A 144,179-nucleotide genomic window follows, 5' to 3' on the forward strand; every position below is an offset into this window, starting at 1 on the left:
ACTACAAGAAGGATGTGGAAAAATTGGAAAGAGTCCAGTGGAGGGCAACAAAAATGATTAGGGGACTGGAACAAATGACTTATGAGGAGAGGCTGAGGAAACTGGGGATATTTAGTCTACGGAAGAGAAGAATGAGGGGGGATTTGATAGCTGCTTTCAATTACCTGAAAGGGGGTTCCAAAAAGGATGGCTCTAGACTGTTCTCAGTGGTAGCTGATGACAGAACAAGGAGTAATGGTCTCAAGTTGCAGTGGGGGAGATTTAGGTTGGATATTAAGAAAAACTTTTTCACTAGGAGGGTGGTGAAACACTGGAATGCATTACCTAGGGAGGTGGTGGAATCTCCTTCCTTAGAAGTTTTTAAGGTCAGGCTTGACAAAGCCCTGACTGGGATGATTTAATTGGGGATCGGTCCTGTTTTGAGCAGGGGGTTGGACTAGATGACCTCCTGAGGTCCCTTCCAATCTGACATTCTATGATTCTATGATTCTACCCATTAATTTCATTTGGTGGCCCCTAGTTCTTATATTATGGGAACAAGTAAATAACTTTTCCTTATTCACTTTCTCCACACCACTCATGATTTTATATACCTCTATCATATCCCCCTTTAGTCTCCTCTTTTCCAAGCTGAAAAGTCCTAGCCTCTTTAATCTCTCCTCATATGGGACCCGTTCCAAACCCCTAATCATTTTAGTTGCCCTTTTCTGAGCCTTTTCTAATGTCAGTATATCTTTTTTGAGATGAGGGGACCACTTCTGTACACAGTATTCAAGATGTGGGCATACCATGGATTTATATAAGGGCAATAAGATATTCTCCATCTTATTCTCTATCCCCTTTTAATGATTCCTAACATCCTGTTTGCTTTTTTGACCACTGCTGCACACTGCATGGACGTCCTCAGAGAACTATCCATGATGACGCTAAGATCTTTCTCCTGATTAGCTGTAGCTAAATTAGCCCTCATCATATTGTGTGTATAGTTGGGGTTATTTTTTCCAAAGTGCATTACTTTATATTTATCTACATTAAATTTCATTTCCAGTTTTGTTGCCCAATCACTTAGTTTTGTGAGATCCTTTTGAAGCTTACTCTCAATTTCATAGTTTCTCTAAGCAAAGAAACTCGGTCAGTCCCCCTCCTGACCCTGGGCATCCCCAAGTATCTCCTCAAATTGTTCAGTCTGTTTCCTAAGCCTTCTTCCTGGCCTACTGCAGACAGCCTTCTAGCACTTCCTGTCATTCATCTGGCTCTGCTATGAAGTGTGTTTCTACTCGCTATAGATCTCGCCTCCTTCTGAGTGACTGAACAGGTTTTCTATTGTAGGAAGCACTTCCTCTGGTTTACTGTCATATGATACTTGACCCACCTGACCCAAACACCAGCCCAAACTCAAACTATCACCTGAGAGGTGGATAATTAGGCACTTAGGCACTGGTGTGGCTGAGTCCAATTTCTTTAAAGGACCAGCCAACCCTGTGACACTACTTCTGTGCTGAATGTACTTATATAAAATTATATGCATGTGTGGTATCCTTGTATGGTATCCAGTAATGACAGGTGAACTACAAAGTATCCTTGGTTTCAGCTGTATTTGAATACCAACTGGATAACATCAGACAAGCAGCACTTAAAATATAATAATCTTACGTATCAATCTTGAAATAGTTTTAAAGGAGTGGTCTGCATACTTGTTATATGTAAGGAACATGGATATTCAATACTGTGATTGGTTCCATATTTAAATGTAATATTTTATTCATAGAAAATCTGCAATCTGTCAGTGGTGCAGGAAAGGATGAGCCGTTGTTTTGTAAGTTTTCCTTTTGGCAGCTATTAACAAAGTTTCCCAGCATATATTTGAGAATCAGGGAGGGTGATCAAGCACATCTAGAGACTCTGCACTGCAAAAAATACAATGAAAGAAGAGAGAGAATAGGGAGACAAGAATGAGAGAGGGGGTAAAAAAACAAAGAAAGAACCCCATGAATATTCACTCCGTAACTCTTGTCGCTACCAATGAGAGGTGAGTGCTCCTGAATTCTGGGGTAGACAAGGCAAAATGAGACCATACCTTCACCCATGGGATCTCCAGGCACAAGAAGAATATATTAAAATTTAAAAAGACACTGTCAAATACATAACACATTGGCATCCGCTCTTGCCTTCAATTTGTGTTGTGTACTGTAGGCATAATCTTACTGCAGATCTGAAAATTCCACCATATAGCACTCAATTCTTTTAAAGCTAGTTTTAATGCTGGCTCTAAATCTCACTAGCAGCTCCTGACAAGAGGGGCACGGAACCACATTAATTGTGCATCTAATGTGGGATACAAAAGATCAGACAATATGTGGGAATGTCCACTGAATGGAATGAAGATGAAATAGTGGCAAGCTACCTATCTGTGTCTTAGTCCCTCTGTTAAAAGAAAAGGAGGACTTGTGGCACCTTAGAGACTAACAAACTTATTTGGGCATAAGCTTATGCTCAAATAAATAAATTGGGTAGTCTCTAAGGTACCGCAAATACTCCTTTTCTTTTTGCAGATACAGAAAAACACGGCCGCTACTCTGAAACTTAGTCCCTCTGTTGTCAACCTGCATTCAAAGTTAAGCAGAATTAATGGAGATTCCCAAAATCTTATTTTCCTTTGGAAAAATATTAAATATCTAGAGCACAGGCATATGTTTACATTAAAAAAATCTTCTCTTGAAGCGTGTCTGTAAAATTGTTCTTTATGGGTATTATATTGTATACATTTTATCTAGCCCAGACAATTAACTTATTTTAAAAACATTGTATTTCATACATAAAATAGAGTGTTAGCTATTTAATGAACCATGTGAAAATGTGAAATTTCTGCTTCTCTAACAATTAGCCCTTCCAATTGCCTATCTGAAAGGCAGGGAACAAGAACAGTCAAGAGAAAGGGTTAGTACTTTTGACTGAAATAGTCTTGAAAATGGATATTTCTATATTTAACTGGCTGGGAAAATAAACCAAATAGGAGATAGTAATCACACACAAGAATTGATTATGAAATAACATATCTGACTGCCTGACAAGGCAAAGATTTCTATTACAAAACCATCACAGTAATGTGAATGCCAGTTTAGGCAGAGGGTAGGAGCTCATTGCAGAATTATTATTCATTTTTTAAAAGCAGCTGTGAAAAAAACATTTAATTCACTACAGTAGCTGATTAAATTTGTCTCATCAGCAATAGTCTCACTGGAGATGTACCATCTTGTTTCCACATGCAAGCCTGGTGGGGGCACTAGGTCAACATATATACTGTTTCTGTATAATCTTTTAACTTAAAGCTGTATGCAATTACATTAATGTGACAAAATATACACAAATATATGGCTCCTACTGAAAATAAAGTAAAACAAGCACCTGAATTTGCATTTTGGAAGGGAAAGGTTCATACTGAGATCTGAGATATACCAGTGAAAATATGTAATGACTCAATTTACTTTCTGAATTATTTCACTTGAATTAGTCTGGATTTTCATGGTGCATCTCAGAATAGAATATGGCCCAAACACTTTTTAAAAAAAATTAAATGACATGTCAGCGTATTACAGTCCTCTGGAGCTACAAGTTCAAACTCTTTGGTTATCATTTTCACAACAGTGCAAATACTTGAGACAGTAAATTTCAATATGTAGTCATAGAATCGTAGGGTTAGAAAGGACCACAAGAGTCATCTAGTCTGCCAACTTGCAGGATTTATTGCAGCTAAACCATCCAGTACAGATGGCTATCCAGCCTCCTTTTGAAAACCTCCATTGAAGGAGCTTCCACAACCTCCCTAGGTAATCACAACCACACTTATTAAGCATCACTTTATCTCAAATAAAAAATAATATATGATCACAGTAGGTTTTTTCCGTTATTTCCTATAGCTTAAGAAGGATGAATAAAATAATTTACCACAGAAATGCCTATTTGTCCTATAATCCAAAGCCATATCAAATGTATAAAATTATACAAATAAACAAATAATAAGAGGAAACAAATCTGCATGCACGCAGATAGTGTAAAAATGTCAAATAACCTTGGAATTCTTTGGAACAAATTATAAAATTAATGGGAATTGAATTTTATATATATGCATGTGCATGCATGTTCATCTATCAGTTAAATAACTATACCTACTAATAAAAAGATGTAATATATTGATATCTATTAGAGTTTGTGCATTCATTCATTTACCTACTAGTCCACTCGTCTACTTATAACATTGTCTAGTGGATATTGTGATACAGCAGGGCCAGGGAGCAGTGGGAGAATGGTAGAGGGGAAATATATAAGCCCTAGGCTAATTAAGGCATGGTTCACTGTAGACTAGGGAGGGTTGCCACAGGTTAATTGGAGCACCTGTAATCACCTGCCAGGAGCCTAATAAAAAAACTCTACTTCAGGCAGACGGGGTGTGTGAGGAAGGTCAGAGGGGACAGGAGTTTGGAGGTGTGTTGCTGACAAATGAAAGACCAGAGAACCGGAGGAAAGGAGACCCTGCTCCAGCAGCGCAGGGAGACTTCCTCCCACAGCGACAAGGACTGAGGGTAACCCTACCCAAGGGGGAAGAGGGTAAGAAACCCATAGGGGTTGAGAGGGGCTGGGGCTCAGAGTGAGGAGCAAACCCTTCCCTGCTTCCCTCCTCTACCACCTTCCCGGGCCACTAACAGGGCCCTTGGCACCCCAAGACCAGGAGAAAGGGGTGGTGTCCTAGGCATCCCCCACCCCCACAAAGAAAAGCGTGGGACCCACCATAACAATATCAGCCATTTTGCCACAATATTGACAGGCAAGTGAGAAGTTATTAACTTTTTGTAATCCAGACCCAGTCAGGCGAGTAGAGCCAGGGCCCCAATAATATCTGTGTCTCCATCACATCCTTCTAGAAAGTTCAGCATGGTTAATGTATTAATGTTTACAGCAGTGTAACATAGCTCCTAAAAGCATATCTTTCCGAGCCCCGGCCTGGTATGTCACCAGAGTTAATAGTATGGCAAATAAGCAGCAAAACATACATGCCTCCCTTAAAATGAGGAGAAAGCCATGTGATCAGAGGGATCCAAATCCCTGAGAGAATATACCAGAAAGATCTCCCATTTTTCTTATCTTAGGAAAACAGATTTTAACACAAATTTTTAAGCTTCAAATATAAAAATTCCTCAGAGCCCCCATGCAAAGTGGAATCTAGAATCTGTTGGTGTGCATCATAAATCAAATGTAATGAAAATTACAAATACAGGTAGACAGAGCTGTGCAGATTTACATCAGCTGAAGATCTGGTCCGTACAATTCATGTGTTCACAGTTAAAGGTATTCTTTTTCTCAGGTGACATTCAAGCTACATTTTCCTTTTATTCTCTCACCTGGAACATGTCACCTCTACACAAACCTCTATAGGCACTTTCACCTGACGCTGGCCTTTATGAAGATGGATATTCATACTTGGCAAGCAACTCCATCTCCTTTCAGAAATAGTCCCAGCTTCTTTGTAAATGTCAGAAGAGGCCCACAAAACCAAACAGTTGCCAAACCCAGAATGTCTGCATGAATGTCACAATGATGCACGCTACATGCATACTGTATGTGTAGATTGTGTACGTGTCAAATTCTGACAGGTTTACCTTAAAGAAATGCTGTGTTTTAGAAACAGTTACCCGCGGCCGAGGATGAAATCATATTCGTGCTTTGCATGGGTCAGTAGTTACTGGAGTTTGCTGCCACTGGGAAGAATAAAAGCATGTTGCCTCACCTCTACTTCACTGTGCATTTCAATGTCTCTAATCACACAACTCTCTGATTATCCTTGTTTTAACCACGTATACCTCAATAATCAACTCTCTATTTTATTTCAAGATACTGTAGCGTATTTATTGTTGTTGCTATTTACATTTACTTTGGTGATAATGGTTAATTTCATACCTATCAAGAGAGATCTTGGCTGGTGTTCATCATGTTTCCATGGCAGCAAGTTATTATTTCCAGGGGAATAAAGGACCTGCTCTCTCACTCACTATCATGGATGTGGGTATACAATTAACCTCTGCCACCTGTAAATCAGTTACATTTGTGAATTTTCAGACAGCAATATATAGCTATAAAAGACGGGTTTTCTCCTGAAACCCTTACTTATTCATGGAGCCTTACTGACATCAATATCACATGAGCAACACCTCCTCATAGGTGTCAAGAAGATAGGTTTGTGCCCATTTCTAAACATCTCCCTCTCGTGTTAATTGAATCCAGTAAAATTTAAAAAAAGTTATTACAGTCCCAGTTCTTTACTGGGAATAACATTTTTTGTGTCCCAGCTTTCTCCTCTCTCTTTAGGTCACATGATTGCAAATTATTATTTCATTTCAGAACTCAAGTTGACACCAGCAAAAAGAAAAGCTGCCAAGTAGGGACATTTTAAATGAGTTATCTCAACCACTCCAGTTCCTCTGCATATAGGAACACATTGTATTTTGAGAACGGCTGTTTGACTCACTCCGTTCTCAGTTGCACTGACCCCTCCGTTCTGGGTGTACCACCTCCAGAAATACTAATTCAGCAATAGCCTATCAGCCATTTTTGCAGTTCTTATACATCCTTTCTGCAAAACCACTTTTCAGAGATCACAGAATCATAGAATATCAGGGTTGGAAGGGACCCCAGAAGGTCATCTAGTCCAACCCCCTGCTCGAAGCAGATGTAGCCACTGGAAACAACCTTTCTTTGTCTGCAGGCATGGGGTCAATATATACTGTATATCAAGTATTTTTAAAGGGTTTTTATCATTCATGTAGAAGTATTGTATGAATGGTGTACACAAGCATGTACAATGAAAGTTACATTTAACTCTTGAGGTAATTATATTAATTAATGAGCAAATTCTGCCTTAAAATATGCATACAGGTTGCCCATTAACTTTGCTGGAAATTATGCACACATTTATTAGGCAGTTGATCTAATAGCATCATTTAATTTCTTCACCATGGGGAAATTATTTTAACAAAGGTAGATATTGAAAAGCATCACATTCTTACCTCTAAATGATGGCTAAGAGATTAGCCTCCAACAAACCTTTCAACATTTAAAAAAAAATGTAAGAAACTTATTGTTTCCCCACCTTAAATTGGTGAAGTTTTGCTACTGAAAATCCATCTACCACACATTCTTGGAAAGGGCCCAACAAGCCAAGTGTATCCTGGGTAATTAACGATCTAAAATTAGCAACCTTATTAGTTAGATTTATTGAAGATGGGCACTTAAGTCCCTGTATGGTAAGCCCAAGTAAAAATGCTTTACAGGGAGGACTGAACACTGGAATTCTTTTCAGAACCTAGAATTTGGGAACAAGGAATCCACAGAGCCAGAGCATGTGTTCTACTATAGCCTATGAGCAATGCACAGGGTTTGGGACATGTAGATTTCCAGTCTGGCCAGGTCCACAACTACTCTATCAACTCCATAATGCTCCTTAGTGTGGCCTGTTCTGTGGTCCACAGGGGATCACTGAGTTCCTCTGTATGTCGTTTTTTATGGCCTTTGTGATCGTCCTCTGTATCCTCCCAGTGCAGTAGAAATGAGGCATTTCCATTGTACTTGAGGCTTTCTAAGTATGTAGAACAGTCTGGCTCACAGGATCTGGCCTTATGTGTGTTGCAGTTCCTTAAAGTATCTCTAACTATTCTCAGTCAGCTCCAGATTATCCTTGTATCCAAACTACCACCCTTTGAATGATCACATGTAAAATATGTGAATCCCACTTTGAGTCTATTAATTCAGTAGATTCAATATTTGTGCATGTTTGGACAATTGCCATTATCTAGCAAATCCTAACAAAAGCTGTGTGTCATTACACTGCCTGTGGTTCCTTTTCTCAGAGAATCCCAGGGGCTGCTCCTTCCTCCCAACCCCATGAGTGAAAACCATCCCACTGGAACTGGAAAGTGGCAGGCCACGGAGCACTGTACCTTTGGTCTGTGAAGCCCTACGTTTCAAGGAGTAGAGCAGGATGTATGCCACTAAGGACCTGATCCTGATGCACTTACTCACGATGAGTAGTGTTTATTTCATTGATTTCTATAGGACTGTTCAAAGATCTAAGAACTCAAAGTGAGTGATGGAATCACCATGTGGCGCTAAGGGATTGTGCAGCACGCACACTCCTGCTTTCTGAGGAGGGGTAGGAGAAATGATATGTCTGTCATCTCTGTCCCTTCCTGCCCATCCCCAAAGGGTGGAAGAAAGGTTCTGTTTCCCTCCATCTGTGGAGTTTACATAATTTGGCCCAGGATAATACAGAAAGCCTGATTTTGCCAACTTTATTCACATTGGGAAGCATTTAATAAGACAAGTAGTCCTACTGAAGTTAATGAGATCGTTCACATGAGCAATTGCTTACAAATATGACTAACAGTTGCAGATTTAGGCCCTGCTATATGATACAGTAGTCTATAGCATGTTTGATAAGTACTTGCAATAGGCCCTGCTATATGATACAGTAGTCTATAGCATGTTTGATAAGTACTTGCAATCAGGTGCCACATATGAAGCAAGCAAAATCATTGTCTTGACAGTACGTGCATCTATTCTGAGCTTTATGAAAGCTTGTCATAACTTCATCTGCCCATAGAAATCCATGCACATAATAAGAAAGATAGATTTTACAGCATCTATAAGCATTTACTAATTATATAATACATAGCATTTTTAAATAAACAGCACAGTAAATGAAAATGTCACCAAAATGTCCCCCCCCCCCAAAATATGTGATACAATATGACATTTTCATCTGGTTCTGTCAGGTCACATCATATTTTGTCACATCTCAGGATATGTTTAACCTAATGCAATGTGATATATGTGCAATGTCTATATAAAAAATTTAAAGGGATACCTTTAAAAAAATAAACCTGAACGTTGAATCTGCTACAGATTACAAATATACTTCTGCTTTCTGATGATAGACAGGTGCCTTTATGTTCTCAGAGTCTGAATCTGAGTCAGTAGCAGGTACTTCATCCCCAGCTACTTGCAAATAATAATAATAACAATAATAAAAAGAGTGGACAATTTCATTGAAATGCCACTTACTTTTTTCTTGTAATGGGTCTTGACAAGAAAATGTTCATGCTGTGTGACTTTGAAAATGCCCTTTTCTGGCAGCCAGCCTTTCTGCCAGCACTACTGTTTGCTGGCATTAAATAACAGGAACAAGGGCCAATTTAAAGTCCAGGAATAAACCAATTTGTGATGCACAGACTCCCCATAAAGCAATTATTCCCTTGGATGGGCAAATTGCCTTTATTATTCCATAAATTTTGCACAACTTAAATATTCAGTTGCTGATGTACATTACTTGCACGGTAATAACATATTTAGTACAGTTGTCCCAGAAAGACAAGTAGTACATTACTGCTTTAGCTTGTTTAGTGTGACATTGCAGGGGGTAGGAAGTGTGGGTACAGCAGGACTGTAGTATGCCTTGTGGAGATGAATTGGACAGGTTTAAAACAGAGCTTTCTGTTATCTTTGAAGGTATATGGAGGTCCAAGGCAGAGAATAGATAGTTTATTCCTCTACTGTTCAAAACATGGAGCTGCCCTCTCTTTTCCCAGTATTTTGAGGTGTGTTCATATTTTCTACAGTCCCCTATAGTTGATTCTCCTCAGAATTTTTGGGTAGCCTCAGGGCCTCGCTGTCATATGCAGCTTCTGTAGGTGTAGTAGTAATTCTTGCTATCTCTGCAGTAAGTCTCACTCTCTTGCCTTTCTCAGTTTGAGAGCAATAGGAGGCAAGGAAAATAGAAGCAGAAAAAGACAGCAAGCCCTTTACGTTCTATAAAGTGTGCGGTATTATTGTCTGAAAAGTACTTCCGCAAAAAATGATTCACAATTATTTTGTTTTCAAATTTGTTCCATTGATACATCCAAGGAGATTTTTTTTCCTGTTGCAAACAGCTGTAGGTTTCTAAAGTTGGACATCCCTAAAATTGAGACACCTGAAACAAAAGGCCACTTTTGAAAACCTGGCCCACTATTAGCAACAGAGAGTTTATAAGGAAAGGGATGCCCACTCTCTGAGGTTAGATTATAAAAAGATTATGGCCTGGACCTGGACCATTTAAGTCAATCAGAGTCTTGCTATTATTTCAGTGAGAGCAATATCAATCCAGTGAGAATAGAACAGATATTAGTAACTGGACATTAACTTTAAATTTTGGTTATTTTACCTTTGGGATTATATTTTAAACCATATTTTCTCATCTATGACAGTAGGATGGGCAGCTGAAAAAGATGCAGTGAAATAGAAATGCAGCTATTTATAGCAAGTGTCTTAGTTATTCTGGTAGAATAAAATAGAGAATTCCCTCTCACGGCTATGCTAGATTCTACAGGCATACTTGTTAATCAGAAGGAGGGAAAGAAAAGTAGACAGACAAATGAGCTGGTCTGTCTGCCAACTCCTTCCTGAATCCTTTAAAAGGACACTTAAAAGTAATCTGCTTCCTAGGTAACAGTATTCCATTCCATTCCATCATTTTCTCTATGGGTATAGAGAGAACATATTAGAAGGATGAAATGTAAAATTGTTGTTCTGATCAGCTGTGGCTGATAAAGTTTCCCTGGCACTTTTTTGAACGTGTAGGAGTGCTTAGCCCCAGATTCCTGGCCAGGTTCCACCTGGGTAATTACTAGAGCTGGACAGAGAACAGTAATTCCATTTTGTGGAGGACTCTGATTTTTGGAAATTTGTTTTTGTTCCATTTGGAAATAATAATAATAATAATAATAATAATAATAAAATAATAATAATAATAATAATAATTTTTAAAAATCATTACAAGTTTGAAATGTTTTGTTTCAATCATTTTGAAACAAAGTTCTGCCGGATGGGCTGATGGAGATCAGAAGCCCAGAAGCCAAGGAGCTTTGTCTGAGTAGGAACCTCAGTGCTTATTAAAGCATGGGAGCTTGTGTTTTTGACATAACACTGCCTGATTTTCAATCAACATTTGTCAAAGTTGACAGATCCCCTCAGAATGTTTTGATTTCAACAAATCTGCACTTTCCAATGGACAGTTATTCCATTGGAAAATTTCTGATCAGCTCTAATAATTGCATCCTGCCTTCCTAAATGCCCCTTTCAGTTTCAATTGGATACAATGGGCCAGATTCTGCTCTCAGTTACAATGGTATAAAGTCAGTGTAACTCCAGGAACTTCAGTTAATGAATTGGTATAAAGAGATCAGAAGCAGGCTCAAAATTCTTGCCTTTATTATGCATTATATGTTGCCCCCATAGACTGGCAAAAGTATTTTAATTAATACTCATGTTTCACCTCTTCAACCTGTTGAGAGCAGAGATTGAAATTTGGCCCTTTATTTTAATAGGAATTTTGTCTGAGTAGATTATAACTCCAGAATATGACTCTCTGTTAAAGTAAATCAAATGTCAATCATATTAGATTAAAAAAAGATAGAGTTTTTGAAGGAAAGGGATATCTTTATATAAATCAGACATAAGAACATTACTCCTGTGGTCCAGCTAATCCAATATCCTTTTCCTGATTAGGGGTGTCTAACCTATCCATGAGTACTTTAAGCGGCTAAAATGTGTGGCAGGTAAGTAGTAGTTAAGGAATTGTTATGTCTGCCTCACATTCTGTTCTATTTAAAATCCTTTTTCAATAGTTATATTTTTTTTCTTTTCACTTTCTCAACCCAATGGATCATATACAAACTAGTCTATTCAATATTTGAAATACAGTAAGTAGTAATAGTTACAATGCAATGTTGTACTTTGCCTCTACTGTTTCCCTGGATAAATCTGGTTTAAAAAAAAAAGATCTTTGATGCTTTGTTTTCAGTTCAAGCTTGAGATATTTATTTATATCTAGTTATGTCAATAGTACTCATGACCACAGCAGAATGCCCAGGACCATGTCACAGCTGTTGACTGTAGCAGTCACAGGTATGCCTAATAGCAGATTTGGCCTTAACATTAAATGTCCAGGCTATTAATAGTTCACCAGCTTTTTAAAGATGGAGGTGATAGTCAGGGAAGGAGGAGTGTTGATCAAAGTTGGTTTAGATTGATGTGGGCTTTCATCTTTTTCTTCCATAAAGAAAGGAGATGACTTCAAAACATCCAGGTCATGGGACCCAAGATAAAAATGAAGATTTTACTTTTTCTGAGCCAAGCAGAAATTTCCTTTATGAACTTGGAGTTAAATTGTCAGGAGTATTAAGTGACTTAGGCACTTCGGACGTGAAATTTGGTTTAAGTCACTTGGAAGTACATGTCCCATTGAAAGCTAAAAATTCTGACATTTTTACCTTTAGTCTCTCAACAGTTTTTCTGGACTCTTTATGTTTAGGCTTTTTTACTGGATGACTTACATTTCAGAGAATTATATATATGCCTATATCTGTATCTGCTTCTTCTTCATTAACTTAAATAATCCTTTTCTCTATATTTGTATTATTTAGTGCTATTTAGTCTATAGAAATGTGTACTTTTAAAACAAACTATTTTATATGCCAGGGAGAAAATATATTGCTTAAAATAAAAAGTAATATAGCAGATATCAAAATGAGCACAACACAACTAGTGGTTAAGTACGTTGAAACAGGTGAGGAAGCTATCAGAGAATCAACCAAAGTGCTCTCCAAAGTTTTTACAAGAGGGTGGGAATGTGGCTTATCCGGTTCCTCTTTTCATACACATCCCCTTAGTTTAATCCTTGTATTCAGCCATTATATCCCCCTTTGCTGGGCTACGTTCATGAAGCACCACATTGGTGAATCACATAAATAGACAAAACACTGAACTTCTAAAGTAGGATACATTTGCTGTCCAGTACATTTTAATAATTCAGATGGCAGTTTCTATATTGACTAACTTTGCTGAAGAGGAAGAGCTCTAACAGAACAAAGTTTTTGCAGTTTTTTAAACTGGTGAATGCTGCTGCTAGACATGTGCAGGAATTCAAAGAAATCTACTAATGAAAAAAAAAGAAGTGAACAGGCCCAGAATGATATTTGCATAAAATTTACATGTTGCAAACCGTGATAAGCTGCTTTTATGCACTTTTTATTTTTCACACCATGTACTTTTATCTCTTTTCATTTCTCTTTTTTCATTTCTCTCTCTCTCTTTTTTTTTTTAAATTAAAGGGGACACATGTAATTTCCCAATCTATATATCAAATCATGCAGGCTTTCAGCAATGTTTGTGACCAACCAATGCACAATACAAGCACAGAACTCTCAGTGCATCCTTTATAAGCGAAGGTGAACTATAAGGTTATTTTAGCAATTTTCTCCCTATTCATTGCTTGCATTAGTCCACAACCTACATACCATTCTGATTAAAAAAAAAAAAAAAAACTCTTTGCATCCCACGTTTATTGGCTTAGGAAAATATAATCTTGTTGCTTTTCCTGACACACATTGACTAAAAAATGTACAGATATCAAAGACTAACAGGTAATCATATTGTTTTATCATTCACTGGAATCAAATGCACTCCCTGGAATCAAATTGCCTGCTTTCCTTTCCTCTGATAAAGCTATGTTAGTAGAAAGAATATATAAATGGCTAAACTTTTGCTTTTAATTGTAATTAAAGATACTGTATTTCTAGTGGGTCACTAAAAAGTTATTCATGTTTTACAGTACTTTGTCTATGTAACTTCTTCTGAAGTCAGTGGAACTCTTGCATGTGAAAGGTCTGCAAGACTGGACCCTAAAAAGAAGACTGAAAAGGATTTCGGGTTCAAGATTTAGCCTTCTCTACAATTGTGCAGACCTTCCTGAGGATACACTGCACAACTTCATGCAGAGGATTTTCATGCTGGTTGCAGATTGTACATAAGGATAATGTAATGACAGGATATCTTAATCTGAAACCTTTAAACTTAGAATGCTTGCTCTGTGCCAGCACTGACCACCCCCCGTCCACAACATGCATCTCTTAGGGCAATAAATGTAGCTTCTCCCAAGCCCTCTTTGTGGCCTTTGGACTATTCTGTTGGTTAGTACCATATGATTGCTCTATCTCATGTCAAAGGTCTCTCCTTTGCTCCCCAGGATGTGCAGACAGCAGTTGTATCCTCCCCAATTTAGCAGACCAACCTTACTTGCAGTTAAACAGAACACTTTTTTATTTAAAAAGGAGGAGAAACAGAGAAAAAATAAAGACAAGAATTCTCCCTCTCTCTCTCTCCTAAAGCACTGTCTGAGGAAGCAGAACTACTATGGGTCACCACGAAACATAAGGTACAATGGTTAAAGTTTGAGAGTTTTATTTTTACACGGTGGTAAGTTTCTCAGTTTATAGCTGCTTCATTTTGCAGACAGTCTCTCTGGCGTTTGCCCAAAAGTCTGTGTTGTTGCCCATCATAGAGGATACATCCTTCGTGTACAGACTACCTCATAATTGTTAATTTTGGGGGTCTTTTTGTATGCCACCCACCCCGCAGATGCACCTGGTTCTGGGAAATGCCAGAGACAGGGTACTGGAATGGAATAACCTACTGCACATAGGTAGGCTTGGCTACACCTTTTCACAGGTGTAGGAAATTATGTGTGGTCAGACAATCAGTGGGGATCAGAAAATAATGATCTCATGACAGTAGACACGGAGATTTAAAAAGTTAGACCATAACCATTAAAACACAAAAAACTGTCAACATCACATCAAAATATGCAAAGTAAATATCCTGATATCAAACAAATCAAATCAAACAAAACACAAAAAGTTCTCTCACAGAATTTTTTCCTATTTTGCCTGTCTATACATACAATTATTAATATTGAAAATGTTTATTCTTCAGTCTGTGTGTGAAATTGACATTTACCAATATTTTCCGATCATCATCGAGTCTGTACATAGTCAAGTGTGGCTTTTTGTCCTATCTCAAATATAACACAAGTATCCATTAAGGCCAGTGGACACTGAAGCCAAGACATTTCCTGGGGTTTAGTGACCAGGGGAGGGGGAGATAACCCAAGTCCCGTTCAAAAAGTACAATTAAACTTAGGGCTACTCTACACTAGAAGTGCTACAGCAGTGCAGCTGCACCAATGCAGCTGTACCACATCTGGTGAAGACGCTCCATGCTGACAGAAAGAGCTTTCTCATCAACATAATTACTCCACCTCCGCGAGAGGTGGAAGCTATGTTGGCAGGAGAACGTCCCCTGCTGACATAGCACTGATATGGCCAGCGCTTGGGTCTCTGTAATTTGTGTTGCTCTTGGGGTGCGGGGACTTTTTCACACCCCTGAGTGACATAATATCGACGTAAGTGATAGTGTAGATCTTCCCTTAGCCTTCCATGACATTAATCCTAGGGAAATGTCTTTAATGAAGTTGTTATTGCTATTATAATTTGAAAATAAACCAATGTGTAAATAGTTAGAGACAATATAATCAATAACATATTGTATATCCTGCCCCGCCCTCCACCCCCTTTTTTTAAAAATCAGTGTTGATACACAAGGGAAAAAATAAAACAGCAGCAAGAAATCAAATATGGCACTAAACATCATTACTCCTGTTCTTAATTATGCTGGTATATGCCTGTTTGGTTATTTGCTATATGATGAAGTGGTCAATGTAATGAGGTTTACAAACCCTGTACTGTGCATAGGCAGATAGGAGACTAGGGTCTTCTCTGCTTACAAGCAATCAGGCAGACCACACCCCCGTACAGCTGCCAGACATGGAGGTATGCATCCAAAGCTGTGACCAATAAAGACATTGCATCCAGTTATAAAGGGGGGGATATAGAGATGGAAAAGGGAGGCAAAAAGGTCCGGGATAGCAGAGAGGCAACAGCCCCATGCCAGGCTGCCTCTGAGAAACTGACAAGGAGACTAAAGGAGATGGAAGCCGTGGAATTTAAGGGCTGATTCAACTGAAATTAAGAGGTTATAGACTTGTCTAATTGTAGATTAATTGAAGGAGGCCACTTAGGAAAAAGCTAGGACCCCTAGAGACTCCATCAAGAGCAGCTGACAGTCAGCCATGTTAACATTGTTATAAGTGAAATAATTTGGAAGGATGTTTTCCTAATGCTAAGTAATTCAAAAACAAAATTGTTTAAAACATATTTTGTTCTTTTATTAATTGAAGTGAACTAATAAGATACCTCCCAGTTTTATCTTTAATGCTAAGCAAAGACAATGCTTGATAAGATCATTTCTCATCGATTCCATTTCTTTCTAATGAAGAGATGGTAAATCATATTTTTAACCAATAATTTTACCTATTTGTCTTGTGTCATAACCGTGTGATTCTCATCAATATAAACTTCTTTGGTTCTTTCACCAGTGCTACAGAGACAAAGAAGATGTGTTTATCTTGAGTGGATATTCAGGGTAAAGTCACGATACTGTTGATATTTATAGAACTAATCCTGCATTCTTATTGACTAAATACCCATCAGCATACTACTGATTTCAATGGACAACAACCTGTCTGAGTAAAGACTGCAGGATTAGATCCTCTGACATGACATGTGAGACTGATGTTTTAATGGCAAGTAGGCAGACTAGGTGCAATTTGAGCTATGCCAAATAGAATGACAATCTCCAGTAGGTTCAGCCCTTGTAATAATATCAAATGAGGAAAGGAATCTAAGCTAACAATGGCCTTAGCTACCAAATGCATTGAGATTCAAACCAAATCCTTCAGGGCTAGATTGCAATATCATAAATACTTTACATAGAGTGTAGTTAACCTGAGGAACTCGCTGCCACAAGACATTGAGGTCAAGAGCAGATATACAAAAAAAGGATATGAACACTGAACTTCCAGAGTTCAATAGAGTTTTAAAAAATAGGGCTACACACATTCATTCTTCAACATAAACTAATTGCCAGATAAAAGGGCTTAAGAGGGTACATCCTCTATTGATGTATCCAGAATTGTTCATTCAGGGCGTGGTGGAGTGGGGAGGAGTTGTACACATACACCCTAGATATATCTGGTTCTGGACAATGCCAGAGACAGGCTACTGGAATGGAAGGACAACTTATGTGACCCATATTCAACTAAGAATAATGGTATCTTAAATTGCAGATAGTCCATGACACAATAGTGTGTTAACAAAAAGATTTTGAGGCTTGAAATAATGGTAATTGTATAAAGGAGGGGATAAAAGGGACAGTGCACTCACATTGCTCCTAAGGCTCTTTAGGAGGAAGTTATGGCCATTTTGGATGCCAAAGCTGAACTCTAGGCTGGAAGGACTATTGAAAGAAACTTTGAATGACTTTTTGAATAAGTGCACTGTAATCCCTGACCGGCAACACAGAGTTGCTGACGAGACAACATTACTGGGGATTTGTTAAGAGGATCTGATTCTACGCTGGGCGGATGGCATCTGAAATCAGTGCTCATTATTTTAGAAACAATATTCAGCTAAAATACCTAGCACACAACCCAAAACCTCCCCAGGTGCCAAAACTTCCATCTGCCAAAACTTCTAACTTCTCCCTCAATTAATTCTCTTGTGCAATTATGTATTGTCTATATGAAGATGTCAGCTATTCAAGCTGAACAAATTAGGGGTAGAGTAGAATAAATTGCATTTACTAGCAAAAAAAAAGAGGATATAGTAGGAATGCCTATATTTCATATTAAATAGGACCAAAACATCTGGCTGAATTTTCATAAAGCTGCCACAGCATTTCCCATTTGCCACAGACACCAGAGGACCTTGCAACAGAATTTAGGACCAGCTACCTGTAAAGTACACCACCCTTGAGTATACATCTCAGACTTATGCAGATTAATTAGGTTTGTCTGTATACAACTATCATCTGGAACTATAATGCATAGGACAGATTAGAAATAACAGGATAGAGTCGAAAATGATTTACAAAATCAGATGACAAGAAAATTATGAAGTTCTAGCCAGTGGATGAAAGGACTATTTGTTGTAGACAGGAATCTGGCAGAGAGTTTGTAGAGAAGAAAGAGATGAGTCATTCTACAGCTGGAAGCCTTCGAAACTGAGATTGTTGGGCATTTTCAATACCCAATTTGGAATAGTGTTTGCCTTAATCTCTTTTAGAAAAAAAAATACTTCAGAGATAGGGTAAACTAAAAGTGACAATACAACTTTTAGAAACAGTGAGCAAAATGAATCCCACTTAGTTATATGTAGCAGATCCTTTACCAATCTATTTGTCTGGAAACCAAAGTCTCAGAGGCCAACAAGCTAAGGAGATGGGGAAAGAATTACAGATGCAGGGCCACACCACTAAAGTCACACCACTGAATTTGAGGGATTTGACACCAGAGATGAATTTAGCCCATGAAGTTCAAAACTGAAAAAGAACAAAGAATGTGAAGTTTCTTAATAAATATAAAGGTTTTCTGGTATGAGATAGATGAGGAATGAGTGAGCCCACACAAATTTTGGCCTGGTCTACTTAAAATTTAGACTGGGCCAAACTTAAACGTTTAGATTGACATGGGTATGTCACTCAGAAGTGTGAAAAATCCATAAACCCCAAACAATGTAGCTATGCTGACCTAACTCCCAGTGTAGACACAACTAAGCCAACAGAAGAATGCTTATGTGGACCTAGCTACCATTGCTCACAAAAGTGGTGTTCCTACACTAATGGAAAAAGCCCATCAATCAGTGTAGGCTGAGGTTACACTTTGGGGTTATGCTAGTATATTTACAGCACTGGAGCTATGGTGGTATAGTCCCATAGTGTACCTATGGCGTTTGCTTCAGGAAGTGATTTAAACTGAATAAAAAGACTGAAAAATATTTGAAGAAAGCAATGAAAGTGTGAGAACACAGCCAAGTATGTAAGGTGTGGTCTGTACTTAAAATGTAGGTTGACATAGCTACATTGTGTAAATAATCTACACCCTTGACTTTTGTAGCTATTTCAGCATACCCCCCCTCCCTAGTGTAGACATAGCTATGTCAGTGGGAGAATGTTTCCAACAACCTAGCTACCATTGTTTGGAAAGATGGTGTTTTTACATGGAAGCAAAATCCCCTTTCATTAGTTTAGGCTATGTCTGTACTACAGGGTTATGCCAACATAGCTTTGCCGGTACAGTCTCTGTAGTGTAGATGTACACTACGTATTGTTATACTGGATCAGACTTTTGTCTTATTTAATCAATATTCTGTTTCTGATGCTAGCCAGTACCAGCTGCTTCAGAGTAAGGTCCAATAAACACTGTGCGGTTTTCAGATAAAGATTTATAGAGTAATTTGCCCACAAGTAATTACCCCCCCCCTCCGACCCACATTAATTAGAGGTTGCCTTGCATAGCTAGTGACTGGTTTAAACGCAGAAGTGGAATAGGCTGAAAAAATGGGGATGGAACTGGGGAAATCAACAGAAGATATCAATTAAATTAAAATTCATTTTCCTGTGAATTTGCAGGAGAAAATTTTGACTTTGTTGATTCTAATATAGCAAGAATTTCCTAGACATGCCATCTACATGAAGGAGCATTAGAAAGAAATAAGGAAGGAGTCTTGCTATATAGCTCACAAGCTGAGTTGAGGACCTAAATGGACAAAAGACCTCAAAAAGCATTTTAAGGAGTAAGAAATGACCCTAGAAAGGAAAGAACAGTGAATTTGATACAGACAAGAACAGACATGTGGACTCATAGGGATGTGGAGGAAGTTGAACATATGTAAGTAGAACTTAAAGGTACAGTAAAAGCTTTGTTATCCAGCATATTGCGGGGATGGGCGGTGCCGGTTAGTCAAAAATTCCGGTTAATTAAGAGAGATACTTACCAATGGAATACCAGTTTTCAAAGAATTGGAATACAATAAAATGAATCAAGTATAAAATAGTATACAGGTACTCACCAATCCAGTACTAGTACTGCACTGCAGAGTGGTTGGTTTCCTGAAGCACTTAGGTGTATACAGGTAAAGTTTTCTATATAGTAGGTTATCTTATGACACTACATATCACCATGGGCAGTGCATGCATAGACCCCGATCCCTAAAAAAATACACTTAACACCAAAACTATATTGATCATTTAATCTTTCTTTGATGATTCAGAAGGCACTTCAGGATCTTGCAGTGCCTCAGGGTCATCATTATCAACATCAATTATCATAGTAGATGTAGAAGGCGTAGGAGATAGGGTCATTACAGATTCAGCCCAATGACAGACCCTGGAAGCTGCTTTTTTGAATAAATCCCTGATATCAGCTTGCTTACTTCTCGTCTGCCTCTTTTGCATAAAAGTAGAGTGCAGAATGTGCGATTGCATAGCCTTCTGGGCAGTATACTGGTCCCGGTTACTAGATTGAAGGTTTGTATTGGGATTTATTAGAAATGCTGGTTAATAGAGCTTTGTGGTAAAGTGGTGGATAATACAGCTTTTACTGTATTATGTTAGTTCTATCAACAAAAAAGCCCTTTTTATATTTTCTATATTATTAAAGTTGGAAATAACTATTATTTATTTCACTGTAATAGAAGACACATAAGAATATCTGGGTATGCTGGGAATTCCCCAAAAGTGGGATTATGTGGGTAAGAGAACCAGAATTGTTTTAGAAAAGCACATGGTTGCACTGACCAATCCAATACAGTAATACGATTTTGAGAAACAGAGGGATGATTTATGGACGTCAAAGAATGCATATGACTAATGTCACATTTGAGTGGATGTGTGTATTATTTCTGCTTATACGTCTTGTTCTTTAAAGAAAAGCAAGCAACTCCAATATTTGTTTGATTTTTGCAAGGTAAAAGGCTGTATTGAGAGACAAATACATGTTAAAGGAGAATGTATAAATAGAATCCAAAATTAATAAATATCTGCTAAGAAAAACTGGAGTTCCAGCTTTTCTATGGCAGTGAGTAGATCTTACCTAGAGCTGCTCAGAAAACAGAAATCATATTTTTTTCAAACATTGTTTCATTTAACATTCAAAATGAACTATTGTAGCCTTACCATATTTCCATCAGCAGCCATCTTGCAGAACAGAGAGTACTGTGTCCTGTCTGCTCCCCCACTCTGGCCTCTGTCCAGGCCACAGTCCCACTTTCTGCACGTTATAGCTGTTGCTTATTCTCCCTCTAGTATGAAAACATCTCTGTTGCTGTTTCAATTTGTATCCCAGTGGTCTGTTTTTCACAGGTGGTGAGTGTCCATAGATCCAATTGTCTGATAATAAATAAATTGCCAGAGTGAGAAGTAGAAAAGAGGAGTGAGCTCATAGGATTTCAGCAAAAGAGTGGGAGGAAATGAAAAAAAGAAGGTAAGAAAGGAGGAAGAGAGTAATTCAAGGAGGTGGAAGAAAGGAAATAAGGGAGATAGCTGCCATACCAGGTGGACAGGGGTGGAATTAAGGAAAGGATTACGTGTTATTTATGTATAGTTATGGGTTTACAGAATGCTGGTGTCCATATTCATGCAAATCCTGGCTTCTGCTGAGACTGATAATAACACACTGATAATTTCTTTATCATCAGCGTATTGTGATGTGAATTTTTGGGACTCTAGGAAACCAAAAACTCAGCACACACAGGCCAATGAACATCTGTCAAGTGGTAGAGACTTTTGATCTCTAACCTGGGCCAAAGTCTGTTCACCACTGACCTAAAGATAAAAGGCATTATATCCCATTTCAAGCACACTTCAGGGTTACAACTCAGGCCACACAATATAGCCCAAAGAAATAATTTAGTCTATAAAAAGTCAGTTTATATATTTCCCTGTGCTTTCATTTTACTGTAAACAAAGCTTTAAATATGAAGCACTAAGTAATCCCAGGTGATCAGCTTTAAGGAGTTTAGAGGCAAGCGTGGCTCTCTCTGACCCATGCAGACTTATTTTTCATGTCTACCAGGAATATCAGTTAAGGACTTTCAAAAGTGATTTTCTGCTCATTGAGCTGAACATGCTGGAATCTAGCTAACCCTCTAAAACTGATTTGACTGGCACTTTAGTGGCACAGTATAAACAAGGTCAAGTTAGTAATTATGTCTTTGGAAAAGGCTAACACATTTTTATACCATTTCATTTGCTTCTCCCATCCCTAATTTTGTATGTCATCAAACAACCAACTTGTCATATCAACTGTCTAGTGGCAGCACAATGACAACTGGAGTCCAAGGTTAAGTTTTGATCTCTGCCATTGGGTTTCTGATCCCTGGAGAATGACAGAGCTCTGGAGGAAGTGTGCTCAGTGCCTGGTTACGTGAGCAGTTGAGGAATGTGCTTTGACTGTATTTGGAAGCTCACTGAATGAGTCTATAGCCCTTGGTTGAAAGAACATTTGCCACAATGTGATGTCTTTACAAGGTTGGGGTAGGAGGAGGGGCACAAGGAATGAAGGGATTCTGGAAGAACAAACCTACCTAGCCTGCATTACCCAATCATAATGAAAGGCTACATTTTCATTCTTTGTCAGTGTGCACTGAAACAGGAAAGTTTGGTTTCACAGTCAGTGTGGAAAAATTCTCTCTGCACAGCTCACTTATACCACTGATCCTGATTCTGCCACATGATCATCCTAAACGTTTCTGTTTCGATTTCCTGTGCTCTTGGTGCAACTGTGCTCTCTCAGCCAATAAGCAAAGGGAGAAACTTTGAATCTTTATGTTACAAGATCTGAAGAAAAAATCCATAAAACCCCAAATTTTAAATGTAGGAAGGTCACTAAGCATAACCAATGGTTCTCCAGTGCTTAGCTAATAAAAGAAGAACCTGAAAAAGAAGGCTGTGGAATGAGAAGCTGTACTACTTCACTATTTCATTGCTCAGACTAGAAAAAATTGGGAAACAAAGAAGTGAGGAGAAGTGTCACAAATTGTTTGTAGAATAAGAAAGGAAACGTGCCTTAAGTTGATGGAAACAGTGTCTATGTCAACTATGTTGGAATCATTCTTTCAAGGAAAGTTTACTCTTGTGAAAATGGTTTGGCCGTGATGTTGGCAAGGTCAATGTCAGCTTGGATTAGCTGTTGCTTAAGTATCATTCGGGCAAATTAGTTTCGCCTAGGGGCTAGTCTAACCTGAACACCTAGTTCTCTGAAACCTTTCCCTTCCTGAATCAGCATTCCTTTTGTTCATGTGCCACAACCATTATGTTTTTCTTCTTCCCCTTACTAATCTAATTTTTAACTTTGGACCCTCTTCTGACTGTAAACCACAGCTCTGCATAGCACTGTGATTCCTATTACTATCGTATGTGAGTGTATTTATCCTCACAACACTACTGGAGAGATAGAGAAATGAAGACTAAAAAAACAACCTTGACCTTAGCTAGGCTGCTGGTGTCCAGAGACCACCACCTATCCTGCTGACTCACATGTCTCATTGTTTCTTATACTCAGTCTGTCTATCCGGACCCATCTGTTTTTGTCATTCCCCCATCCCCCTTGTACTTAGATTGTAAGCTCTTTGCGGTATGGCCTATCTTTTTGTTCTGGGGTTTTAGAGCACCTAGGTGTCCTGGTCCCTAAGGCCATACACATGAACTCTGTGGGTGCTCTGGGGCTCCAGTACCCATGAAAGAAAAAATAGGGAGTGCTTAGCACTCACCAGCCACAGTGGTTCCAGCCCCCAGGGCTCGTCATCAATCATCTGTTCGGTGGGACCCTGGGGCTGGTGGGAGCGCCTCAGGGGAGGGGGCAGAGAGGAGCTAACGGTGGGTGGAGGGGGGTGAAGTGGGGGGGGTGGGACGAGGCTGAGTGAGTGCAGGGCATGGGGGGAGGGGTTTGAGCATCCCCCCCCCGGAAAAACCAAAAATCAGGGCCTGTGCCTAGAATACCTAAATACTATGATTTTGATACAAATCCCCATTTTATGGATGGGTGATTGAAGCGCAGAAAAACTAAGGCCTAGCTCCTTAAAAGGTATTTTGGCACCTAAATCCCACTGAAAGCAAATATCTTTGAGGACCTGGTCCTAAGTGACTTTCCCAAATCAAGGACACAGGAAACCTGAGGCAGAGCAGAAAATTGAGCCTGGATATCTTAGGTCCCAGCATAGTGACCCTAACCACTAAACCATGTTTCTTTTATTAGCATTTGAAGATAATGCTATAGCAGCAACACAAAACAAGGTGTGCGCTAGTTGGCTATTGTTGCCCACTTTTGTATTTTCAGCATTGTGCTTTCAGCCACCTCAAACATATTATTGTTAAGATGAGCATTAAAAAGCGCTTGTAGTTAGACGTGCTCCTTTAAACCAACTACTACCCACCCGATAGTTTATTAATATTAGGGTATGACTTATTCATTTTAAATTTCTTTGAAAAATAAACCAACCAAAAAATAAACCATGTGAGTCAGCAGGATAGGTGGTGGTCTCTGGACAACAGCAGCCTAGCCAAGGTCAAGGTTGTTTTTAGTCTTCATTTCCCTATCTCACCAGTACTGTTGTGAGGATAAATACACTTACATACTATGGGGGGGGTGGGGGAGCAAGAGGGACAGGGGGATGGGAGAAATTATAACTTTCTTTACTATTTATTTGCCATATTTCTCCTATAAAAATACAATTCTTTGTAGAAAGATGAAGAGAAATTAGGCAATATTATGTTATTATGAATATATTTGTAATATTTTTATCCCAACTCTCATGTTCCCTGGACTATCTTAGATCTATGTTCCCTCCATCTATCATCCAGAAGCCTGGCTGAAATTTCAGCAGCACTTTATTGTCCAGCAGGCACTTTCTTTGAAAATCAAAGACACAGGTTTTATTGTTGTTTTAACTGAAAACAGAAAAATGTTAAACATTTGGTTTTCAGTCACTGGGTTGTTGTTTTTTTTTAAAGAAGTTGTTCACAGGATATTTTTTGGGGGAAAAAGAAAAACATCAAAATATCTGGTGTATTATACAGAATAAAGAAAAAAAGAATTTGCCTGATCTTTTTGGTAATATTAGCAATTGACCCCTGATTCTTTAGCTTCAGTATGGGGAAATAATGACCCGGGGGGGCGAGAGGGGGGGTAGGAATACATCCAGATCTCTGACCAAATGACAATAAAGTACAGAACTATTTATAGATTCAAAACAACTTAGATGCATACTCCATGTCTTTGACACCTAACAGTTCTGTCAACTTTACTGAAATCATAAGGGCTCAGTTCTGCTGGGCCATTTTTAGCCTTAGATGTCATGAGTTCCAAAAGTTATGAGGTTAGAGAGGAAAATGCTTGGTATATACACAAGGCTGATATAAAGCAGTAGGTTAGAGCCTAGCATAAAGTGGATAGATATATGATGCTTAAAATGAAATATCACTAGGGATGGAGGATCATTCATACTGAATAAATGTATTCAATGAATTTGTCCCCTTTGTGTGTGTTTGAATGTATTCACTCTTTTTTTAAAATCTACAAAGGAGGCAGTGTGACCTAGCATCTAGAACAGTAGACTGGGACACAGGAGTCCTATGTTCCATTTTTCACTTGGCCACTGGGTCAGCTTGGGCTAGTCACCTCACCGCTGAGTTCTTTAATTTCCCCATCTATAAAATGAGGACAATGATAATGACCTTCTTTGTGAAAGCACTTTGAGATCTATCAGTTTCTTCAGTGAATTATTCTCGGATGACAGATCATTCATAAACTGTAATCAAGAGTATCTGAAATTCAAATTTCAGCTTAGGTAAGTCATGTGGCATTTTTTGTATCTTTTGATCTATGTATCTTACCAAACAATGTGAAATCCAAATTTTAAATTTGAGTATAAAAATCAAAATTAACCATTCAAAATGTATACCGTTGTTAAGTGTGGAATTTGAAGCTTGATTTTGGTGAATATTCAAGCATTTGAGTTCTAAACTTGCTTTTTACAAATCTTTGCACTAATGAAGTATGTTCCATATACTATTCAAGACAGTGTTCGAGTGTTTGCCTAAGCTGGCCACATTCACATTTGGGGTCATTCCTCAACTTCCACAGCTTCATATTGTCACCAATCTTTGCCACCCGAGCTGTCACATGATTTAGAGTTCTGTGTTTTCATTTGAGATCAGTGCTGGGAGGGAGTTGTTCTGAAAGAACCAAGTTCTCTGAGATACCTAACTCCTCCTGGAGGTTGAAACAACAGACTGGACTTCTACATACACTGCTTCCGTCAATGTGCATGGGCTGAAATTGTGGAAAAACAGCATCACTTGCCCCATAACCTCAGCCGCGCTGAACACAACACCATCAACAGCCTCAGGAATAACTCTGACATCATAATCAAAAAGGCGGACAAAGGAGGTGCTGTCGTAATTATGAATAAGTTGGAATATGAACAAGAGGCTTCTAGGCAGCTCTCTAACTCCACATTCTACAGGCCATTATCCTCTGATCCCACTGAGGATTACCAAAAGAAACTACACCATCTGCTCAAGAAACTCCCTGAAAAAGCACAGGAACAGGTCTGTGCAGCCATGTGCCTAGAACCCTGACCAGGGGTATTCTATTTGCTACCCAAGATCCATAAACCTGGAAATCCTGGATGCCCCATCATCTCAGGCATTGGCACCCTAACAGCAGGATTGTCTGGCTATGTGGACTCTCTCCTCAGGCCCTACGCTACCAGCACTCCCAGCTATCTTCGAGACACCACTGACTTCCTGAGGAAACTATAATCCATCTGTGATCTTCCTGAAAATACCATCCTGGCCACTATGGATGTAGAAGCCCTCTACACCAACATTCCACACAAAGATGGACTACAAGCCGTCAGGAACAGTATCCCCAATAATGTCATGGCAAACTTGGTGGCTGACTTTTGTGACTTTGTCCTCACCCATAACTATTTCATATTTGGGGACAATATATACCTTCAAGTCAGCAGCACTTCTATGGGTACCTGCATGGCCCCACAGTATGCAACATTTTTATGGCTGACTTAGAACAACACTTCCTTAGCTCTTGTCCCCTAATGCCCCTACTCTACTTGCACTACATAGATGACATCTTCATCATCTGGACCCATGGAAAAGAAGCCCTTGAGGAATTCCACCATGATTTCAACAATTTCCATCCCACCATCAACCTCAGCCTAGACCAATCCACACAAGCAATCCATTTCCTGGACACTACTGTGCTAATAAGCGATGGTCACATAAACACCACCCTATACCAGAAACCTACTGATGGCTATACTTACCTACATGCCTCCAGCTTCCATCCAGGACACACCACACGATCCATTGTCCACAGCCAAGCTCTAACATAACTGCATTTGCTCCAACCCCTCAGACAGAGACAAACACCTACAAGATCTCTATCAAGCATTCTTACAACTACAGTATGCACCTGCTGAAGTGAAGAAACAGATTGACAGAGCCATAAGAGTACCCAGAAGTCACCTACTACAGGACAGGCCCAACAAAGAAAATAACAGAACACCAGTAGCTGTCACCTTCAGCCCCCAACTAAAACCTCTCCAGCACATCATCAAAGATTTAAAACCTATCCTGAAAAATGATCCCTCACTCTCACAGATCTTGGGAGACAGACCAGTCCTCGCTTACAGACAGACCCCCAACCTGAAGAAAATACTCTCCAGCAACCACACGCCACACAAGAAAAACACTAACCCAGGAACCTATCCTTGCAACAAAGCCTGATGCCAATTCTGTCCACATATTTATTCAAGCGACACCATCATAGGACCTAATCACATTAGCCACTCCATCAGGGGCTCGTTCACCTGCACATCTACCAATGTGATATATGCCATCATTTGCCAGCAATGCCCCTCTGCCATGTACATTGGCCAAACTGGACAGTCTCTACTCAAAAGAATAAATGGACACAAATCTGACATCAGGAATCATAACATTCCAAAACTGGTAGGAGAACACTTCAACCTCTCTGGCCACTCAGTAAAAGATTTAAGGGTGGCAATTTTGCAACAGAAAAGCTTCAAAAACAGACTCCTGAACTTCTGAAAAACAGAAACTGCTGAACTTGAATTACTATGCAAACTAGATACCATTAACTTGGGTTTGAATAGAGACTGGGAGTGGCTGGGTCATTACACATATTGAATCTATTTCCCTAAGTTAAGTATCCTCACACCTTCTTGTCAACTGTCTAAATGGGCCATCTTGATTATCACTACACAAGTTTTTTTTTCCTCCTGCTGATAATAGCTCATCTTAATTAATTAGCCTCTTACAGTTTGTATGGCAACTTCCACCTTCTCTGTATATATATATATCTTCTTACTATATGTTCCATTCTATGCATCCGATGAAGTGGGCTGTAGCCCACAAAAGGTTATGCTCTAATAAAGTTGTTAGTCTCTAAGGTGCCACAAGTACTCCTGTTCTTTTGGCATTTTTGTGGTTTTGTTACTCTGTATCTTTCCACGATGGTATTTTGTGATAAGAGATTTTCAGAAGCAAAGTCCTTTCTGGATTTCAGCCTCTTGGGTGGTGGAACGTGTCCAGCTAGTTGGTGTCTTGAATTATGCACCTGTTTTGTCTCTTCTTTGTCTCCTGCTTCCTTGATGGTAGTGCAATCCCTGAAAAGCAGTATAGTGACAGTGTGAGTCAGTTTCAAAGTCCCTGTGATGATCCTACAGGATTAAGTTCAGTATTAAATTGTGTGTGCCTGGCTTGCACATGACCATACTGGGGCACAGTACACTGCAGCTAATAGCTCAGGGGAAGACTGGTTGTTCAGGACATTTTGGGGTCAAGCTCACCATCTTGTTTGGCCAGTTTCTGGAGTACAGAATTCCTGGTGTTCACTTTCTTTTAGCTTCTTGATGTGCTCTTTGAATGTCAACGTTTAGTCCAACATGAACCCAAGAAATGCCAGATTATACCATCATGTGGTCAATAAATATAATTGCAGATGGCTTTGAAACATGCAAAATTTTAGGGGTTGTATTGCTCTATTGGCTGCTTTTGGCCCTGTGACTCATTGTGCACTTAAATGGAAATTGGCAACAATTTTGAAAAAATAGCAAGATACTCCAGGTCCTCTCCTCCCTGCTTGAGAATCAACATTTCTTTGTCACGATGGATGGTCAGAGAAGTAGATAGCTTAACTCAATAGAATGGATTGCCCCAAAGTTCAGTATTATCTTACTTGCTGTTTAAGGTTTATACAAATGACTGATCAGAAGTCCCTGGTGTGTGAAAATTCACATATGAAAATGATCTTTGCACTGCCATGTAGTCATAGAATCATAGAATCATAGAATATCAGAGTTGGAAGGGACCACAGGAGGTCATCTAGTCCAACCCCCTGCCCAGAGCAGGACCAATCCCCAACTAAATCATCCCAGCCAGGGCTTTGTCAAGCCTGACCTTAAAAACTTCTAAGGAAGAGGATTCCATCACCTCCCTAGGTAACGCATTCCAGTGTTTCACCACCCTCCTAGTGAAAAAGTTTTTCCTAATATCCAACCTAAATCTCCCCCACTGCAACTTGAGACCATTACTCCTTGTTCTGTCATCTGCTATCACTGAGAATAGTCTAGATCCATCCTCTTTGGATCTGCCTTTCAGGTAGTTAAAAACAGCTATCAAATCCCCCCTCATTCTTCTCTTCTGTAGACTAAACAATCCCAGTTCCCTCAGCCTCTCTTCATAAATCATGTGTTCCAGACCCCTAATCATTTTTGTTGCCCTTCGCTGGACTCTCTCCAATTTTTCCACATCCTTCTTGTAGTGTGGGGCCCAAAACTGGACACAGTACTCCATATGAGGCCTCACCAATGTCGAATGGAGGGGAACGATCACGTCCCTTGATCTGCTGGCAATGCCCCTACTTATACATCCCAAAATGCCATTGGCCTTCTTGGCAACAAGGGCACACTGTTGACTCATATCCAGCTTCTCGTCCACTATCACCCCAAGGTCCTTTTCTGCAGAACTGCTGCCTAGCCATTTGGTCCCTAGTCTGTAGTGGTGCATTAGATTCTTCCGTCCTAAGTGCAGGACTCTGCACTTGTCCTTGTTGAACCTCATCAGATTTCTTTTGGCCCAGTCCTCCAATTTGTCTAGGTCCCTCTGTATCCTATCCCTACCCTCCAGCGTATCTACCACTCCTCCCAGTTTAGTGTCATCCGCAAACTTGCTGAGGGTGCAATCCACACCATCCTCCAGATCATTAATGGAGATATTGAACAAAACCGGCCCCAGGACCGACTCTTGGGGCACTCCGCTAGATACCGGCTGCCAACTAGACATGACATCTGGTGGATCAAAGTTTGACATGTGGTGGATCAAAGTTTGTCTGCAAACCAGGCGCAAGAAATATTACTGTCATCTTCCATCCATTACTCAGTGCAGGAAGTGAGTGTGCTGGAGATTAAAGAAGATATGGAGCTGGATCCGGAGGAGAACAGTACTGCCTTCATGGGGATCCTCATCAAAGGGCTGGCGAAACTGAAAAAAATCCCTGAGACCGTGAAGGCTATCAAGGATTGTCTGGAACAGGAGCTCAAGCAGATTGTCAAGAGGTCCACAACACAAGTGGCGGACAGTGGCTACCAGAAAGGAGAGAGCCTTTCCTAGGAAAACCAGCCCAGGTTACTTCTGGAACTGCTTGAACTTCTCTTTGACAAATTCAATGCTGTAGCGGCTGCTCGCTCTGTGGTCCTGGGGCATCTTCAGCAGACCGTGGCCTTTCCATCCAGCCTGTATGATGGTGATGTCAAATTGTATGACATGGCAGATGTGTGGGTGAAAATCCAGGATGTCTTGCAGATGCTGCTGACAGAATACTTGGATATGAAGAACACTCGGACTGCTTCAGAACCATCAGCCCAGCTTAGCTATGCCAGCTCTGGGAGAGAATTTGCTGCTTTCTTTGCAAAGAAGAAGCCTCAAAGGCCTAAAAACCTTCTGTTCAAGTTTGAGTCGTCCTCCCATGCTATTAGCATGAGTGCCTATTTGCGTGAGCAGAGAAGGGAGCTCTACAGCAGGAGTGGAGAACTTCAAGAGCTGAAGAAACAGTGATGGCGGCAGCAGCAGCAAATGGTATCTCAGACTGACAAGTGAGTTTTATCTGATAATGTCGGAATGAAAAGTTACAGTGACAGAGTGGTGGGAAGCTGGATGGAGCCCTGCTTTCAGTTAGGGTTAAAGCCATCTAGGAGGTCCTGATGATAATTTATTCGAAGGTCAGAGAGATTTGAGAATGCTGAGTGCATTCTAATTGGTTCCCTGAGCGTTCTTGGAGAATGCTGTTACTAGGGTTGGCATTCAGCAACCATGAGTAAGACAAGTGTGTGCCTCCCCCCTGAAATACTGTGAAGCTAAGAAAAAACTCCAGATATCATGGGATGGTACAGTCCTTCAGCACTATGAACAGCTGGTGTAGTTTGGAGTGACATTAGACCAAACTACTCTAGGTAATCATAAAAGCAGCACTAAAACTGTGGTTCTCCAACTAGTGCATTCTGTTGGTCACCTTAAGAGAAAAATTCTTCTTTCACAGACAACAACTTTCTCAATACTCCAATTCCCTACCATGTAGTGCTCAAATGCTGGGGCCTGCTGGGGAAAGCTTCACTGGCCTCTAAGAACCAATGCACTTCAAGGGTACTGATCTATAGTAAAGAATATAATGTGCACATCTGTAACGTGATACTGATCATTCTACTTACCATGAGTCCAAAGTAGAATGAGGTTGCTTTTGACTGACATATTTGATTTTATTAGGTACATGTTACTTTTTCAAAGATTTGAAATATTTGAAACAATAAACTTTAACTTTCAATTTACATGTACCATACCGCTACATATAAAAGATGACAGTTAAGGTAGATGAAATAAATAATCAAATGTGAATCTGAGAAACAATGCATGAATAGCTTAAAAGCACTGAGCAGTTTATACCTTTTCATAGTGTAATGCTTGGTGGCTATGGACAGTCCTTGTTGATGACTTTTGCTGGCATAGTAAATTACTTCATGTGCTGAGGTGAATCCCAAACTTTGAGCATTACAGAGAAACTATATACACCATTCCTATCCCAGCTTTGTTTCACCATTTTTGAAAATCACGGGAACAGCTACACATGTACAGCTATTCAGTGGGCACCTAACAAGGCATGAACTAAATGAGACATGGCAGTCTGCTTACCACCTTAGAAATTGCATGACTTCCCTAATGGAGTTTACTACAGTCTAGACAAATTAGAATTCTACAGCATGGGGGGGGAGAGGAGCTTTTGACATTGCAAGCCAAATTGTTTTTGCTGAAAAAAAATACCTTACAGCCTCTATGAAACACTGCTAAACATATATGTCTGTGATAAGATTAATTCCTTTTGGGGGGCTAGTAAAATATTTCTTTGGGGGAGGGAATCAGGTCAGACATTATCAGATTAAAGAAACAAAAGTAGGTTATAATTCCCTTGGGATGAGGAAAGTTACTAATTAAATGCCACAAGTTACCCTTAATGCAACATTAAGGGGTATGTAGTTAAATATATAAAAGCAAGGAAATGAAAAAAATTAAGGTACTCATACTAACATTAACTTACCTCTCTTGGATATCTAATGATAAAAACACTTTTGATTACTAGTTAGAACCTGAAAATGTATACCTAAAGGTGATAATTACACCTGTTTTACAATGGCAAAAATGCTGTTGACCAGTGGAGCTACTTCTAACTTACATCGGAGAAAGTGAGACCAAAGTCAGGCCCAGTCTTTTTAATACTCAAACATGCAAGTGTTGCCCGAACCTTTTCCTCACTGTGGTAATAAATGTGTGAACATTTTTACCGTGTATTTTCATATAAAAAGATTTTAATGAAAACAGTTTATCTTTAGCACACAACCATCCACTTTTATGTGAAGCAGAATGTACCATTTTAAAAGGGCATAACCACATTTTTTAACAAAGAGCCTATTTGGTTACTAATTATGCACATTAAATAAGCAGCCGTGAAATTAGTAAACAATGAGGAATACTCTGTGTAACCCCCGGGGACCTTTGTGTGAGCTGGCACCTGGTCTACCAGTGTCACAAACCCAAGTGAAGTACAATCCAGCATCTTTTTTCAAGAATTAAACGTTTCTAACTCATTTTCTGTCCAATACAAGGGATTCTATTGGGAGCACAGAGAGCTGATTTTTTATTTTGACAGCAACTCTGTACAAAATGATGCATAGTCTTCATATTTTCCTTACAAGTGGCACAGGTTGCAAAATACCAGTGACAACCTCATAAAACTTATTATTCCAAATAGGGTTATCTTACGAGAAACTCTCTCTTGCCCCCTTCTACTTAAGATCTTTATTATATATTTTATGGATATGGACATTAAGAATGAAGAATAACTGAGAGGCAAACTCTTTGCATGGCACAATCGAGTATGGAATATTTTATAATGAAATCCTAATAAAGAAAGTGTCTAGAATGCATGTTCTCCTCCTTGCAATTACCAGGGTGCTAACTGCATAGTAGTTGCTTCCTTAAAGAAGTTGTTTTTGACAGCTACAAATAGAGACATAAATTCATAATTACTTTTAATGTATATACCTAGGGCTAAATGGTGGTATTGAACCATAAATTTGTATAACCAACCCTGCTTGGGCCATCAGCAGAATTTGGATTCAGGATATTTTTTTGGATTAGAAGCGTGAGCATTTACTGCTTCCCATAAACAACTATGCCTCCTAGCTAGAAACAGTGGCATCACTTGAGCTAAAGGACCACTTACCCTAACTGGAAGGGATAGAACCCTTCAGCTATGGACCTAAGCGTCTTAGCTCAGATTTATGTAGACTAGCCACTCTAGTGGGACAAAGACCTAAACTCTGCCAGAGTTTGTTCCATCTACATTTGTAGTGGTGTAGAGTGCATTATCACACTAGGAGTTTATGGGAGGCAATTTGCTTCATGAAGGTCTAGTCAGACAAATCTGCCTAGATTATCTTGATACTTTGGTCAGCTCTTAAGTGTCCAGGGACGTGCACCTGCTGACCCATTTGTTAAGGGAGACCTGCATATGCTCACATTCCTGGTTTGTGGCTGGTTGGTACAGAACGCGAAGCATACAGTAATTAATGGCTTTCACAAGGATTGGTCTTTGATTGTAAGAACTACAACTGGGGCTAATCTCTGAACAGAAGCTGAAGTGGAGAGATAACTTGTAACTTCCTCATCTTTGTGCCCCCCAAGAAAGGGCTGACCACACTATCATCCTTAACTTTATTTCGCAAAATAAGGTGGCCTGAAAATACCTTATCATTGGAAAACATGTTGACAATATCAACTCCAGAGGAAGGAAGATGGTGCTAAAATGCGGAAGGGTGCCAACATGTGGGTCTGTCTTATACCATGGCCATCATCATGGTATCTGGGCATCCAAGGAAATTTTGAAAAGGAATCCTATTCCCCAACAAGCACACAACTTATCAAGCCTTACCTCTTCTCCCCATGCTCCCATCTAATATAAGATTGACCTTTCCTATATTAGAAGGGGGAAATGTCAAAATCTCAGATTCTTGTAGGACAGGAAAATCATTTCTCATCTCTCGTGCTAAGTAAAATCAAACTCTAGTTTCAAGCAAAATAAGTCTGTATTCTCTCCTTGCTTCTAGATTATCTGAATGTCTGGGCATTTTATTGAATACAGTGGACATCCTGTAAGGGCTAGATATAAAATTATACTATTACTCAGTATTTCTTTCCTGAAGTATGCTTGATTCATATATCCTTTTTAGGAATCACTGACATGTCTTCTTTCCTTCCACACTAGGCCATCACATTTGCTCAAGTCTGACACAAAGACGTTCACTGACCTCTATAATTACCACTACATCACAGAACAGTCAGTGTCATTAGGATGAGGATCCAAGTTGCTTTTCCACAGACGCCAGCATGTCCAAGAGACCTATTAGTCATGATGAGGCCGCTCACATGCAGTTTTAAATCGCTACAGTTCCACTTGCTCAAGGAAATTAAAAAGAAAAGGTGGTGATTATAGTGTTGTCAGTGTGGGTTCCTACAAAGCTCTTAGATCAATATTGATCTAAAAGCCACAGGGAAGACAATTGGGGTGGCAGAACTGCCTGAATCTCTGAGGTGGAGAAAAGGTATGCAGCGGAGGAAGGATAGTCACGGCAAAGAAAAGTTTAATATAATATCACGTTTAATATACCATTGGTTTAGTCTGTGCACACACAGGCATCTTATGGTTTTAATACTAATTAATTGTTTTGGGTTTTTTTGGCCTATGTGTCAGATGAACGGACAAGTTACTAATTACTGTACATGGTCATAAATTTTTTTTTAAAACTAGTGAACGTAAATGTAAGAGCAAAGTGACAGTATATCAAGGGACTAGAGAAAACTGGAATGTTTCTTAAAAGACAGATGGTAGCATTTAGCTAACCATATTGGGCCATTTGTATGGGTCAAAAGCTCAGCAACATGTGCTGTAGATAAGAAACTTTATTTTTACTATACAGGTGACAAAAAAAGATCAAAAACTTACTATTAACATATTCTGTTTAGCTTTGTGACCTAACTATGCTCTTTAAGTGAACATGTTTCTTTTTTAAATATAGGGGTTAATGACTTTTCAATTTAAGGGTATTCTTTTTATGGCTATGCACAGAGGGTCTGATTTTCTAAAGGTTAGGTATGCATTTGTGTACCTATTTTTTTTTTTAATACCATACACAATTCCCCCAAGTGAGTGTGAGTATTGGGCTCTTAATAATGCAAGAAGACAGAAGTCACCTAACTGGACATTAGACCTTGTAATCATAGTAACTCCATGCTTCAAATCTGCTGGGTCTTGAAATTGGCCCATGAATGTAACTGGTGAGATATAGTAAGATAGTTTGGTGAATTTATTTCGTATATAATGCAGACTCCTAAAGCAGAGCTCTAGCTGGCTCTTCTATCCATATGGAAGATCTGGATGGCTATTTGTTACACTCAGAACCCACAGATATCCTCTTAACTCTCTCGTTTCCCCTTGATTAATATCACTCATCCACGCTATATTACAGTGCTGCAGAAATGGATTCAGAGTTTGAATTCTCTCTCGAGAATTCAAAACATGTAAATTCAATGTATGGTTTATTACAATTATCTGACATCTTTCTTTTGTTAGAATTTTCTTTTCTGACATATATTCACTATTTATAAGACAAAGGGTCAAATCCAAACACATATCCGAGGTAAGAGGTACTTTAAATTGCCTTTGACTACATTTTGTCTTCATGGTATTTGCTTTACTACATGGTATGATGGATATACAATAAAGTATCTAAATGTTGAGAGTTTAATTGCATAGAGGTTCAATATATATAATCAACTTCATATGGGCAACTAAACATTAAAGTGACAAAAGATTCCTAGATTAGCTGCAGACTTTGTGTTATGATGGTGATTTATTTCTGTTGGTGGTGCATAGTATGGAGAAAAATCAGGTTGTTGCCAAACAACAACATTGGGTTAAGTTTGTGATTAAAGTACCTAGGTAAAGATCACTAAGAAATTATACAGAAAGCTCTAGGGCAGTATAGCACCTCTGCTCTGAAACAATGTTGGAAGGTTGCTTTGGGAAACCATTTTAGTCTTAGAGGCTATTAAACTATGTTGCTATGTAATTACTTTCTAAAAAATGTAATCCAGTAGAACTACAGGATTAAACACTAAATGCTGGTTTTATTATAAGATTATTGTTTTCTGAAATGGAAATTAGGAACTGTGTGTTTAAGGAATTCATCTACCCATGCTGCTGATTTCTACATATAAAAATCACAATCTTTTGATCTGTGTAACATTCATACTTATGTACATATACTAAAGTATAGAATCACAGATGATTAATAACTGCCTTATTGCTGAACCATCCAAAGCATGGCATTTAGTCATAAAATCCAAAACATCAGCATTGTGGTGAAGATTCAGTAAGGCACCTAGGGTACGTCTTCATGGCAGCTGGTGAGTGCAATTACAGCATGTGTAGGCATACCTGAACGAGCTTTGACTGAGATAGCTCATCAGAAGGAGCAGCATGGGCTAGCTGCCTGAATATCTACCCAGGCTCCCAAAGGGGCTTGTACTTGGGCAGCTACCATTTGCAGGAGCTTCACTTCTATTTTTAGTGAGCTAGTTTTATCAAAGCTAGCTTAGGTGTGGCTACATGTGCTGCAATCACACCTCCCAATTGCAGTGTAGACATACCATTAGGAACTGTTTAAGTATGTGAGTAGTCCCATTGAAGCTCAGTAGAACTGTATGTGTGCTTAAAGCTAAGCACATGTGTCAAGGTTCCTTCCCCACTATGAACTCTAGGGTACAGATGTGGGGACCTGCATGAAAACCTCCTAAGCTTACTTTTACCAGCTCAGGTTAAAACTTCCACAAGGTACAAACTATTTTACCTTTTGCCCTTGGACTTTCGCTTCCATCACCCAAAGTCTAACCAGGTTTATTTTATTAGGAAAGAGCCTGTTTGGAAACGTCTTTCTCCCAAAAATCCTCACCAAAACCTTGCACCCCCCTTCCTGGGGAAGGTCTGATAAAAATCCTCACCAATTTGCATAGGTGACCACAGACCCAAACCCTTGGATCTTAAGAACAATGCAAAAAACATTCAGTTTCTTAAAAGAAGAATTTTAATAGAAGAAAATGTAAAAAAGAATCACCTCTGTAAAATCAGGATGGTAAATACCTTACAAGGTAATTAGATTCAAAACATAGAGAATCCCTCTATGCAAAACCTTAAGTTACAAAAAGACACAAAAACAGGAATATCCATTCCATTCAGCACAGCTTATTTTCTCAGCCATTTAAAGAAATCATAATCTAACGCATATCTAGCTAGATTACTTACTAAATTCTAAGACTCCATTCCTGTTCTGTCCCTGGCAAAAGCATCACACAGACAGACCCAGACCCTTTGTTTCTCCCCCAGTTCAGCTTTGAAAGTATCTTGTCTCCTCATTGGTCATTGTGGTCAGGTGCCAGCCAGGTTATCCTAGCTTCTTAACCCTTTACAGGTGAAAGGGTTTTTCCTCTGGCCAGGAGGGATTTTAAAGGTGTTTACCCTTCCCTTTATATTTATGACAACATGCTTAAGTACTTTGCTGAATCAGATCCTGTATCCTTAAGAAACAGAAGTGTCAGATCCTTATATGTTTGTTATTTTGTCAGTGAGGCTGAGTCAATTAAATGTTTTCATGTTTTAATTTCTAGCTAGCTGCTAGAATAGTATCATTCCCTGTAACAATCATGCAGACCTTTCTATCACACCTGCATAACAAATGGAACCCAAGGCCAAATGCTCAGAATAAGACCAATACTTTGAATATACTTGTGTAAGAATAATTATGCAGAAATTGCACAATTACTTTGTTTGACCATTATTACACCATACAATGCCCAGGAAAGGGAGATATTTTCACCATTTTAAACAATGGAGCTGCATATATTAAATGAACTGTCCAAGTTCACAGTGGAGGAGACAGGAATAGAAGTCAATCCTGGTTCTGACCACTAAACCACACAAAATCTAACACAGTATAACTACATTAATCCTGTGTGAGAAGTTTAATCTGTTTATACTTCAAAAATGTAAGATCTTTTAAGAGTGATCAGGGCATCTTTGCTTTAATTCCTGCCCTTTTAAAGAGCTTTTTCCAAAGTTGTGAATTTTTATTATCTAAACTTCACGACTTTTTTCTTGATAAATTTTGTGGGTGCTTATTCTCAGGTATCTGCCCAGCATTGAATTTCAGTGTTCACCTCTAGAACTTGGATGAACCATTAGCAGGGAATAAATTTATTTAACAAATTTAGGTCCCCCTGCTGTCTCCCCCCCGCCCCAGGTTCAAAATTATCAACAAAACAATTTTAAAAAACCTGTTTGTTGTTCAATATTGTTTGAACATTTTATGATGGGTTCAATCTTAATAGAAAATTTGTCTCATTAATTACCTCCCCTACTGTCTGCAGGCACACAGCCTCTCTCATGACATCCCTATGGTAACCATAACAATTGCTTATATGGAAAAGTTCTTAATCCTCAATAAAATCTATTTCAGTCATTAAATGTTGTTTAATATAAAATTCCTGTCTGGAGCTCTGATCCTGCAAACATACTCATGAGTAATCTCATGGCTACTAGTGTATATTTACTCACAGGAACAGGAGTTAAGCTCTGGAATAAAAGGGTAGTTACATTCTGGAATAGGCTTCCAAAGGAGGTTGTGGAATCCCCATCACTGGAGGTTTTAAAAAACAGGTTAGGTAAATGTCTGTCAGCAGTAGTCTAGGTTTACGTAGTCCTGACACAGAACAGGAACCTGGACTTGTACACTTCTCAAGATCCCTTCAAACCCTACATTTCTATGAGGTTGCAGGTTAAGGGGGTTTGTAAATTTAAATTCTATATACATTAAAACCAGTTTAAACCATTTTTCTTGATTTATGGTTTGGAACTCAGCCAGTGAATGGGCAAGGGTTGGAGAGAAAACATGGGATGAAAAGAGTAGGGGCAGGAATGGGAAAATAATTCCAGAATTGTGGACTCAAGTTAAATATCTCCTCCATCACTTGCTTGTGTGTTTACAAGACTCATATGTTTGTGCCTACTTAGATTGTAACATCTGCAGGCTAGAGAAATATCTAATTACAGACCTGTAAAGTGTCTCATGCACTTTGGGACACTGTTATTACCCAGTATCCTCTTTCTTTTCTCTGCTTCTCTCTCCGTGTTTAATATCTTCAAGATCAAAATGGCTACTATCATATGCTACCATGATCAAAATGGCTACTATCATATGCTACCATGACCAATCTGTACTCAAGAGCATTGCGTTTTGAATTTTGCTGGTTCGTGAGCTGTGACTATTACTGAATAGCAGGCGTCAAGTAAAAGTACAAGCCTACACCAAGTGGAATAATGTATAGGATGATAACATCAAGATCCTCCTGCTCTGAAGTGATACAGTGAGAATTTAATACAAATTATCTTAATGGTGCTAAGAAATCAAACAAATCAAGATGATGTCACTAACTTGTAGGCCTCTTGACAAGCACTCTTTAACCTTTGTTAGACATCTTATGTTTGCTGTGCATCAGCTTTAAAGATCTGGATAAATGAATTAATTCACCTTTATCCCCTTGAGGAACACTATTGATTTTTATAAAAATGAATTAAACATTCACTATCAATTAAGTTCTGTGCTTGCTTTTTTTTTTTTTTTTTAAGAGATCCATCTCCTTGCTGAATGGTAAGTTTACCTAACAGCAAATGCAATAGAGTACTGTACTGTCCACTTATTGGCATATATATTGGATAAATAAAATCCAATTACATTCCTGTTTATACTATATTGGGATTATACATTATGTTTAGCCCAGTTAAATTACATCACTTAGTTTTATTGTTTTAACATTTTTTAAGTTTACTGTTTTAACATTTATAAAATTGGTTATTAGATCTAGGAGATCTTGGAAAAACAAACACAATATCTCTCAGGCTAGGTGTAGTTTGTATTTTATTATTGCTTCTCCAAGCATATGAGCTTTACTTTCTCCTTAGTGTTTGTGCTGACAAATTATTTCCTATGGATGTTTTGTTACCAAAGTGACTAATTCCTGGTGTCCAGATACTCCTCTTCTTGCTGGCATTTTTACCAGAGAATCTTGTTTAAACACTTTTTTCTTTACTCCTACTCCTTCTCTGATTATACTTCTGCCATCTATTATATTTGATCTGTCCAATTCTTGTCCTGTTTGATGAAATAGTGATTAGAAGTCTGGATGCAAGATAGAAAAATAAAATCCTTTGAAAGATGAGAGATTAACTTCACACCCAGGGCAGGACAGAGAGCCAGTCTTCCCAACGATGAAAACAAACAGGTGAGACTTACTCCAGAGAAGTTCCACCCATGCAACTCCCCTAGCAGGATATCCAACAATACACAAAACTGATGACACCCCCTTACTAACATTCAGTGGGGGTGTTTTGCTTGGCTAGCTCCCAGTACTAAAAGGGGAAGGGTCTATTGGAAATCAGGACCCTGAGACTGATAGTCCCCAGGAACAGTGGGGAGAGGCCAATGCTCCAGGTCAGCCTGAATGACAGGGCGGGCAGCCTAATCAGAGAGTCAGGAGGCCAGGGAGGTCCCGTCCTCCATGTGAGCTGGATTTGCCTGAGTCAGACAGAGTGGGACCGAGCTAAGGAGAAAGCAGGGGCCAAAGCTAAGCTGGGGAGCAGAGCTGGGCCAGATCCAGAGGGACCAGAAAAGCAGCCCAGAGAGAGCAGACCCTATGCTGGGAGCAGAGTTGCAGCCCCAATGCCAGAGGCACAGCCCAGAGAGAGCAGACTTGCCCTGGGAGCAGAGCTGCAGCAACCAGAGCCAGAGGGGCCAGAAAAGCAGCCCAGGAAGCAGGTCAGCGCTGGGAGCAGAGTCACAGAAGCAGCCTGCAGAGCAGACCTGTCCTGGGAGCAGAGCTGTAGCAACCAGAGCCAGAGGGGCCAGAGAAGCAGCCCAGGGAGCTGGAGGCAGAGCAGCAGCAGCAGCAGCAGCGCAGAGACAGAGTGGTGGAGCTGGGGCTGGAGCAGTCCAGAGCTGGGTGTGGTGAGAGCGAGGGGGACCCTGGGCAGCGGGCCCAGCACAGGGAGACGCCTCAGCCACGGGGCTCTGCAGGCCAGGCTTGGATCATAATCCCGACAGGGCCGGGGGGTGACACTGGTCAGAAGGGTCCTACTACTTAGAGCCTGAGAGCGTGTGGCCACCACCAGAGCAAGTGTCCAACCCACAGCATCCCTACAGCACAGCCAGGGCCTGAGAAGAAGGCCTGGGACTTACAAGGAACAGACTGTGAACTGCCCTGATGTTCCAGAGACACTGTTTGTGATGTTCCCTGCCACAGAGCGGGTTGATGTGTTTCTTTTAACCTTTCCCATTTTTCCTTATTCTTTTTAAAATTAATTGTTGATTAAATAACTTGCATTTGCTTTAAATTGTATGTAATGGTCAGTGGGTCAGAGAAGTGCCCAGTGCGGAGAGAGTACCCCGGAGTGGAGACGCCCTAGCCCCTGTCCTAGGTGACCACAGCAGGGTTGGGGGTCGAGCCCCCCAGGAATCCTGGGCCCAGGATTGTTGGGGTTACAAGGACTCTGCCAGACAGGAGAGTGGAAGGGGAGTCCTCAAGGGCAGGGAGGCCACTGGGTAAAGGAAGTGGGAGCGAGGACTCAGATCCTTTCGCTAGCCCACTTCACCGGGGTAGTACAGAAGCCAGGAAAGTTCTCCACAATAGCAGGACTATTCCCCTGCTTACATAATTGGCATCACGAACAGGATCCTATCCACAGGGTCCACCCCATTGGTTTATTGGTTGAGTTCTAGTAGCACTGTCCGAGCCTGGTCGAGCACCCTACCATGGCTGAAATTAAAGAACTACAAATCCAGTTTGCTGAACTTCAGCGCAGATTATCAGACCAAGTGGTGGCATTACAACAAGCTAGAACAGAACAGAGAGACGTCTTATCACTGGCTAAGGCGGTAATAGACCAACAGGCAGCAGAAGCTAAGAAACCCCCTACTATTTATGTCCCGCGGGAGCAGAAGGTCATGGAGTTTGGTGGCTTCCCGGCTAGACCAAGAGACATTACGATAGAGGAGTGGGTCAAGTCAGTGAAGGTGACTCTGCGTGTGCTAAGAGTACCTGAAGAAGATCATGTGGACTTCATAGAGGAGCACCTCAAGGGCCAGGCCAAGGCCACAGTAAAGTTCATGGCAATGGGAGACAAGAAAGATGTGGAAAAGGTGTATGGAGATAAGGTACCTATTGGAACCCGACTAAAGGAGTTCTTTGAGCGAAAGCAGGAGCCCGATGAAACTATCTGGGCATATGCATATGACCTCCAGGAGAGAATGTGCAAAGTGGAGCGGCGAGACCCTCAACGAGTTCCAGACCCAGATATGGTTCTGAAAGAGCAGTTAGTGCTGGGGCTCCAGGATGATTCCCTTTGCCGCGAAATGAAAAGGAGGTTTAAGGAAGAGCCCAGTAAGAAGTTTCATGAACTCATGCAGGCTGCCATTATGTGGTCAGAAGAAGAGGAAGTTCCTGTGACAGAGACAGCCAAGCCTAACCCCCGTACACAAAGTGGGAGCCTAGTGAATGCAGATGCTGGGGAAAAGGCCCTGCCCCAAACACAGTTAACACTGGAAAGTTTAAGTGAGGCTGTCCAAAAACTGGCGGTCCAACAGGAGGAGATGATAAAAGTGATGACTGAGTTAATGAAAGAAAAAAATCCCATTAGTATGTCAAAGTATCCAAGGGCACCAGGGTCCCAAAGAGCCCCACTAAAGGATGAGCTGGGAAGGTACGTCTGTTACACTTGTGAAAAGCCAGGGCATACTAGCCGGGAATGTTCACTGAGAAGGAGAACAGAGTCCCAGACACTGAAAACTAATGGGGCACCAGGAGTGAGTGGTCCATCTACAGTAGAAGGGCAAGCAGTGGCTCAGAAGTCAGCACCATTACCACCATTATTATTTCAAAAATATTTGAAAGACAAGGAACTGACCATGCACAGCACACAGTTTGTACGTCTAACAGCAGTTAATGGACTGGCAATCCCAGTGGTGGGATACCTCGAAGCAGACAGACTACATGGGCCAGACATTGCCAGGGAAATGCATCTTCATCCTGAAAGACAAAGACTCTCAAGGGAGCCATATGGGAGAAGGAGTCCCAGGGATTCTATGGATGAACATCATTAGTGAGCTGAAGGAGCTACCATTGCCAGAAGAAGGAACTAGGAGGATGAACCGTCATGGGCACTCTAAGAAGAATGCTGTGCTGAGTAGAACACTGGCTCGAGCACAGAGACAAAACCATTCATTGGGCCCTGCGGGGCAGATTGGAAATGTTAAAGTGGGCAGAAAACAGAAGACTGTTATTCCTCCTCGGAGAGGGAAGATCCTTGACAAACACTGTTGTGCATCAGAAAATACCAATAGATATCGAGCTATTGTAGAGCCTACATCTGGGGTAAACCTACCTAATGGACTTCAGTCAGCCAATGTACTGACTAGTGCCATCAAAGGAAGAGTACCAGTGAGTCTTTTAAACTCACATGTGAATGCTATGGAGTTGCAGCCTGAGAAGGTGATCCCTCAGGTGAAGGTAACATTTGGGGAGAGGGAAGAACAAGTTACCTCTCCCCAGGAAAGATGTGGTGGGAGACTGCCAGTTCCAGTTCAAGCGGCATGCCAAGGGCTGATTCCTGCACAGGTGACTAACTTAAGGGTGTTGCGAGAGAAGCATCAAGAAGCCTTTTCAAAGGATGAGGTGACCAATTTCGATGACTGGGTCAAAGGTGTCCATGACAGGCCAAAGACAGCCAGCAATGTTGCCTCAGTACAACTAAAGACACAGCCCAAAGTAGGAAAAGGACTTATGATCGCAAGTCCAGTGGGGCTCTCATCAGACCTGGTAACAGTGTATCAGTTCGTAGCCATAGACGCCAGAGACGTAATAAAATACAGGACAAATGGGAGCCAAATCCCCACACTGTGGTCACCTACAACAATCCCGAACTGCCAGTGTACGCTATCCAGCCTGAACAAGGAGGTCCTGAGAGAGTAGTACATAGGGACCAGCTAAAGCATTGGACTTTTAGTCTTACCAGGGCTCGTAGGAGGCATAGAGCAGCATTTCCTGAGCAGAATAAAACCAATGGGGTAAATCCAAACCCTAATGGGAATGGCCAGGCCCCTCAAACTCATCCAGTTTTACCTGAGAACAGGGAAATAGAAAATATGAATAACGAACCACCAGTTTTAAGAAGGTCCCAGAGGGCTAATAAGGGTGTACTTCCTCTTAGACTTAAAGATGATTATGTTACTGGTTCTGTGTAGTGTTTTAATGAATATTGTTATGTATACTATGAAGAAGTAGATGTGAAATGTTAAATATGTTAAATGTTCTTTTGATAATTGTTAATGGGTTTTTGATATAATATGATGTGGGTATATGTTGTTACTATGGGGCCCAGATGTACTGGTGTGAATATTGTGGCTGTGGCAGAATTTTAGCAAGGGGGAATGTAAGGGGACTGTTGCCCCCTTACTAACATTCAGTGGGGGTGTTCAGGTTGGCTATAGCCAGAAAGTGAACATTTATTAACTTGCGGTCATTCTTGAGTCAGATACAGACTAGAATTTTACTATTTATGAGCAGCCCAGGACAACAAAAAAACATTCCAGACACATGATATTTAGTTACTTACTGCTTGTCAGGCAAGCTGCTGAATTGCACTTAAAAATGTTGGGTACATTGACTGATCAGTGCATCCATCTTGAAGCTGAACATGAAAATTGGCCTCCTGCCTCCCTTTCCTTGAAAATGTCACTAAATGGTAGCAGAAATGAATTATGAGGTCTGCCTAGACTGCTGCTTTGCTAAATTCCTCTTCAGGCTCTGCTCAACCAATACTTCACTTCTGGGAAGGTGCATCCCCACATCTACTTCTAAGGGTGAAGGTTGGCCCTTGCAATAAACTCCCTGTCTTCTGAAAGTCTATGAAGATCATTAACTTCCCCTCCTCTTGACTCCTTTTCTCCTCCATTATCTTCCACCTTTAAGTAGGCAAGAGAAAGCAGCTTGCTTACTGAAAAGGTTCAAAATTTCCCTGCCTGTTTCCCCATTCAGAAGTGGAGAAATGTTCTTTGTATGCCAAGGTACTAATAGGCTGCCTTAATCTGAACCACCTCATGCCTAATGAGGTGCCCCAGATGGAACCATTGCAATGAGTGAGTGAACCCATTGCTGTGGTGCAGACCTGGGGGGAACAATCTTAAACTCCAACCACTGATGTAAGGGCTATTACTTGACTCAGTAGGAATGTTTTTAAAAAGCCTTCTTTTGGGAAGGGGTGTAGTTTGCACAGAAATAGAAATCCACATCCTGCTGCTTGAATTTACAATGCTTTCCCCTCTGCACTTGGGACTTTGTGTGTGAGGGAGAAGTTTCTGAAGCACCTGTATTTGAGCAAGTCCCAGATATACTGTCTTCAGCTACAGCAGGGCTGCTCAAGAGATAAAGGGACCATGAAGGAGTAAGATACCCCACAGGAACTATTTCTCCCAAAATATCTCCCAAGGCTTATGGAATCGGAACTATTGTCCTTTTTGAACAGGTCAAACTGCACACTCCCCTTCTACCCACACACATTGAATAATAGAGAAATTCCGCAAGTTCAACTGAACAGTTTCCATTGTTCTGCATGGGTTATTTCCATAGAGGAGACTGGGACACTTCATCTTCACTCAGCTTAGTCATTTTGATAGATACAATAAAATTCTGTGAGTATTTTCTAGTAAACTCATGCAAGTTCTCTTCATGGTACAGGGAAGAATGTTTATATTGTTTTAAGAGTTAACTCTACCATGATTTAGTAGAAATTAGATAATCTGAGGTAGTTTGTATTCTTAAATTCAAGCAGACAGGATTCAGGACATTTGGTTGCTAGAAAGGTATTTTTGGCAATATTCAGTCACTTATATTCAACAGTCTGTACTAAAAAACCATTGATATCATTTTCTCTTACACAAAAGCCACACTAGAGCACTGAACTGGGACTTGTGATCTACTCCTGACTTGGCCATTGTCTTGCTGGGTGACCTTGAGCAAGTTACTTCCCTTCCTGTATCTCAGTTCCCCCATCTGTAAAATGGGAATAATAATATTGTCCTACTTGTAACATGCTTTGAAATCTACTGATTAGAAGCATTATATAAGCTATTATTTATTATTATAGCACAAATTGTTCTTAGGATTCTAGTGCTAAGTCAGCAAAGCATTTAAATATGCTTAATCCATCTGTATTGAGGGAAGCATGTAAGCATGTGCTTAACTTGTACTAAAGTGCTGAGTAAGGATGCTTTTGTGAATCAGCACCTCAAATATGATAAGTGAGTGGAAAATGTTGATTTTCCTTTGTAAGCTGAAAGAAGATAATTTGGATACATTCATTCAGACTTTGCCAATGGATGTGAATATAGGTCTGTATTCAACAAATCATTAAGCATGTTCGGACCTTTAAACTTCAGTGCTTTGTTAAACTGGGGTCATAAAGCTTGTATTTACCAAATGTATGGCAAAGCAATTCAACACTATCAAAAACCTTTTCTATAGCAAATGTTAAGGCAGCTGGATCAAATTCATTTATTGATTTCTAAATTAAAGGCTATGTAATTTATATAGTTCTGTGTTGGTGAGGTTGTGAAGCAGAACTGCACTACTCCAGAGGGAGGTCCAAGAGGAATTTTCCTTAAGGGACGCACTATCCCGTCTGGTGTTCTCTGGATTGCAGAGGGAAGACTGGGTCAGCACTCTTTTTCTGTGCCTGGTCATCTCTGCTGGCTGGCACAGGAGCAACAGCTCCCCCCACTCACTCTCTGCCCCTGGGGATAAGAATCACTCAGAGATGGTAGGAAGTAGAAATCCCTACACTGTAGACAGCACATGGACTGCAATTGTGACAGACCCTTGTGAAGAGTAGCTAATGTGTAGAAAGGAGCCTTACAAATTTCATATCCCTCAGGTCAAGCTGAGGCCAAGTCATATTCTGGTTCCAAGTGAAAATCTCTGGAAAAAAAGCAACCCCTCTTCTTTCTAGAGTACACCCAACTTCATGTTGGTGGCCTAATTTTCAGAATGTTGCACTTAATCTGTTACTGAATATTTCAATGAATATAAGAAGGAAGAAAGGAGTGGCATCAAGCTTCAAGGTAAAAACTGTTCTTTCTCTGTTCATTTTGGCCAATAATGCATTAATAATTTCCTGTATAATGATAATCTGGGTGGAATAATGGTCCTGACCATTCCATTACAATGGTTTTATGCCAGTGTGATGCCTTTGTAGTCAATGTTACAAAGCAGCAGAAGTGGCTTCCAATTCACCCAAACCTTGCAATGCATTCCATTCACTACCAGCATAAAACTGGTACAACAGAGTTGAGAATGTGGTATTTTAAAATAAGTTAGAGCTTAATCCTCAAAAGAAACCTCAATCAGTCCTCCAATAATGCTTTAGTTAGTTCCCGCCCCCTCCCCCCAGTCTATGCACACTTTTCAAGCACTAACTTGAAAATAATGTCTTTTTAATCCTTCACAGAACTCAAAATATATATTGGTCACATTTTCTTTTGGACAAAAGACAGAGGATGGTAAATTGGATCCAGAAGGTGAAATACACAGGCTTTTTTGAGCATATGAAAACAAATCGTACAGGTGTTTATAAGTGCAATTCTGCCCCATTCCCATCACCTTAACTAAAATTGTAACTGCTGTGTGACCTCTATATAAATATCATTAAATTACTGCCCCCTTCATCTTACACAGAATGTTAGAGGGACTGGCTAAACACATTAGCAGCTGTGAAACATATGTGCTATCATATGAGGGTCCCCAAACATAACAAATCAATTTTCAGGACAGTGGATGAATATATTTGAGCCATAAAAAAATTACTAATTAGTGACCCAAGTAAACAAGCCATGCTGAATAAAAACAAGTTAATATTAATAACAGACTAACAGCTTGCCCATTACCTGGGGCAACATGCAACTGACAGATGATGTGATCTTTGATGACAGATAAATACAGATCCCTTTTATCCTTCTAAATTCTGTCTACTGAGAAAATTAGCAATTTCATCAGTATTATCAGCTGAGGAGCCACAAAAGCACAGATATTGTTTCTGATTTAGAAGAGGTGAGAGAGGATGATGGATACCATTGATAAAAAGTCCTAAGCTGAGGCCAACCATATATAGGAAGGCCTGGGTGATATAGAAGTACTGATTGCTGCTTCCATTTCTGGTTACACAGCTTGGTCTCTATTGCTTTGTTTTCTGCAACAGCAGATGCCTAATTTTTAATAATCCTTCTCAGCCCCCTGCAAATATGAACTTTAAAAAACCAGTTCCATCAAGTCACGCTCTCCCCACCTCAATAACACTTGCAAAACATTATGTTAATATAATAGCAGAGCATTCAAGAGTGAACCTCAAACACCAGCTAACAAGAACAGAAACAAATAGACAACCTTCAACTTCTGTTAACTGATTGTTTGGACTATTGTTTCCCCCCCCCCCCCCCGCCCCTTCCTGCCACCACCACCACTGATGCCTGCACAAAACTCCTTTTCCTTTCAAGGTCTCCCGAGAGTAAGTGATACTTATCACAAGGATGGGATTCGAAGTGAATGCAGCAAACTGAAATTGCACTTTGACCTTCTCTTTCCTGAGCTGCAATATGCTGTTCTCAGTTTTCACCATTAGAAAAAATCAGAACTGGGCAAAGCATTTTTCCTTTCATGTGAAAATTATTGTGTTTTATGTTTTTCATATTAAAGAACTGCCTCGAGGCCCCGAATAAAGTCTGATTCCTCATTGAGATAAGCACAATGGGCTAGAGTCAAAGGGACTCTTGACATTTTAGGTGCGTAAATCCCAGATTTAGACCCCACTGGGATTCACAAATCCCCTGCTCAGATGCCACCTAACCATGTACATGCCTAATATATATATAAAAAAAGTCACTCAGTATCTAAATTTCTACTATTCAAGGTTCTGAGGCCTATGTTTCTGCTTCTCGGCCTCCTTGGTGTTGCCTCACTCTAGGCATCCAGACACCTAAACCCTACTGCAATGCACAAACTGGGAGTGACAGGCATTCCTTCATCTAACTCATCTTCGGGGAACACTCTGAGCTTATCTCCAAACAAAACAGTTGGGAGAAAAGGAGGACATCCTCCCTTGTAGCTTTTGGCCTGGTTGTTAGCATATTCACTGGAATATGATAGAGATGCCCCCACCCCATTCAAAATTTGCACAGGGATCTGCCACCTCTCAGGTGAGCACCTTAATCGCTAAGCACTGGCTGTTCGGATGTGGGGCTCACTTCGTCTCTTCCACTGAAGCTGTTCCACTATAGATAAACAAAGTCACTGTTTATGGGGGTGGGGGGAAAGAATGGATAGGATTCTAGATTTCCCTCATGCTAGGTGAATAATCTAACCTCCAGACTAAAGAATCATTCTGATGACTATGCTTCCCCTCTTTTTGGCCTAATGACGCCTTAAAGTATTTATCCAAAGTGGAACAGCTTCAACAGGTGAGATTGGGGGGAACCTAGACCCTGTGAGTATCACCTAGCTCAATGGCTAGGGCACTCACTGGAAAGGTGATCCCAGTTCCAATCCCTTCTCCCCCTCAGGTGGAAGGCGGGGGGAGTTGAATGGGGGGGGTCTGTTATATCCCAGTTTTAGCTCAGACTCAGACATTTGCCATCCAGACCTCCAAATAGCTAGTGATAGTCACAATCACTTCAGTCCTCATGCTCCCCACACACACACACACTACCATCCTCCAACTAAATGTTGTGCAACCCAGCACATCTCTTTCATTTTTAATACTCTCCCCCCGACACCCCCATGTCCCAGGCTTTTTGGTGACCTTTGTGCAAGCTTTGACTTCATGCATTTCAAGTCTGTTAGCAAATCTTTGCATATTTACTTTTTTGTCTTAAACTTTCCCTTTAAATATCTTATACTGTAGGGAAAAGTCTCAAGAAAATGCTGTGTATTATAGGATGAAAGGACTCCTGGTAATCACAAAGCCTGAATAAAACAGGAACTTGAAAAGTAACATTCAAAAGATGTTATGTATGTCTTTTAAATAATATTCCCATTTTTATGACACTGCATGCAGAACATACAACATTCTTAAAAAAACCCCAGTCTGTCTGATGATCCACTGGAAATGCTATTGTATATATCACACACATACATACTATCAATACTTAATTCCATTGTCCTCACTGTGATCATAATTAGATCTGAGGTACATAGCCTGTATTATGCATGCAGACTAGACAGCTTTAATAAAACGTATTGATGGCAATAAACTTTTCAAACAGTACAGCAATTTCTATTTCAGCAAGGACCTGAATGCAAGTGTGGCAGCCAGAATAAGTTGACTCGGTTGTGCCATTGAGTTATAAAAACAAAAGCAAAATGCAAAATATAGACTTGATTTATGTTCACAGTAAGGATATATTTTGAATTAATTGTTGGATCAGGTACTCTGTCCATTAGTTATTATAATTATAGTAATTATTACTGTATATCTGGTGGCTGTTTCTTTGGAAAAACGAGGAAGGCTTCCGAATTGTGTACTGTTTCTCACAAGTAAGGGTTCACAACTAAGGTAAAATTTTCGAAGTGCTTTGGGTCTAGTTCCCCAAAGGGATTTAGGCTCCCAAATGCCACACTAGGCACCTAAATCAAAAACTTAGATCCTCAACCCTCCCTCCATTCCCCCCCTCCGACAGTGGCCACTTAACTCTATAGGTGCCTAAAGTCTCCCATGCACATAGGTTTTTGTCAGGGGCCATGAGCAAAGCTGTATAAGTCCTGACACCACTGTGCTGCTCAGAACCTAGCTTTTGCTTAAGTCCCAGTGAGGCAACACCACCTGGCTTAGGCCCTAATCCCAGGACTGGGTTCAGAGTTGTGAATCCTGAGCAGGGATAAGGAGTGCCCCTCTGGCCCCGAGTTTCATTCCTCTCCTCAGAATTCCTGCTGGCTAGCTGAGACAGCGCGCCACTCAGCTTGATGGCTATTCTGAATTCCATTCTTAGGTGCCTAACGCCTTATGCCTTTATGAGAAGACTGGGTGCTTAACTCAGGGATGTGGATTGCACTAGGGTGCCTAAAGTTAGGGGTGGTAATGCTGAATGCCCCTTCGTGAATCTGATTTAGGCACTTAGGTCTTGTCTACACTTAAAACGCTACACCAGCACAGCTGCATTGCTATAGCCTTTTAAGTGTAGACATTACCTACGCCAGTGGGAGGGATTCTTGTCGGCATAGGTAATCCACCTCCCCAAGACATGGTAGCTAGGTCTATGGAAGAATTCTCCTGTTGACCTAGTGCTGCTATCTACACAGGGACTTAGGTTGGTTTAACTGTGCTGCACTAGGGGGTGGATTTTTCCACACCCTAACCAACATAGTTACACCAACCTTATATTCTAGTGCAGACCAGGCTTCAGGCTATATTCAGTGGTGAGCTGGAGCCGGTTTGCACCGGTTCGCGCGAACCAGTTGTTAAATTTTGAACCAGTTTTAGAATCAAATGTTAAAAATTGTTATGGCTCCCTGAGTTCTGAGCCGGGGAGGCTCCCCCGGCTCCTCCCCTGCCTTCCCCCCTCTCGCAGAGCTTCAGCGTGCCATGCCACCAGTGCCAGCGCTCTGGACTGCTCCTGGGCAGCTTTGCAGCTCCTGCCACTTTGAGCAGCATGGTAAGGGGGTGGGACTGCGAGCTCCAGCGGGCTGCGTGGCATCCATACATGCTGCCCTCAGCAGCATGTTAAGGGGGCTGGGCCAGGGCTGGGAGGAGAGGTTGGATAAGGGGCAGGGAGCAGTTGGAGGGGGCGGAGGTTCTGGGGGGGCAGTCCGGGGACGGGAAAGGGGTTGGGTAGGTGTGGGAGTTCTGGGGTGGGGTCTGTCGGGCAGGGCCCGTGCAACTACTAGGTGGACTAGGCGGCCGCCTTCGGCACCAAATGGTTGGGGGAGCCAAAGAGCGGTGCCCCCCAATTTTTTTTTAAACAGCGGAGCACAAGGCTGCCTCTGCTCCCCGCCTCCCGAGGGCTGCCCATGGTGTGGCCAGTCCCTCCCCCCAGGGGAGCAGCTGGCGGTGGAGTGGGGAAGGGGAGGGTCTAGCACTAACAGCTGCACCTTCTTCCCCGTGCTGCGGGCCGAGCCGAGCTCGCTGCCACCCCCAGGAGTCACAGCCACTGTTGAGAGCCCCGGGGGCGGCAGGGAGCCCGGCTCGGCCCACGGTGCGGGGAAGAAGGCGCAGCTGCGCTCTGCTCTTCGGGCGGAGAAACTGGGTGTCTACTCCGCCTGCAAGGTACCTAGCCGGGCCGCGGGGAGCCGCAGGGGCCCACGGAGCTCCGGGGAGTGGGCAGGTCCAGTCCCTGGCCTGGGGAATGGTGTATGTGGGAGCAACCCGGGCACCTGGTAACCCCCCACCCAGCCAGCCATGGTCACCTTCACCCCTGCATCAACCTCGGGATCCCCTCCTTGCCTGCCATCTCCCTCCTGCCCACTCTTCCCTTGTGCAAACCCCTCCCTGCCACCTTCACCCTCCTGCAACAACCCCGGGCACATACACCCTCCTGCCTGCCAGGCCCTTGCAACAACCCCCTCCTGCCCACTTCTCCCTTGTGCCACTCCCTCCCTGCCACTGCACCCCCTGCAACGAGCCCCTTTTGCCTCTGTGCGATCTCTTCGCTGCCACTACACCCCCAACCCCTCCACCTCTTGGCACATCCCTTAAATCAGAACTTTTTATGGGGAATCAGCTGTTAAGATTTTGGCAGCTCATCAGTGGCTATACCTGATCACGGCCCTGTCATTCAGGCTACAGGGTTGAGAATTTCAGTGTGCACTAGCATGCATCCACATAGGGGAATTAGAGTTCAGCATGCTAGTGCACGCTGCAGTTCACAGCCCCATAGTATGGCTGTGTAGAAAAGCTTTATGTTTCATTGAAAGCCAAATGGGACGTAGACTCCTAACACCTAAATCACTCGTGAAAATGATTCTTCAGCTTCAAAGTCATTTAGGGACTTTTGAAAATGTTACCCATACGCTATAAATATAGGATCAAATTCTGAAAATGAGACTGCTCATGTGCTTCAAGTAGGCATGTGCTAACTTGCTGAATGAAGGACTTAGGTACTATCATCCAAGGTGCTGAGCACCCTCAATTCCAATAAAAGTAGTGGGTATTTTTCACCACTCAGGAAATACTGAGCATCTCACAGCAGGACATTGCACCCTCATTTAAGAGGATGGAGTTACGGAAGATATGACAGAAGAACATAACCTTAACAATCAGGCTGAACAAGTCCATGAAAAATAAAATCAGTGCATATGATTAGCAACCGTGAAGGTGAACGAAACAAGTTATGTGTATAGTCTTACACATAACTATCACAACATCTGGTATATCTCATCCAGTGCACCAAATGCCTCAACAACACCTATGGGCATGAAGCCAAACAATCACTTAACTCTCAAATGAAAAATGATAAAATAAACACCATATCATCTGTGTGTGAGCACTTTTCAGAAAATGATCACTGCATATCTGAACTCTCAGTCCTCATCCTCCAAGGAAATCTGCACAATGTCTTCAGAAGACAAGCCTACGAGCTTAAATTCATAACTTTGCTAGACACTAAAAGTCTTGGTATTAATTAAGACACTGGATTTATGGTTTATTACAACAATCTGTAACCCACTAACCCCGATTTTCTTTTTTTTCTTGCCGGGTGGGGGGGGGCTTCTAATGATTGCAGAGATGTTAACTGCACACTTCCCCTGGAATGGTCTCTTACAATGTTAAGTATTTATGCTAAACAATCTGTTCCACTTTGTATTTAGCTGTAACACTCGGAGTACCTTTCCCAGACCTGAAGAAGAGCTCTGTGTAGTTCAAAAACTTCTCTTTTGCCAACAAAAGGGGGCCCAATAAAACATATTATCTCACTTACCTTATCTCTCTCAGATCCTGGAACCAACACAGCTACGACACTACAAAGAAAGTATAAATGAGCTGAAGAGACAAGTTTTACTTGGAGAGAATAAAAAAGCAATTGAGGAACAGGATAGGGAGAAGGGTTGTGGTCAGCCAATAAAACATATGCCAGATACCCTTTTCCTCTTTCTGAATTACATGAAAGAGGGACTATATGTATAACAGGACAATAGTATACTCATCTATAGTGACCCATCCACACAGGACAGGGTTTCTCCACAGCTTCCAAACACACACTGCCCTGCCCACTCTCCTTTAACCAGGTATATTTTTCAAAACATAAGCAAAACAAAAACAAACAGTTCCACAGCTCACCCTTCTCAGCCAGGCTTTATTAAGTCAACTCTGCTGTTTGTTAGCTCGGTAACCCTCCAAGAAGTGTAGCCCTAGGACAGCCTTCTGAGGCACCTACCCCCTTGTTCCAGGACCTTACCACAGCCTGATCCAATCATTCTACCCCTTCCTTCCCTTCTAAAGACAGGTCTTTAGAGCCCCACTTATAGTTCTGTTCACCTTATTTGACTCTATTTGGGCCCACCTGGTCTAAAACAGGGGAAATGGGCTTGGTCTACTTATAGGGACCAGCTAGTCCATGGCCAGACCCTATACATTTCCCTTTGTTGAGTTCCTCATAAATGGTCTATTCAGAGGGGTTAGCTTTGGAAAGGGAGAGGTTGGAGCTTCCAAACACCATAGGATCTAGGGAGGGTCTCATCCCTTAGGAGCTATGATGCTGCTGCCCAGGCCACCTATGTTTGTACTGTATGTGGGGATGAAAAAACATCAACCACAATTAAACACTGAAGTATTAACTTCAGCTGCTTTTTCCAGTGTGATTTATGCCTGCTTCTGAGGGAAATGTATGGCCAAAAAAGTCTATTCCCAGCCTCTTTCCACCCTAAATAGCTTCCTATATCCATTATGTGCTTATTTAGCAGAGCTGGGTATGTGGAACGTCTGAGGCTCTTCCAGGAGGAGAGAATTATGAAGCATTGCTTTGGCACCTCCTTTCCAAAACTTTGTGTCTTATCTACTTGATTAATTAGCTGTTACCACTCAAGAAAGAGATCTTGGAGTCATTATGAATAATTATCTGAAAACATCCACTCAGTATGCAGTGGCAGTCAAAAAAGCAAACAGAATGCTGGGAATCATTAAGAAAGCGATAGATAATAAGACAGAAAATATCATAGTGCCTCTATATAAATCCATGCTATGCCCACATCTTGAATACTGTGCGAAGATGTGGTCACCCCATCTCAAAAAAGGTATATTGGAATTAGAAAAGGTTCAGAAAAGGGCAACAAAAATGTTTAGGGGTATGGAGTGTCTACCATATGAGGAGAGATTAATAAGACTGGGACTTTTCAGCTTGGAAAAAAGACGACTAAGGGGGGATAGGTTAGAGGTCTATAAAATCATGACTGGTGTGGAGAAAGTATATAAGGAAGTGTTATTTACTCCTTCTCATAATACAAGAACTAGGGGTCACCAAATGAAATTAATAGGCAGCAGGTTTAAAAAAAACAAAAGGAAGTTTTTTCACACAACGCACAGTCAACGTGTGGAACTCCTTGCCAGAGGATGTTGTGAAGTCCAAGACTATAACAGGGTTAAAAAAGGAACTAGATAAATTCACAGAGGATAGGTCCATCGACAGCTATTAGCCAGGATGGGTAGGGATGGTGTCCCTAGCTTCTGTTCGCCATAAGCTGGGAATGGGCAACAGGGGATGGATCACTTGATGACTACCTGTTCTGCTCATTCCCTCTGGGGCACCTGGCATTGGCCACTGTCGGAAGACAGGATACTGGGCTAGATGGATCTTTGGTCTGACCCAGTATGGCCGTTCTTATGATTTTATTTTCTGTCCTCTCCTGCACTCCTAACAATGTGTTTTGTGGCCATCCTTTATTATATAGCCAGTTATAATCTACATAAGTTCAAAGGTAAAAGCTTCCATATTTGTTTTTTAATTATCCCTTTTTAGACATTTGGCACTGATGCACTTGTCATGAGTTTGGAAACAACATGAAATAAGAAAAGGAAAGAAAACTCCCTTTCAAAATTATGTTGAACATGGGGGAAAGCCCAAGTCTATGACTATCTCTGTGTATACCTAGAAGATTGTGTCTGTTCCCATCAAATGCAAAACACACCCTGGCCACAAAGATCCATAAAATTGTAACACCCAGACTATTGTAATACGTTTATCTAGGAAGGAAGTCCCCTGCCCAAGGAAGCTCCAACTTGTTCTCAGCCCATCATCCCAATATGCCAATACCACAATGTTCTTGTTGACCATTAAGAAAAGGTTTTTAAATCATGGGAGACAGAATCTTTACCAGATCCAGATCAGAAATATGGAATGCACTGGCAGAAGGAATTAAAAAACAAACAACCAAAAGCCTAACCACATTCAGGGCAAAATACAACAATAAATAACAGACATCTCACAAATTCATTGAAAAGAAAACACAAACAAACAAAAAATAAAAAAATAAAACCTGCTGGTGGTAGGAAAGGAAAAGAGAGAGGGGGAGAGAAAGCATTGTCATCATTTAACAAATGGAAAGCTGTTGGATACTGTGGCTATCAGGTCTGTGCAAGTAACTGGATAGGTTATTACATATGTCCTCATTGTAGTATGTGAGCACTTTCCAGTAGTGCATTGAGCAACATGCATAAGTGTTTTTTGTTCTCTCAAACACAGAGAAGGGTGTGCAGTGAATTGTCTTGTTTTGATTGGGTGTTTCTGATTTTTTGGGGGTCTCTTTCTTTCTTTTTTTTTTTGATAACGAGGGAAAGTTAGTAAATGCTCTTTTAAATTAATTGTGATATCCCAGAAATATTCCTAGAGCTATAATGTACAACTCTTACTCATGTCAGTGAGTGCTTATTCACCCAAGCAGTCCTTCTGACATGAGTAAGGGTGGCATGATCTAGCCCATAATGTTTAATGTCCTTCAAATCTGACCTGGGTGATGTATTATAAACCTACAGAGCTTTCAAGAAATGTCTCATCAGCAGTATCTGGTGCTGAAGTAGATATATGTAAAACTTCCAATTGGAAAACTCTTTGCTGCTGTGTTAAAGATTCTTAAATTCAAATTTAGACTTGAATTTTATTAACACTACCCCTACCACTTTTTCACCTACACAAAACCCCCTTATGATTCTAAAATACAGCTTTTGCCTGCTGTCATTATTTATAGCATTTTAAATAAGGAGGGAGTCTTAATTCTTTCATTTTCTGCTTTGGCCCTGGTTTACAGCTTGCACCAGTGCTCCAGGCTGCAATGATTATTCCTTTACCTATGAATAGGTGGTTGGAAATTCCTTTTAAGCCAATCAGCATTTCTAGATTGGCCAGAAGAACTGCAGCAGAGCAATGGAACATGCTACCTCCCTAGAAATTCACCTCTGTACCTCCACTAAGCTCTGAGATTCTGACACCCTGTGAAAGCATGTTGACAACCCTCTTTAAACGTGCCAAGTATATTAGTAAAAGTAGTGACAAACACACAATATCAAGTTAGATACAATTTTATGATGCCTTTCCTTCATAAGTCCTAGTTCTAAAAGCTTTACCTTCATAAAGAAACATTGCAAAATATCACTGAATAAGATATGGAGATAACTTAGACAACTAAAGTATTAGAATGTATGCATTTATAAGGCACAGCAGATGTGTCAAAGGACTAATGTAAATAGGATAGCTGTGAATCTCCATGTTCCCCTGTTCAAAAAACATAGCAGACACTAAAAATTCAGCAAAAAACGCTACCCTCATTTGCTTTGAGACTATGTGTTACAGGTAATTTACTTTGACAATGAGTACTGTATAGTCTCCTTTAAATTTTCTGTGTTATGCTGGGTTATGTTGCTTATGTGGCATCTTGTATACTGATGTGACACAGTATAATGTGATTTAATTCAATATGACAGTTACAGCTAAGAAGGAAACCTACTTTGAATCAGATACTCACCATCAATTTCAACAGTGGGTATCTGATCTGATTGGCTGAGTTTTAGGGGATTGGGTATCTGTGAACAGCAGGTTCTTTTGGGTATTTGTGGCAACCTACGAACAGTGATGCCTTTCTTCCTACACATCCTTTGAGGGTGCTCGCAGTGAACTCACTGATATTCTCAACATGCCTAGTAGCCTGGATAACTGTGGGATCTAGGAGACAGAAATAATAGATAAACTAACACCAGTAACGAACGTCAGACCTCTAGGGTATGATGGAACGCCTCCCTGAGCATTCAGAAACGAGTTGAAAAATAGCATTAGCTAACGGTAATAGTCATGGAAAGCTTCATAAACACAAGTAAAACCTCATAATTGTAGAAGCAAGCAATTACATTTTCCTGCATATGCAAAGGATCTGGCAAGTATAGCATCACCAACAGCTAACTGTTAAAGACATCAGAACTTTCCTGCCTGTGTAGCATGGAGGTAGCTTGAATAAATTGGGGGCAGTTTTAGTGTGGGTTGTTTTGTTTTGGGTTTTTTTTTTTTTTGGAGGGGTGGAAAAGAACCGCTTTCTGCAACAGCATTTCCTGCAGGTTTTTCTCAGTGACAATTGTTACTGGGTAGGGCAAATCTTCTTTAATTTGCAATCCAATGTGGTGGAGTTCTGTAACCCAGGACTCTATTGAGTAACTAATATCCATTGGCTTCTATTCTATGAAAATCTGCAGAAGTTTCAGAAGACGCATTTTTGACATCATAGCTGGCTGAGCTATTCATCAGCTAAATGTGCAGAGGCACAAGAGACATTTTTAAATCACTTTCTCTATTTCCTGTGGTATTAGTTATGGTGGCATCTGGAGTGAGTGGAGCCATTGGAGGTAGGACAGCAGACAGCTCATTCATTATGGTTAACTTTGACTATAGTTTTCCCATCCGGAGCTGTTCTTGGTCCCCTCATTGCCTTAACTAAAACAGTCAAGGTGGTAGATGTTCAAGTGATACTTTTCTTGAATCATGGCCCAATGCCACTCTTTATTTCATCCCAGTCCACTCATTCCTACTGCTAAATATATTTTTTCTAGAGATGAGCTCAAATCTTAATATTGACCCTGAAAATCCCTAATTTTTGGTTAAGTTCAAATTGTGAAGCAGTATGTTCTAAGGGATAGGACTCTCACATTCCTCCCCCTTGTCCCCATCTACCCAAACTTCCGACACAAAAAAATAAAAACCTGTAGCACAAACAAATCAACCACCCAAGCCCCAACCACTCACCCCTAACTAAACACCCTACCTCCAACCCCCAGCCACAACCAATCAGTCAATCAAATATTTCTAGCAGAGTTTTTACCCCTAAAAAGAGAGAAGTCCCAGATACTCCATGAATCCCACTAAGGACTTTGCTGGTGCTATTGATCTGCAAGGAAGTTGCTCAGATACTCTGGTAGTGGGTTGCAGTATAAAAGGACTGGGAATAGGACTGGAGTTCTATTTCCAGCTCTACCTCTGATCCACTGCGGGACCCTGGACAGGTCACTTCCCTTCTCTGCACTCAAGTGTGCCCATCTGTAAAAGATAAAATGATAGATAGCCTCTGTAAAACTCTCCCAGAGCCATACAGTTGCTAAGTGTTATCTGAATCCAAACTTTGTAGCTCAAGTCTATCTGTTTCCCTCCTCCGTCTCTGTCTCTCTCACTCACTCTTTTCAAAGAATTTAGGGAAATAAGACAAGAAAGCTCTTCAAACTTTAATTATAATGGCACTGGTGAAATCACTCGGGAGAAAAGTAAAAGTCAACTGTGCTGTTATTGTTCTGGACTTTCATTCTCCTTCCCGTTTCCCTCCCCCCTGATTAGTTCCACTCTCTGATAATAAAATAATTGAATCTCCAAATACAAAGCTATAAATATTGGCAGCTTTCAGGCTTACTTCCTATGCAGAGCCATGATGGGTGGGTTGAAGATCAGCAAGTTCACAGGCTTTATGATGCAATCCTAGAGGGGCTTGATTGCCAGAGTTCATGTCTCTGACAAAGAAGTCAATGCAGCTATCATATTTTTCTCTTCAGTTACAGATCCCTCACACACTGCTCTCACATTACCCTTAATATCCCTCTCCCTAATGGCTCCCTGCTTGAGCTTCCCCAGTTACTGTTTACATGGCCTCAGGCTTTCCTTTTATATTACTGGTTCATTGAGCCCACCACAAAGGGTCATGTCCTTGGGGGGAATTTTTTCTCTTTTTTTAAATCCTTTTGAGTTTAGGCCTTTGAGAGCAAAACATGATTCTAACAGACCAAGGGAAGTTTGCAAGCCTAACTCCCCGCTCCCCCCTCCCCAATAGACACTAAGGAGCTTGTCTGTTGTGTGTAACTTCCTGCCACACAGCTCTTTGCAGTTCTACTACAAACTTTGTTAAATAATAATAATAAAAATATCTGGGGAATAGTGAAAAGGAAAAAAAAATCTCTGTGGATTTAGAATTGCTATTGTATTTGTGTGGCACATGGCAATTACATTTTGCTTTCATATTCTAATAGGAATGAAAGCATGGTAATACTTTATCTGCTATCCATATTACAGTATTACAAAAAACAGAAACCTTGATTTACACAGCCAAAAGCTTTTAAAAATCAATACAGCCCAGTAAATTCCCTTTGTCTATCATATTAAATATATAATTTGTGGTGATGGACAAATCCTTTTTGGTTTAATCCAACCTTTTTGAATTTAGGAGCTCAGAAGAAAATGTATTTGAGCTCAACATTGTAAGTCAAAAGCTTGTCCACATTAACATAAGGAATATAAATACAAATGCTGCAGGATTTGTATTAAACACTTTTTAAAAACCCATACTGCTATTCAGCTGCAAAGAATAGAGGTACTGTACCTGCCAGACACTTGGTATTGAAGAGATGCATCTCAAATCATGTCACAGGCTAATGTTTGGACAGCAGAGTCAGGAAAGATTACAGACACACTGGAGATTACAGACATGTCAGCTTTGTTCTATTCAATCTCACATCAACCTCATAAACAGCAAGAAAACGAGGTTCATATTTGCAAATTGTTAGTATCCTACATGTTAATTTAAAAATATCCAACAGTGGTTTTCTTAACTAATATTCTGAAGTGGCCTGATAATACAACCTGAATCCATTCCCTCTGCACTTCTCTTGAGGCATCAAGGGCAACATCAACCTGGAGATCCTATCCCAGCCCTCCATCAGCATCCAATCTTTGGGCAGGTTTTGGGGGCAAGAACTGTGTGTGCAGACTACAGTGTGCTTCAGCAATTGCTATCTGGTATTTGCTCCTTTGCCAACTGCAGCCAGCTGACAGAGGGTGTTGGATCATAGGGGTTGATATAACCTATGCCAGGGAAATGGATGGCATATGCTATTACAGAGAAGTAGTGAGTCATCAACTGGTTCTCTAATGTACCTCCCCATTCCCAGTACCAAATAGATCTCATTGCTGGGCAGAACCTGGACCATTATCTTCATTTTAAAAATTACATTTGTATTGTCATGTGATAATGTGACAGGTGCAAATGATCACAATATATGTTGTCAAGAAACTCACAAAAATAAGGCAAATATTTAAGAAAACACAAAGCAACACTCTTAATTTGTTGCTCAACTAAAACTCCCATTGAATCTTGCGTAAGACTGTAAGAGTTGGCCTATAGTATTTTAGCAGTGCTTATTCACATGTCATAGTTTTTCTGTATTTCCTTCACCATAAGGGCTGGATAATTTTTAGTTCTGGCCAAATAGAATGAATGAATTTGCCTCTCTCTCTATATATATACAAGGGACCCCAGCCTCTAGGCGCTACGTCAATACACATAACATAATAATTTCGAGCTTGCTGTTCTAAATCTCAAAAAGGACTCTCTGAAACTTAAAAAAAGTTTGAATTAATTTAGAAAGGCTTTTTGATATTTTTACTATTTTAGTCCAAATGGTGACAGAATCTTTGAGCTCTTGCTGATGTCTCTGAGGCAATGTCAAGCTATTTCACAGGTATCCACCATATACATGGTGTTGCACTGAATGTAATGACAAAATGTTCGCATTTCTCTGTAGCTTGTTTAGAACATATTGCAAAAACTCAGTCAGGGATTGATGAAGCCTGAGCTAGGGCTTTCTTAAGGAGATCAAGAAAGACCAATTTGTGGGCACATTTTATTTCATGATGGACATGATGGCTAAAGTTTCGTACTTTTCAAGCAGTATTTCTCTTGATATCTTCCAGTGACTGGGAAAGAATTTCAGGGGAAAGGGCATGCCAGTTAAACTGGGCTCCAGGCTTCCATAAAAAAAAATCAGAGAATATGGAGCCTCATTTTGATTGCAATTCATAATATTCTGAAGCAGTTCAGAAGCACACTTTTATTTACAATGGAACCCTAAGCCTTCACCTATTCCTATATAAAGAATATGTTTAATATCCTTTTTGTCCATTTGATGGGTTGGCAACCCCACTGCATATTACTCTGTGGAAGACAATTGATACAAAGTGGCCTCTAATCTTGCCTTCTCATGGTCAATAGAGCAGAGACATGCATTTTAATAGAAGTGTTATAGCTGCTCACTGAATGAGTCCCTTCTATCAATGGATCCCAAGTTATTAAAACTATAAAATAAAACTTCTCAAGGAGATGCCTTGAATTTCAAATATTCTCCTTTAACCAACACTGCTGAAAAATAAAATCAAATAAAAAATAAAATATAACGCAAGAGTAAGCAAAGTCCCTCGGATAGTTCACCAGGCAACTTATTTGAATGGCATATATTAAAATGTTCTTTAAATCTGCAAAAAGTCATTAAAAACAAAGTCATAAGTTCGCCAGTATTGCCAGTCTATCCATTCTGAACATATTAACTTCCTTCCTTTTATTTTAGAATGATTTCAGGATTTCCATCCTACAGTCACACTTTTTAATATTCTCAGATCAGGAACAGCAACTCTCTAACTAAGGTGAATTAAACACAGTAAGAATTGTATATTGCTCTTACCAGCATAGGTCAGACCAGCAACTCAGCAATTTTCTGCCTCTTCCACTTTTAATACATGGTGTGTTCTGGAGATGTGAGGGGAATAAACCTCTGTGGTTTGCAGCTCTATCCCTCAGTAATTTTAAGCACGCAATCTTAGCAGACATCACATCATCAAATAAACAGCATGCATGCCATCTATAAATTAGATTAACTCCAGCACAAAACACAGATTGCAATCTCCATGTTAAGGATGTTTGTCTGCTGCACCCCACTTTGGAATGTTACACGTTAAGTAGAAGTGTGAACCCTATAGGACAAATTTGCAAAGGAGGTCAGCTGATTTTGGTTTGGTTTGCATATCTTTTTTTCTTGCTTGATTTCCTTCAGTCTGTCCCAAAAATTTATTCAGAAGAAAAATAGTTTCATTTAAAACTCAGTGGTTTATCAGAAAGGTTCAACTCAGTGGTTTATCGGAAGGTTCATGAATCCTGGTACTTTTCAGTGAATCTGGGCTGAGACTAAAGTTCGTAAAAAAACCTGAACATTTTTAGATTTCATTGTGAAATTATAGAAGTGGGTGCTGATTCCACATATGCTAGAAAAATGGAAAAGTTTCCATGGTGGGGATTGAATCTGGTCAGAAGTTGAAATGGTAGAAGTAGTGCCAGTCTCCATAGATATACAATATATGGATTGGCATGCCAGAACTTTTTGAATAAATCCCCATAATTACACTCAAGTACACATAATCAAGCATAAGAACGCTCATGTGCACACTAGAACCCATATTTGCATGAATTAAAATTCTTTCTCAAATATTTGTACAGAGAGAAACCAGGATCCTAAATGTTTACAAAACAAAAAAAAACAGACCATGGATTAATAGAATTTCAAGTGGGATTTAGTGAACATGGTTACAAGCACATTCTCCCAGTATATGTCCTTTACATACAACACTTTGACTCTAGCAGTGGGGAGATTAGAAAAATAGACACAAGGTAAGAACGTTTATTGACAATAGGATGCCTGCAGTGTCAATGAATGGGATCACTTGCAACAAAATATTTGTGCCCACTAATTTCAAATTATTTTTTTATGGGAAAGATCTCTTGCAGACAAACCAGTATGTTTTGTGTTTCTCAGGAAGTCCTCCTAAGCATATATTTGGTTTTCATTTATTTCCTCTTAATATAGGAATAACAACTGTCACAAGGGATCGGTCTGTCCATCAGACGTCACCTACTATTTGCCCGGGGTGGAGTTGATACACCCCATCACATAGTCATTAAGATTCTATGCTGAGTCCTCGTCAGTCTCTGCAGTTGGCCTTTCCTCCTCAGCGTAGTCTGAAGGCTCAACGATTCCTCTGCAGGAGCCTGCAGTACATGTCCTTCCTTTTCCTCAGCCAGCCCCCACTAAGCTGAGCTGCCTCCTTTTATCTGTCCCCTCCACCTGGAGCAGGCAGCGGTGAGGGGGGCATGGTCTCCTGGGCCCACAGTGATTGGTCAGCCTCTGTTAGCCCAGTGCAGGGTTGATACATCCCATTACACCAACTCATGCATGGGAAAATTTCCACCTTAACAAAGTCAGAGTGAGTATAGATATGTATCATTTTTTTTTCAATAAGACAGGCTAAATTTTTTCCTACATCTGTGAAAACAGCATTAGGTATAGTTACCAGATGGGATTCTGGAAAGCATCTACGTTTGCTAGGGAGCACAAATCTTATTATGGGACTCGTGCTTCTATGTCACTGAGACACTTGAAAAATCCCACCTTTGCAGCCCTACTACATCCCTAATTACAGGCTTAGCTGCCAGAAATATTCCAGATGATCCTGCTCTAAGGTGGCTTGTCTTTCTAGATCCAGAGGTAACTTCTTATATTGTGTTGATTTTGTGGTTGTTCTGTTCCTAGTGAATAAACTAGGGGAAGAAGGAAGACTATTTATCTATATATCTGTCCCCCATTGCCAGAGGATCTAAGTACCTCAACATTAATTACAATAGAAATAGTAATAACAATTCATCATTGAATTCTGTCTTAGCAGGAGAAATAGCTTGTTTGGTTTATTGGGTTTCTCATTTATTTCGTTCATTTATTCATATATTGCTTTATATTTATATTTGCATTTGTGAAATGTAGGTGAGCTGTGTGCCTATGTATGCCTCACACCTTCTTGTCAACTGTCTAAATGGGCAATCTTGATGATCACTACAAAAGGTTTTTTTTCTCCTGCTGATAATAGCTCATCTTAACTAATTAGCCTCTCACAGTTTGTATGGTAACTTCCAACTTATCTGTATGTGTATATATATCTATATATCTATATATCTTACTATATGTTCCATTCTATGCATCTGATGAAGTGGGCTGTAGTCCATGAAAGCTTATGCTCTAATAAATCTGTTAGTCTCTAAGGTGCCACAAGTACTCTTGTTCTTTATGTGAAGAAATTACTGAAAGAGAATTCACCTGAAGCCATGAGATCTGCGACCATGTTTATATTTTGTGAGAGTAAGATCCACACACCTAGCTCCAACTCTTGTGGAAATTTTGGCTTCTAGACTTCTGAGTCTTTCCGAAATGGTATTAAAATGGAGTGTCCACCCTGGACTTGGAAAGACAGAGACAAACAAACAGACAGGGAAATCAGCCAAAAGTCTTCTTTGCCTTGGGTAGGCTGCCTGGGAGGGATATGAAAGCACAAGTATGTAAGAACCTAAATATATTAACAAAAATGTTATGGTTCAGATTATGAATCCTTGACCCACATTGGACAGTGGGACTACTCATATAAGTAACTGCCCACCATTGTAATTAAGGAATACACAGTCTGGGCCAGTGTTACTGAGCCAGACTTTTAAAATGCCACATTAAGCGCTAACTTAGTCCTTGAGTAGTCCAACTGATTTCAGTATAAGGCTGTTAGAATCTGGCCCAGCATGAAGATGCTGAATTAGTATGTGCAAGTGGAAATTGCTAACAAATTCATTATTTTCATAAATCCAAAATATCTAATAATTTCACGGCCATAAAAAAGTAAAACTCAGTAAGTGATATCTGTTCGCTATTTCTTTATTTTCTATCTTGCGAAATTCATCATTACTCTATTTACATTATTATTTCCTGATATTTGCATGAATTTTTGGACCTCAATTATACACATAAAAATTATATTGCTAGTTGAATAAAATTTGCAGACCTCTACACATTATGCATCATATTTTGTGGCATTTAGATGAAGAATCAAATTGTTCACTCAGTTCAGTGAACAAAAGGAATGCATAAGATTGTCTAGAATCCCAGCAAGTATACATCACATTTTTGAGACATATTATCTGCTTCAGCAATTGTTGTCATTCTGCTTAGTTTTTCACTCAGTGTTGTCAGCTGCTGAGAAACGAGGATTAAGCTATCCAAACTACAAAGCAGGAAAAAAAATAATTAAAGCTGTCTTACACTAAACTTCCCATGTAGTCTTTAATTTGTGAAATGGTAAATATTAGCCTTTTCCTTGATCTCTACCATCAAGGGTTTCCCAGTGGAGAAAGTTCTGCTCTAGGTTTTTGCTGTTAAACCTCCTCTAATGCCAAGCAAGCTGGAAAATCTTACCACTTTATGAGAATTCTTTAGGGTTTTTTAATGTATACACACTTCATTGATTATTAGTTTTCTGATTAATCTTATTAAAGTCTGGGATTCTGCATAGGAAATATTCTGCTTACTGAGGGAAAAGTGGTTGTGTAACTGTGGGCTGTACCTTTAAAGAAAAAAAAAGAACACTTGTCTTATAACAGCTATCATGAAATTGCTGGTGAACTGCTGATGATTTCTCAAAGAATAGATAGTAGATTACATTTACGGATCAATACTACCCTTACAGTTAGGGCTGACAGTCTTCAGTAAGGGCCCAATCATAATCAGAAATTGCTCAGCACTTCTTGTACAGGGCTACATGCCACCAGTTCCTACTTAATCAATAGATTTTCCCATTTAAGGCCCTGATTCATCAAAGTTATGCCTTGTACACATGAGCAGTCCCATTGACTTCAGTGGGACTACTAATATACTGATATTTAAAGATGTGTTTCAAAGATTTCCTGAATCAGGGCATAGAACAGTATCTCACCAGATCAAGCTCTGAGTGCCCACTTTTCACAGTAGGAGGGGAAATAAACAAGGGAAAATAGTTTTACTTTGTGTAATGACACATCCACTCCCAGTCTTTATTCAAGCCTAAGTTAATTGCATCAAGTTTGCAAATTAATTCCAATTCAGCAGTCTCTCGTTGGAATCTGTTTTTGAAGTTTTTTTGTTGAAGAATTGTCACTTTTAGGTTTGTAATCAAGTGACCAAAGAGATTGAAGTGTTCTCCAATTGGTTGACAGAGCCAGAATAGTACCCAGAAGTTACCTACTACAGGGCAGGCCCAACAAAGAAAATAACAGAACGCCACTAGCCATCACCTTCAGCCCCCAACTAAAACCTCTCCAACGCATCGTCAAGGATCTACAACCTATCCTGAAGGATGACCCATCACTCTCACAGATCTTGGGAGACAGGCCAGTCCTTGCTTACAGACAGTGCCCCAACCTGAAGCAATTACTCACCAGCAACCACACACCACACAACAGAACCACTAACCCAGGAACCTATCCTTGCAACAAAGCCCGTTGCCAACTGTGTCCACATATCTATTCAGGGGACACCATCATAGGGCCTAATCACATCAGCCACACTTTCAGAGACTCGTTCACCTGCACATCTACCACTGTGATATATCCCATCATGTGGCAATTGCGAATGTGCCAGCAATGCCCCTCTGCCATGTACATTGGCCAAACTGGACAGTCTCTACGTAAAAGGATAAATGGACAGAAATCAGATGTCAAGAATTACAATATTCAAAAACCAGTCAGAGAACACTTCAATCTCTTTGGTCACTCGATTACAGACCTAAAAGTGGCAATTCTTCAACAAAAAAACTTCAAAAACAGGCTCCAAAGAGAGACTGCTGAATTGGAATTAATTTGCAAACTGGATACAATTAACTTAGGCTTGAATAAAGACTGGGAGTGGATGTGTCATTACACAAAGTAAAACTATTTCCCCTTGTTTATTTCCCCTCCCACTGTCCTTGTCAACAGCTGGAAATGGCCCACCTTGATTATCACTACAAAAGGTCCCTCCCACCCCCACCCCCGCTTGTCTGCTGGTAATAACTCACCTTTCCTGATGACTCTTGTTACAGTGTGTATGCTAACAGCCATTGTTTCATGTTCTCTGTGTATATAAAACCTCCCCACTATATTTTCCAATGTATGCATCCGATGAAGTGAGCTGTAGTTCACGAAAGCTTATGCTCAAATAAATTTGTTAGTCTCTAAGGTGCCACAAGTCCTCCTTTTCTTTTTGCAGATACAGACTAACATGGCTGCTACTCTGAAACCTGTTAAAATGTTCCTAATTTGCATTGATGAAATCCTGGTTGAAGAGGACTTTGTTAACTAGCAACCTTTTAGTTCATGCCGAGAGCGGCCACATGAAAGAGTTATAGTGAAGCACTTTGGTGAGCACTGCTATTCGTACCCCAAAGTCCAGATTGTGGGGGAGCAGAGACATAGCCTAAGAGAATATGGAGAGAAATTATTTCAGGAAATTTCACTATGTAGTAGTAGGTTTCAGAGTAGCAGTCGTGTTAGTCTGTATCCTCAAAAAGAAAAAGAGGACTTGTGGCACCTTAGAGACTAACAAATTTATTTGAGCATAAGCTTTCGTGAGCTAATGCTCAAATAAATTTGTTAGTCTCTAATGTGCCACAAGTCCTCTTTTTCTTTTTATGTAGTAGTAGGATTTTATGTTTGTATTTTGTATAATTTAGAATAAAGGATAAAGAATAATGAGATAATAATGCAGCATTAAATGTATTGATGTATGATTTGACCATTGTTGATGTATAATTTGACCATTAATGCAGTATTAAATGTATTGATGTATGATTTGACCATATCCTGCTAGCCGCCCTTTTTGAATAGCAGAAAGGAATGGCCTGATACACCATTGGTAGAGATGCATGAGCCAGAATTTAATTTTTGTTTTTGTGGGGTTTTTTTGGTCTGGATTGATTTCAAGGCAGTAACAGACCTTTTAGGGTCACCAATTTGTTGTAGGTTTAGCATTTTAAAATAAGTAAAAGAATGCCATGATTGTTTTCTTTTGCATTGCAACTTGATGTTCCTGTTCAAAATATTCTGTGTAAATTAATGCTGTTTCGTGTGTGAATGAGGAATGTGTGTGTTAAGAAGAGATAAGTGTGAAGGCCATCGCTGAACCAGATGGTCTAGAGAGGAACTGGAGTCAGACCCAAGGGCACCAGGAGGCTGCAACATGCCTCTATTGAAATGTCAGAGGAGGGCTGATTGATGACTCTAAAGATGGGACAGGCACCTATCAATGGGGACAAGATAGCTGTGATCAGAACCAGGATGGGGTAACTCCCTGAGGAACTTGATGAAAGAACAAGATAAAGGATGAGGACAATTTAAGAAAACAAGCACTCATCAAACAACAATTGATTACAGCATGACAGTGCAAAATACATTGGTCCCAATGAAGGAAAATCACCTATATAAACAGGTTGCCTTGCCATGACATTTTGGGTTCGTCCTGCCAAGACTTCCCCAGAGCATTATGTTGTGACCGATAGAACCCCGCTCCTCCCTGCCTGTGATCAGCCTAGCTGGCCACTAGATTGATTCAGACTCTGGACCGATAACTATAACATTGACTGGCTGGACAGTGTGTGTGTGTGTGTGTGTGTGTGATGTGATTGAATGCATATGCTAATTGTTGTATCTTCAATAAATGTGGTATATTGCCTTTTCCCCTGAAAAAAGATCCCGTGTGCTTCTTATAAGCATAACAACTATGCCTAAATATGCCACATTCTTAAACGTGTCTGACACTCTCAAAAGCAGATATGTAGATATTTTCTGACTTTAAATAATTTTGTAGAACTTTTAAAGTAAGGAAATGAAAGCTGCCACTGTCCCAGTTGTATTTGTGTCGAAGATATAGACAAGAAATATTTCTACAGTGACAAGCTCCTTCTTTGGGGAACAGACTCACCAGTTAGGTTGCAACTTATCAGATAAAGTAATGCATGTATCCATACCTTTTAACATTAGAAGCTCCCCTGTTAACTCTCCCTCTCATACACTTGCATCTTCTCACTGTGAAAGCAGTTGTACATGCAGCAGTCGAAGGGAAGCTACAGTAATATGAAATCCATGTTATTCTTCCTAATGGTTATCACATTGACATCTCTACCTAAAGGATTTCTGATGCTTTCTTCCTTTTCTCTTTCCTAATCTAAGGGCCAAGCTGCTGCTTTATTATCCTGTGAAAATACAAGGAAAAGATGAAGTGAGAAATGTAAGTGGTGGCAAAAACCAATACAAGGGCAGTGTTTCTTTGCTTGTGAAAAACAAGCAAAAAATATAAACAAAATGATTTCACTTCAGGACACAGATCAAGGAAGAAAAGAACTTTTTTTTTCTCATGATACTGAAACTGAATATTCCAGGTAAGTGTTGAGGTTGAGACTTGTCTCCAATGGGAGTGTTTCCAAACCTGAATTTCTCTTCCCTTGATGAACCACTGCCTGGTTGGCATATCAGCTTGCTCACTTTTATCAGGAATGAGACATATTTTGCTCCATGTGGCTGTAAATTGCTATCTGGTTAGAAACATTTAACATATGCAAAAAATAGTTAAGAGAAATAACTTCATAGCCCTGCCCTGCACTAGTATATGACTTTTTATCTGGATACTTTAGAGTGCTCCATAAAGGTACCTAAACAGCTTTATCTCTATTTCACAGATAGAGAAATTGACGTAAAGAGAGATTAAGGCCCTGATACAGCAATATTAGCATTAAGCATGTGGTGAAGTCCATACCTATTCAGTACAGCCCTTAAAAACTTGTTTAAGTTCCACTGAAGTCAGTGGGACTTAAGTATGTATTTAAATTAAGCATGTGCTGTACTGAAGCATGTGCTGAATTAGGGACTAGGGGCTAGATTTGCAAACGTATTTAGTTGTCTAAATATGTGTTTAAGCACCTAAATCCCAGTTTTAGGGTCCATTGTGGTCCACAAAACTCCGGCTGAACTGTTTAAGCACCTAAACTCACTCTACACTTACATTTTCAGGGTAAAATTCCCTCAGTTTATGCTTCTGGGCTTGTGCTCTGCTGCCTCATTCTAGGTGTCCAGATGCCTATTTCCCACATAAGCCCTTCTTTCCCACATAAGCCCCATATGCTGGAAAGGGTAGGTGTGTGCCTGCTTATCGCAGATGTCAGACCCAATCCGGTAGGGATGTGCAGAGGCCACTTGCCCACTCAGATCCCATTCAAAATCTAGCAGCAGCAGCTGATGTGATCATATAACTTTTATATCATATAACAGACCAGTGGTTAGAACACTCATCTGGGATCTGGGAGGCCCCAATTCAATTTTGTCCTCTACCAAAGGTGGAGAAAAGATTTGAAGTGGGGCTCCCAAATCTCAGGAGATGCTCTAACCACTGGGCTAAGGGATGTTCGGATGCTGGGCTCCCTCAATCTCTCCTGAGGAAGTTGTTCCACTGTGTATAAATAATTAAAGTGTCACTGGAGCAGTGAGACTGGAGTCTGGGTCTCCAACCACACAGGTGGGTGCCCTAATCAGCAGGCTACAGAATCATTCTCTCTCTCTATCTCTCTCCCTCTCTTTCGTCTAATGATGCTTTAATTATTTATACACAGTGGGAGAGCTTCAACAGAAGAGACTGAGGGATCTCCCACATAGGCCATCACTCAGTGGTTAGAACACTCTCCTGTGGAGTGGGAGACCCCTCTTCAAATCCTTTCTCCTCCTCCAACAAAGGGGGGAACTGAAAATGGGTCTCCCACATCCCATGCTAGCTCCTGGCCATTGATCTAAAAGATATAAGGTCATCTCCTCCTCTAGCTGATTTGTTTGATGCTTGGGTGCCTGCCTAAGTCATTCTCACAACAAACACCTTATGCGCCCATGCCTCCTGACTCTAGCAAAGGGGGTCCCAGTTGTGCATTCCACTCCTCCCTGCAGCCTGGACTTAGGCACCTAGCTCTGTGAGAGGGGTACGGCTTAGCACACCCCCTTGTCATTAGCATCTCCCATTGGCTAGCTCAGGAAGATCCCCACCAAGTGTCCTAGTTCTAAGATGCCTGTCTCTCTCCATTCTTTGTATAGGGAGATTAGGCTCCTAATTCAACTTTATAGATTTTCAGTGTTGTTCTGTGATTTTGTAGGCATCTAGAAGTGAGGCATTGAGATGCTCAGCATCACATCACCTAAATCCCTTTCCCATGGTGACACAATAAGTGAGAGGTAGATCAGAAAATAGAAACCAGAGATGAAATTCTGGCCCTTCGAAATCAATAGCAAAACTCTGAGCTTGCAATATTTTGGGTGGCTGTCAGACCTAACAGTGAGCCCTTGTGCTTTGAAGTCTCCAGTGGAATCTGATTTGGACCATTTAGTGAACACTGAGTCTTGTCACTGGTTTTACACAGTGAGTGGGCTACACCTATTGTACCAGTTGTGATGGGTTCCCCCTGGGGTGCTACTTGGACCTGGGGTACCACTGAGCTCATCTGTCCCAACAGCCTGGGCTCCCTTCACACTTCATTGCTGAGGCAAGCCAGCCAAGCCCTCAGGCTTCAGACTGCACTTTACCAGCACACACACAGGTAGGGACACACCCAGCTGTTGTAATATGCAAACAGGCTTTCTGAATAGCCCCTGAATGGGAAGGATTCAGCTAAGGAACTGCCCAGTTACCAAGTGCACACCCAACTCTGGAGTGCAAACCCAAAATTGTATCATCTTGTGCTGCACAGAGGACCTATGCAGTATAACCTGGTTGAAATCCACCCCATCCCTCAATGTGGAGGAAGATCTGCATGGCTTTTTGCCCCCCCTCCCCCCCCCCCCCCCAGTTCCCCATTATGAATTCCACAGACTAGTTTTAGAGAAAATAAAAACAAGTTTATGAACTGCAAAAGGTAGATTTTAAGTGATTATAGGGGATAGCAAACAGATCAAAGCAGATTACCTAGAAAATGAAATTAATAGGCAGCAGTTTTAAAACAAACAAAAGGAAGTATTTTTTCACACAACACACAGTCAACATGTGGAACTCTTTGCCAGAGGATGTTGTGAAGTCCAAGACTATAACAGGGTTCAGAAAAGAGCTAGATAAACTCATGGAGGATAGGTCCATCCATGGCTATTAGTCAGGATGGACAAGGATGCTGTCCCTAGCCTCTGTTTGCCAGAAGCTGGGAATGGGTGATAGGGGATGGATCACAAGATGATTACCTGAATGCTTTTTTCATTGTTCTTAAGATCCAAGGATTTGGGTCTGTGGTCACCTATGTAAATTGGTGAGGATTTTTATCAAACCTTCCCCAGGAAAAGGGGTGTAAGATTTGGGAGGATTTTTGGGGGAAAGACGTTTCCAAACGGACACGTTCCCAGTAACCGGTGTTAGACGTTTGGTAGTGGCAGCAAAAGTCCAAGGGCAAAACGTAAAATAGTTTGTACCTTGGCGAAGTTTTAACCTAAGCTGGTAAAAGTAAGCTTAGGAGGTTTTCGTGCAGGTCCCCACATTCGTACCCTAGAGTTCATAACGGGGAAGGAACCTTGACATAGACATTTTACCTTACTGACAGATCATTGGCCATTACTTTCAGTTTTTGGATGGAAACATGAATTTCCATTAGTGATTGCTGCTCAAATGCAGCTATGGTCATTGCTACTTTCAGGTCATTCCTATGCTATTCAATTCTGTAAAGGGACTTTGCATGGCAGTGTTGATGTGCTGTAGTGCCTGCTGTGCTCAGACTCTTGTCAACCCAAAAAAAACTTCAGACAAAATTTTCTATCTCAATGTAATGGATACCCAATTGCTAGCACAGACATCAACAAATAAACCACTAAAGATGGTGTACTTTCTTTTGTGAAGGGAATGACACTACAAGCTACAGTGTTGGATCAAAAGAATCCCCAGTTTACATGTCAAGGTGAATTATCTGTGAGTCATGGTTGCATCTTATGGCGAATGCGAGTAATCATTCCAAAATCACTTCAATCTCAGGTTTTGGAAGCTCTTCACAAAAATCATTTTGTCATTGTACAAATGAAGGTCATAGCTTGAATTATGTATGGTGGCTATTGATCAACAAAGATATTCAGAGGAAGGAAAGGTGTACTACATGTCAGCATATCAGCATGATCCTGGCCCAGGTCATCTACATTCAGGGTCATGGCCTCAGACTCGTTGAACATGTATTCATACACAATTTGCTGGACCTTTAGAAAGTTATATGTTTTTGGTGATAGTCAATGCCCATTTGAAATGTTCAGAAGTGTTCAGAATTACTTCTATAACACCTACCAAGACCACTGGACATTTTTGTACTTTGTTTAGCCAATTTGGTTTCCTGTTACTGTCAGTGAGTGACAACAGACAACTGCATCCTGGACAATTTCAGAGGTTCCTAGTTTCAAATGGAATTCAGCTCATAAACTCTGTTCTTTACCATCCTGCTGCAAATGGACTAGTGGAATGTTTGGTACAAACAGTTAAGTATGCCTTAAAAGTTAACAAGTCCATTTTGAGCCAACAGCAGAAACTTGACAATTTCTTGCTTGTCTACAGGAGCATACCACATGCTACTACCCAGGAATCACCTGCAATTCTTTTCTTGAAGTGATCTTTGTATACCTATTGTGAGCTTCTGTATCCTCATATTGCCTCACAAGTAGCCAAATCCCTAGCCGTTCAGATTGATTGATGACATGAGACTCATTATCATTCTTTTCAGGTTGGAGACTTAATGTGGACTTGCAACTATGATTGTGGAGTGAAATGGTTACCTGGAGAACTTGTAAAATGTATGGAATCAGTTTTATATGTGGCAAAACTATCCAATGGTATTATATGGAAATGACATATGGATGAGTTGCAGCCTTGACAAGAACCAGAGTCCAGGGATGTTCCAGTAGTACTTTCTCTTAGACTCATAGACTTTAAGTCCATAAGGTCCCATCTTGATCATTTAGTCTGAGCTCCTTCACATTGCAGACCACAGAATCTGGTCCACACACTCCTATAATACACCCATAACCTCTGGCTGAGTTACCAAAGTCTTCACATCATGATTTAAAGACTTCAAGTAACAGAGAATCCACCAGTTACACTAGTTTAAACCTGCAAGTGACTGATGCTCCACACTGAAGAGGAAGGCAAAAAACAAAACAAAACAGGGTCTCTGTCAATCTGACAAGGGAAAAATTGTTTCCTGACCTGAAATATGGTGATCAGTTAGACTCTGAGCATGTGGGTAAGACTCAGCAGCCAGACACCTGGGAAAGAATTCTCTGTAGTAACTCAGAACCATCCCCATCTAGTGTCCCATTACCAGCCATTGGAGATATTTGCCGCTAGCAAATTGGAGATATTGGCTACATGCCACTGTAGGCAGTATCATCATACCATCCCCTCCATAAACTTAGCAAGTTCAGTCTTGAAGCCAGTTAGGTCCTCCCCCTACCCAGCACTGCTCCCCTTGGAAGACTGTTCCAGAACCTCACTCCTCTGATGGTTAGAACTTTCACCTAATTTCAAGCCTAAACTTGTTGATGGCCAGTTTATATCCATTTGTTCTTGTGTCCACATTGGCGCTTAACTTAAATAACTCCTCTCCTTCCTTGGTATTTATTCCTTTGATGTATTTATAGATAGTAATCATATCTCCCCTCAGCCTTCCTTTTTTTCAGCTAAACAAGCCAAGGTCTTTGAGTCTTCTCTCATAAGGTAGGTTTTCCATTCCTCATATCACCCTAGTAGCCCATATCTGCACCTCCCAATACCTCCCAGCTTTGTGTCATCCACACATTGTATTAATGCACGCCCACTTTTTGTGCCAAGGTCATGAATTAAAGTATTAAATAACATTAGTCCCAAGACCGATCCCTGAGGAACTCCGCTAGTAATCTGCCTCTATCCTGACAGTTCACCTTTCAGTATGACCCATGGTAATCTCCCTTTTAACCAGTTCCTTATGCACCTTTCAATTCTCATATTAATCCCCATTTTCTCCAATTTAACTACAGATTTCCCATGTGGAACTGTTTCAAATGTCTTATTGAAATCCAGGTAGATTAGATCTACTGCATTTCCTTTGTTTAAAAAATCAGTTATTGTCTTAGAAAAGGAGATCAGGTAGGTTTAGTTTGATCTACCTTTTGTAAAACCACACAGTCCCTTCCCCAAACTCCCCATCCAAACTCTCACTCCAACTCTTCTGTTTTCATCTCTGTTTGCTGTCTCCTGTGCCCCTGACTGGCTGCTTTGCTGCCTTGATAGGCTCCTAATCAGGGAAACCCTGCCCCCTCTGGTGTGATCAGAGGCTATGCTTCTCTCACAGCACACTGCCCCCTACCAGCCTTCGCAAACTGGAAAAAATAACCCACAAAAACTCACTCACTACCCCTAAAGGAACAGGGATTTGCCTCCTTCCTTCTTCTTCAACAGAACTCCCACTCAGACTCCCCTGTTCTCAAGTCTATTGGCTGGCTCCTGTGTTGCTGCTTTCTGTTCTTCCAATTGAACCTCTTTCTGTTACAACTCCTAAATTTGAGGACTTCTTGGGAGAACTTTGGTGCCAGGTCCAGCTGATTCCTTAACATCAACTATTCCTGTTGTTCAGGACACTGGTGCACTACCATCACCACATTATCCCAAGAGAGTGCGAGAACCAGTGGTGCATGTGAATTTATGTGTTTAGTTATTGAGTGGCTATTCCAGGGTTGAGTAATCCCCTGCAATTTGAGAGTCTGTGGTAGTCCATCCACAACTTTGTTAGGCTACATAGTGTTTTATATTAGCCATGTAAATTATAAAGTATACATATTTGGGAACTTTTTAAAAGTAGAGTGGAGATGTCTTGTCACTTTAAATATTTGAGCGTTCCTCCTTCGCCAGTGCGAAGTTTAATTTTCATGGGTTTTTTTTCAGTTTTAATGCAAGAACAATAAAGCTGCCACCACAACAGACAGCTCCCTTTATATCTGTGTCTATCTCCTTCTCTGCTGGGTGCCCCAATGATACTGCATGCAGTTAAAATATCTGTCACATATACTCCCTAGGAAAGATCTGGGGAGAACCAGGAAGCAGACTGAGACTTCCTGAGTCACAGCCTGCTTCGGAATTTCTAACAAGAATAATTGCACAACACAAGATCTCTTTGGTTTTGCTCTGTTCAGTCAACTTATCCACCGGGATACAAAAAGGTTTTTTGAGTTAAGAAAAAAAATAAACGGTTGTAAATGTGTTAAATTTACAAAGTGTGGCAGCCTATACAATTTTATAAATTGAATGGAAACATATTTCATTTGACAAAAGTGAATTATAGAATGGCTTGGATGAAAGCTGTGATCTGAATAGTTGAAGAGTATTCCAAATCCAGTTAATTATCTCTCAACAAAAGTTCACATCAGGGCAATAAAACCTCTCCATTAAAGAGACCACCATTCTACATTACAAGACATGTAATGTTAGAAAACAGTTTTATAAAATAGTTGTAATTAATTCTCAAAAATGAAAGTTACAATTTTAATTTAATTTAATTTTAATTGAGAGAAGAACATCCTAGACATAAGGCCTCATACAAGGAGGCATGTAAATCAAATGTGACATAAAAGTACTGAGGATAATTAATTCATACGCACTCTATTGCACTGTCATCATGATTTATTTGTATTTATATTGTGTTTCTCTACCTGTGAGTGACTCCTATCACATGAAAATTAATTGAATTGCCACAGTATATTTATATAACGTTTAACATATCTTTCACAATGCATATTACATGCATTATTAATTTTGTGAAATTTGGACTCATTGTAGGTATTTAAGTAGTGATTACAAAACATCAAGACTCAAGTTTCTTCTTCGGGGGGGCTCAATTTCAAGTATGCACCTGTGGCCACAATTTTGCAGGCACAAGTTTTTCACATGCATGTTATATACCTAGGCTTTTTCATGGTCAGAAACTTAGTTATATATACAGAAACTGCATTTGTGTGCACAGCATCAGATAGATAATATCTAAGCACACAACTTATGTACAAACAACATTTGTATGAACAAATCCACTTTCTTTTTACATGAGCTGAAATGTAGGAATGAATAAATGCATAGGGAATGTCAAAATATAAAGGGAAGGGTAAACCTCTTTAAAATCCCTCCTGGCCAGAGGAAAAATCCTCTCACCTGTAAAGGGTTAAGAAGCTAAAGGTAACCTCGCAGGCACCTGACCAAAATGATCAATGAGGAGACAAGATACTTTCAAAAGCTGGGAGGAGGGAGAGAAACAAAGAGTCTGTGTCTGTCTGTATGCTGCTTTTGCCAGGGATAGAACAGGAATGGAGTCTTAGAACTTTTAGTAAGTAATCTAGCTAGGTATGTGTTAGATTATGATTTCTTTAAATGGCTGAGAAAGGAACTGTGCTGAATAGAATGACTATTCCTGTCTGTGTACCTTTTTTGTAACTTAAGGTTTTGCCTAGAGGGATTCTCTATGTTTTGAATCTAATTACCCTGTAAGGTATCTACCATCCTGATTTTACAGAGGTGATTCCTTTACTTCTATTAAAAGTCTTGTTGTAAGAAAACTGAATGCTTTTTCATTGTTCTCAGATCCAAGGGTTTGGGTCTGTGGTCACCTATGCAAATTGGTGAGGATTTTTACCAAACCTTCCCCAGGAAGTGGGGTGCAAGGGTTGGGGGGAAAGACGTGTCCAAACTACGTTTCCCAGTAAACCCAGTTAAAGTTTAGTGGTGGCAGTGGAAATCCAGGGTCAAAGGATAAAATTAATTTGTACCTTGGGGAAGTTTAACCTAAGCTGGTGAAAGTAAGCTTAGGAGGTTTTCATGCAGGTCCCCACATTTGTACCCTAGAGTTCAGAGTGGGGAAGGAACCTTGACAGGGAAGCTAAAGGCTTTTGCTGAAAAATTGCACCTAAACTGCATCTTTTATATATGGTTTCCTGTGTTACCATGGGGTTATGTGAATTTACCAATAAAAACTGAACAAGTTACAGAGATGATATGCTTGTTCTCAGGAAAGTACATTGTGAAGTTGTCTTGGATTCAGCTTCAGGGACAATTGTTGACCTGTTATGCTTTAGCAAAAGTAAAATTCTAAGACAAGCCTAATTGGATGGAGAATGGGAAACGAAAGGAGACAATAATCTGGAGGCAGAATAACTGAATTATAAAGATAGGGGTTTTTTGTTATTCTTACTCATGCTGAATAAATGTCTGCAGTCATACAACACTGGGCTGTGCTATCATAAGCTAAAATCAGACCTAGTGAATACTGGACTGGGCACCCCCAACCCCCAAAGTAAAACCCAAGTAAACCTTGGTGACTGTCTGAGTCAGCATTAAATTAGTGTCCCAAACTAGTGGTAAGAGGCACTATGTATAACCCAGAACCTGATGCTTTTGATTAAATGGACCATAGAGCTTAATGAGGGTTCTCTATTCATAGGTGAATTTTACACTATATAATGTACCTTTATAATGAATAAAATTTGTCCACGGTTTGAGAAGAGTCAACAGCACTCTGTTCAATTTTCAATCTGTTTACATGGATTGTCCTGAATTAATTATAAAATTCTTTCACAAAATTACCCCTTATCCTTTACCTGTGATTACTACAAAACCGTTTTTTTTTTCTCTTTTTGCCCCAAAACTTTGGATGGCAAATTAAGATTGACATACAGAATACTGTTCTGATGCATTTTAGGAATTCATCATTCAAGAAATGAGAAATGATGTATTTTTGAGGCACTGCATAGAGTGATTCATTAAATGCATAATATGGTGAGAGACAAATCAAAACTTAGGAATCAACACGCCACACAATTCATGTCCTAATTTATTAACTGAGTATAGTGGTAATAGCCTTGACTTAGAAATATAATGTCAGATAAGAACATCAGTTGACAGGCGCATTTTATTATTCCTCATTCTATGTCTTCTCCCCAGTCACCTCTTTCTCATTGCAGCTGCTCTTCATTAGTATTCCTAGCACTGTGTTTTGAAAGTGGAGATAATAGAACAATACCACCGTGGTCTTCCCAACAGCAGAGCCCTGCCAGTGATCCAGCTGTGTGTGAGAGTTCAGTGGTACAAAGTCACTTGTATTCCATTGTTCTTTCTTTTCCATCCCTGAGGGGTAACAACTCTAAACAAAAAGATGTTTTCAGACAATACAATAGGAGCTGGAAACATGTCAATAACAAATTTACCTGGTGATTCTAGGAGTCATAACAAAACACATACAAGTAAATACAGTACAATGGTGCTATCAGTCTTATATACACGTGTACTTGCCATTAAACTCTCCATAATGTTATATTAATACCAAATTCTTATATTATGCTTCTCATCTATAACCCAAAACTTTACAAAGGAAGGCACTTCTCAGTCTGATTTGACTGATGGGGAAACTAAGCCTCAAAGAAGTGAAGTGATTTCCTAAGGTCACTCAGCAAGTCAGTGAAAGAGCCAGCAATAGAACCCAAGGGTGAGATCTTCACACCCATCCCAGCCCCCTTATGCCATGTAAAAGGATCAAAATGGTGTAAAAGCCCCAGCTCCTGCTGGAGGAGGATTCCCACTGACACAGGGTCTGTGGAAGATTGTCTGTCAAGGATCCCCTCACAAGACTCAGTATAAGGACATGCAGAGGGAAGGGTTAATTGAGAAGAGTCTGCTGTGGGCAGGCCTTCCTCACAGATTCTGAGGTCCCCAGGGCAGCACAGGGAAGCTGTTGTAATGTAGACAGACCTCTGGGGCTGTCTAAATTATGCCACGGGCCTCTGAAGCCCATCAGACCAGCCCAGGATTAGAAGGGCAGAAAAAGTGGCTTAATGACACCTTAGCCCTGATTTCTCCTCAGATGCTAGTTCTGTGCTGTGCCTAATCTCTGGAGTTCCAATCTAGTGTCTTATCCACTGCATCTGACTGCCTCTTCATATATAAAAAAGGTTAGAAAGCCTTGGCAAAAATGCTTACAGTATTTGACTTGAATTGACACATCCCATCCATTCACTACAAGAATTTGGGTTGATGTGAGGGCAATTTGGGAAATATTATACATAATAATCTGTGGGAATTCTTCCTTTGTTCCATCACTACAAAGAGGTCCTAGCATGGGCCAGATCCAGCCCTCATTTTTTCAGATGGATTTCTCTTTTAAAGAAGAATTAACTAACCCCTGATTGTATGCATATTGTTTTGTGCATATGCACACGTACGTTAGATTATGCATTGTGAATAAATTATCCAGTGAATTTAGCCAACCTGTTCACAGAATGTTTGTGAATCTATTCTAATTCCTGCAAAGGTATTTATCTATAACAATAAGTTGAATAGAGAGAGATTGTAAATGGTCAAAGAACATGTTATACCAGTTTTATACAAAAGGAATTTGATGATCTACAGAGCATTTATACATATATGAATTTATAGTGGAGTTTCATTTGAAAAATCCATGTCAAGACCATAAACACTACTTCAGTTTCTCCATTCTCTCCCAAATAACTATTCAGAATGACTGTGAATAGAACAGGTCATTCTGAACATTTGCATGAGGATGTCAGGTGCATGACAGTGGGATAATGGAAAAAATGTAGAAATAGAACACGAAATATAGCAGGCTTCAGCTCATGAATCTTGTAATATAAAAAATAAAGAAAAAAGCCTAACTGGTGCTGAAAGCTCTAGTGGTATAACAATGTGCAAACACTATGAGAAGGATTTGTTTTCATAAAGACTGGTATACTGACCCCAGGACTTTCTGTTACCCATATTTCAAGACCTAGTTATGAATTGCACTCCCTCTTTTTTCCGCTAAGACTAATAGTACAATTTATTTTTAACTGCATTAGCCCATACACCAATGTGAGACATTAGCTAAAACAAATGTGCAGTGCTTGTATTCTGCTGTATCAGTATACATGCAGCAAAAGAATATCTGTGCATGTATGCATGAATGCAATATGCTTGCTCCAAAGCAATAGCTAAAAATCTTCATTTATATAGTTAATCAAGTGCATTGAGGTTTTGGTTGCACTAACAGGAAGCAGTTTTATTTATGAAGTGATACACGGCTTCTTAGGGATAAATATTATAGTTTGAGAAGTGATTTATTTCTGCATATTTAAAATTTAGAAGATTATTTCAATGTTATATGCTAGATGACTTTGACAAAGATAATTTCAGATATTTCTACAATAAATTAATAAACCTCTGAATTTTTGTAGATTCTGTTTCCAAAAGGATTAACATAAAACAATTACAAATATATTTTCAAAATGAACATAGCCACTCAGGCACAGTTATCTGTAAATGCCACATGATGATTTTTCTGTGCTGTTATTTAAAGCCAATTTATAGTTCGATGTTCAAAAATTACATGGACATTTTGGACTTTACATAACCTATTGGATATGTTGTAGTATGGATTTTTCATGTTCTTTATTTTCAGATGTGAAATGGGAATTCTGCTAAGAGATATGTCTCTGTACAGATGTGTTTACTGAAAATATTGCAGAATGGATAAATATGCATTGAAACATCATTCCAAATGTCATCTGTCTAATATAAAACAAAATAATAAAATCCAAGTAATAAAAACACCCTGTTTTTTTTTGTTTGTTTATTTGTTTTAGATCAGTTATTCCAATTTGGCCCATCTTTCCTCAAGCCGGTCAGGTGTTAACTTAATCCAGTCAGTAAATTGATCCATTGTTCTTAATTATTTTATTCTGATCAACCCACATTTCTTTAGATACTGTTTCTTTTTGCTTCCAGAATGATGAAATACATTTACTGAGTCTGTGGTCACAACAATTTAGGACAGGAGTTCTTGTGGCACCTTAGAGACTAACAAATTTAGCTCTACTGCTTTTCCATAGCTGCCTGAGCCCTCTGCACTGGTTGGTGGGTGAATGGGATGGGATTTGAAGAGGTTTTCCCAGGTAGATATCAGGTCCCTTTGCCTTTCCTGATTAATTATTGCTTGGCTTTGTCAGGTAGTTCCATTGGTTGCTCCTCTTGCTCTAAGGCAGGGGTCTCCAAACTACGGTATCCGGCCCATGGCTTCAATTCGTCCAGCCCCCCAACCAATATCGCGTCGGGTAGCGGGACCCCGGCTGGCAGGAGCCTGCAGCGGGAATCCCAGAGCTCTGGGGTTCCCGCCATGGGCTCCTGTCAGCCGGGGTCTCAGCCCACCGCCAGCCTAGGTTCCTTCACCCAGGCCAGCAGCGGGTGCTGGGTGGGGCCAGCGGCAGGACCCTAGCTGGCAGGGGCGAGCAACGGAAACACCAGAGCGGCGGCAGAACTTCATGACATCACTGCCTTCCTGCCAGTGTCATAGAGCCAATGAGCACACAGTAGGTAGGTTAGTAGCGGCAGAAGAAACCGGATGTGTGATGAGTCGTTGTTTCCCTCAGTTTTTGTCTTAGCGCGTGTCAGACTAGTGACAAATGTATATTTGATGTGTTTAAGTCAGTTGCTATTGGGGCGATTATGTTGGGAAAAGGACAGAAGAGAAAGGTTGATTCTGAATGTTGCGTGTTTAAAGAACAATGGAGTATGTACTATCTCGTTATAAAATCAGGTAGTAAAGCATTGTGTTTAACATGTAATGAAACTATCGCAGTGCTAAAACAATACAACATTCATAGACATTATGAAACCAAGCACTTGTTGAACTACTCTCAATTTACGGGAAAACTATGTTCAGATAAATTAGAATCCATGAAACGTGGCTTATCGTCACAACAGTTTATATTTAAGAAGAAGAAAACCAAGAATGAAGCGGGAACAAGAGCCAGCTTCTGAGTGGCACACCTATTAGCAAAACGAGGAAAACCATTTACTGATGGAGAGCTAGTTAAAATATGTATGATTCAAGCAGCCAAAGAAATTTGCCCAGAAAAAGTAGATTTATTTAAGACAATTAGTCTTTCGGCAAACACAGTTGCTCTCAGAATCGAGGACATTGGCAGTAATATAATTTTCCAGCTGAATGAAAAGGCTAAGAAGTTTGAGTGGTTTTCCCTCGCACTTGCCGAGTCAACTGATGTTTCTGATACTTCGCAGCTGCTGTTGTTTATTCACGGGGCCAGCAGTAATTTTGAAGTTACGGAAGAACTAGCTTCTGTGCATAGTATGCATGGAACAACCACCGGTGAAGAGATTTTCAAAGAAGTTGAAAAGTCACTTTCTCAATACAACCAGCAATGGAAACAACTGAAGTGCATTTCAACCAATGAAGGTAGAAACATGTGCAGTTCAAAAAAAGGCTTGGTTGGAGAAATCTACAAAGCTAGTGAAAGTGTGAGCTGTCCCAAGCCTATGATTCTTCATTGCATTCTTCATCAGCAAGCATTGTGCTGGAAATATTTGGATTTGTCATGTATTATGGAACCCGTAGTTTCAGCCATGAATTTAATTTGCTCGCATGGACTTAACCATTGTCAGTTCCAAGCATTTCTGGTGGAAATAGAATCAGAATATTATGATTTGCCCTACCACACTTCAGTTCGATGGCTTAGCTGTGGAAAGGTTTTGTCACGATTTTTCAAGCTTAGAACTGAAATTGAAATGTTCTTAAATAAAAAACCCCAACCTCTACCTTTACTCACAAACCGTGAATGGCTTTGGAAATAGCTTTTTTTGTAGACTTGACCAAACACATGAATGACTTCAGTCTTAGACTACAAGGGGAAAACGGGCTTATCTGTGACATGTACACCCAGGTGAAAGCTTTCAGGCAAATACTAGTTCTTTTCGAGTCCCAACTGATGAGGAACTGCTTTGCTCATTTTACATGTTGTGAAAAGTTTAACCAAGAAACTGAATCATGATTCCCAACTAGGTTTGCACAAGTAATCATTTCTGACCTGAAACTACAGTTCCAGGAGCGTTTCTCTGATCTTCATGTGAATGCAGGAGAAATACAGATCACAATCAAATGGGTTTTGGAAGATCTCAAAAAACTGTCACCTGAACTTCAAATGGAAGTGATTGACCTGCAATCCAATGACATGTTGAAGGACAAATATAAAGAAGGAAATCTGGAAGAGTTCTATAAATACCTGCCAAGTGATCAATATGTTTATGTAGAAAAAATTTGTCAGTGGATTAATGTCAGTGTTTGGCACTACTTATGTGTGTGAAAAAACATTTTCGATGATGAAATATGTGAAATCCAACTACAGATCGACCTTGTCTGATGAACATGTACAATCAATTTTGATGATAGGGAACACTAACTTTGAACGACAGCTAAATGCAATTTTGTCAGAAAAACATCAGTACCATACTTCTCACTAATCCTAAAATAATATTTCTTTTTTTAACAATTTTGCATTAAATCGTTAAAAATGATTTTGCATTTTAATTTCTTCACAGTTGCTTCAGCCCATGAAGCCCCTTCAAAAATCTAATATGGCCTGTGTCTCATCAAGTTTGGAGACCCCTGCTCTAAGGAACCCTCTTACTGACCAGAAGGGAAGGTGCTATCCTACGCCTTCAAGGTGATGACCTGCCTTGGTTCCAGATACAGCTTTTTTATTAGTTAACACCAGAGGCAGAGGATTCCCAGTGTGCCTTGTTGTGTAACAGACTTGGGTTTGCTGGATCAATTGGTGGTCTCTGGTACTGGTCAGATATATAGGACTAATTTCACACATAGCCATGATTTTCTGAGAAGAAAAAGCTTCTCTAGACAATTTTGGAAGACCATGCAGAAAGACTTGTGATTTGCCTTCATGAGAGCAGTAATGCCCAAGCACCCAGGCATAATATATCTATCTATCTACCCATCCCTCCCTTCCTTTCAGGCTTCATGGGTACAGGAAAAACCTTTATAATAAGGAGGATAAGGGAGGACTTTATAGCCTACGTGTACTGTGGTCTGATTAGCAGCACCCAGTCTCCCTATGAGCATTAAGGGGCCTTGAGGCCAATATGGATAGGTTAATTTGGTTGAGTTTGGAAGAGTTACTGCTATGGCTGCCTTCTTCCTATGATTTATTAGGGCTTCAGGATCAGAGAGCTCATCCTGGCAGCGAGGGAAAACCCACAATGAAGAATTGCAGACAGGTAGCATGTGTGTTATGCTGTACCTCTGAGCTTCTCAGCAAGATCAGATAGATACAGCTAACATGGTTGTCTGCATGAGTTGCTCTACTAAGCCAGTCTGTCCAGTTGCTGTAATGATAAGCAACATTTCTTCTCATCCTTGGGACTCAGAGGTTTCCACTAGTGCATGGGGACGGTTTCCCACTGATGCAGCACCAATTGCTGGCAGTATTTAAAAAAATACTGGGGCATTTAGGCCTTCTCACAATACACGTAAGCGCACATTTCTTTAGGAAAGAGGTATGACTGAGTGGTATCTGGAGCAGGTTTGCTAGGCAGGATAGCAAGAACAATCAGCCACTGCATCTCAGAGAGTGTATTAGGGTCTGATACCCTATTGCAAAGACTGGTGTTTGTTTATTTTTAATTTGCACTTTGCCTAACAAATTGGAACCTTCTCGGCATGTTTGGCTTGGAACCCATAGCATAATTCCCGTCTCCAGGAAGACAGTAGCAGTTTGCACTCAGGATTACAGCTCAGGGCTGTGACAAAATGTGCACATCAGGAGGAGGGAAGGGCATGGGATGGGCCTAGATCTTGCCTTTCCTTGGGGATGTGATGAGGTAGTTTCAATGTGTGTCATTATTCACATATACTTAACAATGACTTAGAATTGACTTGGTAAGTTATTTACTTGGTACACACAAATGACTTGGTAAGAGTTCTAAGTCCTCTTTGAGTTTAGTTAAAGTGAAACATGAGCAGGTGAGTCTTCTGTTATAATTTCCTTCAGTTAGTGTGTTTGTGGAAACATGATCCTATAGTAGGTCTGGAGGAGAGCTTTCTCAGCCCTGGTGATTGATCGCTCTAGGAGAATTTGAACTTGTCTGAAGTTTAAGTGGAGATTCCTGGCCTTTCTCCCTACACCAGCTGCAGGGAGGAGGGTGTTATACTATGGTACCTGACAATTTCCATATATTAGGGAAATCTTCCAGGAATAAAGTTGCCATAGGACATCATGGCTGTGCAAAATGGAGAAAGACCTCGGGCTCCCACTGTTGCTAACACTGATCAGCTGATATATATAAATGCACACACTTCTTGCTGGGTGATAATTCACTCTTGAGATAGGTGGTCAGCACAAGGTCTATGCATCACCTAAGACCCAATTCTGCCCTAGCAACAGACAACCATCTAGATTTATATTCCTCTGAGAAATTATTAACTTCAACTTCCCTCCTCCCCCCCAGACAATAGTTAATTTTTAGTTGGATGTCTTATGTTTATGTCAACAGAAGTAAAAAAGCCTTATATTATTTTTAAAGTTTTCTTAAAATAGTAGTGATTTATCTCCGTAATTTTCCAGCATAGCAATGGGGAGATACATTTCCTGTGTCCTAAACTACAATACATAACCATATTGTCTAGATGGTGGCTCCTTGTTTGACAGTTGGTGATATTTTGATCACGTTTGACATGAAACATCTGTTGTCCTGGTTTATTTTTATTTCTAATAGATGTAGTAATTAGAATTTCCTTTTTAATATATTTCAGTTGTCCCATAAAGTATTATTTAATAAGCCCCCCCAAAATCTCCTGGTTTAGTATCAGCATTAGCATTAGCATTATGATAGGCCTGGTCATCAGGAGTTAAAGAAGCTTCTGTGGGGCCATTTTCTGTCGGATGATAAGGTATATGATAAAGGGTTCTCTTGCCCAAAATCTTTTTGGGAAATATCTGCATTACCACTGGCTACAACAGATACTAGAGTGAACAATTCATTTTATGTACTTATGGGTATTTCTACAGCACTCATTACTATAGCAGCTAAGCACATCTTTAACATTAATGGGGCCTATGGGTATGTCTATACTGCCATCATGGGGTGTGAATGCAGCTCTGGTAGCTATACCTGAGCTAGCTTTAATCTACCTAGCTCGGATCCTGGAGCAGTGAACCTGTAGCAGCATGCACGAACTACCTGAGTAGCTACCCAGGATTGTGAGTCGGCTTCCACAGCATGTGAGGAAGTGCATGCAACCTGAGCTTCAGGACTGTAGGACCTGAGCTGGCTGGATTAATGCTAGCTTGAGTATGTCTACTAGAGCTGTGGTCAAAGCCCAGGACTGGAGTATGGACATACCCTCAGAGTTAAGCAAGCAGTCCTATTTTACAAACACAGAAACTGAGGAACAGAGCAGTGTTGAGGGACTTGTCCTAATCCACACAGAAAGTCAGTGAAAAATTAAGAAATAGAACCCCAATCTTCTGATGCTTAGTCATGTGCCATAACTACAAAACCATCCTTTGCCATCTGTAATATTGTCCCACAAATTGAGGGACCAGACTGACTGACCCACATGGTCTGTTTTTCACCCTGCTCTTGTTTATGCCAATAGATGAAACATGGTATATATAATTTTTAACTATTGGCATAGGAAGAAATTTAAATAAATATACGTAGATGGGTTCCTCTGGAATATGCGTATACACATCTCCAAACATGCACATATTCAAAATGTCACATCTGACCATTCTTTTCTTACTTAAGACAAAAGCATAAAGACAGAAAAGGATCATGACTATCATCCTCTGTCTTAAAGTCAGCAGTCTTCAAAACAGCACATTCTTCAAAAGAGAAAAATACACCCTATTGGTGTAACATAATAGAAAAGAGACCAATTATCCTAGGACATAATGAGACTTGGGGGAGAACACAAATGGTAACCACAGAGTTATAATATTCAAATAAGTCAGGGCTTAATATAAAATACCTGATTTTGCGTGAGGCCCATAAGAATTTAATGTAAAAGTCAATTACTATTTTTTTTTAAGTAACAAGACTAACTCCAGAGTGCCGATTGCCTAGTGATTACACTTGCGAGATTACCCTAGAAAATATTGTTATGGCTCTCTGCAGCAGACAGTGCTCATTAGCAAAAATATAAATACAAATGCAAATGGAAGGCTGCTATAGCTCTGCATAAGGGGGCATTATGAATTTCATTTAAACATACAAGTTTTTAGTATTTTGCTTTTTAATTCAACGGAGAGGATATGAAGGTACTTTGGTTTTCAGTGTGCCATACTTTTAGCAAGAAATTTTGTTTAGAAGCTGCAATTAAATAATTCAGAAATAATTAATTCAGAAGATAGCCCATTACATTATAACCCTCCCCACTGGTTAACTTGGTGCCAAAATGTATTGTTTAATTTATCATTCTTAGTATTTTTAGAAGGCCTCCAGGCAGGGAATGAAGCAATAATAAATAGGGAATAGTGGATAATTAGAGAAGGAAATGTGGAACAAAATTATTAAGGGCTTTAGGTGAAGTTCATTATTACTATTTAATAGTGCCCAAGAGCATCTGATCAAATTATGGATCATGTTTAAAACTGGGCTGAGAGATATCCTTGTGGAGGAGAGTTTTCTCACTATCCCCTTCAGAAATTCGCAGTAAATTTTATAGAATTTTAACAAGCATTAACAAAGCAAAAAGCATATTGACCCAGACTCCAGGTTTATCACACACAGTGCTCTAGAGAGAACTGAAGAAGTCTGAGATTCCTCATTTTCCCAGATATTGTTCAAGCTGAGACCATTACATGATTAAGCAATAAAGCACTTTAAGGGTGAGTGATAAGGTGACATACTGTAAATGCAGCCCTTAGGGCTTTTAAGCACAAAGTGAAGCTGATTTCCTCTTACTCCTCAGATTTGCTACTTTAGTTTGACTCACCCTGAAACCACCTAATTTCTGTCACAAAAGTTCTAAAGGCAACCTGCACTTTAGGTTTGTATCTATCCTCTCTCTCCCCACCTTTTCTGTTTGTGATGTATTAAGAAAGTCTGAAGTGATTTTCTACCACAGACATGCAGACATACACACACATATCCCACTTGTTTTTCTTTACCTGAGACATCCAGGTCTTGTCTATCCTGTTTTTCCGGGGAAGACAACTTTATGGACAACTTTATGGACAAATTTAGACAAGTGATTTTATTCCAATTCTTTAAAGCCTACTCTACAATTACATCTTATGTCAGCATAGTTGGTCAGTGTTGTGTAAAAAAAGCCATACATGCTAGTGCCATCGCTACACAGACAAAACCCCCAGTGTAGATGCTTCTGTCGACATAGCTAATGTTCTTCAGGGAGGTGGTGTTCCTATACCAGCAGACAAACTCCTCTTGGTGTACACTGCATTTACACTAGGGGGTCTATTCTGGCATAAGTATGCCAAAGTAGCTATGCTGGCATAGAGTCTGTAGTGTAGACATAGCCTAAAACTCTTTGATGCCTCGTTAAGCTCAAATGCCTAACAGAAGAACAGTTCTTTTGTTATAGATGCATTATCCTTCACCCCTCTAAAAATGGCTGAGAGCGCTCTGTCCATGTTTCAGGATCCTCCAAGAAGGAACCCCAGAAAAAGAGATTTTTTATATTTCTAAAGCCTTTTCTAAATGGGAAAGTTTGACCAGCTATAGTTATACCCCTTCCAAAGTGACATAAGCTAAATAAAAAACAACAACAAAAAGCCACTCTTGTTACACTAAGATTGTCCACACAGTAGTTTTACCATTATAACTATATCAGTTTACATTCATGCCTTAGGTTATACTGAAAAAATGTTTCCCTTATAGATAAGTCTTAAGGTAAAAACAAAGAATTTAAATTAAAAAAAAAAGTTAAAGTACTGACTAATTCATAAATGTGGAAGTTTATTTACAAGTTATGAATAGATTAATGTATTAATATATTAAACTTTTTTAAAAAATAAAAATATTTTACAGGGAGATTTTTAGAAATTACAGAAAGCAAACAAAGGTTTTGATTCCTCCATTTACAAACTCATTTAGATTTCACAAAAAGATGATAAGGAAAGTGCATTGTTACTTATGACTTAAAAGGAAATTGTGGGATGTTCAGCACTTTTGAAAATCAGACTGGTGCCTAAATCTACAGTGACTCAAGAGCCCTCACCAAGGCAATCAAACACGTACTAAGTGTATGTCTACACTACAAACAGCCACTTCAGTAATTACTGTGGTGGTGCATGTCCACAGTACCCTCCTTGGGTCAGTGGTGTATGTCCTCACCAGGAGCGCTTCCATTGACCTAAGAGGGGCATTATGGGAAGCTGATTGCTTGATCTCTCAGCTCCACTGGCAATTACTTGCCAGGAGCCTGGCTGCCCCACAGGCTCCGGAGGACTGCCCCACCCCGCTCCCCGTTATCTGCTTAGAGCGGGTGGAAGCCACACAGGACTTCTCACCCTCTCTCCCCTACCTCCACATCCCCTGCCGGCAGGCCAGGTAAACCACTTTGCCTATGACTCAAAATGCTTCAGTTTCACAGTGAGCCTAAAAAAGATGGAGGCCATGTTCCAGCCAGCACCATGATCCCATCGTCACAGTTGACAACACCCTCCACCCCCATCTCAGTCAGGAAATTCTGCTCTTGGGTAGCATATTTTCCAGCAATGCTGTGTTGGAGGAGGAGATCATTCAGCATGTGGTGAAGGACAGCTTGGCCTTTGGCAGGCTCACCCACAGGCTCAGGAGGGAACATGAAATCTGCCTCAGGCTCAAGATAAAAATCTACTGCTCTGTTGTAGTCTTCTCACTCCCCTAAGGCTGTAAGACATGGATGCTGTACCAATGTCACAAACAGCCTGAGAGCTTCCACCTTCGCTGCCCAAGATCCATCCACAACATCAAGTGGCTGGACAGGATCCCCAACACTGGTTTCTTGAGAGGTTCCAAATCTCTGGCATTGAGAGAATGCTCATCAGGGCTCAGCATCACTGGTTTGAACATGTGGGTCACAAGAAGGTTTTCTGTGTGCTGAAACTGGTGCTCTACAGCTAGCTGACCACATCCGGCTTCATGGGCTTTAACTCCCAAACAACTATCACAGGGGCATTCTCCTAGATGATTTGGCTGGCAGGCTGAGAAAGAATAATAATCTCAGGAAAAAGGAAGATTTCATACTTAGGCCTTATAACAGAGGCCAGTAAACAATTTGGCAATTAGGCTTAATTACAAACATGAAGGGTGGGCTTTGAAAAAAGGCAGTTTTACCTCAAAGATACACACTTTGGAAGGAAAACAGAGACATGGTCTGGGTCCCAAGAGCCCCTGGGCTTCCTAGAATAATATTAGTTGGGTCTTTTCTTGCAAGTCCTTCTGACTTAGCTTTAGTGAAGCAAGACTTCATGTGTCTAAACATGCTTGTAAGCTGTTTATTGTTTTGAAATATTTTTTCTAATGCTTTCATATGTTAATAAACATACTTGCCTTAAAAAAGCTGCAGGCCACTAAGGCCTTGACTAAACTAGCAATGCATGCACACGTCACACAAACATTAGTCTGCACTAACTCAATATGCATTGACCTTAATACACTTTCAAAGTGGATTATAAGAAACGCATAACTGGTAAATTAGTGCACTTTAAGAATTGCGTCATGTGTTCACAGATCATTTTAATGTGCACAAACTAAAGTTAGTGCCTAGTAAACCAGTCATGTAGACAATCCCATGGCATTGGTCACAGGCTCCCAAAGGAAAAAGATACAGGGGTCCAGTCAGACCTGCACAGTAATACAGTGCTTGGCATAGATGAGGCAATGAATCCAGAGAGCCTGGTCTAAGACTGGGAGTGTCAAGGTTCCTTCCCCACTCTGAACTCTAGGGTACAGATGTGGGGACCTGCATGAAAACCTCCTAAGATTACTTTTACCGGTTTAGGTTAAAACTTCCCCAAGGTACAAACTATTTTACCTTTCGCCCTTGGACTTTCGCTGCACCACCAAATGTCTAACACCGGTTACTGGGAACGAGTCCATTTGGAAATGTCTTTCCCCCAAAAATCCTCCCAACCCTTGCACCCCACTTCCTGGGGAAGGTTTGGTAAAAATCCTCACCAATTTGAATAGGTGACCACAGACCCAAACCCTTGGATCTTAAGAACAATGAAAAAAGCATTCAGTTTCTTAAAAGAAGAACTTTAATAGAAGAAAAAGTAAAACAAATCACCTCTGTAAAATCAGGATGGTAAATACTTTACGGGGTAATTAGATTCAAAACATAGAGAATCCCTCTAGGCAAAACCTTAAGTTACAAAAAGACACAAAAACTGGAATATCCATTCCATTCAGCACAGCTTATTCTCTCAGCCATTTAAAGAAATCAGAATCTAATGCATATCTAGCTAGATTACTTACTAAGTTCTAAGACTCCATTCCTGTTCTGTCCCTGGCAAAAGCAACACACAGACAGAGAGAGAGGCTTTGTTTCTCCCTCCCCCCAGCTTTTGAAAGTATCTTGTCTCCTCATTGGTCATTGTGGTCAGGTGCCAGCCAGGTTATCCTAGCTTCTTAACCCTTTACAGGTGAAAGGGTTTTTCCTCTGGCCAGGAGGGATTTTAAAGGTGTTTACCCTTCCCTTTATATTTATGACAGGGAGACTTATGAGATTCCACCACACAGGTAAAGGCATGAGTCCGGAGACCAGGAGAGGTGCACAGAAAGGGGACAGAGGTATAATCATCCCCATAACCATGATGCTACCCAAACTGTAATACTCTGTGTTTTTTAAAACCCTGCTTATGCCCAGATCCTGAGAAGGTGAGTGAGGGGTATAGAAAGCTTAGGAATATATTTTTAAAATCTGTGTTAGGAAATGTTGATTTATCCATAAGATAACATGTGCTAATACCTCAAAACTCAGAGTAACAGCCGTGTTAGTCTGTATTCGCAAAAAGAAAAGGAGGACTTGCGGCACCTTAGAGACTAACCAATTTATTTGAGCATAAGCTTTCGTGATATGCATCCGATGAAGTGAGCTGTAGCTCACGAAAGCTTATGCTCAAATAAATTGGTTAGTCTCTAAGGTGCCACAAGTACTCCTTTTCTTTTTACCTCAAAACTGAACTGGAAAGGAGAGAAAGAATCTATCCAAGAGAAAATACTAATGGAGACCAGCAACAGGATAATGTATGTTCTTTACCAGTTTCCCTCACTTGAAGGGTCTCATTGTCAGTCCAGCCATCATTTTTGTACACACAGTTTTGGACGCACAATTATGTACATTGTCACTTCCTTTTGCAAAAAAATAGAATGTACTTGTTGAAACCCATTTATGCTGAATTTGGGCTCAGTTTCTAAGGATAATGGATTTAGCACATGTAGGGCCAGGCAATAGTGACTTCAGTGGAACTACACCAGTTTACACCCTGCTGAAGATCTGGCCCATAAATCTTAACTCACCATAGCAGTGATAATGTGAAACAAAAATCACAAGGTAGAGAAAGAGTTAAGGGACCGCCCATAAGCCAATAATCCCCTTAGCTGAATTAAGCTGCATATACCCAGTTTTGGAAATGTCATTGACATTAATAGCTGTATATCACTAGCAGCATATGGAGGGCAATGGAATTGTTATACAAATTAATCTAGCATTAGTCTGCAATATTCATTATCATAGAATGACTATGTCCCTTCTCTTCCACTGAAAAATTAACTGTTAGAAGAAATGGAGTGATTAGAGTTCCTCTACTGACAATGTTCTTCTCTGCAGTTGGTGAAATTAACTGCAGATCAAGTACAGTGTCCCATACTATATATAAAAGTTGTACTCTTCATAAAGCCTCCCTTTTCTCTCTTTGAGATGTCTTTCTGCTCTGCTGTCATGTCCATTTTTCTCTACCGTGGGCCAGACGTCTCTCATCTGTTCTCTGATTTCATATGCAATTTCTTAGCTGCCTGTTGTATGCCTTAATGATATTCATGTCCATAACCTTGAAAATAAATCATTTATTCTGAAGGTTGGATATGTCATCATGTGTATAATTCCCCCTACTATACATTTTAGTATATGTTCATAGGTATTTTGATGTCTGATGCATCATATATGAGAGTGATATTTTAATCTTGATTTTTTTTTATTTTAATATAACACAGTTACGACATGGAAATCAGAAGAAAATAGCTAGGCAAAAATCCCTGAGTGTTACTATGAAAAGATCAGACTGTCAGAAAACATAAAAGTGTCAACATATGTTTTAAGTTGTTGGGCTGTTCTGTTCAATTTCTCGTAGCCAGTCCCTCTGGCACACATCCACAGTGGATGGCAGCCCCAAAGTAAGCCCGGGGAAGAAATTCTCCTTAAATGGTCTTTTGAGGCACATCAGGTCTCCAAGTATAATAAAGCTGGAGCCACCAGTGCACTTGAAGTCATGCCTCAAAGACACAGTAGATGTTGACTGTAGCAGTTTTTGCTATTTTTATTACTATTTTTTTTTCTGCTATTCTTTTTTGCAAATGTAAGTTCTCCTGCACTGAATGAAAATATACTTGAAAATACATTTATTAAGGAATTAATTATTCTCTCAATTAATTTTGTCCTTTTGGAAACATTCTAAAGACTAATGAGTTTTCTGAGTCTAATCTTTTTTATGTTCTCCCCTACTATTAGTCCCAGACCTTTCCTTTACTCGTGTGTTTTCCCCATCCATTTCAATCATCTCATTATTTGTGATAAACCCTTACAAATGTTTTCTACCATCAAATGCACCTTTATGTTCTTTTTTGACCATTGATAATGTTCAGCCTGCTGGAAATCACAGATGCTAGGTTGATGACTTTTGCTATCAAGAATCAAAGTCGTAGTGAAGATTGGTGGTCCAGAAACAAATGTAAGAAATAATAAATAATAACAATAATACTTTGCATTTCTGTAGCATCTTTCATCTGAGGATCACAAAGGACTTTATAAACTTGAAAGAAGCCTCAGAATGCCCTTTAAAACCTGAAATCTGAACCACTTTAAGTTTTTCAGACTTTCCAGCTTAGAGATTATTAGACAATTACCACAGTACAAGGAAAAGAGAATAAGAATTCTTATTTTTTTAGTGATTCAGTGTATTTTTATATGCTTGGGACTAACATTTTTTGTTGTTGAAGGATAAGCCCCTGCTACTTTTTTAAAACTTAAATGTGAATTATGACTCCAAATTACAAGCAGTTGCTTTTAGATGTAGTTTATAATAAACATCTTAAGATAAGTAACAGTTAAAGTCTGCTTAATAATTAGGTTGACAGCAAGATAGTGCCTTCCAGACAGGTATTGGTTTGGGTCAACTTACGAGGCAATTTATCAGACTTGCTATCGTGCCTCCCAGGCAAGTGACTATTCACTTTTGTCTGGAAGAGAAGGCAGAATATTGAGATGCCTCCCCGGGCAGAAAATTAAATGGGTCAGCCTTCGAGGACTCCCAGAGAGGTGACTGTTTAGCTGTCCCTGAAAATGGATTAACATGCTAAGGTCATTCCTGAGTGTATAGCTATTGGCTTCCACTAGATGACAAGCCATTCTTCATGGACTTCTTCCTGTTTAGGGGACTGTTCATGCCAGCTCATTTTAACAATAGATTTCTAGCTGATTAGCATTTGGTGATGCTAATAGATTTGTGGGGGAGATGGGGACGGGACTGCATCTTTGTTAATGATACAATGGGAGCCCTAATCTTGAAATATATGTTTTCAAATCTAACATCACATTGGAATGCATGGGAAAAGATACAAACCTTGGAACTGATTAGTTCCTGTATATGTCTGCTTAATGTAAGCATACAAATCTCCTTTGACATGCTTACAAGTTGGGGCTGTGCATGTGATTACCTATATGTGTGCATATATTCCTAAATGGGGCATGAGTGTCAAGAGATTTGTATGCTTAGACTGGCATTAGGCTCATATGCAAATGTGTGCTGCAAGGAAAAATTTAATGTACAGGATATTAGAAAAGTGAGTAAATTGACACTCTATCTTATGGAATAAAGTGAAAAAAACATCAGAGACCTGGACAAAAAGGAGGGTAAGGGGTATGCTAGAAAAAGTGAAATAAGAGGATTAGGGGAAAATAAAGAGACAGACCAAAATGTCCCTTATCCTACTTCTTCTAACCCCTTCCTATTACCATCTGGGAAATGTTTGCTACATTTTTATTCTATACAATCACAAGAGAAAGAGTGAGGCTATAACTGGCCACCATGGAGTTGACAGAGGAGAGGAAGGCAAGTGGAGAATGGAGAGAATCAGACAAATTGGAGAGATTGATGGCTCCCAATGAGCACAAGATGGGGGTGTTTGTAAAGCTGAGCAGTGCTGAAGGCAATTCTTATTGGAGAGAAGGGATTTGATAAGAGGAGTATTAGAAAAAGAGCAGTATGGATAGACACTAGGTCATGATTCAGCATGGCACTGAATGGGGGAGCTCATGCAGAACTCCATACTTAATGAAGTGATTAGGGAGAGGAAGTGAGAATTTTGAATTGGGACTAACAGTGAAGATGCCTAAACTTGTGTTCTAGAATTCACATTTAAGCAGAGATTTCTATGCTGAACATGAAAGCTTTAATATGTCATTTCCATTAATATAATGAAACTGAGAACTTATTTTTGTTGGGAAGTAGAACAATGAAAGGCCACATTAAAAGAAAAAAGTCACCAAGGGCCAAATTTGGATACACCTTAATTCATGTTAAGCAGCCCCTTCATTTAGGAGTGAGGTTCGTTTAGCTGTGCATAGAAATTAAAAGTTTTTTTTTTTTTTTAAATCTGGCATTATACAACACCTGAAGTGTCAACTGCTGACAGGAGCTGCTATATAGTTTAGAGTTGTACATGCAGGACAAGATGATATCTGACTTTGCTCCTTTGCTTGGGGGGTGAAAGGAGAAAGGGCACTTCTGGCACCCTTACAATAGGCAGATGGAATGTGGGTTCTAAATCTCTGCGGAACACAGGACTGCTCCAGACAGTGTTGATTCTACTACTTGCTTCTTCTCCAGAGTGTTCTGGCAGCCAGAATTGGCTTGGTGCAGGGTGAGTAGATGATTCTCTGTAAGAGTGGCACAGAATCTGCTCTTCCCCTCTCCTCCCCAAAGGTCCAGGAAGCCAATGAAGTGTTTGCATCAACCACAATGAATCCAGGAGCTCTCCCTGAGGTGTTGTGCTTCCGTACTGATCCTAATACAGTCTCTGTTAAAGGTACAATAAGGGCCACAGTAGTTGGATAGGAATGGGACCTTCCACTCCATACCATACCGGTAAGAGCAGGTGCACCGTACCAGGACCGGCTTTCCCAGAGGGCAATTTAAAGCCCTGGGGTAGTGGCGGCGGGGCTGCAGCAGGGATTTAAAGGTCCCCGGAGCTCCAGCCGCAGCTACCGCCGCGGCCCTCTAAATCTTCACCTGAGCCCTGCTGCCGAAGACCTGGAGTAGCGGCGGTGGGGCTCTGGCGGGGATTTAAACAGCCCCAGAGCTCCAGCCACTGCTACCGCCACGGCCCTTTAAATCTCCACCTGAGCCCTGCTACTGAAGACCTGGGGTAGCAGCGGTGGGGCTTTGGCGGGGATTTAAACAGCCCCGAAGCTCCAGCCCCCGCTACCGCCCTGGCCCTTTAAATCCCCGCCGGGCTACCCCAGGGCTCTGGCAGCAGGGCTTAGGTGGGAATTTAAAGGGCACTGGAGCTCCAGCTGCCACTACAGCCCCGGCCCTTTAAATCCCCACCTGAGCCCTGCTGCCTGAGCCCTGGGGTAGCGGCAGCGGGATTCTGGAGCAGAATTAAAGAGCCGGGGCGCTGGCGACTGCTGGAGCTCCAAGCCCTTTAAATCTCCATCTAAGGCCTGCTGCCCGAGCCCTGGGGTAGCGGCAGCGGGTCTCTGGCGGGGATTTAAAGGGCCCCTGAGCTCTAGCCCCTGCTACCACCCCAGGGCCCTTTATATCTCCGTTTGAGCCCTGCTGCCCGATCCCTGGGGTAGGAGTGGGGGGGCTCTGGCAGGGATTTAAAGGGCCCCGGATCTCCAGCCGTCACTACCTCCCTGGGCCTTTAAATCCCCGCCGGAGCCCTGCTGCCAACGCCCTGGGTGGTAGCGGCGGCTGGAGCCCAGGAGCCTTTAAATCCCCAACAGAGCCCGGCCGCCACTACCCCAGGGTTCGGGCAGCACGGCTCAGGCGGGGATTTAAAAGGCTCGGGGCTCCAGCAGCCACTACCACAGCGGAGCCCCAGGCCCTTTAAAGCTCTGCCAGAGCCCAGAGCCCCGGGGTAGCAGTGGCAGCTGGGCGCCCCCAGGGCTCCTCAGTGATTTAAAGGAACCTCTGGTAGCTCGGGGGTGATTTAAAGGGCCCCGGGCTCCAGACGCCACTACTGCAGCTGGAGCCCTGGCCCTTTAAATCAAGATTTAAAGGGCCCGGGGATTTAAGGTCCTGTCTCTTCTGGTTAAGGCCACGCCTCTTCCGGTTGAGGCCACGCCCCCTGCTCAGGAGTCTGGCGTACCAGTAAGTCCTCTAACTTACTATCACCCCTGGTCCTCATGGAAGTGCTACTCTATCCCATTGACAACTTCAGCACACTAAAGTATGCTTCTGCAACCTGCTGAAGCATAACCATTAACATTGATGCCAACAGTTGTGTTGGCGCGTGGGGGGGACAACCTTCCATTTTCAGTGAGCCAGTTATTCTCCCATATCCAGCAAAAAACCTGCTACTGCTGACACTGTTAAGTCTTCATATGAAGTAAGATGTCAAGTACAGGTTTGGTGTTAGCTTTTGGCACCTCAAAAGTGTAATTAAAAAACTAAAAGAAGGCTACAACCATGCCCATGGTAGATAACATACCTGACTGGCTTGCATGAGGTCTTCTTTTCCCTACTTCAGCAATTGGACTGCCTCGGTGGATAAGGGCATATACCCATAACTGAGATAGATTGACAGTTCAGCATTTGTGGTGGGGCAGTATATTTTTTAGACTTGGTAGAAAAGTGGTAAAGACATTTTGTGGGGGGAGAATGCCATCCTGTCACATTTTGGAGTGTAATCCAGAGCAGTGAGAGGTTGTCACTGGCTGCCTTGTAACTCTGGGTGCTCCACTGTAAATCCCTTTTCTGGACATTCCAAGCATATACTAAGTGTCTGTGTGATTAGTAGCTCTGGTTCAGCAACTCTGACTCCAGCACCCTGCTTGTTACACCACAGCCGTATTCTCGTCTCCACTAGCAGTGATGACTACTAGCAAAGAAATTCCAACAGACTCCCAGTCCTGAAGTTCCCCAAAACCATCTGCTCTGAATTGTCCAGCCCTCTTTTGGACCACCATCTCCCTGATGATTCATAAGTAAATGTGGCTTCCATTGTTTTTGGTCATACCTTGCTTAATTTACATAGGAGACAGGTAGATAGCTGCCTTTCCTCCTGTATGGAAGACAACCTCTTATCTATTCCCCATTCCCTGCCTTGTTTAAACAGCTTTTAGTCATGGACATTTAAGCATAATATTAGTGAGTACTCATAATTTCTCATATAGTGTTAATACATACATTTCACAATTCTATTAATCAGCAGTGTGTCGTTAGCTTTCAGAAGAGTCCTTACTGGATACAGTTTTATAATACAATAATATTGCATATAGTCAGTTGATTCAATTGTTTATCATTTGAGGTTCAGATCCCCTGTCTTTATAGCCCAGATAAAGATTTTCTTTTTCTGCTGGGGTATAGCTGCCATGCTGTCTTCTCCTCTGCTTGTTAGCTTTGTTTACCTTACATATAAATTGACCTTCGTTGACTCTGCCTGATGGCCAGGCTGCACAGACAAACAAATACATATTCCTTTGTCTAGGCCAAATTATGCTTAAGCATTGCTTGCCAAACACGTTTTAAGACTATAATCCTAGCAGATATCCATAACTCTTTGTCCTCATATCACACTAGACTATACAAGATCAGTGAGTTATTAGATTTACGATATTTTACATGACACCTTTTAGATACAGATTATGACAACACTGTTATGTGTAGTGAGTATGTCAGTCCTGACAAGAACTGCTAACACAGTAGTGAGACACCAATGAGCTTATGTCACACATCCAAATGTCACTCTTTTGAAAAAATTATGAACATTTGAAAAAATATATACAGAGAGAGAGAGAGAGAGTTAATTTTTTCAAAAGAGTTCTCCGCATATGCGTGGGGAGAACCTGGAAAACATATAAATATTACAAATATTACCTCTGGCTTTACCTGTTTGCAGATGTTAATGATCCTGGATGTTCGTGCCTTTTATATCTGAAACATATTCGCAAAAAATCAACCAGAGAAAATATTTGCTCTTTAATTTAAAAAAATGGAAACATTATTTGTTACTTGGAAGGTGGGGAATTGGGTAGATTTTACAGTTGGGAAGGCAGAAGGTAGTCATAATCTGTAACTGGGAGTGGAGAAGAAAGAATAATAGATGACAAGTAAATGGTATTTCTTTAGACCTTGAGCACTTTGAACTACTATTTACATTTTGACACTGCTTTGACAGTGTCAACAATGAAAGCTTCCAGCACTACAGTCAACATGGAAGCATCTAAAATTAGTCTCAAAGAATAAGTGGCATTTTGAAGTTACAGCAAGTAACTGTTTTGAGATGTATAGATTTTAAGGCTAGAAGGGTCCACCACAATCATGCAGTCCAACCTCTTCCATGACCCGGGCCACAGAACCCCATCCAGTAATTTCTGCATGAAGCCCAGGATGTCTGCTAGAGCTATAATATACCTTTCTGAAAGAAATCCAGACTTGAGTTAAATATTTCAAGTAATGGAGTCCACCTCATTCATAGATGAGTTGTTCAAATGATTAATTACTCTCAATTAAAAATTCACACCTTATTTGTCTACCTTCAGCTTCCAAATTCTGGATTTTGTTATACCCTTTTCTGCCAGATTAAAGAGCCACCTGTGATCAAAAGACTTCTTGATGCCAACTGACAGAGGGCACAGGAAGTGCATAGGTTTCCCAGGGATCCCCTGGGTTGGATATATACCTAATAATTCATTGAGTGTGTCTACCGAGATGGTTATCATAATCATAACAAAATTATTTCAGTAGGAAAAAAAATCCAAAATGTGGAAATGGTTCATTGTGGCACCTACAAAACCATAACAAAGTATTTTGACTTTCCATTTCGAACACTGTTTCATGTGGGAATTTCTCTCAAGTCAAACTTTTTAAAAAACCTTGAAGCCAAACACTGAGCTATGGGTCAAACGAAACGCTTCGTTTCATCTGAAATCAATTTTTTTTACTTTCATTTCACTTAACAATTTGAAAAAAAAAAAAGTTATTTTGGGTTCCTGAATTATTTGTTTCTTTATTATTTAGTTCAGCTACTGAATGAACACACACACACACACACACACACACACACACACACACACTCTGAGGTTATTCATTCAGTTCTACTTCTCTTGAATCCAATTTCACTATTGAAATGAGTCAGTCTACCAGGGTCAGCCCACAATATAACTCCTTTTAATGGACAAAACTTAATAAAGTAATAAAAATACCTTACTTTTCAAAAGAAAAAAGTCTCATTTGTAGTAAACTGCATGATATGGTTATACAATACAGTATCCAGATTCTTCTTTCAAGAGTGGCAGCAAGAGGAAAACAGTTCACCCTGGAATCAAAACACCCTGGAGCACTGGGTAACCTGTTTATTTTGTCCCCCTTTTGTTTTCAACATTTCCACATTATGTAGCTTGAGGGTTTGTTGAATCAGTTTGAAGCAAAATCATGTGGAATTTCTCATAGGAGAACCTTCAGTACAGTCACTTTCATTTCTTTTACTTGCACAAAAGATAGTTCTGTATTCTGTGCACAGAGGAAGATGCTCTTGGGAGCCAACCTATGTATGCAAAAAGAGAGGTGACTGTTATTGCAAGAGTGCATATATTTTCAGATAAAACTTGACTGTGATGTGGTTAATGTTCTCCAGACAGTGAGGTAAATTTTTAGCAGAGTGGATCATATCAAGGTGTATAATGCTTATTATTGATCTGTTCATTTTCCATGCACTGAACAGAAATTCTATTCCAAATTGAGGAATTGTCAATTTAACATATAATCCCCTTAGCCATGTATTTGATAACTGTGTACTGTGTTCAAGTAAAGCGCTTATTGTTGGATACATGCCATTAACATTTAAAATTACTGATTTTTTTAAAACTAAACTGTGATTCTTGCAAAAAATAAAAAGAAAGAAACTGTTCTCAGATTAAATACACAGTGTTTTCCAGAATGTACTAAAATTTAATTAGTTAATTTTGATTTCATACACAATAACCCATCTATTTGTTCGAGGAGCCCTTAACGTAACTTAAAACACAAATGTTTCATTACGACTAAACTGCAGCATTTCTACCCCATGTAACTCCCAAATAGCAAACTGTACAAATTAGAAGTTGAAACAGTCTTCTCTTTCTTTCCATTAACAATCCTCAAAATTTTCCTCCCCTTTCCAAACAGGAAGAAAAAGCTAAGCTCTACAGCAAGGCATGAAGGCAATCAGACATAGGCTATTTAGGGGTATACGTGAAAAGCCAAATGATGAGGGCCCCACTCAATGAACACCAATAAACACTGCAACAATATCACATCCGGAGACAGTCTAGTGTGCATGTGCTAAACTGCTGATCACTGACTGGTTTGTCAGACCCGATCAGTTCTATGTGCTGTGTAATGACTGCCCAACAAAGAGGCTGTAAGTGCTGTTACCTTTTAGCATTAGTGGCCCTTAAATTGTAAGCTTTTCACAATTATTCAAGTCAGTGTCCTCCCATGAATGTTACAGAAGTGATATGAAAAAAATAAATACTAAATATAATAATTCGTTTATTCAACATTTTTTTTAAATGCAACCCTCGACCCCAAGATTATCTATTGGTGTACACCAGGGGTTCTCAAACTGGGGGTCGGGACCCATCGGTGGGTCATGAGGTTATTACTTGGGGGGTTGCGAGCTGTCAGCCTCCACCCAAAACCCCGCTTTTCCTCCAGCATTTATAATGGTGTTAGTGTGTTTCTAATTTATAAGGGGGGGTCGCACTCAGAGGCTTACTATGTGAAAGGGGTCCCCAGTAGAAAAGTTTGAGAACCACTGTTGTCTGTCACTGTTTGAGAGTCAAGCTGGGCAAATTTGTTGTGATTGGTCAAATTTGTTGTGATTGTTGGTTATTATCGCAGGCATCCACTTGGAAGGGTATGCAACACTCACACCTGTAAATTTAAATTTGGGTTCTGTGAATTCTTAGCATGCAGCTTTGAAACTTGCCTTGCAGAAACATTTGTATCAATAATACTAATTGCAACCCCATTCACTGAAAATTAATACAAGAAGACACATCTGAATTTAGTTATTTGGTTCGTGCCAGCCATTATTCAGTAGTATTCATTCTGCTCAGGCTAGTACAAAGCCCAAACCTAAATCCATATGGAAACTGAAATGCTAAAACAACATATTATTGTAGTAGAAAAATTATTCACTGAATGTTTTAAGATATTCCTGTGCTAAAAAGTATTTTTTATTTTGTTCAAGCTCTTGAAATTAAGCTGAACTGTTTAGACCTGGAGAAGCTAAAAAACTGGAAAATATTTCATGAGCATCTGTTTATTTAATTTAAGGGCTGCTTTCTCCCCACAGCCAGTTACTTTCCAGGGGACAAGTAACTATGAATCATTTAGAAGTCTACCATACAGAAATGTGACTTTGCAGGTACTAGAGTGTAAAAGCTCTTGGTTACCCTGGCTCAGCACCATGGAGTTTCATCCTGGTTCAAGAATAACAGAAGTATTTATATAGGTGTCTCATATGGGTGTCTCACAGTCCTTTGTGATAGATAATAACATAACAAACAGGAGGCTAAACAAACACTCAGCCAAAAGCCACTCTCACTATACTGGATTTTAGTCATTCCGTAGCAAGAGACAGACTCTGATTTCTTGACGATGAAAGACTCCAATTGTAGAAGTGTGGAGGTGTATAATGGGGAATAAAAATCCCTTGCCCCAGCTGACTTTAGAATGGGATGGTGGAACATTTAACAATCCCACATACTGTTAGGGCTGAGACGGACAGTAGGGATTTATCAAGTCAGAGACACAGAAAGGGTTGAAACTAACACAAGTAAAATGATAAAATCAAGATGAAGTACTACAGGCAACCACTGTAGAAACTCCAGCTCACGGACAATATACTGAACTTCCTTAGCCCTAGTAATAAGCTGTGCTATAGCCTTTGTGCATGGGAAACCCTACAAATTGAACTTTCTATAAGTCTTTGGGGTGTGACAGTGTCAGGCTAGATGGCGACAAGAGAGTGATCCTATTGGGATCCAGCCTGCCCACTGCTAAAGGATCCCCACCCAGTCTAAGAGGGGGATCCAGGGGGCCTGGAAGCCAAATGAGAACGGGAGACAACTAATGAAATAACAGGGACAGGAGTGCAGTCAAAGGGTCAAACGAAGGAAACCAGACAGGGACAATGAGCACTAGAGAACCTCAGACAGAGCCCACTGCTCCTCAAAGGGGTCAAGGGAGTCAGTGGACATCATCCAGAGGAACTCTGCCCTGATACGTGAACGGACGGAGGATTGGAAATTGGCCCCACAGTCACAGGAGACTCCATGAGCCAACTTCCTCACCCTGGTTTTATAGATGGCCATTTTAGCCAGGCCCAGGAGGAGGTTGACCAGGAGGTCCCGTGACTTTGTGGGGCCACGGATAGGGAATGCTTAAATAAGAAGGTGAGGGGGAAAGTGCAATCAAAATCTTAACAAAATGTCTAAGTGGAGCCGGAATAGGGGCTGCAGCCTAGCGCACTAAGTAAATGAGTGTTTGTTTCTGTCCTCTGGAGAGGCATGGGGAATGAAGATGGCATGTATCTTTGATAATTTTTTCTACCATTAGGTGAAAGGGGCATGTGTCTGGGAAAGGGGTGAACCACGCCAAGTACATGCCTGTGCTCAGGGCCCCTTGAAGGAGCCGCCAACTTATATCCCTGGAGGGCTTCGGGACCAGGGTGGAGTATAGGCTGGCCCATGGAGGGCTCCTCACCCTCTAGAGGTGGCAGGAGGTCCCGCCATTTGTGTCGGGGCAGAACACCAGGGTGAGGATGTGAAGGGTGTGGAGCACGAGCATGTATAGATGTTTCCGTGGTGCGGTCTGGAAGCGGACCGGCTGCAAATCGTGCAGCTGGCTCACGGTGAAGGGGGTTGGGGGTTGGTCAGGTGCACAGGGCAGAGGCACAATGAAAAGGTCCAGAGGGCCTGGGGTGGAGGGTGGGTGGGGCCTGCCTTCTCTTAGGACCCGGTCGAGGTAAACCCGAGCAGCGGGCAGCAAAGCGGCCCTCACCTCCTGAAGTACACACCAGGGAGTACGAGCTCTGGAGAGCCCCATGCGCTGAGCGAGCGTCAGGGGATCCAGCCAGTCTCCCTGGTCATAGTCCAGGAGGTCTCTGACTCTTGTAATTTCTGCCAGGACCAACCTCTGGCACACCGAGGGGGACTCCGCCACCTGCACGTGAAGCTGGGGGTTGTGTAGCAGCGGCTCCACGAGGAGATCTGCCCCACGGTGACCATCATGGACCAGGTCGCTGAGAAAAATTTCCAGGTCCGGAGGAGGTCTTGGTAGAAGACCGGCTGCCCGGAGAGGTCTCGCTGAAGACCTCTCGGATGGAGATAAAGGAGCTGCCAGTCATATCAGAGCCCTCGGAAGCGGTGCAGGAAGGCGTGCACCAGTATGCTACATGCCGGACTACCTGCACCATAAAGGAGCCTCTGCAGGACCTGGAGGCTGAAGATATGGACCTGAGTGTGCAGACACTTCAGACCCTGCCCTCCCTCCTCCAGGGGTAGATGGAGAATGCAGCCCTGTGCAGAAGAACTCCAGAAACAATGTCCAGAGGTGGGCCAGGAAACCCGGGGCAGGGACCAGGGTGTTGAGCCAGTACCAGAGCATGGACAGGACTAATTGATTAAGCACCAGTGCTCTCCCTCGAAGGGAGAGGCACCGGAGTAGTCCTGTCCATTTCCAGAGCCACTCTGCCACCCTGCCCTCTAAACCGTGCCAGTTTTCTGGCAGAGATGGATGCGTGGCAGAAAGGTAAACGCCAAGAAAGCGCAGCAGAGCCGCGCTCCACCGGATGGCCTGAAGCGCGGTGGGAGGGAGGTCACCTGCCACCCATCCCCAACCACCAGGCCAGAGCTCTTGACCCAGTTGACCCGGGCGGAGGAAGCTGCTGAATAGATGGCCTGGCAAGCTTCCACCCTCGCCAAGTAGCCCAGGTCCTTGACCACGAGGAGCACATCATTGGTGTACGCCGACAGGACCAGCCGCAGCTCCGGCTCTCACAGCACCAACCCTATCAACCTCCTATGGAGGAGACAGAGGAAGGGCTCGATCACCAGAGCATACAGCTGGCCCAAGAGGGGGCACTCTGCCGTACTCCTCGCCCAAAGCTGACCGGCTCGGTCAGGGTCCGGTTGAGCCTGACCAGACACTCTGTGGAGGCATACAGCACCTGGAGAAAACCCACAAACTGGGGTCTGAAGCCAAATGCTCGCAGAGTGCTCAGGAGATACCCATGGTCCACCATGTTGAATGCCTTCTCCTGATCCAAGGACAGGAGGGTGAACGACAGGCCATCCCTACACCCGAGCTCCAAGAGGTCCCAGACCAGATACAGGTTGTCAAAGATGGTGCAGCCCGGGATAGTATAGGTCTGGTCTGGGTGGACTGCATCCACCAGCATGGACCCTAAGCGCAGCGAGATGGCTTTCGCTACAACTTTGTAGTCCATGCTGAGGAGCGAGATGGGATGCCAATTTCATAGATCGCGGAGGTCACCCTTCTTTGGCAATAAGGAGAGCATGGCTTGCCTGCATGAAAGGGGGAGGAAATTTATTGGTGGGCATTCAGCGGAGGGCTTCCGAGAACTCGGCCAGAGTGAGAGGCCGCTCTAGCCAGTCTCGGTCACCCACGCTGACAATAGGGAGTTCGTCCCAGAGCACTCTGCAAGCATTAGGATTGGTCAGATCTGGGGAGAAAAGGCCTGCGTAGAAGGCCCTGGCCCTCCCGCATATCTCCGCTGGATCCATGAGGGGTGTGCCATCTTCTGCCAGAAGGCAGGTGAGGTGTTTGTTGGCCCCCCTCCTTTTCTCCAGGGTGTAGAAGAAGCAGGAGCCGCAATCCATCTCCCGAAGGAGACAGATGCCGGATCAAACAAAGGCACCCCAGGCCCAATGGTCTTCGAGGGTCCGGAGCTCCTCCCGCTTCTCCTGGCATGCTCCACAGAGGGATGGATCCTTGGGGCTGGTGGCCAGATGCCTCTCCAGCTCTAAGACCTCCCGTTCCAACTGTTCTATCGCCGCATCCCTCCGTCGGCTGGTGCCCCAGGTGTAGTCACAACAGAAGAGCCGGGTGCGCACCTTCCCCAGGTCCCACCACAGCTGTGCCAAGGGAAAGTCATGCCGCTGCCCTTGCCAGGCCAGCCAGAACTCCTGGAAGGACACCACAAAGCCCGCATCCGCCAACAAGCTGTTGTTGAAATGCCAATAGGCCGGTCCTGGCCTCTCCATGCAGAGAGAGGCCGTCATCGTGGCAAAATAATTATTAGAGAACGGGGCTGGCCGGATGCTGGAGGAGTGGGCCCATGAGAGATGGAAACGTGATAAATAGATGCGATCTAACCGGGAATGGCGCAACCGATGGGCCTCCATGCGGACGAAAGTGAACGTTGAGATGTTGTCGGGCTGGTGGTCATGCCAGACGTCCACCAGGGAGTGAGGTTTGACCATCTCCCAGAGGACATCCACGGCGGCCGGGCACTGCTTGGTCCCCAAGCGGTTCCACTCCTTGAGGGTGTTGTTAAAGTCCCTGCCCAGGACGAAGGCACTCGCAAGGATCCAAGGTGCCAAGGAAGGCAGACGCCTGCTGATAGAAACGCAGCTGCTCCAGGCCTGATGTCTGTGAGATGGCTAAAGTAGACCCCGTCCCCCCATTCCAGCTGCCAGCTGTCTTTGGCAGCCGGATCCGTATGTGTCTCCTGCAGGAAAACCACAGAGTACCCCCCTCCCGAAGGAAGGAGAGCACCTGGCTCCTGTGGAGACCCATCCTACAACCCCAGGTGTTCAATGTTGCAAAGATGGTAGGTGCCATGAGGAGGGCTGGGGGGATCTTTGCTGGCAGGGTCGCTCACGGCCCTCATCAGGCCATGCAGCATACTGTGACCTACCCCACAGGTGAGTAAGGAGTCATGGAAGCCGCGGACCCGCTGGTAGGCCATGGCGGCCTGCTTCCTGGTCCTTTTACCCACCCCCATGAGGGCCCTCATGGCCCGGAGGATTTGATGAAAATCCCCCATCACTGGAGAGCGATCTGCAACCTATTACGAGAGCCACAGATGTCTTCAAGGAACTCCCACAGCTCTTCTCACAACGTATGGGGGGGCCAGGGTTACTAGCCCCTGGCTATCCTTCAGAGGGGCCTCTGACACAGCCCCGTGGCCCACTGAGATGGGCAGGCAAGGGGCGGACCCCCGACGTGGCACCCGATGGGCCTGCGCCACATGGCCCACATCAAACCCCAGCTCAGTAGGGGGTAGCAGAGGGAAGATAGCAGCCCCTAGTGGGTGGGGACAGGGAAATACGAAGGCCGCTCCTTGGGGGGCTATCCTCTGAGAAAGAGGAAGTGAAGTCACGGGAGGTGGAGGGGATAAGGACGGGGTTGGCATCAGGGGCAGGGCAGGGATCAAGAGTAGGGGCAGGGCAGGGGTCAGAAGCAGAGTTGGGGAGAGGTGACCCCTCTCGGTCAGGCTCAGGGATCTGGGGGGTACGAAGGGGGCCCTCTGTGATGCTGGGCTCAGGCTCCATGGCTGGTGTGGCAGCCATGGCATTGGGGGGGACAGTCTGCAGTGGAGTCCCCACCTGGGAAGGAGGTTGATTGCCCCACACCTACAAGGGATACACCACAGGACTTGGGTCCCGGCCACGTAGCACTGGCCCTCACCTCAGTAGATTCAGCGGCCATCAGCGGGGTGCCACCTGCTGCCGGGCAGATGGAGGAGCCCAGGGGACCCTTGGGGGCAGAAGCAGAAGCAGCGGTTAGGGTGAGGGAGTATGGGGAAAGGGGGGCTGGGCTCAGGTCTCTCAGATCAAGGTCCACTAGCAGAGGGTCGTCCTCCCGCTGGGTGACCGGGGACAGACCCAGGGCCTTGATCTCCTCATAGATGGAAGGGAGATCTCCTTCTACCACCCTGGGGTTCTCCCCACCAGAGCCTGAAGTGACGCTCGCCTCGGGGCTCACAGTGGCTCCAGATGTTAACGGGGCAGAAAGGGCTCCATCGGGGGCCTCCGTAGGAAGGAACTCCAGTGGAGGGGCAGCGCTTCTCTCCGGCGCTGCCACATCTTCCCCAGCCGGCACCGGTGGATGGAATACACCCAGGGGCAAGGTGGAAGGCTCAGCATTGGTGCCCCCCTTACTGGTCTTTTGGGGGGCTTGCGCATTGGTGGGAAGGAGCAGAGCTCGAGCCTTCCGCTTGCCCCACTTCCCCTGTACTAGGGCCCAGCCCCCCCATGACATCATCTGGAGGCTGGTAGCAAGGGTCACATCAGGGGGCACAGGCGATGGCTCAGGGACTCGGGGAGGTAATGGTGGGGCAGCATGAGGGATGGAAGGTTCTCCCTGGTGCAGGCCCTCTCCTATGCCCAGCAGTATCCCCACCACATCCTCCTCCACAGGCCCCGCCAGATTGCAAGCAGCGGAGGCGGGGATCTCCTGCTCATCTGGGCGTACTGGGGGAGGTGCCTCTTGGGTCCGAGCGGGAGAAGTGGTGGGCTAGGAAGGAGGAGGGGACACTCCGGGTGCTGGGCAGTCAGGGGCACCAGCGATGGCAGGGCCAGCGCCCTGCCAGGGCTCGGGGGGCCTGGATGCCCTCCTTGCTGGGCTAGGGGGTAGTCCCTCCGGACGTGCCCCATCACTCGGCAGATGTAGCACCGGGCCTCCCCCGTTGAATAATGCACCTGGTAGCGGGCCCCCTGGTAGGGGACCAGGAAGGACCCGTTGAGCTCCTCTCTGTCATGCACCACTGGCAGCAGTTGAAGCTGCGCTTGCTGGCGGAATGGGAGAATGTGATGGAGGGTGGGGTCTTTGCAGCCCAGTGGGAGAGGACTTACAACGGAAATAGATTACTCCAGGGTAGAGAGGGTGGGTAATAGGGTGACATTGGGAGGCTGTCACGGTGGCCGTGGGCCCCACCACCCACACCAACACCTGCATGTAGGTCTCCACGTGGGGCAAGGAGGGCACCAGGAAGCAACGGACACCGTGCTTCCTGGTCAAGGTGGGGAAGGGGCCCCGGCTGCTATAGATGGTAGCAGAGGCGGTGGGCGGGAGACATGACATAGCAGCAAGTGGGGGAGCTGCCACCACCTGGGCATATACTCTGGGGGCTGGGGGAGGGGCACCCCCAGAGATGGTGGAAGGAGCAGCAGGGAGGGATGCCATGGCCGGTGCAGGACCTGGTCTTTTTGGTGGACCCTGGTCTTTTTGGTGGAGCCCTTCCCCTTCTTCTTCCCCGGCCCTTCCCGCCAGCTAAAGGGGCTCCCCCAGAATCTGAGAGGGTGAAGGACGTGGCAGCAGTGGAGGTCATCCCATTGCCCGCCACTGGCGGCGCCCCAGTGGGGGTGGTAGCAGGTTGTTTGGCAGCAGCGGTTGAGGTAGAGGCTTGGGGGAGTGACGGAGGGGCAGGTGTGGGAGGGGCAGCTGGTTCTGTTGGAGAGAGCCCACCCGCCTTGTCCTCCGCAATAATGAGCAGGGAGTGGGAAAACACCAAAGAGTGGAGGGGAAAGGGGAAGCAGGTCAACCACGCCTCCCCTCTCGGCTGCAGGCAGGGGAGGAGGGAGCCAAAAGGGGTGGGCTGGACGGGGGGCAATCAAGGACTAGGGGTCAGTCACTGACATGGGGTGGGATTCTGGCTCCTCTAGCTGCACTAGGGGAAGGGTAAATACAACAGCATTGGGGGGTGCAGTGAAAAGGGGTTCAAACTAAAATGGGGAGGGGCACAAGCACATGGGAGGGGGCATAGGCACACCGAGCAAGGGGCTAATCAGGGCAAGGGGTGGGCACAGTGGGAGGGAGAGAACGAGGCTGGGAGTGGGGCAGGGAAACCAAGGGGCTAGCTTCAGGACTGGGATGGGGCAAACAAACTAAAGCTGCTGAGGGGCTGGGGTGAAAAAAGGGGGGGGTGAAGCAAAGGGCGGCAGGGGGAGACTGCTGTAGTGGTGTGGGGGACAGTACAAGGGAGGGGACAGTGTGCCCATGTGCGCTTGCACAAATAGAGTCCCTGTTTAGGCTGGCTGCTGCTCCAGGCCCAAATGGTGGTAAAAGGGCATGGCAAGCCAAGCAACAGCTGAGTCCAGAGGTAGGAGCTGAGGCAGATGGTAAGCAGCCAGTGGGGGTGGTGGAGAGGGCAATGGTGGTGGTGGTGGTGGTGGAGGTTGGGGGGTGGGGGGGACACAAATGGACCTGGGGCAGGCTCCACGCCACACCCCCTGTGTCCCCACAAACACAGTGAAGACCCCCACCACAAGAGCACAGTTCAAAAGTTACTCAGTCCAGAGTTGGAAGGCCCCCTCCAACCTCTGCGCGGTCCCACACTGGTAGGTGGTCCTCTTCGTTCTCCTCCCTGAAGCTCCAGCAGCTTCTAGGCAGCAAGCTCCGCAGCACCAGCTCCAGCAACTCCAGGTGGCAGTCCGGTGGTTACCCCTATCAGGTGATGGTGGTGATGGTGTCAGCAGCAGCATTGGCTGGGGCTGGGGTCCCTCACTCCCCTCCTCTGGGGAGTGGGCCAGCAGGTGCCCCACAAAGGGCTGTAGTTGGAGCAGTAGCAGCAACTGAGGGTGGTGTGTGTGTGTGGGGGTCCAGCAGCCATCTAGCAAGTAGGTAGCCAAGAAGGAGGGGGTGGTGTCTGGCCCAGCCATGGGGGAGCAGCTAGAGGAACAGCAGTAGCAGCAGGGAGAGCCCAGATGCAGCAGCCCTCTCCCTTCTTCCTTCCTCCAGGCCAGAGGGCTACAGGAGAGTGATTAAAGGGAGAGATATTAGCCCCAGGTTAAGCAGGTCCTTTTTCCCTGGGTAAGCTAACAAGGAAGGGTCCAGAACAATCAGGAACTTTCTGGAAACAATTAAGGCAGACAGGCTGATTAGAACACCTGCAGCCAATCAAGAAGCTGCTAGAATAAATTAAAACGGGCAGGCTAATTAGGGCACCTGGGTTTAAAAAGGAGCTCACTTCAGTTTGTGGTGTGTGTGAGAGGATCTGGGAGCAAGAGGTGTGCAAGAAGCTGAGAGTGAGAAGGCGTACTACTGGAAGACTGAGAAGTACAAGCATTATCAGACATCAGGAGGAAGGTCCTGTGGTGAGAATAAAGAAGCTGTTGGGAGGAGGCCATGGGGAAGTAGCCCAGGGAGTTGTAGCTGTCACACAGCTGTTACAGGAGCCTCTGTAGACAGCTGCAATCCACAGGGCCCTGGGCTGGAACCCGGAGCAGAGGGTGGGCCTGGGTTCTCTCCATCCTCCCCCCACAACTCCCTACTTGATACCAGAGGAGTTGACCTGGACTGTGGGTTCCACCAGAGGGGAAGGTCTCTGGCCTGTTCCCTGATCCACTAGGTGGATCAGCTGAAACTGCGGGGATTGTTCTTCTTCCTTTTCTCCATGCTGGCCAATGATGAGGCTAACTGAGTGAACGGCAGATTTGAGTCATGGAAGTGGCCAAATTGAGGGCTGCCGTGAACATCTGAGGCGAGCAAAATCTGCCAAGAAGCGCAGGACCCACCAAGGCAGAGGAGGAACTTTGTCACAGGGGAAACTAAGAGTTGCAATAATCGAGCCTGCATATTATAAAGATATGGATTGAAATGTCAGATTTATGGAGAATGATATATGTCATGGCCTCAATCCTGCAAATTTATGTACATGACTTTTTTTATGTATGCAAGGAGTCCTACTGAATGGAAGATTGGAGACCATGGCATTTATTTCACAAATGGGTAAATAAAAGATGTAATATTCCTGGATTGCTGTTGACCAAGTTCTTGATTAATACTATGAAATTGCAACTATTAAGAAACAGTGAAAAATAAAACAGACTTTAACAGCATTGATACTTCCCCAATAAGTATCCAGATTTATCTATAGTGGGATCTCCTGTTACTCGCTGTAGAGACGCACTGAAAAGCATTACATATTGCTAGAGCAAAATTATTGGAAAGGAATGTAAATCAAAATGCTATCTGCATAAGAATCTGGGGCAACAAAAGTTCAAACTAGAAATCAGGATCTCTCCAAAAATCCACCCTTCTATGAGCCCTGTCTTCTTTCTCCTTCAGCTACTCTGAAGTCTTCTCCCCCAGCTCTGGTATTGAGCACTGGGCCCTGAGACTAAGTCTCTTGGCGATCTCTGCTCTCTTGTACACACAGGAATTCCTCTACTCCTTGTGATTCTACCAACGGAATTCCCTCAACTAATCAGACAGCTGGACCTTATAAATAGGCTATAACCTGATCCTTCTTTAGTCCCGCCCTCTCTGCCTGACAAGTAACTAATTACTGCCCAGGTGGGGTGAGTGTGTCGACCTGGCTTTTAACACTTTCAAGTCCATGATGGGGGGGTCCACCTCAATACAGTCCTATAAAGACTGTAAGTGTTGCCAAACCCAGAGGAAGCATGCAGAAATGAAGAAGGTTAATGATGAGGGAAGGGACAAGGGAGACAAAATATGCCCACCTTGTAGCACACTAAGCTCCATTTGTGCCTATCTATTTTCAACCCACGAAGGTCCTTTGGCTCTTATTCCCTCTCTGACAATATGTGGTTGCTGAGTATTAATTATTATTGGTGATTTACATATGATCATATTAATTTTGGTGTAAAGTCAGGAGCTATTTCATAAATCATGGATATCAGAACAAAATTATACATCCAAGTTGTGTATTATAATAACCAAATCTTGCCTTCAAAGGCTTTTCTGTAAACGTAATTTTAAATGTTTGAGGTACTTTTATATTTCCCTGTCTCCTTCCTTATTACCACAGTCTTTTGCTTAGGGTCAGGCTTCTCTCTTGTTTTGGGATCATTTAGGTAATGTCCTCCTGCCACTGCTTTACCTTTACCTCATTTTTCTTTACCCTCCTCATTGTCTTATTCTTGAGAACTGAAGGAACTGAGGCTGGGGATTTTTCAAGAGTCCTAAGGGACTCCTATTGAGGTTGGATGCCTAATTGCCTTGGGCTTCTTTGAAAATACCAGTGTGACAGTTAGAGGGCCAGATCCTGAGTGAATTAAATTGGCCTTGCTCTATTGAAGTCAGTGAAGCACCAAAATTTATATTAGCTGAGGATCAGGTGAATCATTTTTTCTAAATACCAGCCTTGCAAACTCAGCCTGAAATCAGAGAGGGACACAGGGTACAACCCTATTAAAGTCAGCAGAAGTTACGCCCATATAAGTAATGGGAAAATTGGGCTTAATTAACTTGAAATATTTGTAAATCAGTAACTGAATGCTATGGGACAGATCCTCAGTGGGAGTCAACCATGTTGATCAAGTGTGAAGGCATCTGTGCTGATTTAAACCAGATGAGGACCGGACCTTTTTTTTGGTCTGGGATACAAACCTTAATTGTCAGTGATCTGGGGCTGGAGTGGAGATCTTCTTTCTCAATTCTCACCTGGTATGGTCTCTTAGAGATCACAGCCATCTGTCATAAATTAAAGTAGTCTCTAGATTGTTCAGATATATGCCAGGGCAGGGGCAGTTGCTGATTAAGAATCCAGGAACTATGAATGCCTCCCTGATAACTATGACTCTGCCCCGCCCCCCTACTCACCTTCTTGTTGTGCTGAGTAGATCACAGCAGGGACCTGCCATGGGTCGGGGACAGCTGTTGCTGATTCATTCCATTTCTGTGAGGCTCCTATCCAGGGCTGCTCCAGTAAGACCCAATAAAGTATCTCAACAACTGTGTTCACTGTATTTTAACTTTTAGTGAGACAATCCATAAGGATACATAACACACCAATCAGTGAGGCAAGATTGGAGATGGGACAAAACTACAAGAAAGAGTCCAGGTGGCTGGACATACTATTTTTAAATAAAAATCTACTTGAAGAGCTGCAGAAATACTGTGCAAGTTAGCCTCTGCTCGTGCTAGTGATGTGATAGGATGAACTCTCTCTCTGATAATATAAAGTAATGGCTGGGAAGTCAGCCTGAACTGCTGCACTATATCTTAACTTGATCCACGGATTTTATGTCTACAAATAAGTTAGATTCAATGCATAGAGGCATGGATCAGGGAGCTTTTCTGGTTCTTTTGAAAAATGGCCAGAAATCTTATGAGAACATCTGTTCCCATCAGATTTACTCCAGCCTGCTCCAAGTAGCTCAGAACTGCTACCTGCAGCCATGGAGTGATTGAGTATTTCCCCTTATCATGCTGCATTCTTGCTTGCTTTTCCCATCTGGGAAGTGACAACGTTACCTCTGCCTATGTCAGATCTTACAGATTCTACTGCAGGATCCACCAGGCATTAACCAAAAGGCCACAATGGGGTTGTTGGGCATGTATATATCCATTTAGATTGTTCTATGGCTCACATCCCAGTAGTAGGTGAGCCAGGAGATGAAGTTCCAGCTACACATAATGGACCTTTTCTCAGTACCTCTTCACTATCCATCTTTGCTCACTGCACTGTTGTGTGCTATTAAATAAGAATATTTCTATTTATTTGGCAAGACTGGAAACAATAAATATAAATTAATCAAGTATACTGCCAAGTGTAGAAGCGTACTTTTTTAGCCTTGGAAGAAGTTGAATGCAGTGAGAAAATATTGCTGTTACTAAGGAAATGTTGTTTGTAGCCAAAGAAATACTGGTATTTAGAAACTAGCTTTCGTTACTGTCTTTTTTTTCTAGGAGAAGCCTGTACTTTATGCTTTTGCTCTCTGTCTATATTAGGGTTTTGCACAAGCTTTCTTTCAGCATATCTTCAATATATGGTTGGGGACATAGATCCTTGTATAACAGAGCTTATATTTCGCTCCCTCCCCCCCAAGTCTGGCTCTCTCTAACAGGGGACATAACTCACATCTACTACTCACATGGTCTCAGTGGGTTACATATCTAAGCTGAAGTCTCTAGGTCAGATCATGGTATTCTACTTCAGTGTATGTAGTGTGGATGATTCAATAGTGCCCAAGATGCACTGACTATAAGGAGCTATCATTGACTCCTAAAGCCTCTCACAAGTCAAAGGGGTAGATCCACAGAGCGGTTTAGGCACCTATGTCAAAAACGTAGATCCTCAAAACTCGGCTCAGCGACTGTCTAACCCTGTAGGTGCCTAAATTCCCTACGTACCTAAGTTTCCACCAAGTTCCCTGGGTATCTAAAAATCTGCCAGTAAGCATGCAGACAGCCACCCAATTCCTGACGACCAGCACCTATGTCATAGCTAAGCCCCAGTAGGATCCTCAAACCAGACATTCCCCACCTGTCTCACCTTAAGGTCCTGATTTGGTAGGTGTTTTCAAAGACTGGCTAACAAATTGGGCCCAAACAAAACACCATTGTCAGAGAGGTGGTACCCTTCCCCTTATGATCTTCAGCCCCACAGTTAGTGTACTCACCCAGCATGTGAGAGACCTGATTTGGAGCAGGGATTTGAACCACATCTCCTATATCTCAGGAAAGTGCCCTAACCACTGGGCTTTCAGGTCATTCTCCCTCTTTTGCTGTCCCAATAATTCATTGTTTCTACAAAGTGGACAAGTGTATACAGGAGAGAGAGAAAGAAAACCACTGTCAAATATCCTGGTGGTTATGTCTTTCTCCTCAGAGGTGTGGGGGTCAAGTCCCTACTTACAATCAGGCACACAGGGGATTTTAGCCTGGGTCTCCCAAATCCTGGATGAGTGTCCTAACCACTGGGCTAAAGCTTATGGTGTGGTAGTGGTCAGCCCACTCACCTAGGATGTTCAAAGACCAAGTCCCTGTCCAATGACCCTTGAGCAACATAGCTAGGCTGATCTAAATGTTAAGTATAGATCAATCATTCGGTACCTAACCCCCCACCCCCATGCTTTGGCACCTAATTCTCTTAGGCCTGGGTGCCTAACTCAGGTCTGTGGTTTCCATTACATGACAGGACACCTGAAGTCAGGGGTTACAATGCTGAGCTTAAGTCCCCTGTGTGGCTCTAGCCCAAAGTGACCTTTATGAGTAATTGACTATTTTAGCCCAGGGAATCTGCTGATACAGACCATTTTGCATCTTTGGTGCTAAAAGGTGCCACATTGGATAGTCACCATTTTATGGCCTGATCCAAAGACCATTGAAGTTAGTGGGACTATTTCACGTGCTTAAAAGGTTAAGATGTTCCAAAGTGTTTTCAATATTGGGGCCTAAATTACTAGGACTGATTTAACTTTCAAGTTATTATGAAACATTTTGTGAAGCCTTAGTATGAAGTGCTCTAAAAGTTTTTATCAGAATCCTTCACTGACATTGAAATCACAGCTCTACAAACCCAGCTTGTATAATGCCTGAAGTTTTACAGTAATTTTTGCAGCAAAATAACATTAGAGTGTTACATGATGTTAACGAATGCTAAGGGAAGAACATTTCCTCTATAGACTTTAAAGAACTACCATGACAGAGAAAAATATTTTTTTAAATAAGTAAAGGTACAGTAATTTTGCTGTCAGCGAACCTGAAGGAATGCAATAAGAAAGGAAAGCATACTGGGGGAAAAAATGGTGATGCTGTATATGTCCTAAACTGTGATTTTTCTTTTCTTTTTTTAAAAAAATCTGTGTGAAGTAGGGGAGGAGTCTTATGAACCAAGTAGAAACCGAAGCCAGGTAAGTGCAAGTAAATATAGCGCAGTGAGAGTCCCTAGAAACTGTATTCTTCAAGTTTTCACCATAATCAAAGTGTGGCCTCTGAACTTAAGTATCTCAAATGCCAGATACATGAATCAAGTCACAATCCTGCTAGCATGGACTCCTGTAACCTTGCAGGGTTCCAATTCTGGCATAGCCCAACGGAGACCTGTAGTTTAAAATAATAGTCTAGCTGCAAACTCTACATTGTAGCATTTAATATACAAAATTAAGCTGGTTATCTTGTCACACAGCACACATGGTACATTTCTATCTGTGACTGGATGATTACAACTCTTAGACTTAAATATCTAGTTCAAATATGAGTATTTCAACATTTGTTTCCCATGAATATTCTCTAATAGTCACTTAAAATTTGAAGTTTCCATGAACAGTCCCACTAGTAAACACAATTATTAGGCTATTCCTGGGAAGCATGAGAATTGGCATGTGAAACAGGTGAAGCAAAATCAGTTTTTTATATTATATTGAGTATTCCCAAATAATTTTTGATAGATATTTGCCCAGATCTAGTATACATTCCTCTTTATATGAGCCAGAGGAAGATGATGAACAAGAGAACAGAGCATGATATTGCAGACCTTTGTTGAAAGCTCAAGGAATGTAAACAATTTATCAGAGCCTGATTAGGGCCAGCAGGATTCTGAGGCTCATTTCTAATAGAAAAACTTGCAAAAAGACCACAAGGCAGAGAAAAGGGTCTTAAAGTCTCTTTATACTGTGACAGACTCACTGTGTATATTAAAGTAATGTATTCACGGGAACATAATTTAGGGAAAAGAGATAGTGCTTCTTAAAGATACTTTCAGTATTTCATTGCACATTCTGGCTTAAAGATATCTGCAAACTAAATGTGTTAATGAGCTTCCTTATGTTCCTATAAATATATAAATCAAAGCAGATTTATAAGAGAGTTGTTCTTGCTTTATGATGAAATATTTTTCAGCTAAAGCCAATTATATTTGCAGTGGCTTATCACAGCAATTATATGAAGCAGCAGGCCAGTCAGTAATGACTTTTTTGTTAGGGGAGTGCTAAGAACACTTCCAACAGAGCTCCATTACCTGGATTACAATCACAGTTTTAAATTAGGTACCAATGCAAGTAATTTATTTTTGTTTTTGCACTTAATTGGTCATTAACTTGGTCATGCCAATGATTTCTTTTCTATGCCAGTCACCCATTAAATATTTGTTAAAACATCCAGCCAGAAAAGTTCCCTATTGAAGAAGGAACTTTTAAAAGCATTCCTTATAAAGTAATTCTAGGGTTATGTGTCTCCTCCATTTCTCCACAAACAGTTTCTCTCCCACCTCATTACCTAGCACATAGTTTCACAACTTTACCTATCATAATTAATAAAAGATCAAAAGAGCATAGGAATAGTGATATTGGATTGAACCAGTGGTCTATTCAGTATGTTGGTTCTGTCAGTGGCCAGCAGCAGATGCTTCAGAGGAGGATGAAATGAACAATTATGCAATAACCTTCTCACAGAGGAAGTTGCTTCTTAACCCGAGCAGTTAACAAGAGAGTTTATAGCTCTTTTCTTTTATCTCATCTAATGTATATGTGGATGTTCTCATTATCCATATAAATGTTTAATCCTTTTTAAAATTCTACTAATCTTTAAGGACTCAGTGATTTTTTGTGGCAATGAGTTCTCCAGGTTAATTATGCATGCGTAATAAACTATTTCCTTTTATCAGTTTTAAATTTAAATCCAGCCCATTTATTTCTTTATAAAGTAATATGGTAAATCTATATCGTGCAATTTTCCGTTTCAGATATTTCACTTGAGAGAGTGTAGGCCTGAATATAACGACAGGAGGATGACCTATTAGACCTAAAAAGAACAGGAGTACTTGTGGCACCTTAGAGACTAACAAATTTATTAGAGCATAAGCTTTCGTGGGCTACAGCCTACTTCATCGGATGCATAGAATGGAACATATAGTAAGAAGATTATATCTATACTTAAAATGGGGAAATAGATTCAATATGTGTAATGACCCAGCCACTCCCAGTCTCTATTCAAACCCAAGTTAATGGTATCTAGTTTGCATATTAATTCAAGCTCAGCAGTTTCTCATTGGAGTCTGTTTCTGAAGCTTTTCTGTTGCAGAATTGCCACCCTTAAGTCTTTTACTGAATGGCCAGAGAGGTTGAAGTGTTCTCCTTCCGGTTTTTGAATGTTATGATTCCTGATGTCAGATTTGTGTCCATTTATTCTTTTGTGTAGAGACTGTCCGGTTTGGCCAATATACATGGCAGAGAGGCATTGCTAGCACATGATGGCATATATCACATTGGTAGATGTGCAGGTGAACGAGCCCCTGATGGCGTGGCTAATGTGATTAGGTCCTATGATGGTGTCACTTGAATAAATATGTGGACAGAGTTGGCATCGGGCTTTGTTGCAAGCATAGGTTCCTCTTTGCACCAAAGCCCGATGCCAACATGTTAAGTATCCTCACACCTTCTTGTCAACTGTCTAAATGGGCCATCTTGATTTTCACTACAAAAGTTTTTTTTCTCCTGCTGCTAATAGCTCATCTTAATTAATTAGCCTCTTACAGTTTGTATGGCAACTTCCACCTTCTCTGTATGTGTGTGTGTGTATGTATATATATTTATGGAACATGTAGTAAGAAGATTAATATTAATTTTCTTAATTAATTTCTTTCTTAATCTTCTTACTATACGTTCCATTCTATGCATCCGATGAAGTGGGCTGTAGCCCACGAAAGCTTATGCTCTAATAAATGTGTATGGGGCCACAAGTACTCCTGTTCTTTTTGCAGATACAGACTAACATGGCTGCTACTCTGAAACCTATTTGACCTGATAGACTGTCACATCTCTAGCTCTTTGGGTCTGTGTGTATTGTTAAAGGTGGAGCTAGAAACCCTCTGCTGGCAAGTCTCCATGCTGCGGAGAGGGGAATCCCGCTTCTGGATCCTAGCTGTTTTAAACTTCCCTGGGTTTCAGCAGGCTGCAGCACAGGTTCCTTTCTTGGTCTCTCTGACATATTTCTTATGCACCAACAGTCTGTCTGCTACCCCTTCATGGAAATAGAGCCTCTCAGCCAACCTGCCTGAGATGCCCAGAACCAGTGCTGACCCCAAGGTACCCCAATAACTTAAACCTGTCTTCTCCTAGAACTCCACTCCAAGTTGGGAGCTTCCTGGGCTACCATTCAACTTTTTCAGAAGGCCAGATGATGTGTGGCATGTAACACACAGAGACAGACTTTGCACAGGACTCTAACATCAGTGTCTTTACTGAACAGATAAATCCAAGAGAATACAGATCATATAGAACACCACAAACCAGAGGCGCAGAACAGGGGTGGCCAGGTGGCATGGACCCATCACTTTTTACCTGCTTTAAGGGCAAGCAATGGTGGAAGGGCAGAGACGAGTAAGAGGACTGAGCATTGGGGGAAGGAGCAGAGTGAGGCAGGGCCATGGTTTGGGCCCTGGTGTGCTCCCCCCACGCTTCTGTGGAGGTTCCGGCACTCCTGCCACAAACATCCTCAATTCAATACATCACACTAGCTCATTCTTCCCTAGACAGTCCTTGGGGGCCGATCAGTATTCAGGAAGGCAGGGTCCTCCGACTCATCATGCTTCTGCATGCTGCTCCTCTTAGCCTGAGCTTGTTAAAAACATCCAAAGAGAATGCATAAAGAGGAGCATCTGCCCTTTTTAACCTCTGAAGCCTTTTATCAGGTGACATCCTATTCGGCCTCCTCAGGTGACCTGAGATTCCTATCAGCTGATTTTTTTATCTAGGGAATCTCTCCTCTGATAAACCAGTTCCCCTGGTTGGGACCCAAGCTCTTGTTTGGATCTATTTAATTTCAATGGTAGAGCTCTTTAAGTCAATGACCTTCTTTTGTTATCCCTCTATCACCGGACTTTGGAATTTCAGTCCAACATGGAGGCGAAAAGACAACAGAGAAGGCTAAAGGGACGAATATTTAAAACATAGTTGCAGTTTGGTAACATTCATGCAGAGAGGTCATAATATCACACAGAATTCATCTACAGACAGATTCCCCAAATGCCCATGTGTCCGTATGACCATCTACCTATAGATCTGCTGTAGAAGTTTGACTGAACTGGAAACCTGAGTACAAATACAACCATATCTTTTGACAAGAGAGTTAGAAATCCAAAGCCATGTTTGATTCCAAATTTCACAGATTCTTGGATCCACGGCTGAGATCTATTGGAAGAAATGGGTGAATAATGGAGAAAAAAATCTGAAATTCGTGTGAAACCCATGCTGTGTCCCCCTCTAGTGAAGTTTATGAATCTGATGTGGCCTTTGAGCTAAGAGAGGGATGTCTTTGACTTCAGGCACTACAGTATTGTGACCATTACATTTAGAGGTTCTGGATTCAGCCCCTGCTCCTGCCCATCTAGAGGCATCATGTTACATTTGTTTGAATTTAAATATAATTTCCCTTCAGTCATGTTTGAGGATGTGTCATGTCTGTATCACATGAAGATTTGCACCATCAAGTTTTATTTGAGAGATGTGATTTTGAATAATTAAGTACCTGGGGGAAAAAAAAAAACAGTGTTAGCTCCTCTTGCTGGTCTTTTCTGCACTAGCTGTATATCTCTTGGTCTGGTTCCTGTGGAATTCTCAACAACTTAAGTCTTTTGTGCATACATCATGCACACTTTCTCCACTGATGCTGTTACATAATTAAGGAAGCAAATAAAAAGGGTCATTATAAATCCATCTCGGTGAGAAATGTAGGAGAAAATCAATATTGGCCAAATGGAATTGAGCAAAATTGGTAGGAAAATGTCATTGGTCATCTAAAAGACTATTCAAAGCAATGGAGAGTAAAGCCAAAAGATAAAGAAAGAACTGTGCTTTTAAGCAGTCAAAGTGCAAAATGGTTTTAAAAAGTAATTTAGATGATAATTTTATGAATGCAATTGACTCCAGTTAGTTATCAAAATCCACCAATCACACTCAGGGCTTATTTAATATCCAGTGGCTTTTCATAGAAGAGTCACTCATGATGAAAGAAAGGGGTGATATAAATGTAGGTGAGGATAAAGGAAATGTTAGAAACTATGGGGAAGAGAGAAAATTTTAAATCGCTGGATATAGGCATTATAAAATAATTCAAAAATGCCTGAATCTAAAGAGGGCTTTAATTTCAACTGAGGCTTCAGATGAGTGCAGAGAATTATTCAAGATTCAGTATAATCACTTATGATGTCATGAGATCGTCTCAATGGAATTTACAGCCGCCTATAACTTTTAATTCATGGTGCATAACATCCAAATATGGTGTACTGCTTTTTAAGCCTAGATGTTAATGTTGTGAGAACACTTTTCCTCCACACTGAGATAGCCGAAAGCTCTGTGGCTGTCTTCCCTTCTACAGTCACTGCAAACGTGTCTGACTCCATGTACTCTCACACCTACAGATATCTCTTGGACTAGTTCCTTAAAATATTATATGAGGGGGATAGAGAAGGAGTCATCCTTTCGAAGGAGTCACTATATTGTAACACATTTTGGAAGGTCCAAATACCTGTCTGGTAAGCTTTCAACAGCTTTTGTTGAAGCCAGACAAGATAACTGTGTTGACTGGAATTTACATAGAATAAGTATCCACTCCTGCAAATTATTCTTCACTTCCTGCATTAACTTCCCAAAAAATATCCACTCCTAATGCTGGGTGAAATTTTTCACCCAAAGCTTTTTCTTGGCTGAAACATTTCATGACAAATTCACCAAACTGGAAAAAACAAAACAACAACAACAACAAAAGAGGAAAAAAAGTATGGAAAAAGAGCAGTTTTGTTTTGACATTTTCAAAATGAAACATTGCAATTTTTCAAATTCAAATAAACTTTTTTTTCAGATTTTACATCAATTGTATTTTTAAAGGGTTAAAACCTTGAAGATGAAACAAAACATTTTGTTTCAGGATAAAATCTTTCGTTCAACCTGAAACTAGTTTTTTCAACACTTACAGTTCAGCTACTGAGCCAAAAACAAATCAGTAATTTACACAAGTCCAAATCCCTGTAACTGCTGCTACCCACAGTGTCTCCTGTCTGTGTAAGACTCTAGTGACTACCTGAAAAAAAATCACTAGACTAGAATAGCTATCCTCTAGCCCAGTGGTTCCCCAACTTGTTCCGCCGCTTGTGCAGGGAAAGCCCCTGGTGGGCCGGGCCAGTTTGTTTACCTGCTGCGTCCGCAGGTTTGGCCGATCACGGCTCCAAGTGGCCGCGGTTCACTGCTCCAGGCCAATGGGAGCTGCTGGAAGCGGCGCGGGCCGAGGGATATACTGGCCGCCGCTTCCACCAGTTCCCATTGGCCTGGAGCAGCGAACTGCGGCCACTGGGAGCCACAATCAGCCGAACCTGCAGACGTGGCAGGTAAACAAACCGGCCCGGCCCACCAGGGGCTTTCCCTGCACAAGCAGCGAACAAGTTGGGGAACCACTGCTCTAGCCAAAGCTATTTTTATCCCTCATAGCTTTGCAGATTAATGTATTCATTACAGATGTAAGTATACAATTCCTCTTTACGTCCTGGTGCCTTTGGCTTGAAATAGTAGCTGCTGCTACTATTACAGATACAGGCATAAATATATATTGGCACATGAAGAGAAGGGAGTTACCTTACAAGTGGAGAACCAATGTTATGCCAATATATATTTATGCCTGTATTTGTAATTTTCACTCCATGCATCTGCAGAAGTGGGTTTTTTACCCACAAAAGCTTACGCCCAAATAATCTGTTAGTCTTTAAGGTGCCACTGAACTCCTCATTGTTTTTGTGGATACAGACAAACATGGCTACCCCTCTGATACTTTAGTTAGTCTCCAGCATTACACGTGTCTGCAGCCGGTTAGGAAAACATCCCAAAAGTCCCAGATTCATATTTACCCAGAGTCTTGAGGAGGTCTCTTGAGGAGGTCTCAAGTGGTCAGCTTTCTATTATCAGAACTTGAAAGGTGTCCAACTGTCCAATGAGCTCAGGTTTCTTCCTCTTTTTACACCCAATTTCGTAGCAATACATAGCTTGTTCTTTTAAAAAAAAAACAAAAAAACAACTGCTGAGCAGAAGCTAAAGTGTGGAGATTTCCAATCTGTAGTTCTCCATCAGTTAACCAGCTTTATTTCACATAGCAATAGTTAACTATTGCCAGACTTTCCATCTTGCAAAAGTGCATGCTTCAGAAAAACAACTCAAGTTAGGAGGGCAAAGAGTCATGTTTACTCCTCCTGGTCACTCACTTCACCCTTCCCTCCTGGTCTGTTAGTTGCTCTAAGGTTTCAGAAAGGCCTCCTTTTAGCTGCTTTCAGCAATAAGCATAACAGTTGGTACTGCAGCTGCTGGCAGTGGTCTTAAGCATGTTACTGGGCTCTGGGCTATCAAAACCCTGCTCCTACAGTTTGACAGAATAATAATAAATCCAAAATGTTGATATCTGCATTATCTCTCTGTACTTGCCAAATGTGGGTCAGTATCATTCTCCCCATTTTACAAATGGGGAAAAGGAGGCACATGGGGGGAAGTGGCTTGCCCAAGTTTTCCCTATATGTCAGTGACAGATCCAATCAACAAGCCACCCCACACCTCCTGATTTCCAGCCCAGTGCTCGATCTCCTGCATCCCCTGAGCATGATATGTGGAAAGGATGGGGTAATCCTGAATCATTTATGTTTATTGCATGGGTTTGGCTTGTGATTTCTCCTTTATGGTGGGATTTATTGCTGAGTTTATCTACAAAGGAAAAAGAGTTCTCTGGGTTCTGGGAGATGTGCAAGGGGAATAAGGGGAGAGTAAATCTACCCTACCCCATGAGAGGCCAAGCATGCTGTATTCCGATTGCTCCTTAGGAGTCAGGAGAACAGGGGCTACACACTCAATATTCCTGTTGGACAACAGCAAATTAGACCCATGGCTCCATCCCCCCTGCTCAACACTAGTGGAGCTGGCTAAGAGCAAGAGTACAGCTAAACTGCAGAGGGGTCTCACATCTTATTCCTCAACTGGAGCAAGAAGGGAGCAGAGGGAAGACCTGTAATTGCCTGAGTCACAATTCCTTCCAGGGGCACTTTCCTCTGAGGCATTGCAGTGTGGAGCCTTAATCTATCTCTAAATGATTAATGTTTTTACAGGACTGTGAAAGGTGACTGGGACCTGGTATTGGCACTTTGTTATAGTCTTATAAATTGAAAGAAATAAAAAATGCCTTTGTGTATTTGCATCATTTATGTCTTCAACAAAGAAAAAGAGCTGAGGAACTCCTATTACAAATTAGAATATCTGGATTTATTTTTAATTGAAAAACTGAATGATAGAAACTTTTTGTGGGTCAATGTCTCATTTATAGACGTGAACTGATAAAAAGGACACATTTCAAGCAATCCTCAGTACGGTGTTGAACCCCAGGGACATACTTGGTATTCTAAGGAGAGAAGAAGATCCTCAGATGGTTTTGGAAACATTCTTAAGTTTTACATGTTCCTGTAAGGAATAAACAAACAGACATTTTTGGCCTGAAGCAGCCAAAGAAACATCTAATAGAAGGAGATTTGAGATTAAAAATTCAAGACAAAGAACAGTGTATGACAGATCAACAGATATACCTTATTATGCCCTTCAAGAACTATGTCTGAATCCTAGGTTAGGCTTTGCCTCTGATGTTTGGAGTCCTAATTCTGCTACAGTGTAAAATTTCTCCATAATGATAGAAGAATTTGGATATAAAAGGAGAAACAATAGCAAGACCCACCTAGTTTATTTGCATATACATGTCATCTAGAGCCTGGATATGTTATTTAATCTAGTCTGTTCTCTTCATAACTTCTGCATAATTATTGAGTATTTAGTCAATTATTAAGTATTATTAATACTTATTAAGTATTTATGTCAAGTACTAGGATACTTTTGAATTAGCCAGTTTTGCTTTTGTCATTAGGTATCAAAGTATTATTTGTGTGGGAATGTACAGAGTAACTGTGTATAACGGGTGTAAATCAGCACAGTTCCATAAAAGTGAATGGAGCTATTCCAATGTACAGCAGCTGAGGAGCTGACCCACAATATATAACTTATTTTAACAGCAACTGGCACTGAGCTAAAAATCATACAGCCAAATAACAACAACAGGTTTGGGTTGGAACTCACCAGCTATAGGAAGAGCAGGAGGGAAACAACAGGCCCTAGAATGCACAATGGTCACCCTTCTTTCAACATTAGGAAAAAAGTCGAAAAGGAGCCCAAGGAAGTTGGGAGGCCCAACTATTAACAATAAGCCAATCAGTTAAAGGGAGTCATCAAATAGGTAGAAGCAAGAGATCCTGATCAGAGTCCATAATGAGGAATCTGTGTTTAAGGCATCTAGCTGCTGTAAGAAAACTTGGGGAGGTGTCCTTAGTGCCACAATCTTTCCATCTACCTTCAGCTTCCACATATATCCTGTCTCTTGCTATAAATATTTGTATCTCTCCTATGGTGCATTCCGGTTGGGCTAAATTTCTGTGAACAATATCCCATCCTCAATATTAAGTAACACATATACAAATTCTTTGTCTGGAAATATCTCCTATGAAGTGAGCTGTAGCTCACAAAAGCTTATGCTCAAATAAATTTGTTAGTCTCTAAGGTTCCACAAGTACTCCGTTTCTTTTTGCGGATACAGACTAACACGGCTGCTACTCTGAAACCCATCCTTAGGTTGTCTTTCTGCTAAAGTTGTACTTTAGAATTTGGTATGTTTCATATCCATAATTAAAGTTTTGAAAAAACTAACCTATAATAATAAATAGAGTATGTCAATGAAATGACATATGGTATAACAAAGATAATGAATAATTATGAATGATATTAATGGTCACTTAATGTTAATGTCATTCTGCTAATTTAAGATAGCAATTAATTTTGTACATGAAACACATCCAGGTGCTTTGATTCATGTTTAAAAATTCTACAGCTGCCTAATTCTCATGATACTTTTGCATATTAAAATTAATATTGTATAACTTCCATATTTTATTTTTTATTTTTAATGTGCTCTTGCCAGAACAGCCAATTAAGACTTGGAGAACATACTTCACATTAATAGTATTTACGGTTATATGCAGTAATTATATTTAAGATGATTTCTGTGTGTTAGCTTATTCCACCGACAGCATTACATTAATAAGAACATATCTTAGCTAATTCTCATACATAAATTATGTGCCAGGGTCTCTAAAGTTTTTGGAAATATTGACTTTGAAGCCCTTTCATGTGTCTCGAGGACCCATTATTAGAGGTTTTTTCAAACTGAGGGGTAATTGGTAGATGCAAGTGTTTTAAGAGGAAATTTATCCCATGGTGCCATTTGATAAATCAGGTTATGTACATATTTAAAATAAGGGCAAATAGAGTCTGTAGCTGGGATTCACAGTTGTTGCTTGTTCTCAACAAGAGAGAATTAAAACCACCTAAAGAAAAGTAGACATACAATTTCATGACTGGAATATTGATATATAAGGGTATAGCTTGTTCAGGAAATATAGGCCTGGACAAATGGAGGAGGTGCTTCATTAAAAATATATACTGTACTTTGAACATCTTTGATGGTTGGTGTTTGCTGGAAGCATCACCTAGTGCTAAGGGGGTCAGGCATTTCTTAATGTAGAGGAGGGGGTTGGTAGGCAAGCCCAGGCCCTCCTACTCCACTGGACTTCAACCCAGGGCCCTGTAAGGGTCACCAATGGTTGAGCACCCAGGAGCACCTTAAGGCTGCCCTCTCTGGGCCACTTCCTACCACCCATTCTATTGTCTAAAGTTTTGCAGTCTATTGTGAAAAGGTACTAATTGAAACTTCAGTCTGTCTGGGCCCAGCTGGTAGGCTCCTCTTCTCCAAGAGAAGGCTTCTGCAACACACTCCTCAGGAGCTCCCAGGGTAGATCCTTCTTCCTGCCTCTTCTGAACTGTCTGGCTCCCCTTTAAGTTCTGCCTCCAACTGGGGCATGTACTGCATCTGGGCAAGGTCTTCTGGATCAAGGGTTGCTCTTTAACTCTTTCAGATCTAGTGTGTGATTTATACACTGCGTCACAAGATCCAGAAGGAGGTGAGCAGTTGAAAGTATCTGGGTGAAGATAAAAGGGGGGAAAGAGGGGCAATATCATGCTAGAGGTCTATTATAGACCCCCCCACATTTGAATGATAGGATGGATGAAGCATTTTTAGAACAAATAATAGAAATATCTAAAACAGAAGACCTCATATTAATGGGGGACTTACACTACCCGGACATCTATTGGAAAAGTAGTATGGCAAAACACAAAGTGTCCAGCTAGTTTTTGGAATGTACTGGGACATTTTTTTTCTGTTTCAGAAGGTGGAGGAACTCATCTGGGACAGCTATTTTAGACTTAATTCTGATGAACAGGGAATAATTGGTTGCAGATCTGAAGGTAGATGGCAATATGAGTGAAAGTGATCATGAAATGATAGATTTAATGATTCTTAGGAAAGGAAGGAGTGAGGGAAGCAGAATAATGACAATGGACTTAAAACAAACAACAACAGATTTTAACCAACACAGAGAAATGGTAGATACGGTCCCAAGAGAGGGGAAAAAAAATCCTACGTGAAAAAGGAGTTCAGGAGAGCTGACAGTTTCTCAGAGAAGCAATATTAAAGACTCAAGAGCAAACTATCCAGATGTGAAGGAAAGACAGGAAGAATAGTAAGAGGCCAATATAGCTCCATCAGGAGCTCTTTAGTGACCTGAAAGTCAAAAAGAAATCCTATAGAAAGTAGAAATATGGACAAATTGCTAAGGAAGAGTACAAAAGAATAGCTTGAAGAGACAATATCAGACAAGCTAAGGCATAAAATGAGTTACACCTAAGAAGGGATATAAGAGACAATAAGAGAAGGTCCTATAAATATATTAGGTGCAAGAGATAGATGAAAGAAAAGGGTAGGGCTTCTACTTAGTGGGTAAAAAGAGCTAATAACAGACAACACCAACAAGGGTGAGATATAGGTGTTTAAAGCCAAGTTTATATCTTTTTAGTGAAAACTGAAGTAATCCGACCAGATATTTAACACAATACATTTTAATAACATGAGGGAAGGAACATAAGTCAAAATAGAGAAATAAAAGTTTAAAATATTTAAATAAATTAGATGTATTCAAGTTGGCAGGGCCTAATGGCATTCACCCTACTTAAGGGTACTTAAGGAACTAGCTGAAGCAATCTCAGAACTCTTAGTGATTATCTTTGAGAACTCACAGAGAACTGGGGAAGGGCAAATATAGAACCTATCTTTAAAAGGAAGAAAAAAGGAGACTGGGGGACTGGTCAGCTTAACTTGGTACTGGAACAAATTATTAAACAATCAGTTTGTAAGCACTTACAGAATGACAAGATATTAGTAATACCCAAATTTTCTCAAGAAGAAAGCATGCCAAACTAATCTGATTTCCTTCTTTGACAGGGTTATTGGCGTATTAGATAAGGGGAAGCTGTAAGACATGAAATATCTTGATGATAGTAAGGCTTCTGAGTCTAATTCTAACACCTTTGCTCTCTGTATAGCTAGGGTAAAATCTCTCTTCACTTGTAGCTGCTGTAAAATGTTTTTATCAGTTAAGCCAATAACCATTCTGTCTCCGATATTTTCATGGTTTGCATTCTCCAAATCAGTTTTCAACCAATGTATACGCAGCTTTTATACAACATTCAACATTTTCCCCCGGCCTTGGATTCTCTGGTGATAACATGCTCTTTCATAAACCACATTTATATATGATGTGCATCAAACATAGACAGAACCCTTTCATAATGTGACTGTCTTCAGTAAAGTAAAAAGATTTAAAGATATACTCTGCCTGCTTTCCTATAGCATAATTTAAAGAAGATACCAGTATATCTCCAGTTACTTTGTGAAGTTTGTTTGCAATTTGAAATCTTTCTAAATACTGCTTCTAGTCTGTCCATTATGAAGGATTGTCACAGCTGAAGTTTATGCGCTCATTCTTTCTGTTTTTCTTCTGTTTCTGTTGTGAGTTTACTTCTGACACAATGCCATGTTCTTCTTTACCAGATTTGAATAGGGTGACAGGACAGCAAGTGTGAAAAGTTGGGACAGGGGGTGGGGGGTAATAGGAGCCTATATAAGAAAAAGACCCAAAAATTGGGACTGTGCCTATAAAATCAGGACATCTGATCACCCTAGGTATGAAGTGCTTGCATATACACTCCAGATATATTCATCATAATATCCTTAAATGTTCTACCAGATATGAGTTTGGTTCATTTATATAAGGTATTTTATGCACAGTGCCTCCTAGTGGCTCAACAATATAATACAGTTTATGATTCCATTACTTAAGAATACTTGGTCCTGCCTTTGTCTGGGGCCTTATTTACACTACTGCGGTAAGTCAACCTAAGTTACACTACTTCAGTTACATGAATAATGTAACCAAAGTCAATGTAGCTTAGGTTGACTTACCATGGTGTCTACACTGTGCTGTGTTGACAGGAAATGCTCTCCCTCTGACTTACCTTACTCTTCCTGGGGAGCTGGACTACCAGAGTTGACGAGAGAGTGATCTGCCATTGACTTAGTGGGTCTACAGCAGACCTGCTAAATCAACACTGCTGCATCGATTGCAGCAGCGCCGATCTACCATTAAGTGTAGACATAGCCTGGGGTGCTCCAGCCCTACATTTCTGTAATTCTTGAAATCCAATTTTAATTGCAATGAGAAATAAATAATTGCTTCATACCATAGCTGGATAGTATCTTCTGGGATTTTTTTTTAATCAAAACTGTAATGATGCAAATCCTCCATCCATTTACTCCCATGCACCTTCAATTAAATGAATAAATTTAAACTCCATTGACTAAAATATAATGCCCAATCCCAGACTCCAGGTGGACTACACCCATTGTTGAACTACTAAATAGGTTGCATATACACCCCTACTTCACACCTCCTTGATCTTTTGGGATGGCTAGGGAGGCAGTAACAGAGAACAGTCCAGCACTAAAGGGAACACAGGGCCCATAATTATGGCTAGCTCTTGTGCAAAGGGGGCTGGACTAGACTAGATGACTTCTTGAGGTCCCTTCCAGCCCTACATTTCTATAATTCTATGACTGATTTCTCAGACAAATAGAAACCACCCCAGAATTTTGAATTCTGGCTTGTGCAGACACATCACTCTTTGACAGCTTGGTAGTGGGCTATCTCAGGCAGGAGCAGGTGAGGCTACAACCTCTGTATTATCTTTTCCCCCTCCCTTCTTGTAGATTGCTGGAACCTACTGTTTTTCCCTTCCTCACTTTCCCCCCTAACACTTCTCCTATATGCCATTTGCAAGGGCATAGATGTCAGATCAATGACTCATGGAACATCCTAGAGTTGGCTCTGAGTTTGGCTTTCATATTTTTGTAGCCATTGGGTGGTGCAGGGTCACCTGACTTGCTCCCATTCCGTGTGGAGGAATATTGTAGTGATAGGGATTGGACAGTGTCACTTAAATAGCTTATGAGCCCTTTAATGGTCTTCCTTTTCTTCTATGTTTCAGAAGCCACAAGAGCCCTGGAATTGTAAATACAGTATGTAACTAGGCATTGTATGTTGTATAAAGTTAGTAAACTCTGCTGTGCCCATATGGTTCCTTCATGTTATATTCATTTTGTAAAGAGAAAAAAAGACACAACAAGTATACGGGCTGCTTTCTAGGAATAGAAAAACTATTGCCTGCCATCCCTCTTTGGCACCTCTTTTTGAACCCTGTGTAGGTACGATGGATCTGCTGTGATGTCAGAGATTAACTAATCACTAATTTCAGGGTCTGGGAGGCATTTTTTCTGCATGGCAAAATTATCAGACTGCTGGGAGGGTTTTTTCACCTTCATCTTTGCATTCAGAAGGTCTGGTTTTGGCAGTTAAAATGAAACTGATGTGAGTTTGTCAGGTAGGAGTGTGGGTTTATCTGTTTGGAAGAGTCCATTTGGGTTTTTTAATTCCATTGAATTATTTGGACATTGAACCAGGCCACTCACATGGCATGGTGACAGAGTATGGCTCTATATCTGGAGCAGGTTTTGGCTCCCTTCATCTCATCTTTCCTTCTTCTGGCATGAAGATAGGGAGGATATTAAGGATTTAGTATCCTGAGAGGGTCAATCCTGAAGCCTAAGGGCAGGGTTTGGCTCTGTCACCCTCAGGGTCACAATATATCATAGGTAACTGATACCAGTTGAAATTAATCCACCCTGAGCTACTTATTCCAGGTAACTCTTGTTTGTTAAATAAAGTTGCAGTCTCCATATTTAAGCAAAGTATGCTGTGTTTATCCCATTGTTTCCATTTCTGTCAAGTTATAATGTTGTCATGATGATACAAGCTCAGTGACACATAGAGGTACAAAAACATGACAACGATTCAATTAATAATATTTAAAGACAAATAGCTTACTATGCCCCCAAACCTGCAAAGACTTCTGTCTGAGCTTTAGCATGTAAGTACTCTGTTGACTTAAATGGGACCACTCACATGGTTAAAGCTCAGAGCATGTTTAAATCTTTGCAAGATTGAAGTCTATGCCATTACACAAGCCTGCTCCCATTTAAACACTTCACATTTATAACCCGAGGAGGTCTAAATGTAGTTAGAGTCAGAAGTGTAACTTTAATAATGACTTCATGGTGCACCTTATTTATTCTTTCGCAGTGACTTCCATGCCAAATTTCAAAGTCAAACACAACTTGGGATATGAAAATCAGGCTTCCTGCCTCTTATACCTGTAATTTGAATTTAGTTGACAAATTTGTTGATGATGAATGAGACAGAATAAAATCCAGTTCTCCTGTTTTGTATGTCAATTAATCAGCTTCTATTTAAAGACACCGAAGGAACAATGCTGAGTAAGAATGTGGCACTTTTGAATCACTCTTCATATTTATAAGTTTTAGCAAACCTCAAAGTTAACTTTGTCCTTTATAGTGAAGAAAGAATGTCCTGTCTACACTTACAGCAGAATGTAGAGTACAGACACTGTGTGCCCAGCTAGCACAGGTATAAATAGCCATGTAGACAGTGAGGGACTACTTAGGCAAACAGAGTACAGACACACCAGAATCTTAGGATATGTACCCTACCTGTATCTCTACACACCCAAGCAGTGCCTCCCAAGTCTACTCTGCTATTTTTAGAAGTGTCGTGTCCTGTTGCTTCCCTGTTGCCAGAGCCATTCCCCACAACAAATAAAGATTCTGGCATTAGGGCAGGGCTTTGGCAAGGGAGAGACAGTGGGGAAAGGGTCTGGAACAGTGATGGGCAACCTGCACGAGGGTGCACCCCGCCCACCCTCCACCCCAGGCCTGCTGGACCTTTTCATCAGGCCCCTGCCCCGTGGTCCCAACCGACCCCCCCACCCCTTCACCATGAGCCAGCTGCACGATCTGCAGCCGGTCTGCTTCCAGACCGCGCCAAGGAAACATCTATACACGCTCGTGATCCACACCCTTCACGCCCTCACCCTCATGTCCTGCCCCGACACAAAAGGGCAGGAACTCCTGTCACCTCTGGAGGGTGAGGAGCCCCGGTGGGCCAGCCTATATTCCACCTTGGTCCCGAGGCCTGCTGGGGATATCAGTTGGCGGCTCCTTCACGGAGCCGTGAGCACGGGCGTGTACTTGGCGTGGATCACCCCTATCACAGACACCTGCCCCTTTTGCGGCGTGAGGCAAACCCTGGCACACACATATATTTGGAGTGTGCCAGGCTGCAGCCCCTATTCCGGCTCCTCATCAATATTTTATTACGTTTTTGGTTGCACTTTTCCCCTCACCTTCTTATTTATGCACTCCCTATCCGCGGCCCCATAAAGTCACGGGATCTCCTGGTCAACCTCCTCCTTTGGCCCTAGCTAAAATGGCCATCTATAAAACCAGAGTGAGGAGGTTGGCCGATGGAGTCTCCTGTGACTGTGGGGCCTATTTCCGATCCTCGGTCCGTTCACATATTCGGGCAGAGTTCCTCTGGGTGGCATCCACTCACTCCCTTGACACCTTTGAGGAGCAGTGGACGCTGTCCGGGGTTCTCTTCTCGGTGTCCCCATCTGGTTCCCTTCGTTTGACCCTTTGACCACACTCCTGTCCCTGTTATTTCATTAGTTGTCACCCATATTTATTTGGTGTCCAGGTCCTGTGGATCCCCCTCTTAGGCTGGGGGCGAGGGGGTCCTTTAGTAGTGGGCAGGCTTTGCCCGCCCACTTCCCGGATCCCAATAGGATCACTATCCTGTAGCCATCTTGCCCAATCCTGTCACACTAGATAATTTGTGAATATGTTGAACAGCACCTGGGCTAGTACAGATCTCTGGGGAACACCACTTTACATCTCTCTATTATCAAAGCTGACCATTGATTCCTACTCTTTGTTTTCTATCTTTGAGCCAGTTACTGATCCATGGGACCTTCCCTCTTATTCCATGGCTCTTTCCCTTTTATCCCATGTATGCGGTGTTGTTGCAGCTGTGTTGCTCCCAGGATATTAGAGACACAAGGTGGGTAAGGTCTGAAAAAAGAGCTCTGGGTAGTTTGAAAGCATGTCTCTTTCACCAACAGAAGTTGATCCTTTAAAAGATATTACTTCATCCACCTTGTCTTTCCCATGTATGAATGAATTAAGCCTGACAACATCCCTCTGAGGTAAGGTGCGATGGTTTTGGGGAGCTGTAATGAGATGGAGTGATCTGATTCCTACACAGAAGGGATTAATTCACCCTGTTGGACGCAGTTAGCCCCTCTCCCTCACCCCTGCAGGAAGTGTGGGGCTGAGCCTTGCAACTCAGTTGGGGTCAGATTAGGGAAGGAGCCAGACACCCTTTCCAGGGACCCAAACTTTCTGCGGAGCCATGGTCAGCTGCGGTGGGCGGTGATGCTCCTAAGTCAGCCTGGAAAAAGGCAAGCTGTGGCCCCAGGAGATGGAGTAACCCAGAGAGGAAGCACAGAGGGAGTCACGGGGCAGAGATGAGGAACCAGGCCCCAGAAACCATGGAACAACCCAGCCCTGGGAAATGAGACTTCATGCTTGTTGTGTTGCTGGGAGGTGAGGCAGCAACATAACATTTCCCAGTGGTGGCATCACCCATTGCTTCAAGAGCCCTAGGCTGGTACCTGGTGAAGCAGGGTACACCCAGGTCCTCCTATCCCAGCTCAACATTTGGGGCTGGATGAGCACTAACCCGTAGGCCAGGAGGCCTGAGATATTGCTGTTTTTTTTGCTCAGCCCTCCATCAAGAGACCTGAACTATTGGCCATTTGTTGCTCAGCCCACACCCGCTGGGGCTTGAGCTCTTTACTCCATGTTTGCTCAGCCCCAGAATGCCTGAGCCGTTCACTATTTATTGGTTTAGCCCTCACATAGGAGCTCCAAGTCACAGACTTCTTACTGGCCAAACCCCAACCCAGGAGGCTTGAGTTACCATGTACCCAATTACAGGTTTCAGAGTAGCAGCTGTGTTAGTCTGTATTCGCAAAAAGAAAAGGAGGACTTGTGGCACCTTAGAGACAAACACATTTATTTGAGCATAAGCTTTCGTGAGCTACAGCTCACTTCATCGGATGCATTCAGTGGAAAATACAGGTGGGAGACTTATATACACAGAGAACATGAAACAATGGGTGTTACAATACACGTTGTCATGAGAGTGATCAGGTAAGGTGAGCTATTACCAGCAGGGGAGCGGGCGGGGGGGAACCTTTTGTAGTGATAATCAATGTGGGCCATTTTCAGCAGTTGACAAGAATGTCTGAGAAACAGCTGGGAGGAGAGGGGTGAATAAACATGAGGAGATAGTTTTACTTTGTGTAATGACCCATATACTCTCCCAGTCTTTATTCAAGCCTAAGTTAATTGTATCCAGTTTGCAAATTAATTCCAATTCAGCAGTCTCTTGTTGGAGTCTGTTTTTGAAGTTTTTGTTGTTGAAGGATTACTACTTTTAGGTCTGTTATCGAGTGACCAAAGAGATTGAAGTGTTCTCTGACTAGTTTTTGAATGTTATAATTCTTGACGTCTGATTTGCGTCCATTTATTCTTTTACGTAGAGACTGTCCAGTTTGGCCAATGTACATGGCAGAGGGGCACTGCTGGCACATGATGGCATAAATCGCATTGGTAGATGTGCAGGTGAACGAGCCTCTGATAGTGTGGCTGATGTGATTAGGCCCTATGATGGTGTCCCCTGAACAGATATGTGGACATAGCTGGCAATGGGCTTTGTTGCAAGGATAGGTTCCTGGGTTAGTGGTTCTGTTGTGTGGTGTGTGGTTGCTGGTGAGTATTTGCTTCAGCTTGGGGGGCTGTCTGTAAGCAAGGATTGGCCTGTCTCCCAAGATCTGTGAGAGTGATGTCAGTCATCCTTCAGGATAGGTTGTAGATCCTTGATGATGCATTGGAGAGGTTTTAGTTGGGGGCGGAAGGTGATGGCTAGTGGCGTTCTGTTGTTTTCTTTGTTGGGCCTGTCCTGTAATAGGTAACTTCTGGGTACTCCTCTGGCTCTGTCAATCTGTTTCTTCACTTCAGCATGTAGTTGTAAGAATGCTTGATAGAGATCTTGTAGGTGTTTGTCTCTGTCTGAGGGGTTGGAGCAAATGCGGTTGTATTGTAGAGCTTGGCTGTAGACAATGGATCGTGTGGTATGGTCTGGATGAACACTGGAGGCATGTAGGTAGGCATAGCGGTCAGTAGGTTTCCGGTATAGGGTGGTGTTTTTGACCATCGCTTATTAGCACCGTAGTGTCCAGGAAGTGGATCTCTTTTGTGGACTGGTCCAGGCTGAGGTTGATGGTGGGATGGAAATTGTACCCAATGGTTCAGCTGCAAACCAAGACGACTGATCACCCCACTTGGTGTGAGGACAAATTCCCCACTGCTGCGAGAGGGGTGCCCCAGAGGAGACCCAAGGAATCTTTTAGGATCTGTCTATGCAGCTTGGGGCATTCTGGTTAATATTGTGAAGCTACTGCTATGAAAAGTGCTATATCATAAATGCCATTCTGTCTATGTGCATGTGAATTCCACCACTGCTGGCAAGGCTCTGTCATGGTTCTGCCAGACCAGGAATAATGCTGCATCATTAGAACTAAATAGGTATGGTAAAAAAAGGTTGCTGGGGGAAGAAACTTCCTTCTTTGGTGTAAGGTGTGTTTTTTTGGCAGGGCGGGTCGGGTCGGTGGGTGGAGAAGTGGAAAGTTACCTAAACACAGAACCTAGAAAATAACGTGTTGGTAAGGGAATATATAAACATATAAAACATACACACACAGCCTCACAGGGAGGCTTGGGTGGGGCATTTTTTCTTTTTATGCTGCTCTCATTCCTTCCTTACTTTAAAATTACGAAATCTATCATTTAATGATCACTTGCACCCAAATTGCCTTCAACCTCTAGTATTGCAACCAATTCCTCCCTGTTAGTCAGAATGAAATCTAAAATGGCATCCCCTGATTACTTCCTCCACCTTCTGAAACTAAAACTTGTCCCTGGAACATTCCAAAAGACTTATTGGGTATTTTCTATTTTGCAGTATTACTTTTCCAACAGCTGTCTGGGTAGTTTTAGCACTCTCCCCCAATTACCACCAAGTATACAGTATTCATAAATTATTGCAGAGCAGCTCCAATTCCATCACATCTGTGTTTGGAATCTCAAGGAAACCCGTAGCTCTATGTTCCTTAGCTTGTGGCCGCATAGCTGACCAGGTAAACCCACCAAATGATGGAGGGCATTTTAGCTGGTAGTTCTCCAGAATAACTTTAAGTAAATGGTGCTTCTTGTGGCCACTGAATTTGAGAGAGAGAGAGGGAGAGGGAGAGGGAGAGGGAGAGGGAGAGAGAGAGAGAGATTGTTTTCTTTTTTTTTTTATGTGAGTATCCAGTGCCTAACGAAATGGGGTCCTGGTTTATGCCTAGGGTCCTGGACACTACTGCAATACAAATAAATAAAATAAGTAAGATAGAATCCATTTCTTTCAAAGTGTCTCATTTCTTTTCTGATTTTAGTCAATTAATATTAGGACCAACATCAGGTTTCACATTCAACCTACTTACCATTGATGTGAGTTAGTGGTATGCTAGTTCAGTGTTTGTGCTATAAAACCAAACTTTTGTTAAAAATATTTGCTGGTATTTTGCCATCATTTATGCTGGAGTTGTTTCAAAACATGTCATTAACACATCAGCAAAATAAAATCATTTTTATCAAAGTGGTTAAATGTATTAATATAATATAATATAATATAATATAATATATGTATGTATTCTTTTTGTCGCTGTATTTGTTCCAGGATATTAGAGAGGGGGGAGCTCTGTGTAAGCTTGAAAGCTCATCTCTGTCACCAACAGAAGTTGGTCCAATGAAAGATATTAACTCATCCACTTTGTCTTTGTAATATATAATATGACTGATTGTATAGTGATGATAGTTGAGCATCTGTAGGGCAGATATTGCAAAACTAAATGCGCGTAGGAGAGGCTACTTGTAATTTATTAAATTATCCCTTTCTCACTTTGACAGGAAGGCATTCCTTTTGCATGCTTTGCCTCCATTCTTATTGCCTACCACATTAAAAAAGTGGAAATGTTTTAATCCAGAAATGTTAAACTGTTAATGGTGGAATCAAAAAAACATTAATTGCAGGGGAAAACAGCATGCGTGGAACAAAATTAGGGGATATGTTTTATTCTGTTCTGACTCTTCTGTCAAATGTTTCTGCCCCAGCACTCTGGTTTCTATGAAGTGGTGCTTCTTTTATTTATTTTTATCTGAAAGCGACAGTTTCTATTCTTCCAGTATGAGTGAAAGCACTTGGCTTTATCTGGTGATGAAGTCGGCCAATTCTTCTGATTTTACCTTAATTTACCTGAAATATGTAGATATGAAATAGTATGTTAAGATTTGTTTGGTTTGGAGAGCTTTTTTTTCTGGTGGTTTTCCATATCCTATCACTAAAACCCATAATTTGTCCATTTTTCCTAGTTATTTTTATATTTAAAATTAGATGTTTTAGATGACAATTAGATGTTATTTGTCAAGATTTTTCACTTTGAAAATATACTATTATGGTTGCATGTTTTCATCTGATTTAACATTTGGGCTAGGGATTTACATATCTACCTCCCGCTTTAGGATTCTAAGTTCAAAATTTAGATCCTTAAAGCCTGCACTTGGCCACTTCCTTATCCTCTATGTGCCTAAGTTTTTGCTGATAAGGCCCCTTAAGCATCTAAATATATGCCAGAGGGCATGCACCCACTGCCTAAGTCCTGACAGCCAGGCGCCCTAGCTAAGGCCTAGCAGGATCCTCCAACTGCACATTTTCCCATGTGTCACAAAACACAGTCAGGAGGAGATTTTCCCCCTATGCTTATAACTTTTAGCCCAGTTGTTAGATCACTTGCTTATATGTGGGAGAAACAGGTTCAAATGCAACCTTTTCCTGATGTGGAACACGGATTTGGATCTGGGTCTGTCACATGAGGACCCTAGCCGCTGGGCTATTCAGTCATTCTCACTCTTTCTCTGGCCCACTGACTATTAAGTATTTCATACAAAGAGTAACAACTTCAACAGGAAAGAATGAGAGCAAGCGATCCTGGAATACCTCATAATCCCAGGATTAACGTACTCACCAGGGAAGTGGGAGACCTGTGTTCAAGTTAAAAACTCCAGCTCCTTATCATTTGTTTGTGTTCAAGGAAGGAATTATGCACCTCACTCCAGTGGAAGGCACGTCTCTCCAGCCAGGATTAGGTGCCTAAGTGGGGTGTGGCCTAAGCCTCACCTTGACATTTCCTATTGGCTATCTTAGGTGACTCCCCGCTCAGTTTGCTGATTTTTGTGGATCCCATTCTTAGGCACCTGTACAATTCACGGGAAGAATTACGCACCTAACTCAGGGCTGATGATTCCACTAGGTGGCAGGACACCTAAATGTTGGGCTAAGTGTTACAGTGCCTAAGGCCCTCTTGTGAATCTAGCTCTTCATTGCTAATACTCCAATTAAAAGGAGGCAAAGAATCACCTGTTTCCCCATGGTCCTGATACATCATTCCATTGGGAAGCAAGCACTTAGAAAAAACGTCTTTGTAGTCCACTACAGAACAGATTAATAAAATACTAGAAATTACATTGGGCCAAAATAAAGTAGCTCATCTATTACATCTTGTTGTCAATGGATGTTTGTTCCCTATAATATAATACAGTGACTTACAGACTTACAGATTCTTTTTGTAATATAGTGTCCACTACTGTCTATGCTGTGGAAATGATCTTGTACCTATTTGGGCTGTAATGTGTCTGCCACTATACTTAGACACATATTTTTACAATCTCAATAGAAAAGAAAAAGTCAGTTTTCATGGTTTAATCATAACAATCATTATGATATGTATACTTAATAGACAGCTAGCTATCAACTGTTGTTGCATAAAGCACAATAAGAAAAGGAGTACTTGTGGCACCTTAGAGACTAACCAATTTATTTGAGCATAAGCTTTCGTGAGCTACAGCTCACTTCATCGGATGCATACCGTATACAGTAGTCTTTAAGGTGCCACAAGTACTCTTTTTCTTTTTGCGAATACAGACTAACACGGCTGTTACTCTGAAACCTGTCATAAAGCACAATAAAGCAGATATCAGAAAAGACATACACGTCCATAAAAATATCGCTGCCCACAATGAAAGCCTGAAAAGATTTTTCAAAGTAGTTTTAAAGGTGGTCCTTCTAACACCATTTGCACACTTTCTTCCTCTGGGAGTCTTTACAATCCCTGATCTTACAGATAATGAAGATATATTGAGAGCCAGCAGTTCAATATGAGGAATCTACTCTACGGATTATAGATTACTGTGGTACCCATATGCAAACCCAGCATGATTTAATGTGAAATTTGCAAATGATAACAGCTAAGACCAATTTATCAATTATAACCAGAACCAGATCAGGATGTCTCAGGGGAAAATGCACACAATTAGTAGGTCAACAGCTCAAATATAATACCTATATTATCCCCTGTTATCCAGAGTATAAAAATTGTGACCAGATGAGAACATCTAAGAAACATACACACACACAATCTAAATCCCATTATGGATAAGTAAAGGGAGAGTTTGTTCCTGCCTTGGAGAGAGATGGGAAATTCTCATTGCCCTTTTACGTGTAGCAGCTGGCTGAAATGTGTTTCACAGCATGAAAGTTAGGAAGCTGAAAGGCTCTCTGAATATACTAGAAAGAAGAGCAGAACTGCTGTCTTCTTCCCAAAGATATAAAGGACCAGATTCTCAGCTGGTGTAAATCAATATACATTGATTTCACTGACTTCAATTGAGTGATGCCAATTCAT

Source organism: Chelonia mydas, chromosome 1 (assembly GCF_015237465.2).
Source record: "Chelonia mydas isolate rCheMyd1 chromosome 1, rCheMyd1.pri.v2, whole genome shotgun sequence".
NCBI lineage: Eukaryota > Metazoa > Chordata > Testudines > Cheloniidae > Chelonia > Chelonia mydas.